This window comes from Carya illinoinensis, chromosome 6, assembly GCF_018687715.1.
Source record: "Carya illinoinensis cultivar Pawnee chromosome 6, C.illinoinensisPawnee_v1, whole genome shotgun sequence".
Taxonomy (NCBI): Eukaryota; Viridiplantae; Streptophyta; class Magnoliopsida; order Fagales; family Juglandaceae; genus Carya; species Carya illinoinensis.
Genome location: NC_056757.1, coordinates 31327699 through 31443690, shown reverse-complemented (window position 1 = coordinate 31443690; position 115992 = coordinate 31327699). Strand labels below are relative to the sequence as shown.

The 115992-nt window shown below is 34.3% G+C and overlaps 8 protein-coding genes and 2 pseudogenes across 12 annotated transcripts; 3 read left to right on the top strand and 7 right to left on the bottom strand.

The window, feature by feature from the left end:
• Positions 1–779: 779 nt before the first annotated feature.
• Positions 780–27483, bottom strand: LOC122312763 (GDSL esterase/lipase LTL1-like). Its single transcript, XM_043127419.1, has 4 exons — positions 27409–27483; positions 16468–16716; positions 1172–1421; positions 780–1000 (listed from the first exon to the last, which is right to left on the bottom strand). The coding sequence occupies exons 1-4, from the start codon at positions 27481–27483 to the stop codon at positions 780–782; spliced, it is 795 nt and encodes a 264-aa protein (XP_042983353.1).
• A 5497-nt stretch (positions 27484–32980) lies between these two features.
• On the bottom strand, positions 32981–44341 carry LOC122313119 (lysine histidine transporter-like 8). Its single transcript, XM_043127856.1, has 7 exons — positions 44080–44341; positions 43806–43990; positions 40546–40679; positions 39824–40272; positions 39204–39307; positions 33696–33723; positions 32981–33558 (listed from the first exon to the last, which is right to left on the bottom strand). Exons 1-7 carry the CDS (start codon positions 44218–44220, stop codon positions 33070–33072), a joined length of 1530 nt encoding a protein of 509 aa, XP_042983790.1. The 5' UTR covers positions 44221–44341; the 3' UTR covers positions 32981–33069.
• Positions 44342–45765: 1424 nt separating this feature from the next.
• On the bottom strand, positions 45766–53622 carry LOC122313120 (protein LAZ1-like). 3 transcript variants are annotated; one of them, XM_043127857.1, is made up of 9 exons: positions 53484–53621; positions 52474–52721; positions 52326–52382; positions 51371–51479; positions 50953–51137; positions 50766–50854; positions 49500–49761; positions 48373–48624; positions 45766–46559 (listed from the first exon to the last, which is right to left on the bottom strand). In XM_043127857.1, exons 2-9 carry the CDS (start codon positions 52609–52611, stop codon positions 46203–46205), a joined length of 1449 nt encoding a protein of 482 aa, XP_042983791.1. In that variant the 5' UTR covers positions 52612–52721; positions 53484–53621; the 3' UTR covers positions 45766–46202. The 3 variants fall into 3 exon arrangements, with proteins under 3 accessions (XP_042983791.1, XP_042983792.1, XP_042983793.1); XM_043127858.1 differs by lacking the exon at positions 53484–53621 and adding an exon at positions 53409–53446; XM_043127859.1 differs by lacking the exon at positions 45766–46559 and having other exon boundaries at positions 48414–48629; positions 53484–53622.
• A 925-nt stretch (positions 53623–54547) lies between these two features.
• Positions 54548–58847, bottom strand: LOC122313118 (metal-independent phosphoserine phosphatase). The gene is made up of 6 exons (XM_043127855.1): positions 58680–58847; positions 58203–58283; positions 57559–57687; positions 57213–57275; positions 56945–57069; positions 54548–55102 (listed from the first exon to the last, which is right to left on the bottom strand). The coding sequence occupies exons 1-6, from the start codon at positions 58770–58772 to the stop codon at positions 54910–54912; spliced, it is 684 nt and encodes a 227-aa protein (XP_042983789.1). The 5' UTR covers positions 58773–58847; the 3' UTR covers positions 54548–54909.
• On the bottom strand, positions 56093–56201 carry LOC122314614 (annotated as a pseudogene).
• A 178-nt stretch (positions 58848–59025) lies between the features above and the next one.
• LOC122313619 (SEC1 family transport protein SLY1-like) lies at positions 59026–61571 on the top strand. The gene is made up of 2 exons (XM_043128778.1): positions 59026–59193; positions 59453–61571. Exons 1-2 carry the CDS (start codon positions 59163–59165, stop codon positions 61264–61266), a joined length of 1845 nt encoding a protein of 614 aa, XP_042984712.1. The 5' UTR covers positions 59026–59162; the 3' UTR covers positions 61267–61571.
• Positions 61572–70255: 8684 nt separating this feature from the next.
• Positions 70256–86931, top strand: LOC122313792 (cucurbitadienol 11-hydroxylase-like). Of its 2 annotated transcripts, none has more exons than XM_043129029.1 (9): positions 70256–70492; positions 84522–84852; positions 84958–85107; positions 85200–85460; positions 85602–85691; positions 85789–85867; positions 86099–86205; positions 86350–86477; positions 86572–86931. In XM_043129029.1, exons 1-9 carry the CDS (start codon positions 70299–70301, stop codon positions 86663–86665), a joined length of 1434 nt encoding a protein of 477 aa, XP_042984963.1. In that variant the 5' UTR covers positions 70256–70298; the 3' UTR covers positions 86666–86931. The 2 variants fall into 2 exon arrangements, with proteins under 2 accessions (XP_042984963.1, XP_042984962.1); XM_043129028.1 differs by lacking the exon at positions 70256–70492 and adding an exon at positions 83019–83257.
• A 43-nt stretch (positions 86932–86974) lies between these two features.
• On the bottom strand, positions 86975–95221 carry LOC122313791 (protein DETOXIFICATION 45, chloroplastic). Of its 2 annotated transcripts, none has more exons than XM_043129026.1 (17): positions 95086–95221; positions 94871–94997; positions 94212–94578; positions 93266–93408; positions 92621–92764; positions 92312–92487; positions 91777–91912; positions 91073–91169; positions 90869–90969; positions 90398–90561; positions 89936–90007; positions 89718–89834; positions 89503–89598; positions 89298–89419; positions 88803–88860; positions 88642–88698; positions 86975–87468 (listed from the first exon to the last, which is right to left on the bottom strand). In XM_043129026.1, exons 3-16 carry the CDS (start codon positions 94532–94534, stop codon positions 88687–88689), a joined length of 1761 nt encoding a protein of 586 aa, XP_042984960.1. In that variant the 5' UTR covers positions 94535–94578; positions 94871–94997; positions 95086–95221; the 3' UTR covers positions 86975–87468; positions 88642–88686. The 2 variants fall into 2 exon arrangements, with proteins under 2 accessions (XP_042984960.1, XP_042984961.1); XM_043129027.1 differs by having other exon boundaries at positions 94212–94430.
• A 903-nt stretch (positions 95222–96124) lies between these two features.
• Positions 96125–101801, bottom strand: LOC122314135 (glycerol-3-phosphate acyltransferase 9-like). Its single transcript, XM_043129545.1, has 12 exons — positions 101584–101801; positions 101355–101412; positions 101115–101233; positions 100678–100777; positions 99814–99909; positions 99606–99702; positions 98265–98352; positions 98086–98182; positions 97591–97676; positions 97153–97272; positions 96690–96788; positions 96125–96354 (listed from the first exon to the last, which is right to left on the bottom strand). Exons 1-12 carry the CDS (start codon positions 101697–101699, stop codon positions 96306–96308), a joined length of 1125 nt encoding a protein of 374 aa, XP_042985479.1. The 5' UTR covers positions 101700–101801; the 3' UTR covers positions 96125–96305.
• Positions 101802–104152: 2351 nt separating this feature from the next.
• On the top strand, positions 104153–105663 carry LOC122312762 (annotated as a pseudogene).
• Positions 105664–115992: the final 10329 nt, after the last annotated feature.

The window sequence follows — 115992 nt, the reverse complement described above, 5'->3', positions numbered from 1 at the left end:
AAAGAGATTATATAAAGTAAACCTACAAACTGATGTGGTTTCATAAAATCTATTATATCTACTTTATAATAAAAATAATTTTACAATCTGACGCATCACATGAAGCCACATCAGTTTGTGGGATTACTTTTATATAATTCTTTTGTGACTAAAGTATTTTCCTTTAAGAAATCCTGCATTTTCAGATTGCCAATGATCGGTCATAATATGTTCTAACCATCTTGAAACCTCAATTGATGTTTGTCTTTTGATATTGTATTTATAATCTACATGCCCAATGGAATTGCTATTTTTTTTTTCTCAATCAGTCTAGCTCGATTATGGTACTAACAAAATCCCAAGAGGTTTTACCACATAAAAGATGTTTGTTTAATTTCCTAAATCATAAGTTAATCTGTACGTAGAACTTCAAAACCAGAGGTACATGATGAACTCTTATGTAGATCATGTTTCACTACACATTTAAACCAGAGGTAACAGATTCATTCGAAAAAACTCTTATCTATTTATTGAATTATTTCTCTTCATAAATGAAGGAGAGTGATTGAACCATCCATCGGAGTGTCCCTTTCTTTCGAGACTCGGCGAATTCCAACGATTATTTTCTTATTTTGTAATATCAGGAGTTTTTAATTGATCCAACCATACAAAAAATCACATCAACGACCAAATCACACATCTGAAAAGCATATCATACAAAAAAAAAACATTTGATTTATTGCAATGAAATTGCTTATATATATCAGGAGGCCTCGAGGACTAGCTAGTTAGGCTACGTACTACGCCCGGGCCAATTGAGAAAAGTTGATAGGGGCTACAAATCTTGTGGGACCGTAGAAGAGCGTTACTGCTGCCAGCTGAGCACCAGCCTCTGTTGGGTGGAACAAATCCCAGAACAGGTAAATATCGCGACTCGGACAAAGATTTGCTTTTGGATTGAAAATGGATTCTGCAGTGAGCCTCCTAGCTCCACAACATGCAGTCTTCATGTTCGTAAAATCTGAAAAAAAAGTTATGATCTACGTCAGATTAAATATTTCACCTGCTGAACTCGAGAATTTTTCTGGGATGTAGCTGAATTCTAGCCCAATGGTACTTTGGCACGTACGCGCATCAAGAGATTATGTATATACTAAGGCAATATTGCATTAGATCGAGTGAAATTGCTTGCTGAATGGAAGTGGGTTGTCTATGACATTAATTGTTATCTCGTACGCGTTTCCAAGTGAGTACTTCAGGCCTTGATATTCTTCGCTGAGCCTGCACAAGATTGACTTAATCTTTGTGTGAAAAGCTCTTGCGTGGTCGTTCAGCTCCTCCAAACAATCCCCGTTAGGACTATAGAGCCTCTGAGATGGACAACAGCCAATTGACAGGACGCTTATAATCCCAAACTTCCTTGCTCCCAGTTCGAGTAGAACCTGTACGTACGTACGTGGTGTATATATATATGAGTTGATCAGCATCATCTGCTAGTTATCTTGATAATAAACTTTTTATTTCTATATAAATTACTAATTTATAAATATATATATATATATTTACTTTTAATAAAATAATATAATTACCTTAATTACACTACAACAAAAATAGGTTTTAGTGACAGATGAAACTGTCACAAGAAATGCAAAAAACGTCACGAAATATATTTAGTGACGGTTTCTGACCGTCACAACAACTGTCACGTAATGTGCGTCACGGATTACATTTGGTGACAGTTTACTGTACAAGCGTCACTAAAAATATTTTTAGTGAAGGTTGGAGATGTGCCGTTTGAAATAACGTTCGAACGTATGATTTTCTGTGACGGTTAGAATCCGTCATAGAATATAACGTTCGAACTTAAAATTATACGTTCGAACGTAAAAAGGAGGAGCTGACATCCGAACGAGAAAAGCTAACGTTAGTTGATTATAGTTCGGACGTATAATGTAAACGTTCGAACGTTTATACGTGCGAACGTTACGTTCGAATCTCGAATCCAACGAAAATGAAATAATGTCCGAACGTTTGTATCATGACATTCGGACGTTAATTCGAATGTTAAGTGAGTAGAGTTCGAACGTAAAGTGTACGTTCGGATGTTGTAACGTTAAACTTTTTTGACATTCGAACGCTTTTTTAAATTGGGTTAAACATTCGAACGTTTTGTTACTATTTTGTAAGGTTACGTTCGAACGTATTTTTGAACGTTTAATACTGTTGAAACGTATTTTTTTTACATTCGAACGTACATATCAGAAATGCTAAAATCATCCACTTAATAAACAAATCAATTGTTTCACATTACAGTACATATTTCACAACCAATATTGTTTGAAACTGTTTTCAAATTAGATGTAAAAAACGTAATACAGAAATAAGATTCATTTCTTTTTCTTTCCTCGCCCAGCACGATTCTGTTGCAATGACATAACACGCTCCATTTGCAGCATCATCTCCCGTTGCACTTGCTCTTGAACCTCACTACGGATTCTTTCCTCATGTTCTCTTTGTTGGTCCTGCAAACGCGTCTCTAAATGAGACTGTCGCTCTAAGAGGGACTCCAACTCTTGCTGTCTAGACCTCATATACTCATTCTCGCGTCGTGCAGCTTCTAAATCTTTGGTAAGATTATTAATTTGTGATGTCGATGAGGTTGAGGAAGATGAACCGGAATGCTTGAAAGATCGTCCCAAACCTCTTGCCATACTAGAGTTGGGCCCAAGGACCTGTGAAAAAATGTCCAAGTCACTAGGAGAGGAATCCCCAGAAGCTGACTGCATCTCCATCATTTTTCCCTGCAGTTTGAGAGATCAAAACACACAATAAGTAACATATTAAAAGAAATACAAATAAAAAATAATTTAATCACATGTTACATAATTTATTCAACAAAAGGAACACCGCTTACATAATTAATTGCAGCTACAGGATCCATCCACTCACTATGCTCATTAGTGTGAGCAGCAGCATAGACATGAATGAGGGAAAAGTTTTCAGGATCATCACGTTTCTAAGAAAATGACATTAGCAATTTGAAAAAGACAATATTAGTACTTATATAAAAGAATAATAAGAAAAAATATGAATTATTACGTTTATTAATTACCATTTTTTCAGCAAGACGATGGAATGATCTTGAACCAGCACGATGGTGAATAGTCAGAGCAGATCTATTATTTGCATTTGTAGAACTTAAGTGCTACAAAAATAATTCTCACCGTTAATTGTAATATATGTAGATACATATAATATAAACAACAAATATAAATGTAAATAATTATAGAAAATAATTCTAGAATACCTGATATTCTGGAGAGGCAAAAAGATCACAACACTTTATCCAGTCATCTAATTTCATCTGCTGGAAAGGGGATTGTGCAGCCTCTTCAAACGTCTCAAATTTCTTGAAATGGTCGTGACATCGTCCCTTGTGACGTCGGAATAGTGTAGCCATTAACTCATTCACAGTTCTCAAATCCTCGCTACGACCAAAGTCGAGGTCAAATTCATCCTAATTATAAATTAGGAACGTTAAAAATATAATAAACTAATGTAGGTGAAAAAAATGATATAATAAGTAAACTCACCAGCACACGACTCCGAATGTGTTCCTTAATCTCATTCGGCACATCTCTCCAAGAGCGCACATAAAATGGAGCGTAAGCTCGAATTACTGTGCCAATATAGGAGGAAAGCGCTGCTGCACTATCATTCACTCCTCCAATGGAATTATCAGGAATTGTGATTTTCAATTTACCATGCCTTCGATTTTTCTCAAGTGAGATGCCGCGTGTATAGCCACGACCACGACGAGCCAATTGTTCATCAACTAATAGATGATAGTATAATTTTGAAGGTTATATATATTATTTATTGAAACAAACATCTTCAAGTATATATAGTATTAACGTAAACATTCCTTACCGGTAGGTGTCGACTGTGCATCGTTCTCTGTAATGTTAACTTCATCTTCGGGAAAAGACTCCTCAGGTGGGGAGTCCTCAATGGGTTCAGGACTTGGACTCGGTGGAGGAGGCACATTTCTCCTTTGTCTTTTTGGCGGCATACTTGGAAATGATTATATATAACAAAAAAATATTATTAGAATAAATTTATATTTATTATAAAATTCTATAATGGCTGTATATGAATAAACTTTTTAGTACTTTTAGTCTTCATCTTCGGATGTATTTTCCATGTTTGTTTCAGAATGTCTCTGTATAACATCTTCGTCATCATCATCAAGCTCTTGTTCGTCATCCTTATCCACTTCCCCCCCAGATTCTTGTTCGTCTTCTTCTTCTGACTCTTCTTCTGTACTTTTCTCACTTTCTTCAATTGAGTGATAATTTAATGAAGACGGGTCGAGATGGATGAGTGGGACGTCATCTCTACATAAGGGGAGCAACTCGAGTGCACCGAGGTCAACAAATAAGTTAATACCCCCTCCACCATCTTCCTGGTAGGCCTCTACATTTAGAGTGTCATCTTCATCTCCACTATTATCGTAATCTGCACTCGTTCCTACTTCATATATATTTCGAGGGACAAATTTTTGTACAACTCGCCAAGTTATCTCTCCACTATCTTCATCAGCACTTTTCATTGGATCAATCAAGTAATAGATTTGAGTAGCTTGACAAGCCAGTACGAATGGATCATCTTCGTACCATTTAGATGTAGTATTGACACTCGTAAAATGATTATCCCTATATATCGAATCCCGACCACCGCCTAGATCCCACCAATCACATTTGAAGACATATGTTATAGACCCACCCAGATATTTCAATCCGATAATATCACGAATGACACCATAATAATCAATATCATCTGTTCCATGACTCCCCTCGACCAAGACACCACAGTTTTGAGTTTTTCTATTACGTTCACGGTCCAGAGTATGGAATCTATAACCTCGAACTGTGCATGCAGTGTATTGAAGTGCTCTGTTTGATGGACCACGGGTCAATGCATACAATTCAAAAGAGACTGATTCGGGATCACGAGCACGTTGTTCCAATATCTAACAATTTAAATAATGTCATTTATTAAATATTAGCTAGAGTTAAAACTTTCATCATGTAACATATAGTATAGAGTTTAGTTTATACACGTTGTTCAAACCATCTAGAAAATTCTGACTCGTGTCTTGCCACTATATCCTCGACGCCTTCCATCTTAAGTTTGTCCATGTGCTCACTGTATAGTATATATTATCATATTATTTTACATAACAATAGTTAAAGTTGTATATAATCTTTAGAATTATTTAAACCTTGTACAACGACATACCTGAGATAGTGATCAATCTCCTGACAATTATTTAGTACGTACCACCGAACTTTACCCAACTCTGTATCAAGTAAATCGTAACCCGTTTGTGCACCCAAAGGTCGTACATTCTGAGAAAACACTGATAGCTCACGAGAAGGCGGAGCAGCAAGATCAGCATTTCGTTCTTGACGAATAAATCGTGTCTCAACACCACGAAGATATAAAGAGCAAAATGTTAACCATTCATCGTGTATATAGGCCTCTGCTATTGAACCCTCAGCTCTGGCTTTATTCCCAACAGTGCGCTTCAGTCGACCTAAATATCTTTCAACTGGATACATCCAACGGAACTGTACTGGTCCACCCAACATGATCTCCCGAGGTAAATGTATTGCTAAATGGACCATGACATCAAAAAATGACGGTGGAAAGATTTGCTCAAATTTACATAGTATAGTAGCAATGTCTTCTTCCAGTTTCTGCAGCATATCTCGCTTCACTACCCGAGCACACAAATCCTTAAAAAACATACACAGTTCAGTTATGGCAACACGTACAGGAGATGTTAGCTTCCCACGAATTCCCACCGGTAATAACTTCTGTAAAAATACGTGACAGTCATGACTTTTCAATCCACCAATTTTCCAGTCATCATGACTTACGCATCTACTGATATTTGAAGCATAACCATCTGGCAACTTCACACCTTGCAACCATTTGCAGAAGTCCATCCTCTCCTCCCTTGTCATTGTAAAACATGCATGCGGCATGACCACCCTCTCACCATCCACTCGTAAATGCAAATTATGTTTAATTCCCATTCTCTCAAGATCTTTCCTTGTCTTAATCGTATCTTTCGTCTTTTTATGATGCTCATCAATGTACCCAGTATATTATCACAAATATTCTTCTCAATATGCATTACATCCAAACTATGTCGCAACATGCAGGACGACCAATACGGCAACTCAAAAAAAATACTACGCTTTGTCCAATTCAATTCTGCTACGCCTCGTTTTCTCTTGTTCTTTCCCCGACCTTTGCCAAAATTGTTCGCTGCCACATGTACCAATTGTTCCAGGATCTCTTCCCCAGACAACTCATTTGGCGCAATTCTATCTTCTACGCGTCCATCAAACTTAGCGGATTCTGTTCTCCATGCATGATTAGTTGGTAGATAACGTCGATGACCCATGAAACACAACTTTTGAGAATATTTTAACCACTCACTAGTAGTTTCTTTATTACACGTCGGACACGCTAACTTTCCTTTAATACTCCAGCCAGAAAGATTCCCATATGCCAGAAAGTCATTTATCGTCCACATTACCGCAGCATGCATCTGAAAAGTTGTTGATGTGGATGCATCATAAGTTCTGACGCCTGCTTCCCATAACTCTTTCAACTCTTCAATCAACGGCTGCAAATATACGTCAATGTCATTCCCAGGTGATCTCGGGCCGGGGATAAGCAAAGTTAACAAAAAGTTGGGCGCCTTCATGCACCTCCATGGTGGAAGATTGTACGGAATCAACACTACAGGCCAAGTGCTATAACTTGTACTCATATTTCCAAAAGGGTTGAATCCATCAGTTGTGAGTCCGAGACGCACGTTCCTTGCTTCTATCCCAAACTCTGGATACTGATTATCGAAAGATTGCCACGCAAGTGAGTCAGCAGGGTGCCTCATAAATCCATCATTTTGAACTCTTTTCTCTTTGTGCCACTTCATATCGTGAGCTATTTTCTTACACATGTATAATCTTTGCAACCGGGGTTTTAATGGGAAATATCGCAATACTTTAACCGGAATGCTTTTCTTATCCTTCCACCTCGACTCTCCGCATACAGGACATGCTTGTTTCTCCTCGTTCTCATTCCAAAATAAAACACAATCATTCTTGCACGCATGTATGGACTTATACTCAAATCCTAATCCCTTTCTCAACTGTTTCGCTTCATAAAAGTTCTTCGGCAATGCAGATCCTTCGGGAAGCACTTCATTAAATAAGTCTAATACCATGTTAATTGCTTTGGTTGACATTCCACACAATGATTTTATGTGAAGCAACCGCACAATAAATGACATTTTAGAATGTTTTGTACAACCTGGATAAAGCTCATGCTTTGCATCTTCCCACATTTCTGGAAAATTATCTGAATCATTCCGTCGCCCACTTGAGCCATTGTCGTCAACCTCATCCATAAACATCCCAGCTCCAATGTCACTCAACATCTCCTCCATCTCATCTCGCTCATAATCATCATCCACGTTGTGCAAATTTTCCCGCTGACTGAATAAGTCATCCGTTGATTCAGCATACGGCTCACCATGCAGTACCCATCGAGTATAGCCCAAATCCATACCATTCACAAATATATGACTTTCAGCTTCATCCAATCCGATCGCACACAAATTTTTACAACCTCGACATGGACACTTAATGTAACCACGACTATCAGCAGACGCCTTTGCAAAATCAATGAAAGCCCTTACTCCACGCGCATAGGGTATGTAATCTTTTCCAAGTCTATCGCGTAGACGCATCCAACTTTTATCCATTTCTAAAAACATCTAATTTTTTAGTAATTATGGTAAAGTTAAATACACATGCATGTCATGATACATCATGTTCAAAGTACTCTTTCTCAAGGTAGTTGGTCCTATCCCATTCGAGATTATATTCTCCATATTGCACAATTCCCGTCACTCTACTACTTTGAATGTTAGTAAAAATTTCGGCAGCACTTCCCCATAGTTCTCCAAGTATACATATTCACATATAGGGATTATGACCCTAAGAACAGTATACCCAAAGAACAAATGAGGAAGACACCGAAATTTCATACTAAACGTTCAAAGTATGAATAACGTTTATGTGCAATACAAATAATATAATCTCAAACTGTCCACACTGGACAATTCAAGAATTAATGTACACCTAAATGTACACTAATTCCCAAACGGGTCTAAGGTTATTTATGCAATGTTATACAATATCTAACAAAAAAGTCAACAATAAATTAGCGCACATTGTTTGAATTATACCGATGTACTAATAATATTTATATTATTAATGGTTGATAACACTTAGAAATTATTTGTAGACTTATATAATTCCTTATTTATTATATTATATGTCATTTATCAGCTATATAATATATAACACTACTATAAAATATCTTATAATTACAAATATAAGTTACTAATAACACTTATTATATAATTATTACTATTATTGCCAAAATTATTATTGATAACACTTAAACAATATCAGTTATTATATAATTATTACTATTATTGCCAAAATTATTATAATTATTATAATAAAATATAGTTATTAAATAAGTAACTATTATTATAATTACTTATCTATTTCTTATTAATCATTTTTTTATACTATACATTACATGATAATTATTATTATGGATTAATACTAATATACTCTATACTATATATTATTAGATAAAATATTTAGGATTATTGAGCTATTAGATAAATAAGTATTATTATTTTATAATACTTATTTATCCAATAATTTTAGTAATACGATTTTTTATATATACTAAATAGTTATGCCTTATAATTGATACTTAGGGTCATGTGATAATTTATTATATTAGTTATTTAACTAATTATATATATAATAGTTATAATTGTAATATTATAATTTATAATTATGATCATCCAATAAATTATATACCAAAATTGTTATTCTTACACAAATAATATAACAATTTATTTATTAAATAAATTGTTATATATATTCTTTTATAACAACAAATTACTAAAATAGACACATAAACTAACAAATAATTATTATTCAAAAACATACACTATACTAAAACATTATCACATTAAGAATAAACATATTCAATAACAATAATTTTTCTTTTTAATTCATCCAAACAACACAAACTTAATCACAAATTATATCCACAATAAAATATAACAATAGAGTTTAGTATATATACCTTGTGCTTTAAATAAATTCTTCTTCAAAAATCACAACTTCTCAACAATTCACAACAAATGATCCTTCAAAAAATACACAATACTAGTTAGTTAAATATATATGAAATAAAACATTGATAATTATCATGTATATTACAAATAAAAAATGAGAAAAACCATTTACCTTAATGCTTAAAAAAATACCTTTGCAAACATATACTCACTATAACCCTCCACTTCTTCTCTTCCTCTCTCTAAAACTCTCTCTCTCCCCACTACTTTCCACTTCCTTTAGTATTCCGTCTCTCTAAAACTCTCTCTGTCTCTCACTCTAACACGCACGGAGGAAAGTAGAAATGAATCTGCTTTCCCGTGCGTGAAAGTTTTATTTTCTGCTTGTTATGCAATTAACGTTCGAACGTTCATTAATGAACGTTCGGACGTTTGATTTTACGTTCGAACGTAAAATTATCCCGCCCAATAATTATACAGTACGTTCGCACGTATGTACGTCCATCCAACGTATTCGTCAGTAACGTTCGAACGTTAAAATAGTACGTTAGAACGTACTGTGCAAATTTGGTTTAAGTGGGAAATTTCCCTCCGAATTTATTATAACGTCCGAACGTCATAATTTAAGTTCGAACGTTAATATTATTATTTACATATTATATATTTAGTATATTCCTCATAATATACTTATATATTAAATTATAAATTATACAATATTAATTAATATATAATTTGTACCAATTATATAATATATAACATAAATATTATATAAGAATGTACTATATATATTATAACTTTATATAAATATAATATATATAAAATATATATTATATTATAACTATAATATATAATATACTTATTATATATTATAGTTATAACAAGTATATTATAATATATTATATTGGAAAAATTGTATATTATCCTAGTATAGTATACTTTAATATAGTATATCTAATAACTATATTAAATATATATAGTCATATACTAATGTAGTATAAATATTATATAATATATTATCTATATTATAGTCTATAATATAGTATAAGTATTATATACTATATTATCTATATTATAGTCTATAATATAGTATAAGTATTATATAGTATGTTATCTATATATAATAACTATATAATATCGTATAATATGTTATATAGTAAATATATTAAAGATATAATATAGTACTAGTACTATGTTATATATACTACTTGTATATAATATAGTATATATACTACAAATATAGTGTAATACTTAGTATACTATACATATACTTTATATGTATATACTATATCTATATTATAGACTATATAATTACTATATAATATACTATAGTTATTATATAGATACTATAGTATATACACTATAGTATTGGATAGTGTTAAATAACTATATAATACTACTATATAATATATACTATATATATTAACATTATAAAGTGCTATATAATATATACTATATAATAACGGTTTCAATAATACGTATATAACACTATATACGTATTAAAACTACATACACTATAACACTATATAGTATACACTATATAGAACATAAGTGTAATATACTATATATTATATAGTATAACACTATATAGTATATAATATACGTATATTATACGTATATAATATTATACATTATATAATATATAATATTATATATTATATATCATATTATATAGTAATATATAGGTAATATAATATATATTACATTATATATATTATATAATATATATAATATAATATATAGTGTAACAACGTTCGAATGTTATAACCAAAACGTTCGGACGTTTTGATTGACGTCCGAACATAATAGACGCACGTTCGCATGTTAACACAACGTCCGAACGTAAAAGTATCACGTTTGCACGTATGCTTTTAAGTCCGAACGTGATATACATAACGTTCGCATGTGGAGTTAACGTCCGAACATTAATTAATTAACGTTCGGACGTTAACTGTATATAAGGCCAGGCACGACGGTTTCCAGGCCATAACTTGTACGAAACCGGTCCGAAAACTCAAACTCTCTCATCCTCTCCGCCACGCACGCCGCCGCAATCGTCGCCATCCGCCACCGCAACCGTCACTAAAAGGTAATGTGCCCTCTCCCTCTTCTATTTCCTTGCTTTTAATCGGTGGGTTTCAAAAATTCGAAACCCACCGTAGCCCGGTTATAAAACTTGCATTTCCGGCCACCATTCGCAGTAAAATGATAGAATAGGACCGTAGAAACATTTCCCATCTTTTGAAATTCATATTTTGGTTGTTTGTGGCTTCGAAACATGCGTTTCGAAGCTTTCGGTAATGGCTGAGTCGACTCAGCGATTCCGTGTCGTAACGTTCGGACGTCACGACACAATGTCCGAACGTGTGACCTTTTGTATTCAATACGTTCGCACGTTATATTGTTACGTGCGAACGTATTAGTTTTACGTGCGAACGTTTTTATCCAACGCTTTAACGTAACGTTGGATAAAACGTTCGAACATAATCCGTTGGTCTTCTTCGGCTAGTAAGAACGTCCTAACGTATGACGATTCAAATTCATTACGTCCGAACGTTTAGGTAATACGTTCGGACGTAATGAGCTTATTCGCACATTTTTATCGAACGTTTGAATGAAACGTTCGATAAAAACGTCCGAACGTTTCATCTTTGTATATTCGAACGTATTTTAACGTGCGAACGTATATTGTATTAACGTTCGAACGTTTACAATATAAAATTTTTTTATAATGTTTCTTTTAGGTATTATTATTTTATATATTGAAAAAGTGAGTTTCTTTAAAAGTTTTACTCGCAAAATTATGTAAATTTATAAGGATGATATTTTAATTTTTAGTATAATCCATATATGTCATAATACGTATGTATCTGTGATTATAATCATTTTTTTAAAATGTTATAACTTATATATATTTTTTTATTTTCAGGATATGGCTCAGTATATGACGACAAGGAAGCGAGGGAGGGATAGAGGCAATCCGGACATCGCTCGACTGGGGGCACGAACTGTTATGGGGGAACGAGAAATCCTCATTAATGAGTTTGATGAGCTCAGCTGGGAGCGAAAGACGCTGAGAGACATCTTCGTCACCAGAGGCTGGGGCCCCATATGCACATTGAGGGGAAAGATTTACCCCACAATGGTTCGAGAGTTTTACATTGGGATGGCCACCATGCCTAACGATGCATCATCCCATACTCTCAGTGTACGCGGTGTACAGTTTCAGTTCTCGGCGGATGTTCTCGCCGACTTGCTCCAGATTCCGCGTATGCTACCTGAGTCGACAGCTGCTCAGGCTGATGACATAGCAGCTGCATTTTCCCCGGGCATATTCGAGGCAGATCCAGCTGCTTCTGCTTCATCTTCGGGCCCTGTTGAGTTTATGCCCAGTCATGAAGAAGATCGACCCGAGGGCGATCCTATTGCTGCTGAGGTTGGTGACGATGAGCGGGACCAGGATTTCTACATCCTCACTGGCACGGACCGCACAAAGCTCGATAGGCTGAACTCCTTCAGCCAGAATCAGCTGCTGCCTTTCTTTCGCATGTTGCACATTTTTGTTGCAACAAATGTAGACCCGGTGGCACATAAGAGCACATTCAGTTGGGCTCGTGCACAGTTCCTGATTGGCTTGGCACGTGGTGAGTCCATTGACTTGCCCCTTGTTATATTTGAGCGGATCCGTTACGAGGCCAGCATCGTTACCACGGATAATCTCCCATACGGAGTCATCATCAGCCGCTTATTACTAGCCCGGGGTGTGCCACTCCAGGCGGAGGAGATGGTGATAAACCAGATGAGCCCTATCGACATAACCACACACCGCCGGAGCATTGGACAGGGGAGAGGCTCAGCTCGGCGTCAGTCTGGTCCTACGCCAGATCTTGTTCCCCCGACTGAGTCTAGGGCCGATGTTGCTCGCCCGTCGGCGAGTACTAGTCAGCAGCCGGGAGTTACATCTGCTGGGGATGTGCGACCTGCTTGGGTTGATACAATGATGACAGATATGAAGGCGCATATAAACCGACAGATCGATAGACAGATTGCACATATAGATCAGGCTGTCGCACATCTTGCACATCATGTAGATGTGCTAAACAATAAGGTTGAGACATTGACTGAGGAGTTTCGATCTTTTGTAAACCAGCAGTTCTAAAAGTGATTTGTAAAAATTTATCATTCGAACGTTTTTTATTTTCGACATATGTAATGGACACAAATATTTAATGTATGTATTGTGTAGCTTAATTTCTACTCTTAATTTTTTTTTAATATAACGTTACTCAACCTTACTATTAAAAAATATATATATTATGGTTAATTTATGTAATTTTACATATAACGTTCGAACTTTATCACATTAACGTTCGAACATTGGCGCTAATATATTCACGTTCGCACGTAAATAGTTAAAACGTTCGAACGTTCGCGCTAATTTTTTTACGTTCGCACGTAAATATACATAACATTCGAACGTTACTGTGACGTTCGAACGTATTATGGAAAACGTCCGAACGTTTTGAAATTCTTGCCCAACATTTAGTGACAGTTCTCACAAACCGTCACAGTAAATACGTTTTAGTCACAGTTTGGAAACCGTCACTATTTATAATCTGTCACTAAAAGCCATATTTGTTGTAGTGTTAGTTATAAAATGAGTTATAAAATAAAATTTGAAAGAAGTCTTTCATTTCTTGAAAAGGTAAAAAGGAAAACAAGGTATATATTATGGCCATCAAAATCAATATAGAAAATGCATTTGATTAGAAAATGCATTTGATTATATGGAATGGGAAATTCTCTTTAAAATCGTCGTCTATCTTGTTTTCCATTCAAAGTGGATTAGTTGGATTAGAGGTTGCATCACTTATGTTTCTTATTCTGTGCTCATCAATGGAAATCCTTATGGGCATTTCAGACCAAGTAGAAGATTGAAACAATGCGACCCATTATCTTCCTTCCTAGTTTTCATTTTGGGCACTGTGATCCTTTCGAGATTAATTGCTCAAAAAGAAAACATAGGTCATTTGAGAGGTATTTCGATTAATAGAATTAATGGCACACATCTTTCTCACATCCTTTTTGCTAACGATCTCATACTTTTTGGGAGAGCCACCCTTCAAATTGCAAATAGTTTTAAAAGCTTTCTGGATAAGTACTCTCATGGCCAGGACAAATGGTCCACATCAACAAATCCTCTATAAAATTCAATGATAACACTACCCCTAGACAAAAGATGGAGATTAAAAATGTTTTTGACCTTAAGAATGCTTCCCCCAACATTAAATATCTTGGCCTTCCATTAAATTTCAATGCATCAAAGAAGATTCATTTCCAGGATATTCAACAGAAAATTTCTCAAAAACTAGCTAGGTGGAAAGCAAAGTTGTTGTCTCAGGCTGGTAGAACCACCCTCATTAGATCTGTTGCCAGCTCTATTTCATCATATTTCATGTTGACTATCTCCATCCCAAAGACTATTGCTAGAAGCATTGATAGGGATTTCATGAAATTTTGGTGAGAATTTTCTTTTGAAAAAAACCACAATCTTACTCTTAAATCATGGAAGTCGATTTGCAAACCTAAGTCGATGGGAGACCTTGGAATTAAACTTGTCTCTAAGTTTAACAAAGTTTTCCTTTGCAAAATTGGTTGGCAAATCACTATGGGCAATAACTCGATCTGGACTAATATTCTCACTGGAAAGTATTTGAAGAACACTTCCTTCCTTATAGCCACACAAAAGCCTATTGACTCTTGGATCCGGAAAGGAATTATCAAGCAAAGAGATGTGTTAAAGGAATTCTCCAGCTCAATAATGGAGCGACCACAAAAGTTTGGATTGACCATTGGATTCCTACCTCTCCTCTTTTCACCCCAACTCCAAAAGATAACTCAGTTTAAATTGATCCCAATCTGAAAGTCTCTGAATTAATGATGGAAGAGCCATGAAGATGGAACACAATACTTCTCCAAACTCTCTTCTATCAAGCCTCGGTAGATGAGATTTTTAAAATCCCATTAGCTTAGAACAACTATCATAACAGGGATGACAAGCTTGTCTGGATCCATCACTCTTTAGGAAAATTTAAGATAAAATCTACTTATGCTACTATAGTGGGGACTCAAGGCATTTCTAACAATCAAGGTTTCAATCAAACAAATCTTTGGAAGAAAATATGGAAGCTCAAAGTTTAGGATAGACTTAAATTTTTATGTTGAAAGATCCTTCGTAATATCATACCCACTCAATCTCGTCTTTGTAATTTCATCCCTATGAACCAGGAGGAAATACAATGTCCTATATGCAACTCTAGAGAAGAGAATACATCCCGCCTGTTTCTAACATGCACCTTCACCAGAATTCTTTGGAGGAACTCAACTTGGCCCATAAACATCTTTGCTTTTGAGAACTTCAACATAAACCATTGGATTCAATGCATCTTTGACCCCTTAAGACAGTTAGACATACCTCACCAGTATGAACATCATTTCCAAATATTTGTTTTAGTTGCAATAGATGGTATATGGTACCTGAGAAATAAAGTTGTCCATGAAGGGCTTAAGCTAGATATATACACATTTGTGTCATCCACATTAAAAACTCAGAAAGAACACTGTGATGCGTGGGAAATAAATTGATTAATTCAAGCCACAACTGGAAAATCATCCCTCAACATCACTGCCTCTTAACATTCGACCTAGTAGTTAGAGACTATGGAAGCACTGCTGCTTCAATATGTCGAAATGCAAAAGGTATTGTCAATTTTGTGAAGATTGATTGCATCCAAAGCTCCAACTCCAACCATGGTGAAGCCGCAACATTACTTCTAGGGATCCATGAAGCAAAAGACAAAGGAATTGAGATACTTGTGATTGCAGGAGATTCTTTAAATACTGATCTATTGGCAGTCAAAGATCCAAGCATCACACCAAATTGGATAGTTCAACCAATCACCAGATATCCAGTTTGCTTTAATATTCCAACACTGGGATATGAGAAAAATATATCGAGATTTGAATCGATGTGCACATTCTATTGTGCAGTGGGTAGCAACCAAAATTTTTTTGGAAGCATACCCCTTATTTCTATTACACCGTCCTTCATAGTGGCAAGGATCCTCCTGTCTATATATAAAACTGCTGCTGAGCAGCCAACTTTATTTTATGCCCTGATATATGAAATGCTTTTTTTTTTAAAAAAAAAAAAATTGAAAGAAAAAAAGAGAGTTACGTACCTTTAATTGGTTCTCGTAAGCGAATCGTAAATTGGCCAAGAAACATTCCTTTGATAATTTATTGTTGTAATGGTAATATTCGAAGATATCATTGCTGCCAATGCTAATGAAGAGCAAAGACTTGGAAGGAAACCTTAGGGTTGGTACGGGACCCATTGCAGCCATAAGAGAGCCGTGAACACTCGCAAACTGCTGTATTTGCTCTGTCAATGGAATCACATTCTGTTTCCCGCCATTTGGTGTAAAAAACTGAGCAGAAAATAATACTCAAATGTCATCAATCGTGTCGTTATAAAAATATCATTGCTCTTCATACAAAATATAGTGAATGATCATGGTAAATAAAATTAATTTCTTGACCATGACATTAATAAATTGAGAGAGAGAGAGAGAGATCAGAGAGGCCCTCACAGATAGGGTGGTGGATTTTTCTCGTAATCCCGTAGCTTGGCTGATCATGAGTATGTAGCGGTAGAGAAACCATCTTCATAATAATAATTTAATAATGGAAAAAAGGTATTAATGTCACTTCTTGGCCACGGGAGATTTCGATCATTCGTAGCAAATGCATGCATTTCGTGGAAAATGTAATAGAGAAAATTGAACAAAAACTAATTAGCATCCATGTGTTAGAAATATACTAACCTAGAAAATCAGTATTCACTACAGCAAAAAACATTTTTTGGGATGAAAATTTAAGTCCCAAAATATATAGATTTCGTTCTGAAAGATTTTTTGGGACGAACAAGGTCTTCCCAACATCACTGTCCCATAAGATATATTGGGACGAAAATCACAATTTCGTCTCAAAATATATCTTTTGGAACGATTTTGAAATTGATCGTTCGATACCGTTCGAACGATGACATTTTTTGTCACGGTTAAAATTCGTTCCAGAATGGCATTCGAATGCTTCTCAGTTACCGTTCGAACGTTAATGTATCTTTTGAACAGTTATCAAGATACATTCAAACAATCAATAGAATTATGTTTGAACGTTAAAGGAATAGATTGAACGGTAGAAGAGATCGAACGGTGCTGATCAATGTTCGAACGCTATGGTAATGACCTGCGTTTGAACGTTTTTTTGAGCATCTGGTATCGTTCGAACGGTTTGGTTATTAATGTTTGAACGGTACATTATCGTTTGAACGGCCTACCCATTAATGTTCAAACGTGACACGGTCGTTCGAACGGATATTATTTTTATTAAAACCAATAATTATAAAAAAACTAAATAGACATCCATAATATTTGAAAAATATAAATTAGGAATTGTTTAATTACTTACAAAAGTTTTATAATAAGTGCGAAGAAATAAATAACCATGAGACTAGCATCATTTATACATAATTAGATAATGTCATAAGCTAGACGTAAAAAACCATCAGTTGGTTGGAGGCCTGTACTGTTGCATAAGCTGTTGCATTTGGAGTTGCATGTCTCTCCTGAACTCTACTTGTTCTTCTTTATGTTGTTTGAGGCGCATCTTCATGTCTCCTTGTCTCGCCAATTGAGCCTCTAACTCTTGTTGTTTTGCAACCAATTCTTCAATTCTGCGATTCGCATTCTCTTGCGCTATAGAGGCACACCCGGAAGAAGAGGAAGAGGGAGAATGTTTTACACAGTGACCCAAACCCCTCAAATATCCTGAACGTTCACCCAGAACTTGTGTAAAAATCTCAATATCATTATTTGAGGAATTTTGATCTGACGCAGATTCACCACGCAGTGCAACCATTTTATCCTACACATAAGATAAAGAGTTAATATCATCATAAATATTCAAATATATTTATTTAAAACAAATTATAATACTTACATAATTTTCACGGGCATCAGGATGACTCCACTCTCCATTACGATTAGTATGTGATGCAGCATATAATTTTGTCAGATTATAATTGGCATCTGAATCTTGCTATAATAAAGATTTGTGAAGATATAAAGTCATTATGATTCATATATTCAGTTAACTATATACAAATAAAGAATAGCAATACCAATTTCTTAGAGAGGCGGTGGAAAGATCTTGAGCCTGCATGATGAGTAATCTTCAATTTTGATCTATTTGTTTTGTTTATGGAACTTTGCTCCTACATAAGAATTGAAAATATTAGAAAGTGAAATTAAAAATAGGACGACTAAAATAATTAAATTAATTATACCTTATATGATGGATCCTCAAACATGTCACAAAGTTTTTCCCAATCAGAAGGTTGCACATCTTGAAAAGGATGTTGGCGTGCTTCTTCACTATTCTCAAACTTATTATAATGCTCATGACACCTCACCTTATACTTGCAGAATGCATTACTCATAAGCTCTTCCACAGTTTTACGCTTCTCTTTCCGACCAAAATTTAATTCGAAATCATCCTTATAGAAAAAAATTTAGACAAAGATATTATCATTTATAATATTCTAACTTTAAAGTAAAATAAAATCATTTACTAATTAAATTTCGTTTATTAAACATTACCAAACAACGCTTCTTGATAAGGTCCTTAACATCTTGGGGGACTTTCATCCATGAACTTGTTGTCAAAGGTGTATAAGTTCGTGTAAGGGCACCCACATGCAATGCAAGCCAAGCTGCTGGTTGTCCTTTGCCTCCGATATGTTCATCAAGAATGTTAACTTTGATCTTACCCACCTTACGATATTTTTCCAACGTTACGCCTCTCGTAGTGCCTCGACCTTGACGAGATTGTACTGTGAAGTCATCATGATATATAACATTATAATCAATTTTCTATTATAATCTTAATTAATAACTTTTATGACTATTAGAATTTTACCTTGTTCTGTAGAGTCAATATCTAATGGTGAGTCTGAAGGAAAGCTAGGAACAGGTGGAGATGGGTTGCAAACTTCCTTTTTCTTCAGAGGCATAATTTCAAAAAACTGATACAATATTCATTAAGTAAAATAGTGATCATCATCACGTAATGTGAAAACATAATTCGTCAATCACTATCTGTATCAATATCATTTGACAATTCAGTCTCATCATATGTAGATACTTCAGATGAATAAACATTTTGCTCAAGTGTCGCATCAACAATTTCAACCTCAATATCTTCTCTATTCAATGAAATCATCTCATACTGGCTCAAATCTACAAACAAATTAAAGACGGGCTGACTCTCTTGGTATGCTTCTTGAATAGAGGCATCATCTTCTTCTTCATCTCGCCCTTCTGCCTGAGGGATAACATCATATATATTTCTTGGAGAATATTTTTGTACTACTCGCCATTGATTTCCTAACTTCGGGTCATCTAAGTAGAATACTTGAGATGCTAGAGAAGCTAAAATAAATGGATCATCCTCGTACCATTTTCTTGATGTATTAATACTCAAAAAATATTCATCATCACGGACTCCAGTTCGAGGATTGCTTAAATCCCACCAATTACACTTAAACAAATACACTGGAAGCTCCCCCAAATATTTCATTCCAATTATATCAACAATCACTCCATAGAAATCAATATTTTCTCCATCATGACTTCCCTCAACTAGGATACCACTATTTTGTGTTTTCCTATAATGATCTTGATCTATTGTGTGATACATACTTCCCCGAGAAATACATGCAGAATATCTTGTAGCCCGTCTTGATGGGCCACGCGTTAATGCATACAGTTCATTTGATATATTGTTTGGATTATTGGCATGCATTTGTATAACCTACATATTAAGTAAAACTTCTATTATATCAATAAAAAAAAACAATCAATATTTTCTATTTGTATTGAATGAGTGTCGTATATGTAATGTCATTACCCGTTGTTCAAACCATCTCGAAAACTCCTCTTCATGTTTCTGGTCTATATCATTTACTCCTAGTTCCTTGAGCATGTTAATATGATCACAGAAATTGATGATTACCACATGTATTTTATATTTTTAAAATTTTGCGAAAGTAAATGAACGAATACTAAATTAAGAAAAGATTAATACTTACTTCAAGTAATTCTCTATCTCAAGGCAATTGTTCAGCACGTACCACTGAGTTTTCTCAAACTCTCTTCCACATAAGTCATAACCACGCACTACACCAAGTGGACGTACTTGTTGGAAAAACACGGAAAACACATTTCGTTGTCTTGCTCTGTCAACGTCAAAGTTTCTTTCTGGCCGATCAAACCTAGTGTCAACTCCGTGGAAATATTTGGAACAGAAGGTAAGCCACTCATCATCAATATATGCTTCTGCAATTGATCCTACTGGGCGAGCCTTGTTACCAACTGTTCATTTCAACTTCCCAAGAAATCGTTCAATAGAATACATCCATCTATACTGAACTGGTCCTGCAAGTCAAGCCTCACGTGGCAAATGGACGGTAGGTGAACCATGACATCGAAAAATGACGGTGGGTAAATACTTTCTAGCTTACACAATATTATGGAAATTTTCCATTCCATTTGATCCAAAGCTTCTGCATTTAATGTCCGTGCACATAAGTCTTTGAAAAATAAACCCAACTTAGTCAAAGCCACGCGCACGTCTCTAGTCAAGTACCCACAGATACCAATAGGCAAGATATGCTGCAAAAGGACATGACAATCATGACTTTTTAACCCAATTATTTTCCAGTCATTTGTTTGCACACACCTTGTCAAATTTGAGGCATAACCATCCGGTAATTTAATTTTCATTATCCACTCACAAAAGTAGCATTTTCATTCCTTGACAATGTATACCACCCAATCGGCATGTAAACGGACGAACCATTTTCTTGTAACTGCATTTCCGGTCTTATTCCCAATCGCTTCAAATCCTTCTTTGAGTTTAATGTATCCTTCGTTTTTCCTTCAATTGACATCAATGTTCCCAATACAAATTCGCATATTTTTTTTTTAATATGCATAACATCAAGACTGTGCCGTAATTTTAACTTTGACCAGTATGGAACATCGAAAAATATACTCTTCTTAGTCCAATTCAACTCAGATGTAGCTCGTTTTCTCTTTCGATGTTTTTTACCAAATTCATTACAACCAACATCTACAAATTGTGCAATTAAATCTTCACCAGACAAATATGGTATAGGTTGGCCCCATTCAACAGTACCATCAAACATTTGTGAATTTTCCCGCCATCTATGATCACCAGGTAGAAATCGACGATGACCCATGAAACATAATTTCCTCCCGTAAGTGAGCCATTCAGATTTAGTATGTTTGTTACAAGTTGGACATGCCATTTTCCCCTTAGTACTCCAACCTGACAAGTTTCTATAAGCTGGAAGATCATTTATTGTCCATAAAATGGCAGCATGCATCTTGAACGACTTGCTTGTTGATGAATCAAATGTGACAACCCTATTCTCCCACAAATCTTTCAATTCTGCAATCAATGGCTGTAAGTGTATGTCTATATCATTTCCCGGTGATCTCGGACCTGGAATGAGCAAACTCATCATGAAATAAGAATCTTTCATACACTTCCACGGTGGTAGATTATACGGCATAAGTACAACTGGCCAAGTACTGTGACTAGTACTCATGTTTCCAAACGGATTAAATCCATTTGTTGCCAACCCAAGTCTCACTTTACGTGGTTCTTCTGCAAACCATACGTATTCCTTATCAAATTCCTTTCACACCTGGGAGTCAGCAGGATGTGATAAAATATCATCGTTTCTAACTCTGGCTGATTAGTGCCATATCATGTCTGCAGTCGTTGCACGTGACATATATAATCGTTGTAATCTAGGTGTCAATGGAAAGTGGCGTACTACCTTTTGCGGCACATTTTGTTTGTCAGGTGTCCATCTTGATTCGTGACATATGGGACATTCGTTCAACTGCTCATTCTCTTGCCAAAATAATATGCAGTCATTCTTACATGCATATATTACGTTGTAATCAAATCCAAGTCCTCGTTTCAATTTTTTTGCTTCATAGAAGTTACAAGGAAGTGTATTATCTGATGGTAGTGCCTCCTTAAACAACTCGAGTAACATATTGACAGCCTTAATTGATAATCGACACATTGATTTTATGTGAAGCAGTCTTACGGTAAATGACAACTTACTGTGTCTTCTTCATCCTGGATATAGCTCACGTTGTGACTCATTCCACAATCGTGCAAAAGTATTATGACCCCCATCATTTGAACTTGATGTGTCCGTGCCACCTTCATTCATAAACATTCCCGCACCAATGTCACCTAACATTTCTTCCATATCCTCATCATACTCATCTCCAACAACATATGGTTGTACATCTTCATCGATCTCTTCTTCTTCATGTGGAGCATCGAATGAAGTTGAATATGGTTTGCCGTGTAAGACCCAATCAGTATAACCCTTGTCAATACCTTTCACAAACAGATGCTCTCTCACCAAGTCTATCTTATGAGAGCGTAAATTCCTGCATTCTTTACATGGGCATCTAATACGTCCATCACTATCACATGTACCCAATGCAAACTCTAAGAATTTCTTAACACCTTCAGCATATACGTTGTAATTCTGACCCAAACGATCACTAACTTGCATCCAACTCTTACCCATGCTGACTATCTTCATTATAAACAATCACGTGTGCATCAACAAACAAGAATGTATCATGTATCAATCAAGGAGTATGCCACCTTACACCGGGTAGTTGGTCCTATCCCATTCGGAATTGTAAGATCATAGTCGCAAACCTATCCTCTATAATCTGTCACGCCCAACAAAATTTCGGCAGCATCTCCCCATAGTTCTCCAAATATGATCGTCTGGTTGTGTGCACCGACTTGTTAATCATCGATACAACATCACCGAAACTGCATATCTGGAAAACAAGGGATAAATCTGCCAAAATCTTAATGCTGGACGTATAACAGATATAGATCGATAGTTTGCGAGAATGATCTTACAATTCCAAACTGTCCACTCTGGACAATTCAAGAGTTATCAATCTTTCAATTAAGGCGGATTGATAACTCTCGAACAGGTGTAAGGCTAATTTTGATGAATAAGCAATATAAGATATGTCAATATTTAACATGTATCAAACAAACAATGCAACATATGTTAATTAAGTATTTATATTATTAAATAATTAGATAGTTGTTTTATATCTTAGTCCAAAATATTTTATTAATTATAACTATTTGTATTTTAATTAACATTCTAGTTAATAATTATAACTATTTGTATTGTAATTAACATTCTAGTTAATAATTATAACTATTTGTATTGTAATTAACATTCATTTTATTAATTATAATTCAGAATTTATATTTTAATTCAAATTCATTTGATTACTTTTAACTTTTAAGTATTTAAGTATTATTAAATCTAGATTATTTGTATTTTATTTAAAATTCATTTTATTAATTCAAAAATTAAGTATTTTTGTGTTATTAAAACAAAACTATTTGTATTAACCTATAGTTGAATAATTCAACTATTAAATATTTAAGTATTATTAAATCTTAGATGATTTGTAATTTAATTCATTCTCATTTGATTACTTTAATCTTTTAAGTATTTAAGTATTATTAAATGTAGATTATAAATAATTAATTTTTAATTCAATTCCTGCATTTAAAGTGTTAATTATTTTAACACTGACCAACATAACGTTCAAACGGTGCTAGTCACCGTTCGATCTAAGGACATACGTTCAAATGGCACACGAATACCGTTTGAACGGAATAATTCCAGATTACAGTCTTCTTCAACCTCTGAAAATCTCAACATTTACAGTCCAAATTACATCAAAAAACAGCAAACCATATGACGAACTCATTATAACAAACGAAAACACTTATATAAAAACTAAAATGAGAATATATTTAAGGAGAATATCTGATTTGGAGAGATAAACCGGAAAATCTACCCGTACCCAATGCCCAAAACTTAAATACTCTTCACCAAACGGTAAAAACAACCTCTTAATCTGAAAATATAAGAGATTGATAGAAGTTAGTAATATTTGAGGGCTGGATTGAAGAATAATGGCGTTGGTTGGAAGAAAATGAGCGTGGGAGCGACTGGAAGTCGACTGGAACGAGTGCGAGATTGTGAGGTTCTGTTGTGTAAATGTAGAACATTGACGTTTGAACGGTTATTTAATGAACGTTCGAACGTCAAATAAATTAACGGGAAAATTTTCTCCCGCTAATTAAACGTTCGAACATGAAAATGGACGTTCGAACGTTTTCTTATACGTTTGAACGGTTATTTTAAACCGTTCAAACGTCAAATTAAAATGTTGCTTATTGTATTTTTTTTGCACTATACCTTTAAATATAATAACTTGTAAATATACTATAGTTTAGAGACATAGTAATATAACTATATCATATATAATCAAACATATATTATATAGTTTAGTAACATATATAGTGTAAAATATCATATTACATCTAGTATTATAGTCAAGTACATATATTAACCTATTATATATAACATATATATGGTATCATAGCATAGGGTTATATGTATCACATGCATATATATATAATGTTTATTATATTATATTATTATTATAATATTATTTAATAATAGGATATCTACTATTATATGTAGTGTCATCTATACTACTAGCAATTAGAGTGTATTATAATGATACAAAAGCTAAAATTGTGCATATATAGTGTCATTTATAGTGCTAGAATAGAGAGTGTCATCTAATTAGCCTATAACTGCAATATAATATGAAAAATATACTAAACAAGTCATGTAATACATATACTATTAAATATATATATATATATATATATATATTAGTTAATATCACATATAATATATATGTTATATAAATACATGAACATAGTTTCATGTATATAGTAGTCTATATTATATTAATTATACTATATAATATAATTTATACTATATACTATATAATATTCAATAGTATAATATATTTTAATTAAATATAATATAATATATACTATATATATAAAAAATTATAAATATAATATATAGTGTTTAATAATATATAAGTGCATTTAATATATTTAACAGTTAAAATATATTATAATTGAATTAATTATTATATTTAATATAATTAATACCGAATATTGCATTTAAATAACATTTATTATCATGAAATTTAGATTAATTAGGAAACGGTATTAATTTTCAGTTAATACGTTCGAACGGTATTAACTTACCGTTCGAACGGTATTGCATATATAAGCCCATCCCGACGTCATTTTCACGGAAGTTTACGTCTGCATTTCCTCCGTTCTAACCCTCCAAACCGTCAATCTCCGCCGTTGAACGCCGTCTTCGCCGCCGTCAACAGTGCCCACTCAAAGCCTCTACCTCTAACTATCGGTATTTTTCATTTTTAAAGCATTTTACCTTTTAGATTTAGGTTTTTGATAGATTAATTGTTTAAGTTAGGATAAATCGATTTATACATCAAAATAATCGGTAGATTTGCATAAATCCATGTTAGGAACGTTTATTTTGGTTTCTATTGCATTTATTTTGGTGTAAAATCCAGGGAATCAAAGGATTCCATGGATTTCAATGGCAGAGTTGACTCGGCCTGGAATCCCGATCGACACGAATATCGTTCGAACGCTATTCATTAACGGTCGAACGATATAACGTAACGGTCGAACGGTCGGTCTGTTACCGTTCGACCGTTACACGAATCGTTCGAACTGTTATTCATACGGTCAAACGGTCAGCCTATTTTTCAATACATTAATATTAGAAATCTAATATTTTCCAGTCTTTTTTTAATATTATATTTCTATTAATATTTATCTAATTAATATTGATATTGAGAGATATATTTATTAAAAATAATGTTGTTCATAATATCAAATATTATTAAATTGCTATTTGTTTCAAACTACTGTAAATAGTTCTTTATTGTATTTTTCTTGTTAATGTTATATATCTAATTTGTAATTATAAATTTCAGGTTGATTATAATGTCTACTTCTAGAACGGCACGTAAGCGACGCAATCTTGGTGAGAGTAGTAGTGGTCCAGTTCGGGAGAGGACAGTTTCACTGGAGCAACCAGTGAAGATTTCTGATTTCCAAAGTCTTCTCTGGGAGGGTCATTCATTATCCTCAGTATTCAGTGATCGTGGTTGGGGACCTATCTTGGATGAGCGGGAAGAAGCATGGGAGCGAGTCTCCTACATTGACATTGTTGCTGAGTTCTATAGAGAACTCGGTAGTACCAGCGCAAATGATTCTGGGGCCTACAGGATCACTGTTCGAGGAGTACCCGTTGTATTTTCACGGGATGGACTTACTGAGCATCTCGGTATTCCTAGGCTGCCAGATGCATATCCAAATGTGGTGCCTAGAGAGTTTGATTCTTCAGTTGAGGCGGAGACAGTTGAGGAGGAGGCATCAGTTTATACTGATGAGGTCAATACCCTTGCTGATCACGAGGTGAGGGATTTGGTTGTCGATCCAGATGCTCCACCGTATGACGAGACGAAGAGCATCAAACAGGCAGATTTATCTTCTTTCTTTAAGATATTAAATTTGAGAATTGCCAATAACATTGACCCTCGGCAGTACAAGACAGAAGTTGGCATTAATCGGACGAAATTTATGATACGGGTCACTCGTGGCATTCCTATCGACTTGGTGGGGTATATATTCGATAGGATTCTATCAGAGTCTCGGTACATTTCGATGGATATACTACCATTCGGAGTCCTGATCACCTGATATCTACTATGTGCTGGTGTTGTGCCAGATGTTGCCGAGCGTAAACGGGAGCTGATGGGACCGATAAACAGCACCACCCTCTCACACAACACGGGACACTCGAGACTGGGTTTTCATGCACATGTTCCAGAACCAGTTGATCCTCACAGAGATGCACAGCCGGGAGATCATGGAGTCTTAGCTGCAGCTGCTGAGACATCTACACGGGCCGGGGCATCAGTCCACAGTGTTACTCATGAGGAGATGGCTGAGATAGTGAGTGCAGCGATCAGTGAGCAGACATCAACAGTGATCGATGCAGTGCGTATAGAGATCCATTTTGCTGCGTCTGAGCTTCGTATAGAGTTTGCTGCCATGTCTGCGACTCAATTCACCATCAGTACTCGACTGACACAAATAAAGGAACGTATAGCTGCAGTCGAGGAAGTGTGCAAAGACTTGGGATTTTAATTACTTTATGATATATTTTATTTATTTATTTACTGTTTTTTGTATGTACAACATTTTATATTTTGTAAATTCAGTATTTAAGTATGAAATAGTATTATTTTATATTTTCTAAACTAATTCTTAATTTAGATTATTCATATTATTTAATTAACCAATTTTTTATAATTACTAGTTAATCTAAATATAATTTGGCAAAAAACTTAAAAACTTAAAACCCTGGTCACCGTTCGACTGTTTCAAATAACGTTTGAACGGTGAATATGCATCATTCGAACGTTTATAATTTACCGTTCGAACGGTTTGTCAATTTTCCTCCAAAATAATTTTGCCTATCGCGCCAATATTACGTTCAAATGGTAACAATTCAACGTTTGAATGGTTAATCATTAACGGTCAAACAGTTAACTTATTTGGGACAAAAAATTTCGTCCCTAAGAATAGCGTTCGAATGCGTTCGAACGGTCTGACATTCCGTCGTTATTTTGGAATGAAATTCAAATTTCATTCCCAAATCTCACTTTTTGGGACGATTTCCAATTCGTCCCAAAGCAATTTCGTCCCAAAAAATGATTTTTGTTGTAGTGATTGTTTAGACCATCACTAAACCTTCCAGTGGGTATAGAGAAAGCAAAATGAATGCGGCAACGCCATTGAAAGGGAAGTTAGCCCTTGCTTGGCAAGAAATTGTTGGTTCCAACATCTGCTATAAAGTCCTCACGTATAAAAACAGCAGGCTTGCCTGCATCTACATTAACTTTAAGGATAATCGTCACCAAGGATAGGAGTAGAATGGCAAAGCTTATCTCTGCCATGAGGAAGAATTGATTGGAAAGGAAACTTTCTCTATTTTTTTTTTAGTCTATTAGAATTTTATAAAATTTTATAGAGTATATAGTAATTATAAATTTTCTTGGGGGGGGGGGGGGGGGGATTTTTTATATTAATAAAATTATGAATAAAAACTAAGGTATATTTTAATTTTTCAAAAAATTTTCGGGGGGCTAGATGCATGTGGTTTCGCCACTGACTTCAGTGATGAAATATTAAGATCTTTCTAGAGTTTATATATGGAGATGTTGTAGAAAGTTACAATAATGTGTGTGCTCAGTAAAGGGGTCGTTTTCCTATAGCAAGAATGCATACATGCAAAAGAACAAAGCCATTGTTTGGATGGGCGGATTATCCTAGAGCTTTTCTTATAAAGGTCTGGTTGAGTCGGAGGATCAACCAAAGTCAATGATTACAATGAGCAAACCACTTTAATTCTTGTCGCTATAAACAACAAGAAAATATGCCAAATTTGCCTAGTTTAATGTGTTTGACTGGATTTGGCTTTGTTAAACAAAGAAAGCAATGAGTGTTAGAGTTGTATAGTTTAGTTATAATTAATTGTCATTAGTAATATCACATGTGACATGTGTGAATAAACCACGTATATATATTTAGTTGATCTGTAGTTCAGTTACTTTTTGTACAGAGAAAAGAAGGTTATAGACAGAAGTCCTTTTTCCTTTAGTTTCTGAATTCTCTCTTTTGTTTCTTTCTTCTTTGTTTCTGTTTCTACATGGTATCGGATTTCTTCAACAATGGAGTCCTCTTCTTCCGCTTACAGCAATATCATTGTAATTTGTTACCATCTGTTTCTATCCTCCCTAACTCTTCTTTGGCTACAGCTACTTGGAAGCAAAATTTTTCTCCTTATTCTATCTCTAAATTTCTGACATATGATAAACTTTCCACTAGTTATCGTACTTTCACCCTTAGCCTATCCTCGAATTTTGAACCTAAATACTATCACCAAGTTGTTCAATATCCCCATTGGCGTAAAGCCATGTGAGAAGAGTTGGCTGCTCTTGAGACAAATAATACATGACAACTCACCTCTTTACCTCCTAATAAACATTCCATTGGTTGTAAATGTGTGTTTAAGACTAAATATAATTCAGATGATTCAATTGAGACATACAAAGCCCAGCTTGTTGCCAAGGGTTATACACAACAAAAAGGTCTTAATTACTTGGACACCTTTTCTCCAATTGCCAAGTTGACCTCTGTGTGTTGTCTACTAATTGTTGCTGCCATACACAACAGGCATTTACATCAACTTGATGTAAATAATGCCTTTCTTCATGGCTCCTTAGATGAAGAGGTTTATATGCAATTACCTCTAGGTTATGGCAGCAAGGGGGAGACTCGAGTATGTCGATTGGTTAAGTCTATATATGGACTTAAACAGGCTTCTAGGCAGTGGTTTCATAAACTTTCTACATGTTTACTCAATCATGGCCGATTCACTCAGTCAAAGTGTGATTATTCATTGTTTACAATGTCAACAGGTTCTTCTTTCATCATATTGTTAGTTTATGTTGATGATATCATTGTGGCTAATAATGATTTACAAGCAGTACAAGATTTCAAAGTGTATCTTCATAGCCAATTTAAAATAAAGGACTTGGGCATTCTAAAATACTTCTTGGGCCTGCAAGTGGCACATACAAACAAAGGCATATTTTTATGTCAAAGACATTATGCCTTGGAGCTTCTAAGTGATGCATGTTTATTTGCTTGTAAACTAGCACAAATTCCTATGGATCCCAATCTCAGATTAGTAAAGACAGATGAAAACATTTTATCAGATCCTACAAGCTATAGGAGACTCATTGGAAGATTGTTATACTTAACTATCACTAGACCAAACTTAGCTTTTGTTGTGAATAATTTGAGCTAGTTTATGGATAAACCTGATGTTGTGCATTTAGATGCTGCAAACAAAGTACTACATTATATAAAGAATACAGTAGGACAAGGTGTATTTTTCTCTGCAAATTCTACATTACATCTAAAAGGTTTTTCAGATTCAGATTGAGCCACATGTCTAGACACTAGAAGATTAGTTACTAGAATTTGTATGTTCCTTGGAGACTCACTTATGTCCTGAAAATCTAAAAAGAAAACTATTGTATCATGATCATCTGCAGAGGCTAAATATCGAGCTCTTGCATCTAGTGCTTGTGAAATCACATGGCTAATTTCTTTACTCAAAGATCTTGGTGTGACACATTCTACTCTAGCTGTTTTGTATTGTGACAGTAAGGCAGCCTTGCATATAGCAGCAAATCCAATCTTCCATGAGAGAACTAAACATATAGAGATCGATTACCATCTTGTTAGAAGAAAGCTACAATCAAGCCATATTCCTACACTGCATGTCTCTTCTCAGCATCAAATAGTTGACATTTTCACTAAAGCTTTGCCACCGCAACAGTTTTGTTATCTACTTTCCAAGATGGGTGTTATGAGCATTCATTCCCCATCTTGAGGGGGAGTGTTAGAGTTGTATAATTTAGTTATAATTAATTGTCATTAGTAATATCACACGTGTGAATAAACCAAGTATATATATTTAGTTGATCTGTAGTTCAATTACTTTTTGTCAGAGAAAAGAAGGTTATATATGGAAGTCCTTTTTCCTTCAGTTTCTGGATTCTCTCTTTTGTTCCTTTCTTCTCTGTTTCTATTTCTACAATGAGAACAAAATGCAGTTTGAATTAGTTAGATGTAGTAACATTGATAAAGATGTAAAGATAGAAATTTCTACTGATGGCGATCGATCTTTTGTATTGTTGTCAATATTTCAGCGTAATTTGTCATTCCTGGTTTAATTTAGAAGTTTAAATCAATGTTTTGAATTCCGTTCCGTTCCGATCGGAATGGCCGGAATTTACCGTTCAAGTGTAGTGTCTGGTACACTCTACCATCCCATTCCGTTTCGCTTCAAATTCCGGTCATTCTGATCCCATTTCGGCCATTCCGGTTAAATTTCGGCCATTTCGGCCGGAATTGAGCGTTTCGGTCTCTATTCCATTTCGGACAGTTTTTATAATTTTCTTATATTTAAATGGCATTTTTATAAATTTTAAATCCAAATGGTATTTAATTCATTCTAAAATATAAAATACATTTATATAATTTATATTTTTTTATAATTTTAAATATGTCCCCTGATCATTCTCTATTTTTAAAGTATTATTATTTTTAATAATTTACCTATTCTTTATTTATGTGTCTTAACTCAAGTTTGTATTTTTTTCAATATATATTCATTTTATAAATCTTCAATTCTTCTATATATATACACATATACATGATACACACTTACATATATATGTATTTATTTTATTAGTTGTTAGTTTATATATACATATAAATATTCATATATAATATATAATTAATCCCGAAACGGTACACCGAAATGTACCGGTACCAAATATTCTGTTCTAGTACATCAACCGGAATGGTCTTCGGAACATATTTCAAAACTTTGGTTTAAATTATCATCATTATTGGTGGTGGTGACATGTAAAAGCCAAATTCCCTGTCACAACAAACTAAAGCAGACGTTGCCGGAGGCCAGCCGGTTGTCTTTTGTCACTCTTGCGCCAGGTTACTCTTGAAGTTACCAATGATAACAGGATGATAAAACTAAGAAATCAGTGAAAGACAGGAGAAAGAGGATGAAAATCTTTGAAGAGTCCAAGAAAGGTTAATAAAATTATATATGTATTGTATGCTCCTTGGAGCTTACTACGTACGTTGTGCGTGCCATGCACACAGCTTGCTGTGCTTAATCCATGACATAGCATTTAGCAACATATTATATTATGTGACATTGAAAAATGGCAAGAGAAAATTCTTGATTTTAAACAACCAACTCAATGATCAACATGAGATTTTATTGCAGAAATTATCTATCTAAAATATCAATTTTTACGCAGCTAAAAATGGGGCAAAACTCAACTTTTAAAGGACATGCATGCATGTTTTGCTTTCGTGGCCCAATTAGGTATGAAATTAATTAACTACTTCCGGTGGATATCCACTCTGAAAACTCACTTTGTTTTTGTTTCTGTACAAGTACTGATACTCCCACGTTATTCAAAATAAATATTTGTATAATTAATTAAATTTCGATCATGATATTTAGTGATGGAATGAGATTACCACGACAAATAATATAGATCTATATTTTTTTTTTCTTTTTTGATCATCTCCATCCTACGTACCCTAAGATGTATGGCGTGAAGCAATCATATCTCAACATACGTGTACCAAAAAGGGGATAGTTTCATTTTGGTGACAAGTATATCCTTGAGATGTATGTTAGGGTACGTTCACATGCATGATGCATGTTGGTTCGAGAAAGAAACTGATGATCATCGGCACAACCATACGGTGTTGGCTTTTGGTTAATTGATGTATATCTGTCATTAAGATGCAGGTTATTCTCGGTACTTATTCTGGTCCATTTAGAAACTTGATGTCGGCATAAGATGTTCCATCTGATTCTCACATCAAATTAATGATCTTGTTCATTGAAAACTATTCTAGATGATAACAACTATATATCATACATATACTCTAACATGATTTATATTTCTTTAGAAAAAATATATAATTGGCTTAATGCTGATAATTTCTCAGTATATATATCATTAAGGCTTGAAGAAATTGGCATTCAAGCCTTTGTAAGATAAAGTCCAGGCTGCTGCAACAACTAAAAGAACACTGAAAACAATGCCTAAGCAACCGAGCCCCAAGCAAATACACCACAGTATACTATTTGAGCGGGGTTTCTTCATGGAAAGCCACATGAAACAGGGATAAGCAAGCGTCAAAGGCAACGCGATGCCTCCTATTAGAGGACCTAAGCTTCCCAAGAATGGAAAAGCCACTGCTACAAAGAAAGCCAACCCTCCAAAGAATAGGCGGATGCCTGTCCGAACCCACCTCGGACACCGTTGTTTCTTCTTGGTCGTGTACCTGAACTCCAAGTTGTCAAAAATTGGCATCGCGTAGATTTGGAATGCACATAAGCAGTTCACCAATACTAGAAGGTAGATGAAGCCCATCATGAATTTAGAGTTGTTGTATCCATGGAACTGCGAAAATGCTGTCAGCAATCCTAGTCCATTATAAGGTATCTGGCATTCAGAGAAAGCAGATTGTCATGATCACCAATTAGGAATATTATTGTACAAAAGGTTGATGAGAATAAATCTCTGATTTTGGTGGGTATTTATGCAAATCTCGCGAAATTTGAAGAGATAAATTTGCTTGCCTTGTTTCCATAAGCCCAAAATCCAGCGATTGCGTGTTGAAAATACAAAAAGAAGAAAAAGGAAAGAAGATGCTTGAACGTGAAAAGGGAAAGAAGATGCTTGAACGTGCAGCAACAGCAGAATTATTCTTCTTTTCAGATGCTTGAACGTGCAGCAGCAGAGGATTATTTGATTTCAGCTTTTGGCATGTGAAGCAGCAGACCAGCAGGATGAAAAGAAGCAGCAGGAGAACACACACATGCAGACCAGCAGAACACTCACTTGGACAACACCCATTCAGACTCACACATGCATCAAAACAGCAACTTACAACAGCTCATGCATCATTTCTCGTTGGAAAATAGCTTTTGTTATCAAGTGTCTCTATCACTTCAGTATAAATGTCAAGCACGAATGTATAGAATATAACTATGAAAAATAGTTCAATGAGAAGATTAGAAAAAGACATTTCTGATTTTTCCTTACTCACTTCCTGTTCTTCAATAACAGGATAGTGTTTGCAATTTTCTAAGTTTCTTTTTCTTATATGGTATCAGAGATATGGCTGATTCCATCAACTCAAATGCCAATCAAAATGCAAATCCAAACTCAAATATTTCTGATCCATCCCAACCAAATAGCCCCTATTTTATTGGTTCCAATGACAGTTCTGGAGTCCTTCTTGTCACTCAAATGCTTGATTCAAGTAACTATCATTCTTGGGCACGTTCAATGAAAAGAGCTCTTCGCATCAAAAACAAACTTGGGTTTGTTGATGGAAGCATTTGTGAACCATCTGAGGCTGATAGTCCATTGATGGATCATTGGCTTCGATGCAATGACATAGTCATCACCTGGCTGCAAAACACCATGTCAGTTGACATTAAGAGCAGCACCCTTTATGCTGAGACTGCTCATCAACTGTGGAAGGAACTTGAGCAACGACTTGCACAGCAAAATGCTCCAAGGATTTATGAAGTAAAGCAAGGTATTGCTACAATAATGTATAACCAAGACACTGTAAGTATGTATTACTCTAAGTTAAAAACTCTGCTAGATGAATTGATGAACTATGAGTCTATTCCTAACTGCACATGTGGGGGTTTGAAAACAATAGTGGATAACCACGAAAGAGACTGGGTGATGAAGTTTCTTATGGGTTTAAATGACACATACAAAGCCCTTAAGGCTCAGATCCTTCTAATCAAGCCTTTCCCTAGTCTAAATGAAGTGTACTCCATAATACAACAAGAAGAAAAGAGGCGACAGATTTCTGTTGACACTTCAGTTGGTGACTCCATGGCTATGATAGCAACTGCTATAGATGTAGGAAGGCAAAATATCACATCTCAGAGAAAGTATTATTGCACTTTTTGTAAAATGTCTGGACATTCCTTAGAAAGGTGTTTTAAGGCTAACCCTGAGAAACCAGTGTGCAGCCATTGCAGAATGCCTGGCCATGTTGCAAAAAAATGCTTTAAACTTCACGGTTATCCACCAGGCCACAAGCTCCATGGGAAGGGCAGACCAGCTTTTGCCAATCAAGTCACTACCCTTATGCCACCTGGACATGAGCAAATCAACAACAACCAAGCAACACTCACTCAAGAGCAATATTCACAGCTGATTGCCTTGCTCAAATCACAACCCAGTCATTCTCACAGAGCTTCACTTAATCAAGTGCATTCCCTCAGTCATTCTGAATCCGACATGTCAAAAATATCTGGTATCTCGCTTTGTCTCTCAGCTTATAGCATAAACTCACACAACACCTTTGATGCACCTTGGATAATAGACACGGGGGCAACAGACCACATGGTCTGTTCAACCTCCCTTTTCACCACCATCAGAAGTGTTGCCAAATATTCTGTAGCTCTTCCAAATGGCGAAACTGTCAATGTTTCCCATGTTGGAACAGTGAAGATGTCAAAACACTTGACCTTGCATGATGTGCTTTGTGTTCCATCCTTTTCTTTTAACCTCATATCTGCAAGGAAACTTAGTCAAAAATCAAGATGTTGCCTTATTTTTCTACCTGAAAACTGTTTTATTCAGGACCTTTTAACTTGGAAAACGACTGGAATGGGTGAAGTGAGGAATGGCTTGTATCACCTACTGAGGAATGAAGTCTCCCCTACAGCTTTAGTTGAAGCCCTATCCTCTCTAACCACCAACACTGCCATTTCTGCTTCTGTCATCAACAACCATGAAGATTTCAGCCTATGGCACTATAGACTTGGGCACCTCTCAGATTCTAGGATGAACTTGATTAGCAAAAATGACATTTCTGATTTTGATGTTGCTACCATACCCTGCTCAGTTTGCCCTTTAGCAAAATTACACAAACTACCTTTTCCTACTAGCCATCATAAATCAGAAAAATGTTTTGATTTAGTCCACTGTGATCTTTGGGGGCCTTGTAATGAAATTAGTCATGATGGATCAAGATATTTTTTGAGTATAGTTGATGATTTCAGTCGATGTACTTGGGTGTATATGTTAAAACTGAAATCTGATGCAACTGGGGTTTTACAACAATTTTATGCAATGATTGAAACCCAATTTGACTCCAAAATCAAAGTAATTAGAAGTGATAATGGAGGTGAATTTGACATGAAAGACTTTTATTCAAAAAGAGGCATAATCCATCAGAAAACTTGTGTTGAAACACCCCAGCAAAATGCTATTGTAGAAAGGAAACACCAGCACATCTTGAATGTAGCAAGAGCCCTAAAGTTTCAAAGTGAAATTCCAATGAGATATTGGAATGACTGCATCCTCACTGCAGTATATCTCATAAACAAAACCCCCTCACCATTACTTAAAAACAAGACCCCTTTTGAGCTCCTCTTTGGGACCAAACCTATTTACTCTCATCTTAGGGTATTCGGGTGTTTGGTATTTGCCTCTACTCTGATAAATAACAGGCACAAGTTTGATCCTAGAGCTAGGAAGTATGTGTTCTTAGGTTACCCTTTTGGGGTTAAAGGCTATAAGCTTTTGGATCTAGAGACAAAAAGAATCTTCATCTCTAGAAATGTAGTCTTCCATGAGAAGATTTTTCCATACAAAACTAAGACTACAACCACTCCCCATAACCTACCAAGTCCAACCACATTATCCTTTTCCCAACCACTAGATATTGCTCTTGACCACACTTCTGAGTTGCCTCACCTTGAACCTGAACCAGATATCGATATAGAGAATGTGGCAAACACCTCAAACACAGAAAATCCACCAGAACCTCTTGAAGAACATACACATCCCACCGATCCTCATATGCCTAGAAGGTCCACTAGAGAAAGACGTGCACCACCTTACTTGATGGACTTCATTTGTCAACAAGTATCCTCACTCCCTCATTCACAGAAGTTAGACAAGAAGAAAGGATCAAGACTTTCAGGTAATGCCTCTCCTCTTGATGCTAATCTCTCTTATCATAAACTGTCCAACACACACAAAGCTTTTGTTGCTTCAATCACAAAGCAAATAGAACCTAACACATATGCACAAGCTGTCAAAACCTCTGGTTGGTGCAAGGCAATGCAAGCTGAGATTGAGGCCTTAGAGATGAATGACACTTGGACTGTAGTTGATTTGCCTCATGGAAAGGAAGCTATAGGGTGCAAATGGGTGTATAAGGTCAAGTACAATGCAGATGGAAGTGTTGAGAGGTATAAGGCTCGGCTAGTGGCAAAGGGATACACACAACAGGAGGGGTTGGATTACCATGAGACTTTCTCTCCTGTAGCAAAGCTAGTGACAGTGAGAACATTGCTTGCTGTAGCAGCAGTTAGAGGTTGGAATTTACATCAATTAGATGTGAACAATGCATTCCTCCATGGTGATTTGGAGGAGGAAGTTTATATGAAGCTTCCACCAGGATATGCTGATAGTAATTGTGCAAAAGTTTGCAAACTTCATAAGAGTTTGTATGGATTGAAACAGGCATCGAGGCAATGGTATGCCAAACTCTCAGATTTCATTGTTCAGAAAGGTTTCAAGCAGTCAAAGGCAGATTATAGTTTGTTTACGAGGTCAGTGGGGGAATCCTTTACAGCTGTGCTTGTCTATGTGGATGATCTTATTATAGCAGGTAATGACATGGACATTACTCATTCTCTCAAATCTTCCCTACATGACAGATTTAAGATAAAGGATTTAGGTGTTTTAAAGTACTTTCTTGGGTTGGAAGTGGCACAATCAGAAAAAGGGATTTATGTATGTCAAAGAAAATATGCATTGGACATATTATCTGACTCAAGAACCATTGGAGCTGCACCTACTAAGATACCTCTGGATCAAAACAGCAAATTGCCTAAGGATCAAGGTGTCCTACTTAAGGATCCTTCTATCTACAGAAGACTCATTGGGAGGCTTCTTTACCTCACCATCACCAGACCAGATTTAGCATATTCAGTCCAATTGCTTAGTCAATTCATGCAAGCTCCTAGAGTCCCACATTTAAATGCAGCTCATAAGGTGCTAAGGTACATAAAGAGAGCTCCAGGACAAGGCTTATTTTACTCTTCACAATCAAACCTACAACTTAAGGTGTACTGTGATTCAGATTGGGGAGCATGCCGAGATACACGAAGGTCTGTGACAGGGTACTGTGCCTTTCTTGGTCCTTTCTTAGTGTCTTGGAAATCTAAAAAGCAAAACACTATCTCTAGGTCCTCAGCTGAAGCTGAATACAGGGCCATGGCAAGTGCTTGCTGTGAATTAACTTGGCTAAGGTTTTTACTTCAAGACTTAATGGTAGATCATCCTCAGGCAGTTGTGTTACGCTGTGACAACAAGGCTGCATTACACATTGCAGCAAATCCAGTATTCCATGAACGTACTAAGCATATAGAGCTCGATTGTCATTTGATCCGTGATAAAATTCAGGAAGGAAGTGTCATTACTGAGCATGTAAGTAGTGAATCACAAGTTGCAGATATATTGACTAAGGCACTGGGATCTAACAGCTTCTACACACACTTGCACAAGATGGGAGCAGAAAATATCTACTCTCCACCTTGCGGGGGGCTGTTGAAAATACAAAAAGAAGAAAAAGGAAAGAAGATGCTTGAACGTGAAAAGGGAAAGAAGATGCTTGAACATGCAGCAACAGCAGAATTATTCTTCTTTTCAGATGCTTGAACGTGCAGCAGCAGAGGATTATTTGATTTCAACTTTTGGCATGTGAAGCAGCAGACCAGCAGGATGAAAAGAAGCAGCAGGAGAACACACACATGCAGACCAGCAGAACACTCACTTGGACAGCACTCATTCGGACTCACACATGCATCAAAACAGCAACTTACAACAGCTCATGCATCATTTCTCGTTGGAAAACAGCTTTTGTTATCAAGTGTCTCTATCACTTCAGTATAAATGTCAAGCACGAATGTATAGAATATAACTATGAAAAACAATTCAATGAGAAGATTAGAAAAAGACATTTCTGATTTTTCCTTACTCACTTCCTGTTCTTCAATAACAGGATAGTGTTTGCAATTTTCTAAGTTTCTTTTTCTTATATTGCGAGGGGGAATTGGCTCGTGGCGATTAGTATATAAGATATTGTCACTCCTTTGCACATAGGCTTGAGGGATGGATGTTTTGGACTCGAAGGCAATGTTCCCTACAAAGAGTGCAGATGTTTCAATCCTCTATGCAGCATTAAGATCGATATGAAAAATTACCATTCGTTGGTGCAGAAAGGAAAAAATATATGGTATTACACACTAAGCATGAACAAGCTACAAGTCGTTCTGGAAAAGGATAAATATTAATTTCATCTATTCTGTTTAACTTGTATTTTACTTTATTCTTTTATTCTTAGTAAATATTCTTTCAATTAGTTGGCTTCTATTTTTGGTAGGATTCTGTTAGTTTGTTAGGGCAGAGTGTGTATATATATGAGGACCTTTTCTTGTATCGCGCAATTCATTCCAGTGAATACAGTAGACTTTTCAGACCTTCATGCATCATGCTCTCTGCAACTTAGCACCTTTTTTTTCTTCTGTGTTTTCTTACATATGGCATCCATTTGAGGTATTTCTCTCTTGATCAATCATTTGACCCAATGTTATTCATTTCGAACATTGAGAAAGGAAAGAAAAAGGAAAGGAGATGTTTAGATGTAGTAGTCACTTACCTGTATCTCGAGTATGACATTGTGACCTCTGAAGGCAAGAGCAATGATCCCAAGCGCATTGAGAATGCTACTGATCTTGCCCATCAAGTTGGAGTTCATCTTCACAGTCTCAGATGGACTGTAGGATACGCCGCCGGCGGGCCTTCCCTTAGTGATAGAGAGAACCCAAATCAGAGCAGAGTATAGGATTGCGGTGATGGCACCAATCAGAGAGACCGGAGCCATGGAGTTCAGGTTTGGCAATTGGGCGATCAGAATTGCAATGCACGTGAACACCAAGAACCACTCTGCACCGCTCAATGACTTGGCATGACACGTGGACCCACTGTCACATACAGTCTTGAACAAGAGTTCCATGGTCCCACCTCCCGTGATAATCAGCATGACACACGTGCCACCGGATAAGTACAATGTCGGGAATATGGCAAGTAGCTTCCCTAGCTTTGTACCTACAACATTAACGCTTCTCTTAAAGACATGCATGTTGTCTTCAAATTCAAATGTAGAAAATCACTTAATTCTTTTCAAGCTTTAAATTTAACAAGATGGTGTCCAATAGATCAATCCTGAATCCTGATCTCGAACTCTAACCTCACATTTCTTGTAATTTTAATTGAATATTACACGTATTAAACCTTAATAAAAATGACAGCAAATAGAATTTTTATTAAATATTATATAAAAAGGGATGACTGAAAATATATTTTGTACTAATTAATTACCAAATGCAGCTATTGAAAGGTGGAGGTATCTGCTGTAGCGGATTCCGTGGAGCGATTCGTGGAGTCGTGTGAGAAGCCATATGGTGTAGAGCTGCCACACAAATGCTAGGGACCAACATATGATACCCCATGCCCTGCATCCATGCAATGAAATTAAAATCAAACCTACTTAATTAATTTCAGCTCACTTTTGAAAGCAAAAATGAAAGGTCGTTTATAGAAACAAAATATTATTGCCAAAGTTATTTGGCATAGGCTATTTAGCATCGACATTAATAGACTATTGTCGATCCAATATATTATAAAAGCAATATATATATATGCATATTCTTATTAAGAACGAATTTAGTATACGAAAATCTTATTTTTTAATTTAAATTTTATTATTTCAATAAAGTAATGCTATATATAATCGTAGAGTGCACAAATATATTACATTAGTATATTATTAGAAAATTGATTTTTTATGTCAATTCTATATTTATCTATTTTTTTTTAAGAATTGTGTAATATTTACATATTTTATTACTGTAAATATAATTTTTCTTTTCATACAATAGATGATGCCATCTCAATTGATATAAGTGAAAGAAAACAAATCATTTACGATGAAAACCAATATAATTGTTTGTGTTTCTCCTCGATACATGCAAAAAAGAATGAGAAAAGGTATATCCAACTTTGAAGCTAGCATCTTCTCGATCGTTGATTTGTAATATTAATTCAAATACAATATTAATATGACTCCATGCGAAAGTTACATAGATTGAGAGATGCAATAATTGACATGACGAGGGTAAGTGGTAGCTCGTATAACAATACTACCACTCACCCTTGTCATGTCAATTATTTCAAACATGGGGACCGGTCCCAATGTTTGAAATAATCGCATGTACAACAAGTCGGTGGTGATCATACATACGTTATCTTTTGAAAGTTAAATTAATATGTACACACCACGGATACCAAGTCCCTCCTGAACCTCACCTGATCATCTACAAAGATATATTATAAGGTTATAAACTAGCTACGTGGAGGCTGTATTTGATTGTTGACACTACAAAGGATACGCCCTGTTGCAGCTCTTGAATCCTTCGGAAATCACCCTATATTTCGCAGCTGATGGACTGTACCAACAATCGTGGCTTCGTCGCATGTTGGACGCCATATAATCGTTGCAACTGCTGGAACTCAGCTAATGTCGTGAATCGTTGGCTTTACAGATGTTTTCCATCGTTTTTTACTGATGGGAAAAACAAAGGAAAGCCGTTGCAACTGCCGTTAGGAGAACCGATTGTAATCGCTTTACTTAATTGTTTGGGTCGATTTACAACGTCGCAGTCCCCCAAAGATGCCGCTGCAATTATCGATTGCATCCTCGACTGAATCCACAATTCGCTGTAACTTGTATCGTTACGTCGGCAGCCCATCCACCACAAATACTAGTTATTTCGCTGATGCTGTCTTTTCTCAACGAGGTAGAAAGTAGACGGGTTTCTTCTATGCCGCCGGCAGAACAATAGTTCTAACTTTACATCGGCAAACCGCGTCCACCACAGCGGTAGCCATACGGCGCTGCCCTGGTTCGAATCTGAAAACGAGCTCAGTGACTCCGTCCAAAACGCCGATCCGAGAGAGAGGAAAAGAACTGGTCTTCCCCTTTATTTCATTCCACCGGCCAGAATATTCACTTTTTGTCCTCCTCCATCCCGCATCAAGACTGCTCAAAGGTCACTGGTTCGACGCCGAAGTGGCCGAGTTCAGTGATTCCGTACGAAACCGATCTGGGAGAGATGAAGAGAATTTGTTCGATCCTCTGCCTCTCCCTTCGATCCTCTGCCTTCCCCTTAGAAGCCGACCAAAAGGAGCGGCCGAACTCAGTGACCGTCCGTCGCCGATCTGAGAGTGAGGGGCAGACGGAAATCTTCGGGATCGTGATTCCGAACGAAGCCGCCGATAACGGGGTCGTTTTCGTCAAAGCCGTGAGCTTCGTCGTCAGATCTACGCGATCCCGTAGCAGAGGCTCCCCTGGTCTTCAGTCTGTAGACGGCGAGAGAGGGCCGGAGCTTGGTTGGGTTGCCAGCGCGGTGGGTCGACGGCGGAAGATCTGTAGACCATAAGGGGGCCGGAGAACGTACTGAAGATGTGAAGATCGGAGGCGTGAAGATCTGTAGGGGGGGGGGAAGTGAAAAACAATGGGTATAAATTGGCGCACGGTTTTGTTGACTAATTTGAAAACCGTTGCAAAAGTTTTTTTTTTTTGTTTTTGAGATGTTGCAGCGACTTTTTGTTGCAACAAGTTCAAAAATCGCCATAAAAATTAATTTGAATATTGCAGCAATTTATAGTCGACGTAAAAAGCCAAAAAGTGCTGCAAAAGACCAATTTCGAATTTTGATGTAAAAAATTTTGCAACAACATAAAAATTGTTGCAAATAAAGATTTTTTGCAACAATTTTTGTTCCATCAAACATAAAATTGCTGGAACAAGACCTTATTCTTGTAGTGTGAGTTAAGTTGAAATAAGTTATATTTTTTATGAATAGTAGTGAATTGAAATAGTAAAATAATTTTTATGAAATTTATCTAAGATGAGTTTAGATGTGTTTAAATATTAAGATGAGTTTAAATCTATTTATAAAAAATTAAAAAAAGTTGTAAATCTCACGTGTAAAGAGGTGTTGAGTTGAAAAAAATTATAGATCTCTCATGTAAGAAGGTTTTGAATTAAAATGAGTTTAATGATTTAAAAATTTTCTATTTAAATAGTAGACTCAACTTAAAATTAGACTGAACTATATTGATCTCAATGAATTATAACGTATAACCAAACATGGCCTAAATTATTCGATTCTCTGCAATTCAAATCCGAGTTCGTATTTAATCAGTGTCATGTGAAACTGAACTTAATTACGTTTCAAGATCACTGTTTATGCGGGTGTATATATCTACACATACACACCCCCATATATATATGAGCTCAGTTTCCTGCAAATCAAGACCAACTAATAATTAAGAAGTTGCTTTGACCTTTGATTCCTTAAAACACATGCAAAAAACACAAGACCTGGACTTCCCTCATCAATTAGGGTCTGACCAAGTAGTTTTGCTACACCTATATCCTTCTTTTCCCTCTCGAGTTTTGCCTTAAATGAGCCCATTTGAGCTGAATCATATGTATGATAAAGTGTGTGTGTGTGTGTATATATATATCACTGGAAAAAGAGGATCGGAAGAGGAAGAAGAAGAAAGAACCCTACCATCCAAGAGTGGCAAATGCAACAGGAAGCAAAAGGGCTTGCATTCCAAACCCGGAGCACAGTATATGAAACGTGACAGAATAAGTGTTGCCAGTTCTGCACTCGGTGATGGGAAGCCAAGCTTCTTGATCATCTTTTGAGACGTTGATCTGCTCCACCGTTTCCTTGCCAATTTGTAGATGATGCTGCAGAAGCAGTAGTACGTACCAGCAATATTAATCTCTCTCCAGGGAGTATCATGGCTGTATTATTATTAATGGTACAAATTAATTACCTGCAGCACTTGCTGATGATCAGGATGATGATGATCTTCTTCGAGGCTTTTGGTTTTGGAATATTTGTGGAGAGGTATTATATGGTCTGCAGCTGCTGCTCTGTGATTTTCTTCCACAAATACCAGTACTTGATCTCCCATGGCTGCTGTTCTCCTCTCCTGATCCAGTTCTACTACTTCTTCTATTCTTAGTTCAGAAGCTTTACTTTAATTTAATTGCACCGATCGATGCTCCGTGATATAAGTAACGGTGTTGTCTGGACTTGGTTGGCGTTGAAAATATTGATGAGTACTGGACCACTGGCGTACTTGTCTGGTCTTTGTGGCCGCCGTGGGGACAGGTGCACATGAATGCCACTTGCTCATGGCAATTAAGTTCTTTTTTATTCTTGGAACGGTCTAATCAATTCAGTTAATTTAATTTTGAATTGAAGCTAATATTTAAATATAAATTATTAAATTTATTTTAATTAAAAATATTTTTTCATATATGATTCATAATTTTTTTAATTCAATATCTTTTTATGCAAAAGACTTGTAATATTTTTTAATTTCTTATAAAAAATTTTAAACATATCTTAATATTTAAATACATCAAAACTTATCTTAGGTAGGTTCTCTAAAAATCATTTCACCATTAAAATTTACTATTATTTATAAAGAACTCAACTCATCTCAGATTAGCTCAACATCCAAACTCATCTTAATATTTTTTTACATAAAATTTTAAGAATTTACTCTTTTTCTTTTTTAAGAAAAAATATGATTTATTATTAAAAAAATAAATTTTCATATAAATCTTAAATTTATTAACTTTTTTTTTTTTAAATAAATGTATAAACTTATTTGTTATAGAATATAAATATTATTTCTCTAATAAAAGTTATAACATTTATTTCTTTGTCAAGAAGGGTCTTTGAGTCGTGACGAGTAGGCTTGGCGTGCATGAATATTTGATTGCACTGCAAAAGTGACGGCATCTTAGTGATGTCATCATATCAACTTGAGTGAGTATACAGAACGGGGTGGGGTGCATTAATTGGATTGATTACACTGCAGTATTTATAATTTCAAGATTTTTATATTAATTGATATTATTCATTTTAAATTTTATTTTATCATAATAATTAAATTTAAGTAACTTGGTATTTCTACCGCTTATAAATAGATAATCTTATTAACATATGTGATTAATAACAAAATCTAGACTTTTGGGAAATTTCTTTTCCCTAATACTTGTTATGTCGGCTTCCAAAACTTTGGGCCCAACTGAAACGAAGAGTTTTAACTCAGTCACCAGATCTTGGCGGTGCTTCAAATGAAGAACTAAGACCATTTAAATGTTAAATTGAATTAAATTTTTTTATTAATAGTAATGAGTTAAGATGATAGAATAAATTTTATAAAATTTATTTAAGATGAATTTAAATATATTTAGATTTAAAAATAAGTTTAAATATATTTACGAGAAGTTAAAAAAAATTATAAATCGTGCATATAAAGGTGTTGAGTTAAAAAAAATTATGAAACTCCTGTATAAAGAGATTTTAAATTGAGATAAATTTATTGATTTGAGAGTTAAATGCTAGTAGTTAAATTTTGCTTAAAATTATACTGAACTAAATTGATCTCATTTCAATCCAAGTTCCAAACGAGCCTAACTTTGCACATAATAGTAAATACATGTAGCTGAAAATAAGTAACATTCGTATTTCAAATGTAAAGAGGTTCTCGAATTGAGGGGGGGTAAGGTGACCAAAAAGCCGCTGTTTCTTCTCTAAACAGAAAATCGAACAAAAAGGGTGACAATTTCTTGATCACGAGACCAAATTGTGAAACAAATAAAAGTGGCCGATTTCTTGATCATTCTGTTAAGACTATACCCAGATAACAAATGAAAAACCTTTTATACAACAGATGACAATCATAATGGTACACGAATCACTCTTCCAGCATAAGCATAAAGCAAAGCATCTGATGAGCTAAGATCCATCGCTAAAAGATCACTTTAGATCAAAACCCAACATCATCTTGTTTGTGGTAAGCCATACTCTGAATGCCACAATGACAGATTGCTGGTTGATATCTAAACCATCCTCGTAAACCTCTTTTTGTTTTTCCAACTAATCTTTGGTAACCCACCTTTGACCTCTGATCTGATATCCGCTACAGCTTTGGTCGCTACTGCTCTCTCCCCCACTTTCTGCACTAGTATATCCCGATTTCCGGCGATGTTTCTTTCCTTTCGAGAACCCGCTATCACTCATGCTCCCATACAATAACGGGTCATCTATCCCACGAATCACCGTCCGTGTAGGTGATGAAATGGCGATGCAACTATCATCTTTTGTTCTTCTTCTGTCCCGGTCATGCCTCTTCATGTTTTGAGAGATCTTTTGTAACTTCTCACCGAACCTTGTGAACCCCTTTTCTACAGGCTCCACTGCTTGGGTTACTGTGAACTTCACATCCTTCACAATCTGTGCAAGAGGCAAATGATGGATGCAGCAGTCTAAATAAGCAATAAAAATAAAATAAAAGCACACAGAAGATAAGATGCACATGCAAAAAAGTTTTACTTAAAAAGCCACTGGTGAAGAGAAGACACCATTTGAAAGTGCACCTGCATATATAGATATTATGATCTGTTAAAGGAAGAAATCCCACATTATCTGTGGATAAAGTCTTAGGCATATTTATAAGCAATGAACAAACCTCTTTTGTTAAACCGGTTTTATGAGATGAGTTAGGCCCATAAATTTTTTCATGATATCAGAGCCTACTACATGACAAATGGGTGCCCAGACTGCTTATCCTGTGACAAGGACCAAGAAAAATACTAGCCTGCACATGAGGGAGGGTGTTGAGGTATAAATTCCACATTGCTTGTGGACGAGTCTTGGGCATGTTTATAAGCAATGAGTAAACTTCTCTTGTTGAACCGGTTTTATGAGATAAGTTAGGCCCATAAATTTCTTCATGATCCATTTTCCCCAATGTTCTTTAGCATCCACCAAATATGAATGTAGACATCATTATAGGATTGCGTTGGATAAGGCTCTTCCGTGGCAGATAATATGTGCAACAATTCTGATTCCATTACTTGGCCTGTAAGATTCACTAGAGCTGTACAGGATTGGGAATTGGGAGACATTACTAATTTTTACAGGATGCTATATGCGCTGAAGCCAAGGGTAGAAAGGGAGGACAGATTACTCTGGACCCGCACAGGGAACAATAAATTTTCAGTTCGTTCATATCACAAAGCCTTGTCGATCCACTCTTCCACTGACTTCCCTTGGAAGTCCATATGGAGGAGCAATGTTCCTCTCAAAGTAGCTTTCTTTGGGTGGATGGCCATCCATGGTAAAATCTTAACAATCAACAAACTAAGGAAGCGCGGACTCTACCTAACGGATTGGTGCTACATGTGCAAATGTAATGGTGAATCAACGGACCACCTCCTTCTTCACTGCAAAGTAGTAAAGATAGTGTGGGATGCAATCTTCTCGAGACTCGGTATTGCTTGGGTCATGCCTAAGAGGGTGATAGATCTATTTTCTTGTTGGCAAGGGATTAGGGGCAACCGTCAGATCACTGCAGCTTGGAAGATGGTACCTCTATGCTTAATGTGGTGCACATGGAATGAAAGAAATGGTCGTTGCTTCGAGGATAGGGAACACTCCCCAGACAGTTTTAGGGACTTTTTCTTTCATACTTTGTTGTTGTGGGCCTCTTCTATTGTATGGAATGGAATGAGTCTAAATGATGTGCACGCTACTATCAACAGCACGTAATTTTTGTAATTAGGCTCTTTCTCGTATATTTCTTGTGTACTCGGGCTTTGCCTATTTACGTGGATCAATAAATTTTTTTTTACCTTTAAAAAAAAAATGAGTGTAGACATCAATTAACAGATGTAGCCCTCCCCCTATCCATAAAACCCCAAACCTGAGTGAACACATGATTCGATCCCAAGTTACTTGTAATATGCCAATTAGCTTTCAGTATTGCCTTTCAGGGAAAAGAAGAAAGGTTTTTCTTTCTCCTCAAAACTATAAAACTCGTCACCTTTCAAAATTGTGAAAAATACTACGCATGCCACAACTATCAACAAATCCACCTCAACCACTATGCTTAGGAATGAAACCAACAAACCACGAACTCCTTCTTTACAACAAACAAGATATCTCTATGCAGCCAAACGAAGGATGCCTTCAACATTTATGGTGCCATCAAATAACTATGCAGTAAAACTAAAATTGAACCATCAGTAAGATAAAAGAAACTCACATGTCCCCCACCGCCAATAACAACATCCCGAACACTTTCTCTAATAGTCATTCCACTTCTGACCTCAATGTCGGGCTGAGGAAGGCGCAGTTTTGTAGGGCGCTCGCTGTCTCTAACCTCATCAGGATCCAAAGGACAATCAGCAGATGCATAATCTCCAAGAACTGAAATACTTCCAGGGAAATGGTCTCCCATTAGCTCATAAGGTTTTGCAGGAAATACATACAAGTGAACAATAGAAGCAATGCCCATCTGCGCTGGATGAATATATAGACATGTTAAACTTCAGAATTTTTAAATTAGATATGATAATCATGAAAAGACTTTTGGCAGAAAAAGAAAGAGGACAATAGTTGATTAGGCTTGGTTTATATGAGCACAATGAAACCTTCACAAATCCACTCTTCACTCCAATGATATAAATCACACATACCTAACAACACAAACACTTGACAGTAAAAATGATAGACGAGAGACAGAATATGAAAGGTCAGAAAAACCCACTTAAAACGTGTTGTTCTACTCACTTAGTATAATCTCCATGAAGTGAAGTAATGGATACTCGATTGCTTTAGACCTATTCCAACCAGTGCGCAATCCCCACATAGAGGAAGGCTGGTTCACTTGAAGAGAATCTTTTTTATGATCAGACTTGGTTTAAGAAATCTTATCCATGGCTTCAAGTTGCTTGGTTCATATTAGCATAACCCAAGTGATATTACTGTAGTGTACACATGATGTTCCAAGCATAAGGTCCTTTCTATTGAAACATGCACTGCAGTTCCTAGTATCATGCCATATCAAGTCTAGCCACAAAAGTATGCCAGCACAGCAAGAACTAAGTAGAACAAAAAAATGACAAAAATATACAATACGATAATGATTGTGAAAAAAGCCATCATGAATAGAACATTAATTATTAGCACTAGTTTGGGGTCAACTAACTAAACTGAGTAACATGACGGTTGTCCTAGTTGAGTGAAAAAAGTTTCCATTAGTACGACAATCCAATAACTATCTTTCAAGAAAATACTCAGTTATGGTAAAATGTATTAATAAATCTTCTGTCATGGTAAATGAAATCACTTGATAGACAAATAAAGAAGCCAGTGGAAGAGACCATCTACCTCTATACAGATGATGAAATCTTGAACGCTTGACTTAAACTGTAAAGCCTGAGCTATAGGACTTTTGAACAAACCCAGTGCATAGAGAATAGCAATTGCAACACCTTGCCACCAAGTCAAGAATACAATCGATTTAAACATTAGAAACTTAGCCAATGGCTTTATGTGTGCCAATTCATCCTTCGTAGCAGTATAAAATTGAACTAGACAGTACAAAGCCCACGACTGACTGAAATTTAACACCACTGCGATATATGGGTACCTACAATAATAATAACAATCACACCACCAGTAACCAAAAAGGTAAATGACAGTAGATAAAGTAAAACATCAATATCTCACAACAACATACACCCCATTGAGTAAACAATATCCCTTAATGTCAAATCTAAAGTCATACCAGCATCAAAAAGCAGCAGAAGCAATTGAGAATACTGAACTCCAATTCATGCAACTTCATCTAATAAAAAGCCAACGTACTCTCAATTACTTCACTAAATAAACAGTTTAGTCAATATATATAATTTAAAAAAAAAAAAAAAACTTTGCTACCACCTTCTGGTCATCAAACTTGGTCACTTCTTCAATTCTATAGCAATTATAAAATTTGGGCAATATTTATCAAATGTTTTAACACTAAACAACCCAAGGTCAAATGTCTTCTTTTTTTTTTTTTTCTTTAATAAGTAATAAGATATTTTATTGAAATGAAGAAGGCATAGCCCAGGCACACTGGAAGTATACGTGTGAATACACCTATTTAGGAACTAGAAACAGTTATAAGGAAGTCATGGAAGATATTTGCCTATTCTTATGATCAATACAATCTTATTTACCAATAAAAAAAAGCCCCAGAAACTTATCCCATTTACATGAGTAGTGGCCTAAGCAGTCATTTAACAATGAGATTTCAAAGATACAATATATAATGAAAAATTCAACATGGAATAACTACTGCAGATGCATCTATCACAAGATATCTACTAACTAAACAATAAAGAACCATTGATGAACCAGAAATGCAGGAGCATTAATATATGATGGGTTTTCAAAACTAAGTACATTTATGTAAAAGTGATACTAGGGGGGATCTTGCTACGCACTCTCAGTATGTGAGCTCCTTCAAAGCTACCAGCACTGCATAACTAATATGAGATGAATTACCATAGGATAACAAGGAAAAAATATTAACCATGCAGTTACTACAATGTGAGAAATGATACAGAAACTACAACATTCCACAACGCTAATTCAGGAATATCTTACCCACATCCCCATTTGAATTCTCCTTCACAATATACACCAAAGGCTTCAAGGATTACTGCTAAAATAGCACTTAGAGACTTTATTAACATCTGTCAGAGCAAAAATAATTTACTTTTTTTTAGCACAAAACGAAAAGGACCGAAGAAGAAGAACTATCAGCAAGCCATAAAACTTCAGCAGAACATACATATTGAACAATTCCGATTTTGATAACTTGGTAAAACCATTGGCCTAGTTTCCATGGCTTCAATAAATAGTTCATTGGAAAAGGATGCTTCACGGTTCCTTTTTCAGAACTGTGTTCTAATAGTGGCGTCTTAAAACTTGCACGCCCTTCTCTTTCCATAAACTCAATTGTCCTCTCTTCCCCACCTTAAAATGAGAAGAAAAAATAAATAAGAAAAAGGAAAAAATAATAACTAATACAAATACAGTCAGGGAATAAAAAAAATGGCCAACAATGTGAAGATAGAAATCACAATCTCAACCTGTAAGCCAGAGTAAATATGAGCTAGGAATCTAAAATTACCTAAGCCCCCACCAAAAGAATGATCCAAAAAAATGAAAATTCTCCATCATTAACAAAGCTCTCAAAGAAGACATACCCAAGCATGCAACAAGGTATCTTCCAAAGCAATACATAGCAAAGGACTCATAGCAATCCCGTAGTATCTCGATATCAATACTAATCGACGGGTTCACCAATGATACAAGCTGTTATAATAAGCCAGGTTAGTAAAGGTGAAAACAATATGCAAGCAAACAAAGGCAAAGACATGTCAAATAAATGTTCTGAAATAACTATATGAGAAATTTTAGTTTAAAAAAATTATATAAGATCCGTATTTAGAACTGAACAACAGCATCAACAGCTTAGTAGATATGATTATGAAACGAAAAAGATTCGAAACAACAAGCCAAGCCTCCAAATTGGAACATGACAACACCACTGCACAGATATTCTGAAATATCGGCTATCAAATGCCTCATATCACAACCCACTCTGCCAATGACTCTGGCTTTAAAGTGTTTCATTAGGCAGTTCAACTGAGGCAGTGGCAGAGTCAGGGTGCAGCCCAAAAATCACCCCCCCCCCCCCCACCCACCCGCCCACCTGACCCAAAAAAAAAAAATACAAATTAAAACCCTTAAGACCCCTCCCATGCCCCATAAAAAGTTGTAAAAAAGATACTTCCCCAAATCTTGAAATAAACCTTAACCCTGAACACTTGAACAAAAGGCCATCCCCTGCCCTCAAAAAAGTTCTAAAAGTTTATCTGACCTCCCAAAAATTTAAGTAGCACCATGAGCTTAAGAAATCTGAAACTGTCCACATGTCAAAAAGTAAATGACTCGTACTAAGAGCGTCAATTTCACAAGAAGACTAAAACTTTAGAGTGAGAGAAAGGAATCATTTATTAGACAAGCTTGAAAAAGGCACTTGGGTTCTAAATTCCAGCATTTGGGGAAAGAAAAATCAATGTTCTCCATTCGCAGAATGCGTATTCACTAAGACATGTTCTTGTATATTCATTATATGCTTTTTTAAGCAGAACTCACTGATTCAACTGCATAACATGGCACCATTAGGATAACTCCAATCAAAAATTTTTGCTCCTGCAAAATTGAGTGAAAATTCAACCAAGTTATTCATTAAAAACAGGACACATTTAGTATGAAAAGGATTCCAATACTAACAGAGGAGGACCTCAGGATTCTTGTATGCAGACAGGTGCTCGAACACAAGGTATGTGGACAGCACTAGAGTGACAAGGACAAAGGCGCCGGCAACTACACTTGCCCATGTAGGTGCTAGGTAGCCCAACAGATAAGTAGTTATCCTCATTGGCTATATTAACTTCTAACTGGCCTTGCAGATATAGCCAGCATAATGGTACTATATCCCAAGTAAATACATAAAGGTGACAAATTGAACAAGCCGAAGCAAATACACACCTGTCAACATTCACCATGAATGATAAGCATATTCCAAGAGTCAAAGCGAAGAGATTAAAATAAAAATAAAGGCTGCGTAGTATCATATGACATATCTACATGCATCCATTCGAGCCCCCTCTACTTTTTGGCACTGAAACCTACATTGCTCAGTATCCAAAACCAATTTTGACTGACCAAAATCTTGGGGCCGTCATTGTCAAGACTATTTCAAAAGAGCAAAACTGGATAAAACCCTTTCATAATGAAGTACACAAAGACTCGAGCCCTAACGGGATAGGGAGGGACAAAAAGGCAGATAGAAACAGATGTAATAAACAATATCCACTCATCAGATGATGGTTTTCAAAAATAATGTACCGCTGACCGAATTCCAAAGACCAACCTTTTTACAATATAAGTTCATAGATAACATCGTGTGTTTCTGTTCATCCATGTCATCAGTCCACAAAGAAAAAAAAAATTACGCACATCGAAATTGCTCGACACAAGTACGCGCTCGATTAGACAGATTGAAAAAGTAGAAAACAATCGGAATCCATCTAGAATAATTTCTAGTAAGAAAAATAAATAAATCAGTTTCGATCCATGAGTTAAGCAAATGGCAGTGCATCATCGTCCATTTCGAAGAAAAATCACGAAAATTGAAAAACGCAAACGCAGTTCATTGCATTTTCCTACACTTACCCAAGAACCAAGCAGATAATTAACAAACAAGCAACAAACGACACGAAGTAAGAGAGAATGACTACAATAATTTACCTATAAAGGAAAACGGAGTGGGTAAAGAAAAAAACAAAAACAATAGCAGAATTTCATGGAGTTTGCCAGAGAGAGAGAGAGACAGCAATTTCGTTCAGTTCAAATAAAATTACAGAAATCTCAAAAAGATCGGGAAGTAGAGGCCGAGCATTGGACTTAGCACGTGACTCAGCTGTCTGACACCGTGGACATAACACGTGCAAGCTTAATTTATGTTATCTTAATTTATTTAATGACAATAAAAGCCGACATTTTAAGTTAAACCGTTAAATTGTTAAAAATTAATTTTATTTGCAAAATTAAAATTTACATAAATATTATTATTCATCTTCAGCTAATAAAACTTTTTTCATACCAAGTTACATTATTAAAATAATTAGCATATGAAATTATTTAAAATATATTACACTAATAATTAAAGATAATAAGATTTAGGATGAAACATTGCTCTATTATTTATATTATCGATATGGATTTTTCATACTAAATGATCTATATACCATGCATAATCCATTCCGCATGTGTAATTTTAAATAGCAAAAGATAATTATACATGTTAAGTGACACATGTTATCATATATATAATCGCTTATTAATGTATCAGTGTGACCCAAACCTCATCATTGAGATGATTTTTGATATACATTCAAAATTAGCAAAAAGCTTTTGATATTACATTCAAAATAGAATTAATAGAAAAATCCCAACAAAATATAGAGAATCATGATCATTAGCACTCAACTCTTATCCTACAGGCCTGTTTGGATGCTACGGTGATCTCATATCATCAGAAATAATTTCGTATGGATGGATATACTCTCTATCTAAATACACACTACTGTTTCATTTGAAAAACCTTAATATTTTATCTTTACCCAGCATTATTTATTGATGGGACTTTTATTATTATTACATCACTAAAACAATAAACCAATTATTGATAAGATCCACTACTATTTCAACTTTTTATAAAAAAGTTAAAAAATATCTTAACATATTCCATACATCCAAACATATCTTAAAGGGACCTACAGAACCCACTCAAATATCTTAGCTCCTTATCATTCACAGATAAACTCAGATCATCTGAAATACTCTTAGCATCCAAATGGAGTCTAAATCTTGTTTCTTTATTACATGTCCAGCATTTTGCTTCAGAGTTGACACATTTGTATAGCTTTCTCTTGATAAACTGCCAAACAAATAGATGTTGATACTACATGTTAGTTCTCATCCTAAAGAGATTAGGGAGCACGATGATGAATTCTATAAATCCTGGTGATAATGTCATATCACTAATATTAGTATCAGCCTCAAAGAACAGCCAAATTTTCAATTGAATTTGGCTCATACGATAATCAAGTGTAAAGTATCCACTCAAAGTCCCTGGCCTTGGCTCCACCTTTCAAGGCTCGTACTTTCAAGTTTATGTAACTGCCCGGAGCTCGCCAGTGAGGAGGGCAAATTTCCGGTGCTGTGACAAGATGGAAGGGACTCTAACAGCTTCTATTCTTGATGCCAAGTCATTACCGCTGGATGTTATGTCTTGCTTAACCGCATTGAGTATTGTCTGCAGGATTTGTAGGGGATCCCCATGGCTAACAATCAAGACTGCACATCTGCAGAGCAAGAACATTGTTAAATTATTGAGTAATGATACACATACCATATTTTTTACAATTTTACAGCTTTGTTTTAAACAGAGGATGGTTATGTAAAAGTTGAAATTCAAATAAAAAATTTTTTAGTATTTTTGACAAGGTGGCACTATCATTTTAGTTAGCTGTAAAATAGTTATATGAATATCATCATCTAAAATCATTTGCACATCAGGAGCACTTATTCTTTCCTGGTAAGAACATTAGTAAGACAAACATTAAAAGCTGAGGCTTAAGTGAATTCATTTGTTCTCTTGGTGTGCAATTAAAGCCAAACTTTGTTGTAATCTTGTCTAGATGAGGCCAGTATGTGCAAAAAATACAATTATTTCGAAAATGGCTTCTTGGGTGGTAGTTATTAGCTTCATTTCTTGTAACGCTCAAATGGAAGACTCAAGCTACACGGCCTATACTCTAAAAAGACTAGTCAATAATACAATTGGAGCCCCATTAAAACATTATAAAGAGTTAAGAATTTCTCATTCCAAATAATGTAGAATCTCATACACCACTGTTGAAGTATATGGCTCATATAATGAAAGTAGGCAGATGCCGGAGCGAGCATAGCGTAGCATAGTAGATAGTATAAATACGTCTGTACATCTAAGGTTAGTACAAATACACATTATGTAACTCTAATCGACTAATAGTGAATTTTCGCGCCCACTTGCTCCCTATGGATGTAGGCACATCACCGAATCACGTTAAATCTTTGTGTCGATTTCTATTATTTTTCTCTTGTGATTATTCCGTACAATTCATCAGAAATTGCCGCACATTTCACAACAACCACCTACCTTATCACTTATTAGAATGGGGTGTCACAATCTCCCTTCCCCCCCCCCCCCCCCTCTCTTATATTCCCCACGTCCTCATCGGGCCAGTCCATCGTAGGTGGCACAACTCAAGTCTTACATATCTTTGCGCTTGATATCTTACTTTAGTTGGGATAGTCTCTAATACCATTTTTTGATTTGTGCTTGATATCTTTGCGCAAGGGCTATGCTAATCTTCTATATATCGTTTTACTTTTATCGAATGTCCCCAAAGTCACGTGGACTATACTTCAAAAATATTAGTCAATGACACAATTAGAGCCCCATTAGAATATTATAAAGAGCAAGAACTTCTCATTCTCAAGTAATGTAGGATCTCATGCACCACCTACCCTTATCATTTATCAAAATGGAGTATCACAATATCATTGACTAGTCCTTTTGGAGTAAAGACCATGTGATTTAGGCCTTCCATTAGAGCTACCAATGGTGTTAGAGCCTATCTCAACCTGAAATGTGGAATGAACTATGCCACCTATGATAAACTGGCTTGACGAGGACGTCAGGATAAAATGGGAGATTATGATACCCCATTTTGATAAGTGATAAGCGTAGGTGGTATATGGAATCTCACATTACTTGAGAATGAGAAGTTCTTGCTCTTTATAATATTCCAATAAAGCTCCGATTAGATTATTAACTAGTCATTTTGGAGTATAAGCCATATGGCTTGGACCCACCATTGGGCGTCACATTTCTACTAGTTTGTGGTTTGCCAATTTGTTGGTTGATTTGCCAATACACATGACACTGAGATTTTTATTCCAAAATCTCAGGAACAATCTGAGCCTACTTCTAGCAAGTAGCCCCCAAGAGAGGCAGGGCTTCCACCTCAGAGGATGCTAGTAGAATTACTTATCTTGGCAAGTATGATGTTAGGACTGTTATTGACAGTATACTAAGATCGTTGAACAGTGAATCATGAAAATCATGAGACAACAAAAAGATGGATTGATATAGTATTTACCCATCCAATTCCGATTCCATAGCTTCCATAGCATTTGCAAGTCTAGAAGCAACATCATCAACACTCTCTCCACCTTCTGGCCGCATGAATGGATCTTTTTCATCAAGAGCCCATGCCTCTGAATACTGTCAGTAAAAGCAAACAGAGGCTTGAGAAATTGTTAGTTGCAGTTTTATATAAACGCCAGAACTAAAATCTTTCAACTTCACATCCTCAACTCCGGCACCACCCTCAAAAGCTATATTAAGCCTTGCCAACTATCACTTACTTTATCATGTGACTTCATTTCAAATGAAGGACCAAAGAAGCGTTCTCGAAGATCTTCCATTGCCTGTCCACCAAAATCTGTAGTCAGCAAAAATAAAAATAAAAGGGATTGAGTGTGAGAGCTTGTTACATTTTGTTGAGCTAATTGGTGGGTGACTACAGTCTGAAAAAGAAAAATCTCAAAGAACTCTTTTCATATATCCCGCAAGCAATGCCCTTGGGCAACAGCATTTTGAAGATATCATGAGTAAATTTTTTCATTATATAATTTGTTCACTTGCATTATGCTCAACAAATACTAAGCTAACATCAAAATCGTGCATCTATACGAGGGTGGAATAGTCTACCTTACATTGAGGACCTTCAAACGGAAGATTCAACATAGAGGCAACAACCTTAGCAGTGTGTGTTGTTCTTGAAAATGGAGAGTAAACAATGCGGACATTTTCCAGTCGTACGCTATTTTCCTTTAGTGCCTGCAATATCCAAATACTATAAGTTTTTCAGCATGCTACATCAACAATGACCAAATTGTGAAGGTTAACGAGGTAATCCTACTATTAAACCAATAGGTTATTCCAGAAGCAATTCATATATTAATTTAATCTTATCACTCGTCCATCTGAACAAGCTCACACACTAACCAAAATCTTGTATGCCTAGCAAATCAAATTTATAATTGTTGAACTGGACATCGACCCGATTGAGTAGCTAAATCTTGCAATAATCATTCATAGGCGAGTATCATAGGATGAGGAAGATTAGTAAAACGGAAATGAACTATTTCAACAATAGATTTACCATCCAGAAAGTGGAAAATAAGAATCATTGAAAGTACAATAAAAGACATCGATTCCCACATCAGCAACCGAACAAAAATAACAAAGTTACTGGACAGACACTGCAGATATATTGGATGAAACACGAAGTAGAGCATGAGATGGACTAAAGATAGAATTCAGACAGAATATCATGGATTACAAACAACTACCTTTAGAAATGACTTTCCAGCCAACTCTGCTTGCTTAACACCATTAGATGCAAGCTGAAATTCAGCACTCGTACCATTTTCCTGTTAGGATGCTAGCCACAGGTTAGTAACTTGAAGTGAACTCACAATTCTGTGAATGGAAGTAATTTCTAAGATAAAAAAACATCGCTGACAAACAAGTAACTAACCCTTAATTCTAACTGAATGGAGTGATGTCTGTCCAGGTTATCTCGTATAATTAAATAATTTTTGTTTTATTTATAGAAAAGGAAGATTTAACACTTGAAAACAAAATTTCTCACAAAACCCAGTTAAGCAAATGCCAATCAAATTCGAATAGCTATTTGGATTCCCCAATATATGTGCATGGCCATCTCTAGAAAACACAAATCATTGCAAGACTAATCTAAGAACCAAATCTACAAATGTTTGGAATACAAAATGGGCAAAAAGAAGAAGAGAAAAATCGAAAGAGACCATGGAGGAGACAATAAGACCCCTCTCGTTCGGAATGCTCTTGCCGTGCCTCAGAACCCAGTATCTGTTGCGCATGCTCGACGTCGTCTCCATGTCCAAATACTCAGCGCTCTCTCTCTCTCTCTCTCTCTCTGTGCCACCCCTGCCTTAATTCCGTCGTATCACTTAGAATTCTCATATAAGAATTTTAGGTTTTAAAATTAAATATTAAAATATTTTAATATTATTATTATTTTAAAATTTAAAAAAATTAAAAAAAATTAAATTATTTATTATATATTATATAAAAATTTAAAAAAATTATGATGACGTCGCAATATATTATTGGCTTTGAGAGGGTACCGTAATAAAGTCACTGCAGAAAAACCCATGTCTGGATCGACCCCTCTACGGCTGGATCCGAGGTCCTCAGAGAGAACTCAGAATCATTTTTACTTTGCACAAGAAAGCTGAAATCACTCACTTGGAACAGATTCCGCGGCCATGGCTCTCAATCTTCGCCAAAAGCAGACAGGTATCGAAAATTATTCGTATTTCCATTTTGATTCTCTGATTTTTAGCTTAATATTCACCTGATTTCATCCGCTATTTCTGATAGTTTAGGATATGAAAAGAAGCCGAAATGATGAACTTCTTTATTATTATTATCCAATTCTAGTCTGAAATTTCTGGTTAAAAATGGTACTTCCATGATTAAACTATAACCCCTGTCGCTGTAAAATTTAGTATGTATATTTCATTGAATTTCGATTCCTGTGACTTTGTGTTTTCAGAATGCATTGCTCGAATGCTGAATCTGAACCAACCCGTGAACGCAACGGGTACCGCAAATGAAGACGTTTACAAGATCTTAATCTATGATAAGTTTTGCCAGAACATTCTCTCCCCATTGATCCACGTCAAGGACCTTCGAAAACACGGTGTCACTCTCTACTTTCTAATTGAGAAGGATCGGAAGCCTGTCCATGGTGTGCCCGCTGTGTATTTTATCCAACCCAATCAAGCCAACATTCAGCGGATCGTCGCTGACGCGTCCCGTTCACTCTATGATAGTTTCCACATCAATTCCTCTTCCTCTATTCCTCGCCCGCTACTTGAAGATCTTGCATCGGGGACTTTGAATTCGGATTCGATTAATCGGATTTCAAAGGTGCATGATCAGTATTTGGAGTTTGTGACATTGGAGGATAGCCTGTTTTCGTTGGCCCAGAAGTCCAGTTATGTGCAATTGAATGATCCCTCGGCTGGAGATCGTGAGATTGAGGAGATAGTGGAGAGGATTGTTACTGGGTTATTCTGTGTCTTGGCTACACTATCTGTGGTCCCAATAATTAGATGCCCACGGGGTGGGCCAGCTGAGATGGTTGCTTCTGCATTGGATCAGAGATTGAGAGACCATTTGTTGTCGAAGAACAATTTGTTTACAGAAGGTGGGAGTTTCATGAGCTCTTTCCAGCGGCCGATTTTGTGTATATTCGATAGGAATTTTGAATTGTCAGTTGGGATACAGCATGATTTTAGGTACCGGCCTCTTGTTCATGACATTCTTGGATTGAGGCTCAATAGGTTGAGTGTGCAAGGTGAGAAGGGTGGGATGAGGTCGTATGAGTTGGATAGTTCAGACCCCTTTTGGGTGGAAAATGGGTCATTGGAGTTTCCTGAAGTTGCGGTGGAGATCGAGTCACAATTGAATAAGTATAAGAAGGATGTTGATGAGGTGAATAAAAGGACCGGTGGGACTGATGGGGCTGAGTTTGATGGGGCTGACTTAATGGGCAACACAAAGCATTTGATGAATGCAGTGAGCTCACTGCCTGAGTTGACAGAGAGGAAGCAGATTATAGATAAGCACACCAATATTGCGACTGTTTTGTTGGGTGAGATCAAGGAGAGGTCTCTTGATTCTTATGCGAAAAAGGAGAATGACATGCTGGTCAGGGGAAGCATTGATCGGAATGAACTCCTTGGTGCGCTCAAAGGGAAAGGGACAAAGATAGATAAGCTGCGGTTCGCTATCACGTATCTGATCTCTTCAGAAAGCGTTAATCAGTCAGATGTAGAATCAGTGGAAGCTGCACTCAAAGAGTCTGAGGTTGATACCAGTGCATTTCAGTATGTGAAAAAACTGAAGTCGTTGAATGCCTCAGTGGCGTCAGCAAATTCAGCCAGTAGAAATAACATTGTTGACTGGGCCGAGAAATTCTATGCTGTGACAGCAGGTGTGAAGAATCTGTTATCAAGTGATAGGCAACTGGCATTGACAAGGACAGTGGAGCTCTTGATGGAAGGGAAGCCGAACCCTGAAATTGATAGTTACCTTGTATTTGATCCTCGTGCTCCCAAGTCAAATTCCGGTAGCAGTCATTTGAGAGGACCCTTTAAGGAAGCAATTGTGTTCATGATTGGTGGCGGTAATTATGTTGAGTATGGGAGCTTGCAAGAGCTTGCACAGCGTCAGCAGCCTGTCAAACATATTATATATGGAGCAACAGAAATTCTCACAGGTGTGGAGTTTGTTGAGCAGCTTACACAGTTGGGGCATAAGATGGGATTCGGGAGTACTGCTACTGCTTCTTCAGTTAATTGATATGTATGTGTTGTAAGTTGTAACTGCTGTTTGAATATTGCTGTCTGGCACTTTATGCATGGCAGAGGAGGCAGTGTAGGAAGTTAGGGACATAATATGGCCAATTGAATATAGATTTGAATATCGAATCCATGTGCCTTTTGACCTTTCATCATAATGAGTAGATTTTCACAATTGAAAAGCTTTGTGTGTGTGACAGTTTTCAGTTTCTGCTGTTGCCTGCTGTGCTTGAAAACTGAACTTTTGGCAATCCTATGTTAATTCATTCCATGAATTAAGATGAGCCCTACCTTATTGTGGATTAACATTTCCCACTGCAAGTTATATTCACTGTATAATTTGAATTTGTTTGGAAGAATTGCTTCTGTATCTGCAGCTTTATAAATTGAAAATTTGTGAATGGTTGGTTCTTTCTATTGGTCGGTACTTGAATGTAATTTGACTAGAGTTTATATCTTATATAAAAAGCCTGAACCAGTTGTTGCTCGTATACAATGGACACACGAATGTTCATGGGCTTCACACTCAATATCCTTCGAACACTCTATATAGGCTTCACACTATATCCTTCGTCTTCTTCATTTTTTCATCTCTTCTTCTTCTCCAGTGGCGGAATCAGACATTTTTACATTGAGAGGCTAATTTTTCTAACGTATAACTTTTATGTAAAATAAAAAGAAATAAATTTTATGTTTAATTCCATGGTAAATCGAAAGATAATAACTTAGTATAAAAATTACATCTTTGTAAGATTATCTAATTTAAGACAACTTTCATTTCGAAGAAAAATTATAATTTTCCATATATAAATATATATATATATATATTATATCGGAGAACCTCTCTAAGGCAAGGCCCTTCAGAATCGCCCCTGTAGAGTAAATCCAAGTCCCGTGCACCGCACTTTCGAAAGTTTCCCTACACGAAATTAATTAAATCGCTAATTTTCATCAGGCCGGGATGTGGCCCGAAAAGATTGTTTGCACCTATAAAGTGTTGAATCTTAGATCTTGAATAGAGTAATACCTCAAGATTAAGGCATTCACCACTTGGGCCAACCCCTTGGGATTATCCATATACATATAAAAATAAAATTCTAAAAAACACAATTTTTTTTTTTTCCTTAGCAAGCTTGCAACTATATTAATAATAGAAAGATACATTGTTTTGAAAAACAAAAATATTACATAAGGGATCATTTTCACTATGAAAAAGCAACAGACTAGGGGGAATAAAGGAAAGAGGCAAGTTTCCAAAATGATTATTGGACGAGGCCCATTGCACTAGCTCATGTGCACATCGATTTTGAGATCGATGAATTTTTCTTGCAGTGCAGTCTTCAAAGGATTGTAGCAAAAATCTTGAGTTTGTAGAGACACCTTAAATTTCCCAGTCTATATTGGTGATATTGTTTGAGAGAGCATTGATAACTTGTTGCTAGCCTCCCTCAATTTGGATCTTCTTCAATTTCCTGTGGTGGGCTTATTGGATGCCTTCAAAAGCTTCTCCTACATTTGGATTGATGTTATTGATGAAACTTGTGAGGACGAAGATCAGTGTGCCATCACTTGTTCTGCCTATTGTTGCTATAGTGCTTCCATCCTTTTTGACTGCCACATCAAATTGGAGCAAAAAGAAGTCTTCCTTTGAGGTTTTTTCAGAGGGAGGGTTACTCTTATGAGTCCATGCAGTTTGATGTTCCTTGAGAAGGGAAGAAACCATAGTGATAAGCCAATTTGGGGTTGGATTGAGTGTTTGGTGGATGACCTTGTTCCTTAAGAACCAGATGTGATGCATGGCTAGGGAAGCAAACAGCTAAAATTGGTGGGTTTCTTCTTCCGAGATCAAGAGGGAATTGGTAGGATTTAGGATGTTATTGATCCATACTGAGATGGTAAAAAACACAACTTATCATCTCCTTTAGATTTCTTATGAGTCATTTATGGAATAATATTCATCTATTATCAATTCTTATAATAATGTTTTTAGAAATTATATTCTCAATAAAAAAACTAACATGTGATTTTCTATAAATTCATCTTTTATTATAGTACCTAAGCTAATTTATACAAGTTTCATGTAAATTTTGAATATTTTGGTGACATAATAAATATCTAATACTATAATTGATACCTTAAACAAATTTTTTCTTGCTTAAAGAATTCTAAAGGATAAAAGTTCTAAGCTATTTTTTTTATACAAGATATCAATCTTAAATGATTATTCTAAAGTTTATTTCAGTTTGAATTCCATATTAAGAAATTTAATATTGTATAATATTCAAGAATTTAGGGGTCTATATTGGTAAGTTTATTAATCTCATAAATTTAATTTAATTTAGTTTTAAGCTTTTTTAAAATTTACCCATCAAATTGAAATAAGTGTTTGGCCAAATAAACTAATTCTGAAGGGACCACGTCATAATAAATACATGATATATAGAAATTAAATAAAATTTTAGATCATATAGGGAAAAAAAAAATGGATGGTGCGGTTGGTGCCCCCAATTTGACCGATTATGTATTTTTTTTTTAATGGTTGAGGAATTAATTATTAGTATATGTGTACATTTTTTTATTTAAAATGTTTTAAGATGTTTGAAAAATGTTTCAAAGAGAAAAAAAAGTGCCATTTTTTTATATACATAAATTTTTTATTAAAAAAAAAGTTGTAAATTTTGAATATAAAAATCATACCCTCTATATATATAAGATGGTTCCGCAAATGGCTGCATGCTCAACCACACTAGTTCACTCTTTTACTTGTGGGTAGTGATAGGATTACTACCTATTTACTACTTACATGTATTTCAAGTCTTTGTTATTTTTTTTCATTTTCTTTTAAGTATTTTTTTAACATCCTTAATCATTAAGAAAAAATTAAAAAAATATATAACTTTACTACTATCCACTTTCTTAATCATTAAGTAAAATTAAAAATTATAAAAAAAAATCAAATAAAAAGAAGATAATAAATAAATAGTAATGAAGTAGTAATGCTATCATTTTCCTTTACTTTTTGCCAATTATTAGAGCATGGGCAAAAGTGTAGCCAAATATAAACGCAAAATCATATGTTTTGAATGTTGTCTTTGCCGTTCAAGAAAGGCTCTCCCGTTAGATTATACATCTTATAGCCAAAATAATAATAACAAAAATTCTATATCTAGTCACTTTAATCACATTAGTAAAATGTGTAAAGAATATATAAAAATGATTGTATGTAGCAGAATTCTAATAATAAAATATTATTTATTATTAGTATTACTTTATTTTCCTAAAATTAATTTTTGATATATTTTGCAATTAAAACCTACTACATAAGATTTACAAATATACACAAATTGTAGTGTCTTAAAATTGAACATCAACAAATATGCACTAATCCAGCAAATAAGAAAAGGAAAAAGGAAAAGTGAGAGGAGAGAGAAAAATAAAGCCGCTGGGTGAGAGAGAGAAAGAGGGAGGAGAGAGAAAAGTAGAAAAATAAATGATGAATGGTGAATAGTAAATCTGAAAATATGTAGAAATATGTCCAAGAAATTTGCATATGGTTAATCCAATACAGTAAAAAAAAAGTGAGATTGTTAGCTAAATATGTATTTACATTTGCATTCAGCTACACTAATACTAATACTCTTAATGAGGCTACTCTGCTCAAAACCTCATCAGTTTGACCTAAACTTAAAGGTATAAAATGAGCTATAGATTTAAGAAGTGAATATATCATGTATTTAAAATTGGATGATGCTAAAGGGCGCCTAGCCTTTATTGCTTGGCATATCGCTAGTTAAATTTTTGTTTTTATTTTTTGTGATTCTTTTTAAATATCTTTAATTATTAATTAAAAAAAAAAAGTATGAGCGGTAAGAGTAAAGGTACCATTTAGCATTTTTCTTTAAAATTACCTAAAAATTTGGCATATAATAAATGATAAAAGATTGACTTAAATAATACACTAGAAGTTGAGTTATCCTACCCACCACGTTTCAATTTTTTTTTGTTTTTATTGTCCGTATATGGGGCTACGTGAAGGTCGACATCCATGACCATGAATAGCCCTCAGCCAGAGGTAAAAGATTTAGCAATTACAGCTATATAAACCCACTTCTATTTTTTTTGTCCTTTCTCTTCCACTGGCATTGACCGACATCCATGACCATGAATTAGCCCCAAGCCAGAGGTAAAAGATCTAGAAATTACAGCTATATAAATCCACTTCTATTTTTTTGGCCTTTCTCTTCCACTGGCATTGACCGACATCCATGACCATGAATAGCCCTCAGCCAGACGTAAAAGATCTAGCAATTACAGCTATATAAACCCACTTCTATTTTTTTGTCCTTTCTCTTCCACTGGCATTGACGATATCCATGATCATGAATTAGCTCCAAGCCAGAGGTAAAAGATCTAGAAATTACAGCTATATAAATCCACTTCTATTTTTTTGGCCTCTCTCTTCCACTGGCATTAACGATATCCACGAGCATGAATAGTCTTAAGAGCACTGACGTTAACTTCATCAAAAATTAATATATTTTTAAATTTTGATGATTTATTTAAAATAAACTTATATTAAATTTATTAAAAAATTATTTAGAAAGTTTTGAATTATAGTAATTATTATTCTTTTTTGAAATTTAAAGATTTATTATTCAACATTTAAATTAATATTTTATTCTAATTTTAATATGTAATGGTTTTATTTTATTTTATTTTAAATTAGTTGGGAATTAATTATTTAAGTACTATATTAAACTATTAATGTCCATATGATTATTATAATTATAAAATATGAAGAAAAAAATTAAAAATATTATTATTAAAAAAATAATATTATATTATTATTTTGATGAATCTAATATGAAATTATAGATATAAAAATTTTAAATTTACGAAAAATATATATCCTTTATCAAATTTTAAAAATAAATTTAATCAATTCTAATGCTAATGCAGGGATAAAAGATCTAGGAATTAAAGCTATATAAACCCACTTCTACTTTTTTGTCCTTTCTCTTCCACTGACCGTCAACTTCACAGGCTGACAAAATTTATTATTAGAGGTTGAATATTTTAAAGGAGAGATAATATTTGTTATTTTAAAATAGTAAATTTTGTATATATATATATATAATTTTTTTAAAAAATATAATTTTTATTAAAATAAAATACATAAAATTTATAAACTTTAAAATTTATCTTTTAACATTATATATAATAACGGGCTAAAAGCTAAATGTCTATCATCTCGTAATATTCATTAATGGGTGATGTTAGGGATCTTGTTAGGTGATATCCGGTCAACATTTTTTGTTAATTTTTTTTTTACATTATGATTAAGAAAATATTTTTTAATAATATTGTGAATTTTATTCATTTTTTAAAAATATTAAAAATGTTAAAAATTTTTAAAAAATGAATAAAATTCACAATATTATTAAACAATATTTTCTTAATCACTACATTAAAAAACTATTAAAAAAAAAATTGGAGTGGGAAAAATGATTTCCTTCATTAATTACCTTAAATCGTTAGGTTGTTATCACTTAACACTAAATATATAGGAAGTAGTGCTACAACCTCGTATTATCTTCTAAATTAGAAAAAAAATATATATATTCTATAAAAATAATTAGAAAACTAACATGTGATTTTCTATAAGTTCATCTTTCATTATAGCACGTAAGCTAATTTATACAAGTTCCATGTAAATTTTAAATATTTTGGTGACATAATAAATATATAATACTACAATTGATACCACAAATAAATTTTTTCTTGCTTAATGAATTTTAAAGGATAAAAATTCCCAACTATTTTTTTATACAGGATATCAATCTTAAATGATTTTTAAGAGTTTATTTCAATTTGAATTTCATATTAAGAAGTTTAATATTGTATAATCAAGAATTTTGGGGTCTATATTGGTAAGTTTATTAATCTCATAAATTTAATTTAATTTAGTTTTAAGCCTTTTTAAAATTTACCCATCAAATCGAAATTAGTGTTTTGGCAAATAAACTAATTTTGAAGGGACCACGTCATAATAAATACATGATATATAGAAATTAAATAAAATTTTAGATCATATAGGAAAAAAATGGATGGTGCGGTTGGTGCCCCCAATTTGACCGATTCTCTATTTTTTTTTAATGGTTAAGGAATTAATTATTAGTAAATGTGTACATTTTTTTATTATTTAAAATGGTTCAAGATGTTTGAAAATTGTTTCAAAAAACAAAACAAAACAAAAAAAAGTGCCAATTTTTATATACATAATTTTTTTATAATAAAAAAAGTTTTAAATTTTGAATATAAAAATCATGCCCCCTAGATATATTACTTATAAGATGGTTCCGCAAATGGCTGCATGCTCAATAACACTAGTTCATTCTATTACTTTTTGCCAATTATTAGAGCATTGGTAATAACATAGCTAAATATAAATATAAAATCACATGTTTTGAAGGTTGTCTTTGTCATTCAAGGAAGACTTTCACATTAGATTATGCATCTTTTAGCTAAAATAATAATAACAAAAACTCTATATCTAGTCACTTTTATCAATCACATCAGTTAAGTGCGCAAAGACTACTATAATGCTCTAGTCCCACAGGGATCAAAGAGTTACTTCCTATAACTTAAAACTCACATTTCATTAAAATATTTACAGACTACAAAATTTAAAATCATCATAATACAACAAAATCTCTTAATAAAATCTGTCAATCCTTATAGATCTTCTATGAGAAATCCACTATATTTAAATAATCATATCACCCAAACTCCATAATCCTAATCCTTAGTTGAACTATTCCAAAATCATCTGAAAAATATTATGGAAATAATAGATGAGTTATCAACAACTCAGTAAACATAAAACATATACTAATATGTAAATATGAGCGTTTTCACATAGTCCAGAATGCAGAAACAAAACATTTCATTTTCAATATGCAAATCTCAATAATACTTAAAGTTCAGTTTGGTAAGTGAGAATTTTGAGTTTTAAAATGAAATATATTATTATTATTTTGAGATTTGAAAAAGTTAAGCAAAATTTAAATTATTTATAATATTTTGTATGGAGATTTGAAAAGGTTGTAATGATAAAATTAGAATTTTAAATTTAAAATGAGAATTTTATAGGGCCAAACCGAACCTTATTATCAAAAAATCAGAGTGACACTTCAAACTGTTTATATTAAAAAAACAAAATCAACTTTTCATATTCAAAGAACCCTTTAGCACAACATGACTGAACATATTCATATTATCATATCATATTATATCAGAGCATCATATCAGAATATAAATCATGTTTAACCTCCGTGGTAGGATTGTACATTCTGCAGAAAGTCAAGTAGAACATAAATCACTGTATCACCAAAGTGATTGCACTCAGAGCAGAAACCACTATTATATAGCATGATAGGGCCAGATGTTACTATTATATCCCGTGGCAGAGCCAGATGTCACTATTATATCACATGACAAGATCATATATCAGAGCAAAACAAAATCAAAATCACCATATCAGAATCAGAATCAAAGTCAGAACAGAATCGGAAAGTCATGCCAAAAGTTTTTTAGATACCACATCATATCAAAACAGAGTATTGAAATAAATTCAGATCATTTCACATATTCAAAAATAGATTCAGACCATCTTCACATAATATGCGCAAATTTTCATATTCGCCATTTTTGCATAGTTCAGAAAACATAATGCACAAAATCAGCTCATGTCTATACCAATCATGACAGAAAATACTTTCTATTATACAGATTTTATGCATATGCAGAATACATAATTGAGGTTATTTACAGATTTCTTTTCAAAACAAACATGCATATTTTCAAAATCAACCTCATTTCATTTTTTTTATGCAAAGTCAAGCATAAGAATCCCGCTTACCTGAATTTCTTAATTTTTCAGAAATTTTCATCAATAATGCCAAACAAAAATTACTTATCACCTATAAAATAATCACGTAATTCTCGTAAATTTCTGGTCAAACACATATTTCAATATTCAAATCTAAATGCCAAATGAACCTATTTTAAATCTTCAAAATTCCTCAAATACCATCCTTATCCAAAACCATCAGTTATCTACTTAATATACTTAATCTAATTCTTACTTATTCACCTGATTTATTTAGAAAAAATTAAAATCCAATCCGTTTAAAAAAAATTAAAAAGTCGCTGAGATAAAAATATTACTCAACTCAAAAATATCTGAAATTAAAAGATCTAGAAATTAAAGCTATATAAACCCACTTTTATTTTTTTTTTGTCCTTTCTCTTCCACTGGCCGTCAAGTCAATGATGACAAAATTTATTATTAGAGCTTGAATATTTTAATGGAGAGATAGCTATTTGTAATTTTGTACATTTATATATATTTTTTTTAAAAACTAGATAAATTTTTTATTGATTACATGAAAAAATTATTTTTATTAAAATAAAATACGTAAAATTTGTAAACGTTAAAATTTATCTTTTAACATTATATATAATAATTAACTGGCTAACAACATAATGCCAACCACCTCATAATATTCATTAATTACCTTAAATTGTTTAGGTTGTTATCACTTAATATGTATACGAAGTAGTGCTACAACCTCGTATCATTTTCTAAATTAAAAAATATATATATTATATAAAAATAATTATTACTAATTTCTCTTCTTATTAAATCAATTACGTGTTTATTGACTATGATCAGTTCTTTTAATTCTCATTGAACTGATCTTTTTTCCTTTTTCTTTTTTTTTTCCCCTTAACTTACTTTATTTGTGTACTACTGGAACTGATGATCTTAATTAGTATCGAAAGTATTTAATTACCACCTTAATTCCACACTTACCTATATCACATCCATTCTGGGAGAGATTAATTAGCGTACCATGCATGCAGACAACATACATACGTATGCGGTATGTGTGTATATGATATATAACTTCTCAGCAATCTGCAGCTTAGTACTTTGTAGAAGCCGTAAAGGAAAGAAGAACAGAAAAAATGTGGGAAGTTGTAGCAAGTGCAGTAGCAGTGATTGCCATAATATGTAGTTTAAGGCAATGGAGAAACCCAAAGTGCAATGGAGTCCTCCCTCCCGGTTCCATGGGCCTTCCTTTTATTGGAGAATCTCTTGAGTTGCTCGTTAGCAGTTACTCTCTAGACCTCCATCCATTCATCAAAAACAGAGTTCAAAGGTAACATCACAATAATATTCTAATATTTCCATCATTAATTCATCGTTTGGTTGTCTAGTGTGTGTATATATATGTGTGTATATATATTATATATAAGAATATGAATCAATGGTGTCTCGACCATGCTCGGCCCAACGGGTGTGATCATGTCGAATATCGTAAAAAATTTGACTATATCTTCCATTCGGTATACGAATCACACATTAAGTAGTTATCACAAACTAGGCCTTCATATAATATATATATATATATAGAGAGAGAGAGAGAGAGAGAGAGAGAGAGAGAGAGAGAGAGAGAGAGAGAGAGAGAGAGAGAGAGAGAGAGAGAGAGAGAGAGCAGAAAGCTAAGCAAACGCTAGTCCATAACTTTCCATGCCAAGTGTTTGTCGTTTGGTGTCTAAGAGTTAGCAAGTTTGAATTGAGGTGGCGGCACAAGGGTGCCATCAACATGACCTATCAAGTTTTGAATCTCCAGAAGGGGAAGAAGTTGGCTCTTCCATAGGAGGAAGTTGAATGATTAAAGTCTAATGGTGGCCATGTGAATTGTGGTGTTGAAGAGAAGGAGGTTGAGTGCGGAATCGGATACCATTGGGATCGAATGAGGTTAATCTAGGTATGCTCTTGATATCATGAGAAGGTTTGAAAATCCACCTTACTTTCGAGCACTGAATTGTGTTGCTTTATATCATTTTGCAGATTGTATAACATTAATACAAGTCACTAAATTTATAATTAAAAATGAAACTATAAATAAACAAAATGCCTACAATCACATTGGTCAACTTTGGCATATATGGGAAGTCGTTCATTAAGGTGTGATATCCTCTACACTATCCTCAACGGAGAGAGAAGGTGTGTGATTCTCTCATATTTCTGATTGTATTAACCATGCAAGTATGTACCATACATAGATGTTGATTCTTTTTTTACAAGAAAATGAGAGGTGGGGGCAACCAGCGTAGCAACTCTCCCTGGGCGTGACCATAGGAGCCCCTCCCAGCTGCAAAATGTCTAGTTTGACCCATAACTATTATCTCAAGGGCGAGCCCGTTATCACAGCACCCCCAAATAATCAAACTGGTCAAAAGCTCATCTCATGATCCAAAAATAAAGTTTTATTATTACAAGTAGTTTCAACTTATATCCTAACTCGAATACTTGATCTCAAAACTATGAAATACCAACTCATACCAACTAGGCTAGCTACCACTAGGTCATGGATGTTGATTCATTGTTATACTTAATATATATTTGTGTTTAATTTCTCCATCAGATATGGCACCATATTTCGAACAAGTTTGGTAGGTAGGTCGGTTGTGGTGTCGACGAATCCGGAGTTGAACCAACTCATCACAAGACAAGAAGGGAGCTTGGTTGAACTTGAGTACTTGGATTCATTTTCCAAGCTCATGAATTTGGAAGGTGAAAATAAGATAAATAAGCTTGGTCTCATCCACAAGCACATGAGGGGCATTACTTTGAATCACCTTGGTGCTGACAGAATTAAGAAAAGTTTGCTTCCTCAAATTGAACAGTATGTTAACAAAACCCTTAGAGAATGGTCACATCAGCCTTCTGTCGAAGTGAAACGTGCGGCTTCAGTCGTGAGTATTAATGTTTAATTTAAATTAAAGCTACTTAAAATCTAAGATTCTTTCTTAATTTTGAGGTATCTTAAAATCGTTCTTCCATCCCTGACATTAATGCAGATGACATTTGATTTCTCTGCAAAGTATTTGTTTGGTTATGATGCCGAGAAATCTCCTGTGAACATGAGCGAGAAGTTATCCAATACCATGAAAGCTTTAATGTCATTTCCTATAAATATCCCCGGTACTACATATCATAAGTGTCTGAAGGTACGTGATGACAAGAATTTATTTGAAAGGCCAGATTCAGAAATGTGTACTTCTTTTCATTTATAAATAGTTGGATTTCAATATATATTCAGGATCGAGAAGAAGTTTTGGTCATGTTGAGGAATATAACAGAAGAGAGGCTCGCTTCACTCGATAAACATGATCGTACTGGAGATCTCCTTGATCAGGCCATAAATATTAAAGGGGATAATGATCAGAAATTATTTTCGTCAGAATTCACCGTTAATATGCTGTATGCGCTCTCTTTTGTTAGCTTTGATTCGATTTCATCATCGTTATCATTGACTATCAAGTTGCTTGCAGACCATCCTCCAGTTCTACAAGAGTTGACGGTATGCGTGCAATCTTCATTTCAAGTGAAATAATCGAGAGGATGATCTTGTTCTGTCTTGCAGCAATGTTTCCGATGATCAATATATATATAGTAATGGTATAGCAGTACTGATCATATACAATATGCATGGTTTATCAGGCAGAGCATGAGGCAATTCTCAAAAAGAGGGAGAATCCAAATGCCATACTCACATGGGATGAATACAAGTCGATGACATTCACCCTTCAGGTCAGTTGATCTGCAATATGCTTACCCTTCCTGATATATTATAATTTCATAGCATTCCATGATTAGTTTGGTGTGTGGAAATTATGATTATCAACAGGTGATCAATGAAACTCTCAGGTTGGGATTTATTGTTCCTGGTTTACTACGAAAGGTAGTCAAAGATATTGAATATAAAGGTATAAATTATATTGCCCTCGTGTATATATATATATAAAAGTGTACTTATAAATTTATATAATATGTTAAATTATAAAATTATTTTTATTATAAAATAAATCTAACAGATTTTATAAAACTACGTAAGTTTATAATATTATTTTATATAATTTCTTTATATCGCAACTTTCATATTAACGGTGTTTTTTATATATATAGTGATTGAAGTGCTAATTAAATCTTAATTAACAGGATATACAATTCCGGCTGGTTGGACTGTTATCCTTGCAAATCCTGCCCTTCATTTAGACCCCAACACGTACAAGGACCCACTTGCTTTCAATCCATGGCGTTGGAAGGTGTGTGCATATTGATGGGTGACACATTTTATAGACGGGTATCAGAATCCTTCACAGTTTTTATCTTTTTATCTTACTTTTTATCGAATCTGCAGGATATAGACCAAGATGTTATGTCTAAGAATTTCATGCCTTTTGGAGGAGGAATTAGACCATGTGCAGGGGCAGATTACAGTAAAGCTTTCCTGGCTACCTTCCTGCACGTCTTGGTCACCAAGTACAGGTACATGAATCCTCTCTTCCTTACGGTAGTACACTATTTGTTTTATGAGGGAATTAAATTAAAGATGTTTATGGGGTTTATTTATTTATTACAGGTGGAAGAAAGTCAAGGGAGGAAACATCGTTCGCAATCCCATTCTAGGATTTGTGGATGGCATCCATGTTAACTTCTCAGAGAAGCGTGATTAAAAGATCATGTTCTTATTTCCTGCATACTGTTATATAATTTAATACTCATCGAGATCAGAGGTTGATATATATTTCACCCCAAAATAATTGGATGATTATCCAGGCGTAACTCCATATATGTTTCATGTACTTGCCGCTTGATCTCTCTTACATTAATTTTCTGTTTCTAATGTATTTGATGTGGGAAGAAATGTGTTATTACGATGTTGATGTGAGGAAACATGTTATGTTTTCCTAGCTGAATAAATGGTTCCTAGACTACTCTATTGATCTGCATTTCTGTGACAGAATAGTAATGAACATCAGAAACTTGAGAAACAAGCAAAATATGGAATTATCATGTCCAATAAGCATACCAATACATGACAAGCAAAGCAAGAAATGGTGCAAATTTCATCTATCATTCATCGACTTTAAACTCGGCAGGATGCAAATCTAGAACAACTAGCATTGACACGAGTAATAATTGAAAAAAAGGAAATGGCATTTCCCAAAGTATAAGGTAATGTATTCATCCAAAAATTACAGAACTATGATGCAGTAACTATGATCTCAGAGAGTATTTTGAATGCGTACACCTTGGAGATGAGATGACCGATGGCTAGCAGAGGTTGTTGACGGCATAATCAGATTGCCAAGCATTGAAAATGGACTGTGCCATGAAAACTCCCGCTTACCTGAACTTCTTAATTTTTCAGAAATTATCATTAATAATTTCAAACAAAAATTACTTATCACCTATAAAATAATAATGTAAGTCTCGTAAATTTTTGGTCAAAAACATATTTCGATATTTAAACTTGAAATGCCAAATTAACCTATTTTAAATACTCAAAATTTCTCAAATACCATCCTTATCCAAAACCATAAGTTATTCACTTAATATACTTAACCTAAATCTTACTTATTCACAAGGTTTATTTAGAAAAAATTAAAACCCAATCCGTTTAAAAAAAATTTGAAAAGTCGTTGAAATAAAAATATTACACAACCCAAAAATAATTTAGAACCCGAACTCATCCTGAAAACATTTTACTTTAAAATCACTTAACGTAACACACTAATATATATATATATATACGAAAACAACTTGGCACTAGACTCGGGTGTTACAACTAAGCAAAAATAACTTTATGTAGTAGAAATATAATAATAAAATATTATTATTAATTTTTTTTTCCTAAAATTAATTTTTGATATATTTTTCAATTAAAACCTACTACATAAAATCTACAAATATACACCAAGTATGCTATCTTAAAATTGAACATCAACAAATATGCACTAATGCAGCAAAGAAAAATAGAAAAATGAAAATGAAAAGTGAGAGGAGAGAGAAAAATAAAGCAGTTGGGTGTGAGAGAGAGAAAAGTAGAAAAATAAAGGATGACAGGAAAACAGTAAATCTGAAAATATGTAAAAATACCGTTCATATTAAGCAAAAAATTTACATAAGGTTAATCCAATGCAGTAAAAAAAAGTGGGATTGTTAGCTAAATGTGTTTACATTTGTATTTGGCTATACCAATACCAATACTCTCAATGGGACTGCTATACTCCAATCAAAACTCCATCATTTTGACTTAAATTTAAAGGTCTAAAATGAGCTATAAATCTAAGAAGTGAATCTATCATGTATTTAAAGTTGGATGCTGCTACTATTAGCGGGCTGCCTAGCCTTTATTGCTTGGCACATTGCTCGTTGAAATTTTTATGTTTTGGTGATTCTTTTTAAATATTTTTAAATAAAAAAAAAATGTATGAGCAGTAAGATTAAGGGATCATTTAGCATTTTTCTTTAAAATTACCTAAAAATTTTGCATACAATAAATGACAAAAGATTGACTTAAATAATACTCTACAACTTGAGTTTTCCTACCCACCGCGTCTCAATATTTTTTGTTTTTATTGTTTTCTTGGCCATCTCAAGATGTAGTATTACTTGATATTCGTTTTTAATTTTCTTGTCCATATATGGGGCTACGTAAACGTCGACATCCATGACCATGAATAGCCCTCAGCCAGAGGTAAAAGATCTAGAAATTACAGCTATATAAACCCACTTTTATTTTTTTGTCCTTTCTCTTCCACTGGCCGTCAACTCAACGAAGGAGGCTGACAAAATTTATTATCAGAGCTTTGAATATTCTAACGGAGGGATGATATTTGTGATTTTAAAATAGTAAATTTTGTGTATATATATATATATATATTTAAAAAAATAGATAAATCTTATTAAAATAAAATACGTAAAATTTGTAAACTTTAAAATTTATCTTTTAACATTATATATAATAAATGGCTAAGAGCTGAATGCCAATCATCTCATAATATTTATTAATGGATAATCCTAAGGATTTTGTTGGGAGATACCGCTCAAGCATTCCTCTCAACATTTCTTTTTTTAACATTATGATTAAGAAAATATTTTTTAATAATATTGTGAATTTTATTATTTTTTAAAAATATATAAAAGTGTTACAAAAATGATATAAAAAATACAAAAAAAACACTTTTAAATATTTTTTTCAAATTATTTTTTAACACTTTTAAATATTTTTAAAAAATAAAAAAAATTGACAATATTATTAAAATATATTTTCTTAATCACTACATTAAAAAAAACTAAAAAAAAATTGAAGTGGGAAAAATGATAGGGATCCCGTTGAACTGGGAAAAATGAAGGGGATCCCCCAGCGGGAGCCCTATCATTTTCATTCATTAATTATGTAAAGGTAAAAATTGGTTAGGATTAAATGACCAAATGATAAGGTTTATCTTATCATTATTTGATTAAATTTGGATGAAAGAAAAAAAAAAAAGAGGTAAAGAATTTTCTGCAAAGAAAATTTATTTTGAAAAATAGAAAAAAGAAAAATCTGATAATAATGATAAAGTAAAGTGTCATGAATGTTCTGGTTATAGTCATATAAGAATTGAATGCTCAAATTTCAAGAAAAGTAAAGGAAAAGTATTGAATGCCACACTTAGTGATAGTTCAGAATCTGAAACTTCAAGTTCATCATCTGATTATGACAATACTTTTGTGATTTTTTCTATTGTTATTAATGATTTTTTTTTATATTGGGATAACAAAATCTTAAAGTGATGATGATGATAGTGATTCGGAGGTTGCTCTAGTTGTGGCTGATCATGAGTTAAGTTTACAGGAAGCATATAATGATGTGTGTGAAGAAGTGATAAAATTAAAGAAACTCAACAAAAAGTTTTACAATAGATTTACTGTTGTAGAGAATGAGAAAAACAATCTTTCTAAGGCATTAAAAATTTCTGGTGTTGAAGTGTCTATATTAAAAGATCAACAGGCTACACTAGAAAAAGAATTAAAAAAGTTTCAGGAGTACAAACAAAAAATAGCAACACATAAATTAGAAGAGATATTGAGTTTTCAAAAATCTAGTTGTAATCACACGAGTTTGGAGTATATGACTTCCCAAAGTATGAAACTTAAAGGCTCATCATCCGCTGCCATTTCATCAAAAGATATCATTTTTGTTAAAGGAAGTCAAAATGAGGAAGCTCCAAAAGTTTGGGGTATATGACTTCCCAAGGTATGGAACTTAAAGACTCATTATCCGCTGTTATTTCATCAAAAAATATCATTTTTGTTAAAGGAAGTCAAAATGAGGAAGCTCCAAAGAAAGCCGTATCTAAAACTCATGTTCCAAGCGCCTCACATAATATATCAATGACAAAGAAGCCCAACCAAGGTAAGTCCAAAGGTAAGTTTATTCTTACATGTCATTATTGTGGTGTTGTTGGTCATATAAGACCAAATTGCTTTAACTTAAATAAAATGAAGAAAAATGGAGGTGAAAGAAATCTGAAAAGGAAAAGAAATAGTTTAGAGAATCAAGTTTGTGATATGAGTCAAAAAATCAATTTTTTAAGTCTCAAACTTGGTGAACTAGCAGATTTTTGCTTTCAAAATAAAGAAAATATCATACAAAATGGTATTGATGAAAATAATAGACCAAAATTTAAAACAAAGTGGGTGGTAAAAAAAGATGTTATGTCACATTAATTAATAGGAGTACTTGCATGTTATTGCATTCTTTGTATTATTACATTAGTCTAGGACATGCATTTTATTTTTCTGTTTTACTTTTATGTTTCTGTTTTTCAATTTTAAATAAAATATATATAATATAAAAAAAATTTCTAGTTCGGTTCAAAACTTTTCTTTAAGGAAGGTAAATGTTTGATAAATCAAGGTTTGAACATGTGTGGGATTACTTTAAAAAAATTTCTGATCTTATGCACTTATCTTCTTTGTGCAGTACACTTTAAGCATACTAACCCTATAAGTCAACTTGGTAAAGTTCATTTATAATGTACTGAGAGGAACCTATATGTAAACATCTTTTAAAGATGCTCATAAAAGAGGGAGTTCATGTCTTGAATTGACTAATACTAGTTGAACCTAGTATATCAATAAAGAGCTCTTCTCTTGCCAAACACAAAGAGTTAATCCATATAGAAAAATTCGGTGTTAATTCATTGCGAAAAAAGACAAACACCCTACACGAATTTATCACTTTAAAGTTCTTATAGAAAAAATCGATGCTCTAATCATTATGGAAAAAGATGAGCAATAAACATGAACACAAAAAGGGAGTATACAAACTAGTGTTTGGAGGAGATGCTCATATATCTAGGCCCTAACATAAAGTTTGACTTTTAAGGTGAAACAACAAACTCTTGTGAGTATCTATAAAAAGTAATCTTTCATGAATAAAGGTCTCAAAAATATATTGAAGAAATGAGTTCATAAAATGCTATGGTATAAGTATACTCACTCACACACTCACATGAATTTTGATATTGATGATTCTATGAGGAGTGAACATCCAAAGTGACTGTTGCAACATGAGTGTGCTAAGGATTAGTAGTTTTTTTTGGTAATTTCTGCCTTGATTGAATTGAGGTGATTATAGGCATGTTACTTTATTTTTTTTTTCTTTCACATTCATATTTATAACAATAAAAAAAATTGAAATAAAAATAATAATAAATCTTCCCGAATCTATGCATAATTTTTTTTATTTGGTCTAGCGCATGCACGGGAGGGTCAAGCTTTAAAAGCCTTAAAACCCACCTCCTACCTCTTTCATTTGCTCCCAACCCCGATTCTGAGCATTCTCTATACCCATTTTCATGGCCTCTTGGCTCCTTCACGCAAGCCTCATTTCCTGGTGCACCTTTCATTTTCCTCTTTTGATTTTCCATCATCAAGGTAAGTATATTCGAATCTACTGATTTTTTTTGTTTCTTTTTTCAGTTTTATGTTTGGCATGTGGATAGTTGAAGTATGTGTGGAGGGTTTTGATTTTAAGAAGCATTGGACTGTTTTGTTGAGCTAAATTGCCTGTAAATGGGTTTTTTTTTTTTTTTTTTAATATCTACTCTATACATGTATTGAGGATAAGTTTATGTAACTCACAGGATTATGGCCTTTGTTTTCTCACGGGTGCACACCAAGTGTTTGTGAAAATTTCTAACTCGTCTCAGATTCTTTAATTTTGGCTATTTATAGTGGTTCTCTTATACATATGGCAAGACCATAAGCGTGAGTAGAACGTATATGTGTTTTGAAAAAAATCAAGGGATTCTAATATCAACAGATTCTCACACCTTGATTTTGGCTATTTCTTTTCTGACTTGGTTGAAGTATTGATGCAGATGAGGTTCAAACAAAGGGAAAAGCGAAAGAATTTCACTCCTCTCTTGCCATTTGAGAAATCTTCAAGTGAGGATGAATCAATACTAAAACCTGTGCAGTTAGGAGAAATTTCAGGTGCATTTAATCCATGAAAAGTTTAGACACGAGAATTTTTTTATCATGGCACACATAAGTGGTATTTATTCTCTTATGGTTATTGTCATATTAGTGACAAAAATGGGGAGTGTTGAAAGTGCAAACTAAAATATGTTGAAATATTTAGGTGTTGAGAAATTGAGGGGGAGTTTAATGAATTTGCTTAAATGAATTTATTGAGTGAGAGTTGAATGATATTGAGGGGAAGAATGCTTTTATTCTTGATTATTTGCTTGAAATTTCTACTCGGTTTCTTCATTTGTTGTTTGTGCTTTTAACAGATTTTATATTACATTCATCAAGTTGGTTTTGTCACCAATCTGCCAAAAAAAAATATTGTAGAGGTAAAAATTGGTTAGAATTAGATGACTAAATGATAAGGTTTATTTTATCATTATTTAATTAAATTTGGATGAATGTAAGATAAGATATGACTTTATCTTTAACAATATTGAGTTTATCTAGAAGTTTATAAGATTATTTAGATAAGTCAGTTACATGAATTTCGAATCCATAAGACTCTGCAATTATCAAGATCCGAAACTAAACACAGATAAGAAACTACAGTGAAGAGTTATATCGAAATGTCAGTAACCCGTCAGGAAACGTTCGCGTGACTGTCTCTACCCGTCAGCAGAACCTTACTGTGACTAGAATTCTTTCCAGACTTTCTATTTAAAGGGATTCGGTTTTGTATCTCACTAAGGACTTTGAGTCACGAATTCCAGAGAGGATATTTTGAACATTTGTGAGAAAAAATTCACTTGAAAATTTTCATGAGGTTTTTCATCTCTTCTTGAGTGTGATCATGCGTTGAGTGTGAAGTAACATCAATTGGATTTCAGCCTCTGGAGTTTCAGAAGAGAAGTCAACATTTGAAAATCGCCAGAAGTTCTGGCTGCTACTGCGGTAGAAGACAAACGAGCCGTTTTTCTAGGCAAGTAAAAGAGTCGAATTGCAAAGGTTTTGTAATTGATGATTGCTTGTAATTGTTTTTCAAATAATAAGATTGAGTTTCCTGGGTTTGACTGTCCCGTGGAGTTTTACCTTTCAAGAGTTTTTTAAAGGATTTTCATTCGTAACCAATCGTTATGTCATGCAAGTTTATTTATTTATGCTAAGTATTTGATTTATTATATAATTATAAGATTGAGATCTAATCTATTTGTTCAAGAAAATTGATAGATAATTTCGTGGTTTACAAGAATTAGTTGGAAATTTCAAATTACCTTAAATCGTTTAGGTTGTCACCACTTAACACTATATATATAGGAAGTAGTGCTACAACCTCATATCATCTTCTAAGTTAGAAAAATATATATATTCTATAAAAATAATTAGAAAACTAACATGTGGTTTTCTGTAAGTTCATCTTTCATTATAGTACGTAAGCTAATTTATACAAGTTTCATATAAATTTTAAATATTTTGGTGACATAATAAATATATAAAACTACAATTGATACCACAAATAAATTTTTTCTTGCTTAATGAATTTTAAATGATAAAAATTTTTAGCTATTTTTTTATACAGGATATCAATCTTAAATGATTCTTCTAGAGTTTATTTCAGTTTGAATTCTATATTAAGAACTTTAATATTGTATAATCAAGAATTTTGGGGTCTATATTGGTAAGTTTATTAATCTCATAAATTTAATTTAATTTAGTTTTAAGCTTTTTTAAAATATACCCATCAAATTGAAATTAGTGTTTTGGCAAATAAACTAATTTTGAAGGGACCACGTCATAATTAATACATGATATATAGAAATTAAATAAAATTTTAGATCATGTAGGAAAAAAATGGATGGTGCGGTTGGCCACCAATTTGATCGATTATGTGTTTTTTTTTTTTAATGGTTGAGGAATTAATTATTAGTATATGTGCACATTTTTTTATTTAAAATGTTTCAAGATGTTTGAAAAATGTTTCAAAGAAAAAAAAAAAGTGCCATTTTTTATATACATAAATTTTTTATTAAAAAAAAAGGTTGTAAATTTTGAATATAAAAATCATACCCTCTAGATATATAAGATGATCACATATCTTGAAAGTTGCCTTTACCATTAAAGAAAGACTCACATATTAGATTATACATCTTTTAGTCAAAATAATAATAATAAAAACTCTATATCCAGCCACTCCAATCACATTAATAGAGTGTTTAAAAAGTATGTAAAAATGACTGTATGTAATAGAACTATAATAATAAAATATTATTTTTTATTATTATTAATTTTTTTTCTAAAATTAATTTTTGATATATTTTACAATTAAAACCTACTAATAAAAATTTATAAATATACACCAATTGTACTGTCTTAAAATTGAACATCAACAAATATGCACTAATCCAGCAGTGAAGAAAAGGAAAAGTGGGAGGAGAGAGAAAAATAAAGCCATTGGGTGCGAGAGAGAAAAAAAAGTAAAAAATTAAAAGGTGAATGGTGAATACACTGAATAGTAGATCTGAAAATATGAAAAAATACTATTCATATTAAGTAAAAAATTTGCATATGGTTAATCCAATGCAGTTAAAAAAGTGAGATTGTTAGCTAAATATGTGTTTACATTTGCATTTAGCTACACCAATACCAATACTCTTAATAGGGTTCCTCTACTCCGATCAAAACCCCATCACTTTGACCAAAATTTAAAGGTCTAAAATGAGCTATATATAGATCTAAGAAGTGAATCTATCATGTATTTAAAATTGGGGATGCTGTTAGTGGATCGCCTAACCTTTATAGCTTGGCGTATAACTAGTTGAATTTTTTTTTTTGTGATTTTTTTAAATATTTTATTAAACATCTTTAATTATTAAGAAAAAAAAATGTATGAGCAGTAAGATTAAGGAGACCATTTAGCATTTTTCTTTAAAATTACCTAAAAATTTGGCTTAATAAATGATAAAAGATTGACTTAAATAATAGGCTAGAACCTGAGTTTTCCTACTCACCACGTCTCAATTTTTTTTGTTTTTATTGTCCATATATGGGGCTACGTAAAGGTCGACATCCATGACCATGAATAGCCCTCAGCCAGATGTAAAAGATCTAGAAATTAAAGCTATATAAACCCACTTTGATTTTTTTTTGTCCTTTCTCTTCCACCGGCCGTCAAGTCAATGAAGGAGGCTAACAAAATTTATTGAATCAATTACGTGTTTATTGACTATGATCAGTTCTCTTAATTCTCATTCCACTGGGAGAGATTAATTAGCGTACCATGCATACATACATACATGCAGACACACATACGTACGTATGCGGTATGTGTGATATGATATATATATATATATTCTCAGCAATCTTCAGCTTAGTACTTTGTAGAAGCCGTAAAGGAAAGAAGAACAGAAAAAATGTGGGAAGTTATAGCAGGTGCAGTGGCAGTGATTGCCATAATATATAGTTTAAGGCAATGGAGAAACCCAAAGTGCAATGGAGTCCTCCCTCCCGGTTCCATGGGCCTTCCTTTTATTGGAGAATCTCTTGAGTTGCTCGTTCGCAGTTACTCTCTAGACCTCCATCCATTCATCAAAAACAGAGTTCAAAGGTAACATCACAATAATATTCTACTATTTCCATCATTAATTCATCGTTTGGGTGTCTAGTGTGTGTATATGTGTGTGTGTATATTATATATAAGAACATGAATCAATGGTGTCTCGATCATGTTCGGCCCGACGGGTGTGATCATGTCGAATATCGTAAAAGATTTGAGTATGTCTTCCATTCGGTATACAAATCACGCATTAAGTAGTTATCACAAACTAGGCCTTCATATAATATATATACATATATATATATATATATAGAGAGAGAGAGAGAGAGAGAGAGAGAGAGAGAGAGAGAGAGAGAGAGAGAGAGAGAGAGAGAGCAGAAGGCTGAGCAAACGCTGGTCCATAGCTTTCCACGCCTAGTGTTTGTCGTTTGGTGTCTAAGAGTTGGCAGGTTTGAATTGAGGTGGCGGCAAAAGGGTGCCATCAACATGACCTAGCAAGTTTTGACTCTCAAGAAGGGGAAGAAGTTGGCTATTCCATAGGAGGTAGTTGGATGATGAAAGTTTAATAGTGGCCATGTGAATCATGGTGTTGAAGGGAAGGAGGTTGGGTGTGGAATCGGACGCCATTGGGATCGAAGGAGGTTAATCTAGGTATGCTCTTGATACCATGAGAAGGTTTGAAAATCCACCTTACTTTCGGGTGGTGAATTGTGTTGCTTTATATCATTTTATAGATTGTATAACGTTAATACAAGTCAATGAATTTACAATTGAAAATGAAACTATAAATAAACAAAACTCCTACAATCATGTTGGTCAACTTTGGCATATATGGGAAGTCATTCATTGAGAAGTGATATCCTCTACACTATCCTCAACGAAGAGAGAAGGCGTGTGATTCTCTCATATTGCTGATTGTATTAGCTATGTAAGTATGTACCATACATAGACATTGATTCTTTTTTTACAAGAAAATGAGAGGTAGGGGCAACCAGCATAGCAACCCTTCCTGGTCGTGACCATACGAGCCCCTCCCCACTGCAAAATGTCTAGTTTGAACCATAACTATTATCTCAAGGGCGAGCCCATCACCATAGCGCCTCCAAAGAATCCAGCTGGTCCAAAGTCCATCTCATGACCCAAAAGTCAAGTTTTATTACTACAAATAGTTTTAACTTTTGTCCTAACTCGAACACCTAATCTTGAAATTATGAAATACCAACTCATACCAACTAGGCTAGCTACGACCTTGGTGGTCATGGATGTTGATTCATTGATATACTTAATATATATTTGTGTTTAATTTCTCCATCAGATATGGCACCATATTTCGAACAAGTTTGGTAGGTAGGTCGGTTGTGGTGTCAACGAATCCGGAGTTGAACCATCTCATCGCAAGACAAGAAGGGAGGTTGGTTGAACTTGAGTACTTGGATTCATTTTCCAAGCTCATGAATTTGGAAGGTGAAAATAAGTTAAATAAGCTTGGTCTCATCCACAAGCACATAAGGGGCATTACTTTGAATCACTTTGGTGCTGACAGAATTAAGAAAAGTTTGCTTCCTCAAATTGAACAGTATGTTAACAAAACCCTTAGAGAATGGTCACGTCAGCCTTCTGTCGAAGTGAAACGTGCGGCTTCAGTCGTGAGTATTAATGTTTAATTTAAATTAAAGCTACTTAAAATCTAAGATTCTTTCTTAATTTTGAGGTATCTTAAAATCGTTCTTCCATCCCTGACAATAATGCAGATGACATTTGATTTCTTTGCAAAGTATTTGTTTGGTTATGATGCCGAGAAATCTCCTGTGAACATGAGCGAGAAGTTATCCAATACCATGAAAGCTTTAATGTCATTTCCTATAAATATCCCCGGTACTACATATCATAAGTGTCTGAAGGTACGTGATGAAAAGAATTTATTTGAAAGGCCAGATTCAGAAATGTGTACTTCTTTTCATTTATAAATAGTTGGATTTCAATATATATTCAGGATCGAGAAGAAGTTTTGGTCATGTTGAGGAATATAACAGAAGAGAGGCTCGCTTCACTTGAGAAACATGATCGTACTGGAGATCTCCTTGATCAAGCCATAAATATTAAAGGGGATAATGATCAGAAATTATTTTCGTCAGAATTCATCGTTAATCTGTTGTATGCGCTCTCTTTTGTTGGCTTTGATACGATTTCATCATCATTATCATTGACTATCAAGTTGCTTGCGGACCATCCTTCAGTTCTACAGGAGTTGATGGTATGCGTGCAATCTTCATTTCAAGTGAAATAATCGAGAGGATGATCTCGTTCTGTCTTGCATGCGATGTTTCCGATGATCAATATATATATAGTAATGGTATAGCAGTACTGATCATATACAATATGCATGGTTTATCAGGCAGAGCATGAGGCAATTCTCAAAAAGAGGGAGAATCCAAATGCCATACTCACATGGGATGAATACAAGTCGCTGACATTCACCCTTCAGGTCAGTTGATCTGCAATATGCTATCTCTTCCTGATATATTGAAATTTCATAGCATTCCATGATTAGTTTGGTGCGTGGAAATTATGATTATCAACAGGTCATCAATGAAACTCTCAGGCTGGGATTTGTTGCTCCTGGTTTACTACGAAAGGTAGTCAAAGATATTGAATATAAAGGTATAAATTATATTGCTCCCTTATATATACAAAAATGAACCCACAAACTTATGTGATACGTCAGATTATAAAATTACTTTTATTATAAAATAGATCTAACGAATTTTATGAACCCATATCAATTTATAAGTTTATTTTATATAATCTCTTTATATATGTAGTAATTCTCATATTAATGGTATTTTTTTATATATATAGTGATTGAAGTGCTAATTAAATCTTAATTAACAGGATATACAATTCCGGCTGGTTGGACTGTTATCCTCGCGAATCCTGCTCTTCATTTAGACCCCAACACGTACAAGGACCCACTTGCTTTCAATCCATGGCGTTGGAAGGTGTGTGCATATTGATGGGTAACACATTTTATAATTTTCAATATCATTAATCATTGTCGTTCGTACGTAGACGGGAATCAGAATCCTTCACAGTTCTTATCTTTTTATTTTATTTTATTTTATTTTATTTTATCGAATCTGCAGTATATAGACCAAGGTGTTATGTCTAAGAATTTCATGCCTTTTGGAGGAGGAATTAGACCATGTGCAGGGGCAGATTACACTAAAGCTTTCATGGCTACCTTCCTGCACGTCTTGGTCACCAAGTACAGGTACATGAATGCTCTCTTCTTTACGGTATTACATTACTTGTTTTATGAGGGAGTTAAATTAAAGATGTTTATAGGGTTTATTTATTTATTACAGGTGGAAGAAAGTCAAGGGAGGAAACATCGTTCGCAATCCTATTCTAGGATTTGTGGATGGCATCCATGTTAACTTCTCAGAGAAGCGTGATTAAAAGATCATGTTCTTATTTCCTGCATACTGTTATATAATTTAATACTCATCGAGATCAGAGGTTGATATATATTTCACCCCAAAATAATTGGATGATTATCCAGGCGTAACTCCGTATATATTTCATGTACTTGCCGTTTGATCTCTCTTACATTAATTTCCTGTTTCTAATGTATTTGATGTGGGAGGAAATGTGTTATTACGATGTTGATGTGAGGAAACATGTTATGTTTTCCTGGCTGAATAAATGGTTCCTAGATTACTCTATTGATCTGCATTTCTGTGACAGAATAGTAATGAACATCAGAACTTGTGAAACAAGCAAAATATGGAATTATCATGTCCAATAAGCATGCCAATACATGACAAGCAAAGCAAGAAATGGTGCAAATTTCATCTATCATTCATCAACTTTAAACTCTGGCAGGATGTAAATCTAGAACAACTAGCATTGACACGAGCAATAATTGAAAAAAAGGAAATGGCATTTCCCAAAGTATAAGGTAATGTATTCATCCAAAAATTCCAGAACTATGATGCAGTAACTATGATCTCAGAGAGTATTTTGAATGTGTACACCTCGGAGATGAGATGGCCGATGGCTAGCAGAGGTTGTTGACGGCATAATCAGATTGCCAAGCATTGAAAATGGACTGTGCCATGAAGACGTCCTCTGGCCAACACTACAGGAGATCCTGCACTGCTGGTGTACAATGATGCAAAAGATAAGGGTTGGAACCCCAGAAGAAAGGATTCCTTCAACGCTGAGTTGTTTGAGCCTTAAGGTCTGATGGACTATGAACCCTGTTTCATGGTGCTATCAATATTTAATACTTCTCATCTTTTCAATTTTATTCATTAAAGATAATTCAGGTTGTGGCTTAGGATGAAATCAATGAATTTGACAATGAAGCAGACATTATATATATGGAGTAGAAACTATGAGATTCTATCAGTGATTTCTGCTTCATGAGGAATAGTGTTGAACTGCTTGTGCTATCTCCTAGAGTTGAATGTCTAAAAGAAGATCCTCAAAAGAAAGTTGTAAACCATAGCTGATTTGGAAAATAATCAAATTCAGTGATAAAACGGTTGCTTATTTGGGTGTTGCAATTCAGAGTTATCATCTGTTCTAGTTGCGATCAACCATGCTCATGTTCCTTATCAGCATTATAACCACAAAAAATTATTTGGATCCACAGAACTATGGGTTGTCTAGATCCAAATTGTGGGTAGCATACTTTGTCGGGAATGCCTAGAATCAACCTTAAGGGACCACAGGGGAGAATTATTAAACAAGTTTTAAGTTTTTCTTAATTGAATTTTAACTCTTTAACTTTTCTTCATATAATTGATTTGTATGTTCTTTCCTATAGCTGGTAATGTCATCTAAAACATCTCTTTGAATTTCTTTTTAGGTTTCTATTTTTAGGATGCCAATACGAAAACTAGAAGAATACTGCCCAACCCAGTCCTACTCCCAACAAGAGAAAATGTCTAGATAAATCCCTTCTGATATAGGGGTGTGCAATCAGAACTGGATCCGGGCGGGTAAAAAAAAAAAAAATTTAATACCCGCCTGGGTTCAATCCGGGCGAATAACTGCCCGGATTTACCCAATTTCCGGGTTTTGGACTGGACCGGGAAAAAAATTGGGCCCCGGTTCTACACCCCTATTCTGTTGGAAGTGCTATTGCTCCCCGAGTCACCAGGGAAAGAAAAGCCTGGACTTTGCCAGAGATATATGATACATGGCGATACCAATAATGAAATGATAATCTACCAAGCATAAATGACAATTTAGCAACAAAAAATTTATGCTTTCCTTTGCCAAAAATCAGTAATTATTAATAATCTAATCAATATCAGATAGTTTAAATTTGTGCAGCCTATACCAGATGGTTCCAATTGAAACCCAAAAACTGTTTATCAGCATAAGTCACAACTGAAACATCTATTAAGAAAGGTATGTCATACTTGAGAATAGGAGCAGTCCTGCAATCTTCCAAGCTTAATCCCATTTCAAGTGGCCATCTGAAAAAGAAGGAATTTCAGTATAGCTCTAATTTCTAGTCTCAAGCCCAAAACATAACCCGAAATTAGAACATTAAGAACCATAGTTACGAACATCCACTAACCTCAGTTCTCTGGAAATCCCGGTGCAGGAACCACCATGGACCACTTTTTGATAATAATCTAACAATATCGGTTATACATAAGTCAACTAGAATAAGAGAGAATTAGCAACAATCAAATCTATATAAGCAGAGCAACACTAAGCATCTAAAGATGCAGATGCTGGCAATATTTAACTCCTAAAAAGTTAAAACTATAAATATAAGTTGTTGATAACTTTGTATATGAAACTGAACCCAAGATTAGTAGATGAACTGTAATATGCTTTCACATCAATATGTATAATTTTTTTTAGAGAAGAGCAACACCATACATATATTTATATATATATAACTTATATCTATATATACAACTTATATCTATATATATGTATATCATCCACAGATGCATAATGGCCCCTTGCCTACTGTCAGGACAAATATTCAAATAAGTCATGATTCATGATATATAGACTCTAGAAAATGAAAGTGAATATTTCACAATACTGTGAAGTTTACCTCACACATCCTGCCACCATTCGTAGGCCCATAAAGAGGGTCAAGCCCAACCAAACCCCAGGAAGACCAACAATTGAAGGAACATAGAGCAAAAATGCTGAACATATTGTCCCCACCAGCATCTTTAAATCAATACAAATGTGTTAGAGAAGCAATACATAGAACCAAGTAAGGACATCTGAAAAACTCCAAAGGTAAGACTTACCATAGAGCGAGCCGCATATGCAAAGTCTGAAACACCATAGTGGAGACCATCAAAAACATAAGCTAGGGCAGTCAAAGGTTGACTAGCACTGACAAACTGTGACAAGTTTTAGATAAATTCATTAGAAATATCAAAAGGGCACTGGTAGTTACATAAACTTTCAAAGCTAAAAAAGTATTTTGAACAAATTGCCAAACATAAGTGTGGTTACGTACCAATACCCCAGTTTTAACAATTCCTAAGACTTCCGGATCCTTGGTGAACAAGGTGGCCAAAGAACCAAAAGATACACCAAGAATTGCAGACAAGAAAACTCCAGTGAACAATCCTATCTGGAAAAACATGCACATCAAGTCCTCAAACAGAATCTGCTCAACTAAAGGATTGCATCATACAATCAGAATTAATGGAAAAGCATTCATGACAAGCTTACCTTTAGCACAAAGAATGTAATGTCTTTCACAGTCTTGTATTCTCCTTTTGATAAAGAACTTGCAATCAGGGCCTGCAAATAGATACATTTATAAAGAGAACAAAAACCAAACTTGTCTCCAGATAAATTCTGATAACAGAATGTGGGGGTTATGTAGTATGCAATATGTATGCTCTTAGAGAGTTTCTTAGGGGGAGCTTGAAGCCAGAAGACTAAAGAAAGAAAGATGAACTTTCCTTTTTATCATAGAATAAAGGTTTTCCTTCAACTAGTTTACTCCACTCATTGTTTATGTATTTCCTACAATAATCTGTATCTTTCTATTTTAATCATGATCAATCCACAAACCTCACATCAAAACTAATAATTCCAACCTTAGAAACTGAATGGAATGATAGCACGGAAACAAGTAAATTTATGACAGCTCATAAGAAAAATAATTCAAAGAAAGAAATTTAATACCTGACCAGATGCAGCCAGTGCATCTATGAGTAGGGATACAGCCAACCATACTTGAATACATATCTGATGTGCAGCCATAGCTACTGGACCTTGACGAGCCGCCATTGATGTCCCCAATGTCATGGTTGTAAGAACAGCAAGAGTTCTTCCAAGAAGAAAGCCACCTAAAGCAACCCATAGTTGGTAACAAAGCAATGGAAATACATCTCAAGTAGAGGAAAGGACCTAACACGTTTATCAAATTCTATCAAAATAATAAGCAGGAAAAATAGAAAATACACCATCCAAATAAATCTACTCCTCCATCAGCAATTGATCACAATCACAATAGCATATCAATTATTTTCACGGAAAATATGTTGACTAAAATTAAAATTTAACTCATGTCAACCCAATGACTACAAAAAGAAATACAGGGAAAAAACATTTTAAAGAATCAAGAGAGTTGGCACTAGAAAAAACTTAACTTACCCGATTTTATATATCCACCAAATTGAAGTGATCCCATCTTTGGGGGCAGTAATACAGCAATCTTGTTTAATTTCCAGATCAATAAGAAGGTAACAGTGTATCTGAAGCATAAATATTTCTAGCATGATTATTGTTAAATAAAGCCACACACACAGAGAGAGAGAGAGAGAGAGAGAGAGAGAGATTCATCCACAAGGAACATACTGAGACAAAACAGTGGATATGGCCGCTCCAGTTGCACCCAATTGAAAATAATACATAAGAATGGGAAACAAAAATACAGCTAATAGATTACCGATGCCTGCATAAGGAACAAAATGTAAATTAGCAGGAAGACAGGCAAAAGAAATGGAGACAAACAGAATCGCTGGATCTTGATAACATGTAAGTTGAAAACATAAAAGCAACAACTAGTAAGCAAGATACAAAAGTAATCAGATAAGACAACACCTCAAAAATATTGAAACTGTACATGCTTCAAAATAAGTTTCTAGAGCCGCAAAGAACAAATACAAGACCAACATCAACTTCTTCCTTTTCGGTAATAAAAAGATTGCATGGAAATCTGTCCCCCCCCCCCCCCCCCCCCCCCCCCAAACAAAAAAAAAAAAAATAGGAAAGAAAAAATTACTAGGAGGATGAAAGGGATTGACTCAGACAATGAGGAAATGGACATTTCAAAAGTATTGTGACGGTAGCAACAATCAAGGCCTGTCATTTATCCTTTTTTATTCCTCAATCCAAAAACATACGAGAAACCATCAGAAAGAAAAATATAAAAGGAAGAACAAGGTAAAAAAACATAGTAAAAGAAAAACTAATATGTTTGAGTATGATGACATATATCTATGGTGAAGATAGCTCTGTCAACCAAAGCATTACTGTAGTTATTAAGCCAAAACACTTGCCTAGACATAAAACAGGAGTTTTTGTGTCCTTGAAACCACGGAAAACGCCTTGAAGAGCCAAAGAGACCACAACTGCAGGAGCACCAAACGCTCTAAGCGAAAGAAATCGTTGTGCTGGAATGCGCATGGAAGAATCCTGTTTAGAAAAAGACACCCAGGGAAAAATATATTCATTGTAATAAAACTAAACTACCTCGGAGAATATAAAAACAGATCTAAAAGAAAATAAAGGACTATTATGATCCCATAATTACACTAGTACCCAGATGGACCAATGCCCAAATGCAGAGCACCAATACAGCAAGACAAATGGGTAATTGACTAACTGAATATTTGAACACAAACACACATGCACATACATGGAGATATGTGGGAGCATGCATATGTCTTCACAAGCATGCATCATGCATATGTCTTCACAAACATGCACAATGATGCATGTCTATGTATCAGTATACAGCGTACAGAGAGAAGGAAAGGAAGGTGTGTGATTAATTAACATATTATATAAACCCAAGTAGATAAAGAAACTTACTGATGATATGCCCATCAAATCTAGAAACTTTCCAGCTCCAAAATACAAGGCTAAAGCCTCAATAATGCCGATCACAACTGCTAATAATAAAGCCGTAGACACTGAAGATAGCTGTTTTCTTTCAGCCACTCCATTAGAAGGTTTACCGTTTGTCATGCCTTCTAGGCAACCCCCAACTGTTCAACAATTGGACCAAAATATAAATAAACATGAAGATATCGTGCCAGTTATATAATAGCACAATGAAACCAGAATGAAATATAAGTTCAACAAAAGAATTCAAGGCATCGACCATCAGTTTTACTTCACCTGAAGCAGAATCTTCAATTGCATACTTTGAAATGTCTTCGGCAACAAAAGAAGTAGCAACACTAAGGAGGGGAATATTAAAAAGCTTTGATACGTAGTTAAAAATGTTTGTGGAGACACCAGCTGAACCCAACTCCACAGGACCTATGGGAATAGTGAAACAATGGGGGGTGTTAAAACTTCAAAGCTAAAAGTACAAAAAGACCATCTATAGCTACATCCCATTTCATATGACAATTATTGCTTTTGTAAGCTCTAAAAGCATCAGTACTACAAATATTTAAATCACTAATTCAAGCATGTAACTCCCCAGTTCACTAGTAAGTCACACAATTAAATTAGTTCAACCTCTGATATCAAGTACTCTTATGTGAACAAATAGACTAACAAATATTTAAAAAAATGAGAAGAATAAAGTTAACAAATAACATAATAAGCAAGCAGAGCATATTCAATAAAACTAACAACAAAAATGCAACCAATATCAAGACAAGAAAATGAGTAACAAAAATAAAAGAAGAAGATGAAGAAAATGGTAAAAAGGGGACCCAAATACATCCAAGAAAAATGTGTTAAAATTATAAGAATTTTTTAACCACCAAACAGGAAATGAGGAAGGAATCATATATAAAAAATAGATGGTACCTAATCTGCCGATATAGGCGGTCTCCATGAGCTGTGCTAAGGGTTCAAGAGCCTGTCCAGCAGCGGCAGGCAAAGAGAGCATCAAAAGTTCGTGTTTGACATCCTGAGACTGTGATTTACTGACAGGAGTTCCCGTCAACTCACTGCAAACAGATTGAGGAAATCAATACATGTACATAGGCAAGCATAATAACATCTTACAAGATATGTAGCGAATAATTTATCTGAAGGCATGCAGATTAGGGTTAGGATTTAAGTTGCTTGCTTGCTATCACTACAGAATTTCCTCACTGATAGACTACTTTAGAGAAGGTGATGCCCGTGTGCACACAGAGTCCAGGAATGTTCTTAAGAGAATTGGCAGGTCAGAAAACTTAAAAATCATGTCAAATAACAAGACTCAGGTCTACAACTCTCAAGAGATTGCTTGAGCAGAGAAGAAAATTTATTTTGCCCATTGGTTATTTCTAAGATTGCTCCTTCATATAGTATTAAACACAAATTCTTTCCCCATACCAGCTTTATGTACAAATCAAAATTTATGAAAAATTACTTACAGAAAAATAAATTAAGGGGGTAAAAGATGTGAGTGAAACAGCTCAATCAATGCTTCCGGGCCAGAATCAAGAGTTACATATTTTCAGATAACACTCGATCATATTTCAGAAAACTGACAAATACTTGCATGCAGTATTAACGTGTCTGCATCTATACGGAGTACAGCAATATAGATATTTTACACCATAAAAAGTAAACTAGAGCTTTCAAAGCTTCTAATAAATGCCCCACTCAAAAAGTACACATATAAATCCATTTTAAACCCCCCTGAAAAAGTGGAAAAAGCACTTCTCTGAAACAAATTAAAATGAAATTTCAAAAGTGCAGAAGAGTGAAACTCAAACCAATAGTTTGTACAAATAATGTAGTACATGGCTTAAGGTCTTACGGAATAACATCCTTCCCTGCACTGCTCAAGGCCTCATCTTCCTCTACAGCCAATCTTTCCTCCACATCAGGGGAACCGATATTACAATCAGAACTCAATTGACAACTACAAGCGTCTGAACCAGGCTTTCTCCGACGGGTCACCAGGGGTGACAGTCGTATTCTATGCTTTGAAAACAAATGGCAGGCTCGCACAATGTCTGCATCGCCTATCCACTTCCTATCAACCGGCACAAAGAAATTACAAATTTTGCTTGGCCTTGAAGAATATAAAAGCCTCGTCGGTTTTGTTACAACACCCTTACTAAACTGGGTGGCCTTCATTCTTACCAATTCTTGTTGTTTCTTCAAAAATCAAAACAGAGAGCCTAAAAGACCGAAAACGAAAATATCTATTAAAAAATAACCAAGTAAAACCCCGAAAATGACGGATTATGCATTCAAATTCGAAAAATGTTATTACAGAGCAGCGAAATTGGAGAAAACACGACTTCTTTTATAAAAGTGATCAAAGCGCTTACAGAATTCGATCTTCAACAACACAAACGGCGAAAGAAAAAAACTTTACATTCTATTTCACTTTTTAATATGTTCGATAATAGTGTAACACGAGCACAACTGAAACCAATAAAAAAACAGAGCGGGAGAAACAAAACCCACCAAGAACCTCTATTTCAGCGAGTTACTACCACAAAGCAACGTACTGAGCGAGAAATGCGTCGAATTTACGCTGTTGAGTAGGACGCTTGAAAATGAAAACGGCTGCCAGAGCCCTCTGTTTGGTTCTCTGGAAAACCGAAAACACAAATGAAAGTGGAGACGATATATAAATAGGACAAAATCAACTAGCGGCGAAAGACTCGAAAGAAATTAACCTCGTTCTTTCCTCGAATTAAATACAGTAAACTGCCATAATGGTATCTTTGTAAATCATTTTTCTGAATTATTCATTGTTTAATTTCGTCGAGCGATAATTATTTTTACTCATGTTTCAGCAGGAGAAACAATTGGACTACTCTATCATATTCCTCTTTATCATTCGATGGAAACATCTTAGAATATATGTTTTTTGTGTGAAAATTTGTCTCTTTTCAGAATAAAGAATAACACCAAATTCTGCCCCGAGAAAATTCCCCAACCAATTATATCATTGTTGTATCCTCTAAACATGTGAGAATTTATTTATTTATTTAACTGTATTTATTTTTATACATATTTATTTAACTGTGTTAAATGAACAAATATAAATGCTTTGATATTCCAAGGATAGAGAGTTAAGGGTGGATTAACTTAGATGATTAAATAAATTAATCCACCCTAACACTAGCTCGGCACGTCAACGTTCAGCTCCGCGGGTCGGGTTGATAAAGTTTTAACCGGCAGAAAATTAATAAATATATTAAGTATGTGACAAGTGTATTTCTTTTATCAATTTTTTAAGTTTGTACTTAATATATATTTAATAAATACTTGTCATATTTATAAATAGATTAAAGAATAAAACTATGTCCATTTTAATTTTTAGTATCGACGTAGTTGTCACGATGATATCCATCTCAATTTGATTAGGATTTATTTGCTCAGATAAAAGAAGCCCCAGTGGTTTCTACATTTCTCACAAGAGTTGAGTGCTCTTTCGTGTAGATAGGCATTGCAACTTGGGTTGCATGGAGCATATATTCTTGTTCACGGAACACTGGTTTTAAGAGCCATCAATATTCGGTTGGATGAAGTTGAAAGAAACCTTCCTCCGAGGTTCAGCTCCATTTAGCATCTTTACTCTTTCTGTGACCAGGCCTCCATATTATCAACGAGTGCAGTGGTTTGAAGAGGATTATAACTCAGTAACAACAGTAAGGATATGTGGAATTAGGATTTCTGTTCCTTTTCCTTTTTCAATACAAGGTCGAATCGGAGGGCGAAAGCTTGCTACCAGAGCTTTAATCATAAACATCGTAGAAAAACTTGACATCATTTTTCTTGTTTATTGATCAGTTTAAACTCAACTAGTTTATAGGAAATCAACTGCAGATTAACACGATTCTGTATCTCAAAACGGGTACAGGTAAAGATTTAAAGAAAATACATATACATATCACCTCTCCTGCAAGCGCTGCAGCATTGACTCGGCAAAGCTCTGTTGCCTGCAAATGCAACAAAAATAAGAACGAAAATGTTACTCTCCTCGGTCCGACACCCCTCAAAACTTAAGTATAAATTTGATTAGTCTTATTCAGGGGTTTGCAATGCGTGATCACTAAACAACAGTAGTGACACAGCTCTATAAGATTTTGCATATAGAGATGCATATATTGAAGGTGTTACGTACAAAAGTAATATATAATGACAGAGACACCATCCCAGAGCAACAGCTTGCCAATGAGTATAGTTTTATCGACAATATTTGTAGGATCAGGGGGTATATTTGTTTAATATTTCCATTTCTCTTTATTTCACAGGAGAAAAAGATGTTACTTACTTCTGTTCTCTATGTTTGGGACTAGGGCGTGAATACTTTAGATATCCATCCCACGGAACCTTTTTGAGACCTGCTCTAACAGATATTATGTCCCTGACCCTGCATTGGAGGAATACCATTCAACAAAAGCTATTCATAAATAGGAGATCATTCTAACCAAAGGAAATACAAATATATGACAATCCGAAAAAAAAAAAAAAACCAGTATTCCATGCCATCGTTTAACTTATTGCAACTAAGGAGAAGATTATTTACCTCTACAAAGAAATACATTTTTTTATCAGTTCTCAGAATTTTATTGATCATAAGAATAGGCAAGCGCCCGAATATACAGAACATATAGAAGAGAATAGCCTATGCATGCTAGTTTAATGATACAAGAGAAACATTTACGACATCCCAAAAAAAAAAAAAAAAGTGCTGTATGCCATTATTTAACTTTGCAACTAAGAAGATTATATACCTCTCTGCAAACTCGATGGGTGTCTCTCCGACTTTCAGAGTTTGGGGCTCCAAGTACCAAACATCACAAACAACGGCCCAGGATGTCATGAGCTGCAGCAGATGCGTTGTAAAGGACTGCCTGCAAAATAAAGCACAAATCCAAGAATTACCTTCTAGTTTCATTTAGCAGCAAAACAAAAGATGTCAACATCTAAGACACGAGACAAAGGTGAATGCACTGAGATCCAAGCTCAAACAAGGAACTTATCTCCCCTATGGTCGTTCGAACATAAAACAGAGCATAAATATTGGATGCTTTGATATTTGGCAAAGTCTTGCCCCAAGATAAATGCACCTAGTGCTCTTTACTACCCAATATGGATGGAAGGGTTACTTTCAGTGTATTCATATCATTATATACACGCATAAATTTAGTGGGCTCTAAGCAGCTACTTACTTCCGGCTATTCCAAAAAGCATCAACAAATATTTTGTTGTACTTAATTGCAATTGGGCAAACAGTGCAGCCGAGCTCAAATGCACCCTACACAACCAAATGACACATATATGAGTTAGAGAAAAGTACAAATTCTAAGAAAATTGATAATTACTTTCCCCCCCCCCCCCCCCCCCCAAAAAAAAAAAAAAAAAAAACAGCCTTCTGCAATGTGATGGTCGATGCTCAAATTTTAACACACTCTGCAAATCCTAATTTATATTTCAAATTGGAGTGTGGTAGCAATTTTTGTGGTTCAGAGATCACATTGGAAAAGGGTGATATTTAGGATAATTTTACCCAATGAAAATGAAATAAAAGAAAAGAAAATTGTTTACCCCCTTGGAGAGAACAAATATTGAGATGAAAATTAGGGGGAAAGAAATACTATTCTCATCAACAAGTTAAACAAAACTGCATATGCTGCCTTTCTACAATTTAAATCATATACATGTACCTTCTTGAACATAACCGTGTAATGATTATTTACACAAGTTCCCTCTGGAAATATGAGAAGAGGGTTGTTGTCAATCCCTCGGACGTGTTCCCGCAACCTGAGGTAAACAAGTTCATATTATCATAACATAGATGTCATTCTGATATAAGTATCACCTGACACTTTCCGTATCAACTTACTTCCTTGCTACAATTTCGCGATCCTTTGCCTCTGAACGATGGAACCAGATACATCCTACGCTCTCTAATATGGTGCTTTGCAAGAGTCCTAGACAGAAAGCAAAACTAAATAAAATCCTTCCTTTCCATCATTTCAAGAATAATAATGACTTCCACTTAATATATTCTCTAAATCAAAATCATCCTAGTGCAAATTGTTCACTAAATACAAAAAGTATAATTACATTAAATCTACTATATATCATAAAGGCCAGTTAACAATTTCTGCTTTCAAAAGTGGATGGGCTGCAATGCTCAAGAATTCACCTTTTCTTCCTTCTTTTTTGATGATCGGTAAACAAAATTTTATTTCATAAGAATAGGAAAGAGCCCAAGCATATAGGACATGTACAAGAGCATCACCTATGCGTGCTAGTTTAGTCTCAAGAATGCACCTTTTCTACCTGGTTATCCCAAGTTATTTATGAAAGATATGATTTCTAAATAAGAAAGTGAATATAACCCACAAAAATGGATCTATCTGTCATTGTGTAGTGGCAAAAACAGTACTCATGTGCAAGAAGCCATCCGAAAGGTGGATGCTTGAAGTTAAAACCTACCATCACGCTCTTTGATCACATGATAGTCCTCCTGTCCTCCTTTTCCTTGGAAAAGATATTAGCGAAACAAGACTCCTTCACAGGTAGTACTTCTTCATATGAAATGCAGCTTTGACAAAATCTTAACCTTAGACAACATAAGACAGGGGCGAGCCATAATGATGGATTGGTGTTGTATGTGCAAGAGTGGGGAATCAGCCAATAATATTTTGCTACATTGTGTTGTGACTCAAGCCTTACAGGGGTATTGATCTTCCATATTTGCGAGATTGAGTAGGTTATGCCACACAAGGTGGTAGAGTTATGATTTGTTGCAGAGGATACAGGGGATGACCATTGTAGATTTGAAGCTACATACGTCTACATACGTGCAACCTGGTGCATTTAGGAGGAACGTAATGCTCGCGATTTCAATGACCAGAAACGACGGTGCAAGAGTCACAAACTTTTGGGCTCAAATCGCTCTATGTGCAGGTGACGACTCACATCATCTTTTGCATTTATTCTGTCCTAGACTTCTTGCATTCTTGTTTTTCCTTTCAACCCTATGTGGGTGCCCTCTCTTGTATAGTCCTTTGTACCAAGTTATGGCCTTTTTGAGCTTTTTGGTCAAAGCTTGGATTAGTTTAAAACAAAAAAACTTTTTTGTGAAACACGGTCACCAAAATTCATTAATGAAACTGTTAATACCATATAACTGTATCGATGGATTTGAAGCACAAAAATTGGCATTCACACTTACCAACCCATCCAGGATGCTTCTGCATGATAACAGCAAAGGCAGTCATCTGCTCTAAGATGATGAAATCAATCATGGAAGTATGATTGGCCACAAAAACCTGTTCAGCCAATAAACAGAAGCCAAAAAACCCACTCAATAGCATGAAAATTAGTCAAATACGCTGTTGAAGAAGCATCAGATGACGTCCAAAAATTACAACCAAATGTACCTGCTTAGGCCGCCTGCTGGGTCGTGGCCCATGGTATTTTACAACTCCAGTCCATGAAGCAACAAAGAAACTGCACATTAACTCCACCAAATACCTCTGAAAATAAAGTAAGCAACATAGAGTTCATTACATCCACTGCAATACCAAAATTTTTAAGAATATTAATAGATGAAGGAAATTGCAAGAAAAGGAGCATTGAGATATTAGGGGCTTTTATTTTTTTGATAAGTAATCTACATCATAGATATATATATTTAAAAATAAAAAAACGAACATATGTTGCTGCATCAACTTCCCTAAATGCACCAGAACAAAGAGCAAGTGGGACCCTTCCACAATTTCTACTTGACCATGTTTTATCATGTATGATGAATGGACAACAACCTAGAGCATCACGGTTCCCTTCCTAAGAATTCCTATCAGAATCGATTCTGCACCTTTATTGCGTGTCCCATTAGTAAGTCTTGGTGGGTGTCTTATCCAGTCATAACATCATGTGATATTTTAAGTACCAAAGGGTTCTACTGCTAACAATATTACCAACAGGTACATAGACTGCATCAAAGAAAATTCAAACATTGAATTGGTGAAGCAATAGATGAAAATAACATATAAGAGAGAACTGAGAGAATATTATCTTAACTTAATACTTAAATTATGCAAGTCATTTCGAAAAGCTCACGTAAAATCATTCAAATTATCCAACACCAGTATGTTCAAAAGTTGTCATTTCTAATCACACAATAGATATAAAGAATAAAAATTAATTTAAAAAATAAGAAACAAACAAAAACGTATAGCCAAAATAAAAATTAATTTCAGCAATAATTGGATGAATATTTAAAAACAAGTTTCACTTCGCACCTCGAGCTTTTTCCTCAACTTGTCATGCCCTTTCAGCAGAACATGGACCGGAATAAAAGAAGAGAGGAAAACTATCCACCCCAGTGTCAATACTATAACCCTGCAGATTCAATTAGGAAGCAATCAGACGCCTAAGATAAGCAAAATCATGTGAACGCATGAACAGGGAAATATCAAGAACAAAAAGAAATCCTACTTTAGCACACTATTTATCATCATATCGCAGATTTTCCCAGAACCCAGGTTGCTTTAAAGTTTAAACGTGTTTCGAAGCACGAATTCAAGTCATTTATAAAAACAACATAACCCAACATAGCTCATAAAGCTTGACGCGTGTATCTAAATTCGCCGACATATCCAAGGCCATTTGTATCATTTTTTTCAATAAGTATTAACCAACTCCACCATTGAATAGTAGTAGTAAGAGCAACGCTAACCTGGAAGGAAATAGAATCAAATATCGAACTACGACCCCGCAACACCATAGCGGAAACAAATACACATTCCAGTTCCATGGTTCGGGTGGATTCGATTTGAAACATCGCGTGAATGAGTCCTGCCCGTTTATGATCAGATTAACATATAAATATACAAACTTCTCATTTAACAATAAATATAATCCTATATTTTTTATTAAAAAAAAAAAAAAAAAAAGACCAACGAACAACAAAGCTTACGTCGACGATGGCACCGGCAGCCTCTGTTAGGGTAGGAGAAATGTCGAGCAAATCACGCCTGTAGAAGACCCAAATTCGCTAACGGATCAATTCATAAAATTCCCGTAATGGTTTCTAGTAAAATGACTTTGGAAATCTTTTTTCTTCTTTTGTTCTCATTCTTTAATTTTCCCCTATTGCTAAGCAACCAAGCAAGCATGAGAGAGAGAGAGAGAGAGAGAGAATTTACAGACGGAGCTTGCCGCGGGGCTCTTGAATGGAGGATGAAGGGAAGTAGTCCTCGATATTGGGCCGATCCAAGTCCAATTCAGAGCTTGACGAGGTTAGCTTCTCGCTACCACTCATCTCGAGTCTCTCTCTCTCTCTCTGTGCCACTGCGTCCGTGCTCAGCTTTACAGTTGCGCCGATTTCACGCTACGTTGGTCCTTCTGTTTGTTTGAGACGTAGCCTTTTTTTTATTTAATTTATTTCGGCTAATGGTGAAAATGTCAGCATCCCTTGACCAAACCATCTTCCGTAAACCAATATAATTATGAGAAATACCATTCCAGCACAAATTTTTATTTTTATTTTTTCTTTTTACTTAATAATTAAGAAAACATTTTATAATAGTTTTATAAATTTTCTTATTTTTTAAAAAATAATTAAAATGATTAAAAAATATGTAAATAAAAAAGATGAAAAGATGATTTACATTATTCAGTAAGCATTCGCTAATATAATAGATGATGTTGTTGTAGCTTAAGTAATGCTATACACCATATTATCATCTCATTTGTATCATATTATATAAAATATGGTATACTTATCATCATTAGAAGATAAAAAAATATATAATAAATGATAATTTAATATTGATAAATATATCATATCTTATTTAATGATATGCAAGTAGAATGATAGTACAGTATATAAAATTTTTCCTGCATTCTGGTGTTTGCTACAGCAACTTTGCTGAGATCTTTGATTTGAGCCAATTTATCTCGTTTCTTTCAAAAGATGTTAAATCATTCAAGAGCATCCAACAAAGGGAGGGAAAACTGTGACTCCATATACCATGCGTGTTCCGAGGAAGTGTAATCCATAATACTACGAGAAACTTGTCCTACCTGTTCTGAGCAAAACATTCGAGTGTTCAGTTCCATAAAAGAAATTGTGAATCTCTTATATGAAGTCGAATTGTCATTGACCATGTTTATGTTCTAAATTTGATATTTGATGTTATGGTTCCATTAACGTGCATATTAGTTATTACTTATCAAATACAAATTAAAAGAAAGAAAGAAATAAACCAAATATCTCATTATGACCGCCTACAAATCCTACTACGGAGGATAATTACTCTTCTTGTGTCACTTTGTTTTGCCCGTATGGTGTACTTGATAAAGTTCTATTTAATAGCCTAAGCTGTAGGGCTTATTTGTTCTAGATTTGCAACTGCCATGAATGTAGAATCGTAGATGCTAATGTTGGCTTTGTGAAGTCCGGTTTGTTGTTGTGGCGACCCGATTTAATGTCTTTACTCACCAAGGTGTCACGCATCTGGGAAAATTTTTTTGATAACTTGAGAATTGCCAAGGAGAGAGTTCGCAGCAACAAGTCGCTCAAGCGAATCTCAAATAATGGAGAGTTTGTTTAACAGGTTGCTTAAGTAAACATCGGATAGAGAGTTCTTTTAAGACGTGCTTGACATTTTGCTCGAACGAATAATCCAAAAATTATGAAATTAAGGTTTTTACCGTGTGACACTATAAATATGTATATAATGAATAGTATAATCGTTATGAGCATTGTAATTTCATCCTACAATGTATTTTATCATTCTTTAACATAATAAAATCATCTGCACTTCTGTAGATATAGGCACGTCAAATCATATTAATTTTTGTGTCATATAATTGATTGTTCTTATTTTCTTTTACTTGTTTGTCATCATTTTCACAACAGTTAAGCATCCAGTGGTTGTTCTGGATGTTCCTTTTCTTTATCGTTGATTTTATTGTTATGTGAGTTTATGGTTTGCAATCTTTGCTTCAAAAAAGAAAAGAAGAAAAACGAACAAACAAAATATTCCATCATTGATTGCCAGAAGCTTTGGCATTGTTTACCTATACAAGAATGTAATAGCTATTCTTGAATGAGTTGTTTGATTCCACGATTGATCATGTTGGTTACCATTTTGATGGCGCAAGCTGTTCATCTGACTAAGTTTGATTACAGACTTTCAAACTGGTAGATGGCTGACCTACAAAAGCCAAGATACAGAGTTAATCACCGTACTTTGAAATTTACTGATTCGATTCTCGAAATGGGTAGAAGGTTGGTCCAGAGGATGCAGATGAAAAGCAAGCATTTTGTTGTGCTGCATTTGAGGTAGAGTACCAACTGTGCTCTTCCTTTCCGAGTCAGTTATATTGTTATCTTGATTTTAGTCGTACTTTGTTGGACAATATTGTACAGGAGAAACTTTTTATCTGTTTGAGATCATATGAACATGTTACTTGAGGAATAAGATTATTTATTTTTCATCACTTGTGGAAAAGAGCATTTTATCGGCAAAGGCCTTTGGATGAATATATAATGTGAGAGTGCACAGCTTTCCTAAAAGGAAAAATCTAGTTGCAAATATAATTACGTATTAATATGTGCATCAATCTAATGTGATTGGTCAAAAAGTAAATTTTATTGAAAATAGTGTTAATTTAAATCTTAAATATGAAGGAATCAGTATTAATACGCAGATTAGTACGCGACTTTGCTTATATGTAACAAAACTCTTCCTAAAATGATATGAGGTTATGCTTGCATTTTCTGGATGCTATTATGGTGAGGGAGGAAAGGAAATAGGAGAACTTGGTGCAATTCGGAAGAGGTGGAAAACCTTACACGTAAGGTTTCACTAGTCATTAGAAAAGATTATTCAACCTCAATAGCATGTTAGACCAATCTGAATATTGAGATGTTTATTTTTGGAGTTTTGCTACATATAAGCACAGTCGCGCACTAATCTGTGTATCAATATTGATTTATTCATACTTAAAATTTATATTAATACTGTTTTCAATAAACTCTACTTTTTGACCAATCACATCACATTGGTGCATAGATTAGTACACAATTGTGCTTGCAACTATACTTTTCCTTATTTTTGTATGACCTGCAGGCAAGCGCCCTGACAAAGTACGAAGGTGTGGACGATGCCCACTCACTCCACAGGAAGTTGGTCTCATGCTAAGATCATTGAGTTTTGGAATTGATGTTCGCTTATATATGGCATCAGGTGAAGTATATATGGAGGAGAAGAGACATTAGCACCGCTCAAAGTGCTCTTCTTCGAATTTTCATTCAAAAGAGACCGTAGCCAGCAAGGAGGAGTTGTCACCATTTTCATCATATTCTTCTCGCATGGCTGCATTGGACTTCATCATTTGTGATGAAAGCGATGTTTTTGTCTCCAATAACAATGAGAATGGCTAAAATGTTGGCCAGACGAAGGTACGTGAGTTATTTATTTATCATGTTAAGCGGTGCTCAGAAGCAATCTGAAGAATGACCTTAATACTTCAGCAGTTATTTTTTCAGTTGAAATTTTTTATAGGTTATGTTTTTGAAATTTAATTTTAGTACATAAAAGTCTCTTTATAATTGTAAGTGATTGTCCCAACAACAATTGAAGTGCCACCAGTTTGCAAGGAGAAGGCAGCTTGTGGGTTGAGAAAAAACTTTCAGTTTATGTGGCCTTCACCCTTTTAACTTCAATCGCGTTCAAAACGCTGTGACTAGGATCATTATAGTGGATATTAGGGGTCACTCTTTTGGTTGCTTGATAACATTACATGTTCGTCTATGCAGAAGATATTTCAGGTACAAACCAACCATTCGTCCAAATGCTAAAAAACTGTACCGCTTGTTCATGAATCGAAATAACATGTCATGGGAAGAATTTGCCTCAAGAATTCGAACTGATCAAGATTGGCTTTTATGGGAGAGCCGAATGAGGTGAAGCCTGGCAAGGGTGAATTTCATGAAAACCCAACATCTTGCATTTATGAGAAGTCTAAGGCAAAGGCCCGGTCCCCCGGGGGAGGGGGGGTCGGCGGCGGGCTCTATCCATTCCCCATTAAAGGGGTTGCCCAACCCAAATTTTCAATAGATGCTTTTGGGTCCTTTTATTTCCCTTCAGTTTGTGGCAAATATTTGCTTGACTGAAGCGGCGGTGACAATAGACCACTTTGTACAAAGAAGGCATTGGCATGTCATGGACAAGATTGGGTTTCTAGTTTCTGTATATGGCCGCACAGTGCAGTGACCATGGGTACGGACACCCATAGCTCCTCCATTCAGATCATTTTTAGAAGCTTCTTGCACATAAAAACCACTAGGATATGTGCTAAAAACCGCAACATTTATATGATAAAAAAATGATAACCTTACAACTATTTTACAACTCTATCTGAAATAGAGGAGAGTTTTGAAATATTAAAATTTATTTCTAATGAAGTGTCATAATTTTATTGATTGTTCAAAAATGAATTATAAAAGAGTAGTAAGTGTATTCCAAAAATAAAAATAAAAATGTATACCATTACTCTATATGATGGCAGGGCATGGACAAAGGGTAGGCTCTAGGCCGCTCTCCCCACTCTCTCTCTCTCTCTCTCTCTCTCTCTCTCTCTCTCTCTCTCTCTCTCTCTCTCTCTCTCTCTCTCTCTCTCTCTCTCTCCATATTTCTCAAGGAAGTGCGTATACGAAATGTTTAGTTCAGATTTTTGTTTCCCCCAGTGATGCAATATGAAGCATGTTTGTTAGGAGATTTGGATAAAAAGGACAATTATGTGCTTCAATGTTTGTACATCTTAGTTCTTAGGTTTGAATCGTTTAATGAAGTATACACCGAGTTGCATTTCATTTATTTAGCTTCACCCCCCCCAAACAAAATAATAATCGTTTAATGAACCATGCCAAAATGCAATAAGTCTACAATGCAATAATGGTATTGTAATTATGTGACAAGGCTAATAAACAAAATGCATATACGTAAAGGAAGAGACGACAATGGTTGTCTAAAGAAGCCTAAAAGGATTCGAGGGGATGCTGTATGCAGAGGCCTGGGGTAGGTTCGACCTGCTTGTTCCCAACTGCTGACATCGGGCGTAAAGGGAAGTCGGATGAGGGGTGGTGACCTCTTTATGCCAACGACGCCTTTCACAACTACACTTATATCGAAGCTAGCTCCATACCCAAAGGTTCTTCGAGATCGGTAAGGGAGGTGCTTTTTCAATTAGTATGTTTTCATATTTGCTTTCAGTACTCTTGAAGGAATATCGCATTTAAGAGAATTTAACTATAACTCTCTATAAAAATACATGGTCCAAACCATCACTTCTCCCCCGTCTACGGAAAGTGGAGAGATTCAGCAGAGGCAAGGGGTACACCCTAGCAACTGGAGTTTGTATTTTGGATAAATTAGTCTTTATATTTTAATTTTGAACCTTTTATTCTATGCGCGGTCGACTCTGATCAAATTAAGCAACGGCTGAAGTAATCCTTAAAATGCCACGTCAATACCACTAATTTGGTGCCATGTCAACCGATAAGAGTTTCCGTAGAGAGAAATTTAAAGATTATTACACAAACGTATTCATGAAATTGAAAGACCATTTCGTAATTGTAAATGTATTTGACAAGAAACAAGAATCACTTGAAGTCGAGTCCACTCAGCCCAGCCCATGTCCACTGCTGTACCCGAGGCAGTTATGGGCCTGATGGATGTTGAACCAAACTATAACCCAAAGCAAGAATTAACTGCGAGAGTCACAGGCCCAAGCAAGCCCAACCTTGACCAATACCTAAATACATCTTTCTTTTTTATTAAAAAATTACCGATTCTTTCTAATTATAAGTTAAAAAAAATCTATTAATCATCAATTTTCTTATCATGAGATGATGAGAATATGATAAAAATTGAGATAATAAATAACATTATCTTATAAGTTAGTGGGAAAGATTATGTCATTAGTTAATTTGTAAGATATTTTATAATTCAAATATTTTCAACAGTACAAAAAATGTGTCCCCCACATCAGTTTTTTAAGATAAATTTTTATGTATAAGAGACAAATAATTCGAATAAATGGTGGCTGTCTTTTGTATAAGATGATGAAAGCCTTATATTGAAGATTTGTGAGATGTTATTATTATATGAGAAGTGCTACATACATAAATTATCACAAAAATAAATTCATAAACTGACATAATTTCGTATGATCCGTTAGATTTATTTTATAATAAAAATAATTTTACAATTTAACGTACCGCATTAAGACATATTAATTTATGGGTTTACTTTTATATAATCTTTTTATAACTTATTTTATTAAGTATATGGAGGGTAATTTTAGAAGTGGTTGTGAAACGAATCCAAACAATATTATATATAGAAAAATAATCATTACAGTCGTAAATATATAAGTGTTACATAATTATTTTAAAAAAATATAAATAAATATAAGATTCACGTTAAAAAAAATTAAATTTCTAATAATAAACTCCATTTTTTTTTTTAAAACAACTATATAACTATACGTGGTATTTCATAATTAACTCGGTGGCCTGGTCCAGCTCAACCACCGTACACACCAATGTGCCTCTCTCGTAGGAACCTTTTTAGCCCGGTCCCTTTTGTTGATTGCCATATCAATTATTTGAAATCGTGACTGTTTGCACATGCCTTTCCTCGTACGTACTGATCTCCTGCACATTTACTCCCCAAAATTTTCATAAAATGATGTTGAAATATTAGTAGAAACTTGAAAACCCACGTGTCATGGATCCAAAAAACAGTTAAAGAAAGGCGACTTAAATGATTATCAATTTGAACATATGACTAATAATTCATATGTTTATGATGCAAAATGCATGAACGGATGAACCACGAACGTGTAGGGACAGGCATTTTGGTATACGGTCATCTTTCGGGCCTAGTATTTAAATAATCATTACATTTCTAGAGTTGTCGAGTCTAGATTGGAAACCAGCTAATTGCTTATATATGGCTTTTTTGAAAAATAAAAATAAAAAATAAAATAATTCAAATCCAGATTTTGTTTAAAGATATCATTTAATACTTGGTTATAAAAGAATTTTATAAAAATAAAATTACAAGTTCACATGTTTTGATGGAATATATCATATTATAAAATTTATTTATTATAAAATAAATATAATAAATTAAATAAGATCACGTTAATTTATAAATTTATTTTTATAAAAATAGTAAAAATTCTCTCTATTTATTCCCATTTCCTTAACATCATGTCTTAATGTGATATAAAAGAATTAATAGATAAATGAAATATAACAAATAATTTTTTTATAATTTAATATCATATTATAAGAAAATAAGAAGATAATAAATAAATAAACAACGAATAACATTACATTTTAGTTGGGTTCATATATAAAATGGCAAAGCTTTTATTTTTCAGAACAAAAATTAAATTAATTAAATAAATTTTACTAATCATCATCTTTACAAACCACCAACTATATTTTTTCTTTATATTTTATTTTATTTTAATCTTTTTAAATTAATTAAAAAAATTATATTATTACTACTCAATTACAACTTATTTACAAATCTTTTTGTATTTAATTTTTTTAATTTTTTATTTTAATTAATAATTAAAGAAGTGAGTATTAATAAATTATATTTTTTTAAATTATTTCTTAATAATTAAAGATATTAAAAAAATACTTAAAAAATAAAATAAAAATAAAAATATTTAAAATACACATAAACGATAAAGGACGTTGCTACGTCTACAGAAGATTTCTACAGAAATCTTCTACCGATCAGTGCATTTCTCTTTCTTTTTTTTTTCAATTTTTCTTTTAACATTTTTAAAACTATTTAAATATTTTTTAAAAATAAAAAAAAAAATCACATATTCATTTAAAAACACTTACTTAATCACTAAGTAAAAAAAAAAATTCAAAAAAAATTCAAAACAGTTTTCGGTAAAAAATTTCGGTAATCCCTTTCTGTGGGATTAGTGTTTTCCAACGATAAATAAGTTATTACCCTTAATTAAATTCTCCTATTCATTATCTTTACCTATTTGAAAAGAAACACTAGCTGTACGGTATTACAGCACTAGAGCTGGGTGATGTACTTGTTGTCAGTTTGTGCGTATTCTTTCAAAACTTGCCATCACCGTCATCTTCAACCTGCATATCTACAGTCGTCAAAAGACAATAAAGAGGCAAACACTTTTATTTTTTTCTCCCTTTTGTACGTTTAGTTCGAAAAATGATCCAATTCATGTGACTGTGATGTCATTTTATGATGCCAGTTCATAGTCTGTACTTTTGGAATCATTTTTAAGTCAAGGAGGAATTTCGGGACCAATTGGTTACTAAAATAAAATAAAATTTATATTTTATTATTATAATTTTTTTAAATTTTTATATAAAATAAAATAAATAATTTAATTTTTATAAATTTTAATATTAAAAAATTATATTTTAATAATATTTTAATCATTCTTATTTAAAACATCTTATTTTATATTATTTAAATTGTATAATTAAATGAGATTTAAATATTGATTTTAAAAATAAAAAATTAATATCTTATCTAGTTCAATGGTCCAATCATCATCTATTATTAATTTCCAGCAATTTTCATAGGCTTTCACTTCAAAATCTACCTCAAATAATTGCATCGTTCTCAATTGGTGTCCGTAAAAGTCAAGCTATCGTAGAGCTGGGAAAAAAGAAGGGAAACAAAATAAATTGATATATATATATTAAGATAATTGATAATTATAATTGTGAGTGTATAAGTGTCGCGTAATTATTTTTTAAAAAATAAATAAATATAAAATTTATATGAAAAAAATTAATTTTTAAACAGTAAAATAATCTACCATCTTTTAAAACGATTGAATGACATTTACATATTTTACGATTGTAAATAATATTAATTTTTTTATAATATCAAGATAAGTATATACTATTATATATTTTTGTGAAATAATCATATATATTGATGGAAAGTCTGGCGTATATAACATTAAGGAAAATACTAAGACCATCGCTAGTGGGGGCCACCGTTGGCCAGTTTTTTATTTTTTATTATTATTTTTTTAATGATTAAAAAATTGTTTAATATTAATATAAATTTTTATATTTTTAAAAATTTTTAAAAATTTTAAAAAATGATTTGAATAAAAAAAATAAAAATTAAAACTCTTTTTAAGCCTAACTAGAAGCCACCGGCTGTAAGTGTAGCATCTTCCATATCATTAAATATCGTAGAATATACGTGTTTAACTCATGAATTGAAGAAAAATAAAGGTTAAAATATAAATTTTTCATTACGACTATTTTGTGGACGTGACGTATCCTCGCACAAATTCCAACTTTGACACTATTCTCCCCCATTTTCTGCTTCAAAAATACAAAAAATTCAGATTTCCAAGCAATAAATCCAAAAACACACACAAGAAACCAAAAACGATAAGACGATGGCCGAGAAATAAAGGCCGCCAGCAGACCATATGCATATATTTTAACTGCAATTTGTGTACTCTTGTGGTGTCTGCATTGATCGCTCACATGCATGGCGGTTGTACCAGATCGAGCTTAGCAAGGTTGCAAAGAAAAAACTCTCTTGGAATGTGCATAACGTCATAACAGGCCAAAAAAAAAGATCCGAGAAAAGGACACTTATAGAGAACCAGCTGCTCTATATCATCTACACTGGGATTTTGAATTTCGTGTCCTTTTTCACATTCTCGATCCTGTGTTCTCAATATCTCATGATCATGTTAAGTGGAAGGCAAAAAAAAAAAAAAGGATCGATCCCTTCTCCCTATTCAGGGTTTCTAGATCTGCATAAAATCCCAGTACGTTAAATGATCTTTATAAAGAATCATATGGATCCAAATCTGGATGATAAAGCCAACTGAGATGCATCTTCATTTGTCTTGGATATTTTGTTGTTTCTTGGGTTGATTACTAATTAATTTGACCTACGTACGTACCCGCCAGAATGCATGCATGGCATATTGGCATTAAATACCGAAAATATAAGTAACATGGGATTTGTCTTGACGTTGCACTTTGTGCTTTTGTGGGGACTGCTCGCTCGGTTTCGTAGACTCTGGTGTTTGGGCTAACTGCTACTAGTAGAGCTAGCTAGATCGTCTAGAATGTCAACTCCAAGCTGGTTTCAACTATCATTAAAACAGGCAAAAACCTAATATTTTTTCCAACGAGATTCGATGCAGGCCGGAGGGAGTTTGCAACCCAACTTGAATGTAAAGATGGATGTATCGTGTTTAGAGTTCAGATATCAGAGATCAAAGTGATGGTGATTGTTTTAGATCGTCTCATATATATCTGACCTAGCTTTTCGTCAGCCAGATATATCTTTGGCTTGAAAAGAAGACATCAATTCAGTAATACTTTCATTGTCACGTGGTTACTACCCAGATGGAGGACCTTGCACTACGTACAAACTCAATGTCCTGCTTCTCATCGAGTACTTGACCGCTATTGCAACCTCCATCTGGAACTCCTCAGTGAGCAGACAGAGAGAGAGAGATCAGAGAGGCCGAAGTGACAATTCCAACCGAATGTTTTTTTTTTTTCGTTTTCTTCTTTCAGAGGTACGTAAATCAAGCAGCAGATTGGACAGAAAGCTCAAATCGATCATCGAGTTAAAAAAGTTAATTGCATCAAATCTGGCTTGATCATCTTATTAATTAGTTCAGTCATGATCCATAGATCATTTGCACAATATGTCAGAAATATGGATGAAAGAATTATCTTTGGCTAGTGATGATATTGATGATTCGGGTGTCGTTGCAGTGTTGATCTTCGTGTTCATTTCAAAATAAATAATAAATAAACATGTAAAAATAAATAAAGATCAAGTATAAAGATTTACATGGTTCCACGTAAAAACATGCATTCAAAACTTTTTTAGAAATAAAATCTACTGTAACAGGTGATTTACAATTGGCCTCAAGTACCTCTCAATAAATTAGAGGAATTTAATATTTTGAGAAGTTAAAGATGATGTCTCTTATTGAGAGATCCTTTAGAGTCATTGTATATAGAGAAATCTCTCTATATTTGTAGAGATTTATTCCTTATATAAAGATATATTTTCTTATTAAGTTCTACTTATCTTATAAAATCCCTTCATTTTAAAAGTTTTAGTCAACTTACCTTGCATCTAACTAAATCCTTCACTCTATCTGATCTTAACTAGTTTACTGATTTTGTCTGTTCTCTTACTACTATTAGTTATAGGTTTTAAAAAAAATATAATTACAAGTATAATTATATATTAATCTGTGTACTAATATAATATGATTGGTTAAAAAGTAGATTTTATTAAAAATAATAGTAATTTAAATTTTTAATATGAATAAATTAATATTAATATACAAATTAATGAATAACTCTACTTATACTTAACAAAACTAATAAGTTTTCAATAGTTGGGATCCAATCAAACTTTATCCCTAAAAATAGTTGTTTGGTACGTATTCCGATCATGATGGGTTGCAGTAGTACCATGACGAAGGCCAGCCGAGCGTCAGTTTGCGTGACCAGTTGAATTAAGATGTCTATTTACGTCATAAATGCCCATCTATGCAAAAAGAAAGGAAAAAAAAAAAAAAAAAAAAGATTCTCCTTAATTCGACCGTTCAGAGATCAGACATTTCAGAAAACTCATTTTATATATGGTTGATGGTTCAATGCTTTTTTTTGGTTAGTACCTTAAATTAATAGATATCAATGCTACTCGATCGCGTGCCTAATTATATATATATTGCGATACTAGTATAAAAAAATATTTATAATGATTTATTTACGATAAAAATAATTTTTTATGAACGGAATAAACTTATTTTAATAAAATTAAATAAATAAGTAATTTTTTTTTTTAAATAAACGATGATTAGCCAATATTAATTAAACAGGGGAGGGAGTACGTGGTAACACATTGGATTCCATCTCTGTGTAAGTGACATGTCAAATTCAAGCTGACAAGAAAGTACATGATGATTTAAGTACTCCACCATATAATGATATATTGCGTGTGTTTAATTTATATCCAGAGTGCCACATGATAGGGTCATTCTCTCTCGCCGTTCCTTTTCTCTCAAAAAAAACCTAAACCTCCGTAGCTTTCGACGGGGCCCCTCCACCCTCTTTCCCTTCTCTTTTCCCCCTCCTTTTATCTTTGGTCTCTTTTTTACTGTTTTCGTTCTTCTATTGTCAGTTTTCAACTTTTTGTGTTCTCAGGCAAATAAAGGAGAGCTACTGACGGAGTCATTCCCAGCCACCGACCGCCAACACGAGCCCCACACAGACGTTGGCCAGCCGCCGATCTTCAAGACCACCGAACGAGGCGCCAAATGGAGGGGAGCGTAGCCCGCACGCGCGGGAGGGAGTCCCGGCCTGAACCAGAGCGTGGGGGTCACGCGCCATCGGGGAGCCTCCTGCCGACTCAAAACCTGGTTATTCCGGGACTTTAGACTCTGGGAAATCATCGACCGGCCGTCGGTTCTCCCCTAAGAGTGGTTTTTGCTCAGCGAGCATCACTATTTGTGTTTTTTGTCTGTCGTTTTTCTGTGTTTTTTCAGTTGTTTGCACGGTTTTAATTTCTTTTTTTCTAGTTTTTGGTCTGTGTTCCATGTTCAAACCGAGCGGGGTTGCGAGCCTTTTGTTCGGACACAGCTTTGGGCTGGTGCTGGTGGAGCATGGCAGTCGACGTTACGGCCGGGGGACGTATGGCCGACCTCTGCAGGGGAGGTAGTGTGGTCCGTACGCGAGCTGGGTACTCGTGCTGTTCTTGGGCTCCTAATGCCGACGCCTGGGGTGGGTGTGCCGCCGAGCTCACGCCGGTGCTGGGTTTACGTGGCTTTGTTGTTTTGTTCGTTGTTTTGCTGTGTTGGTTTGTAGATTATTAATAGTTTTAGGTGTAGACTTTTGGACTTAGTGTTCAAAGCGGTGGTGTCCCTTATTCAACCTCCCTGGGAGGATGGAGGGGCTGGATATTCTGTATTATACAGAATGCTCTCTCGTTTTAGAGAGGTTAGAAATTGAAACAAAGTTCGTCACTTAGTGTGCGGAGATGCTCCAGTGCTGATGCGTAGTTTGGCTTATAGTTTAGATTTTTCTGTACTCATAAGTCACATTTGTAACTTCGTTATGATGAATGAATGAATTCACATTTTCAAAAAAAAAAAAAAGAGTGCCACATGATATATATCATTAGTTAGGAAAAATATAGTAATATAGTTGTAAGCATAATTATGTACTAATATGTGTATTAATGTGATGTGATTGATTAAAAAATAGATTTTATTGAAAACAGTGTTAATTTAAATTTTAAATATGAATAAATTAGTATTGGTACACAGATTAATATGAAACTGTATTTGTATATAACAAAACTCATATCATTATAATAGAAATAGGTTTTTGTGACTAAAATTTAATGGTCAAAATGACTATTTTCTATAAAAATGTAATTAATAATCCTTTTAATCACTAAATTTTGATCACAAAAATCCACTTATCTTGTAGAGTATAACCCAATAATAAACAAAATGATTGTCTGTGAAGATCCTTATATCTATTAGTTGGCTGGCCTTTATTTATATACGTGTTAAAATTCAATTCACAAATTTACATAAATTATTTAATACGATTAGATTTTAAATTTCGTTTTATTATAATTTATAAAAAAAAAAAAAAAATCTACCACTTAATAAAACGATCACGTTGTCTTATTTAATTCAAATTTCATATATATATATATATATATAGTCATATATATGATGTATTCCATTTTGGAATATGCATGCTCTCATGATCACAGCGCTGTATTTTGCCCGATTGATTTTTATTGTACTACTGCTAATATATATAAGTTCATGCACTGGTACCTAGCTTCTTATATATATTCACCATGTGTACTGTCAAAAGATTATGCTTTCTGGTCGTTTGAATTTAAAGTTTAATAACAGGAAACACTGACATTGAATTATATTAATTATATCCTCATCTTTTTAATTTGTAACATTCAACTTCAATTATTGATACATCCTGTACTACTAGTGGCGGAGCCATGTTTTGGGGTGGCCCACAGAAATTTGAAAATATATATGTTAATTTTTGTATTTAATAAAATAATATTAATTTATCATGTATTGGCCCCTCCTTTAAAAATTATTTTGATCTCTCCATAAAATTTAATCTGATATAAAAATGAAATAAATAAAACACATCTCATATAAAATAAAATACATATTTTTATTATAAATAAAATTAAAAAAATATATTCTAACCATAACTAGTAGTACTATTTCATACCTCTCTCTATTTTTCGAATGTAATAGCTCGATAATAGGTTTGGTGAAGGAACGACAAAGTTTTTAACCTTAGCTCAGTTTTGGATCCAAAGGATGGGCATAAATTATTTAATATTGATGATATATGTTATCTTGCAGAAGAGTATTATCCTCTTAATTTTTTTGATAATGAGAAAATTAATTTAAGATTTCAATTGAAACATTTTGAAATAGATGTGCTCAGCAATATGAAGTTT

What these genes read in the sequence shown, in the direction of transcription:
- LOC122312763 (XM_043127419.1), bottom strand. Translation starts at nt 27,483, where the DNA reads ATGGCAGCAAACTCTATACGAAGCTCAGACGCAGCAAAATGGATCTCT. An exon ending in CTTACGAGAACCAATTAAAG is followed by an intron (nt 1,422 to 16,467) that starts GTACGTAACTCT and finishes ACGTACGTACAG; the next exon opens with GTTCTACTCGAACTGGGAGC. An exon ending in AGACAACCCACTTCCATTCA is followed by an intron (nt 1,001 to 1,171) that starts GCAAGCAATTTC and finishes CTTTTTTTTCAG; the next exon opens with ATTTTACGAACATGAAGACT.
- LOC122313119 (XM_043127856.1), bottom strand. Translation starts at nt 44,220, where the DNA reads ATGGGAGATCAAGTACTGGTATTTGTGGAAGAAAATCACAGAGCAGCA. An exon ending in CCTTTCAATAGCTGCATTTG is followed by an intron (nt 40,273 to 40,545) that starts GTAATTAATTAG and finishes TTAATGTTGTAG; the next exon opens with GTACAAAGCTAGGGAAGCTA. An exon ending in AGCCAATTCCCCCTCGCAAT is followed by an intron (nt 33,724 to 39,203) that starts ATAAGAAAAAGA and finishes TCAACACGCAAT; the next exon opens with CGCTGGATTTTGGGCTTATG.
- LOC122313120 (XM_043127857.1), bottom strand. Translation starts at nt 52,611, where the DNA reads ATGAGGATAACTACTTATCTGTTGGGCTACCTAGCACCTACATGGGCA. An exon ending in CTGCATACAAGAATCCTGAG is followed by an intron (nt 52,383 to 52,473) that starts GTCCTCCTCTGT and finishes TCAATTTTGCAG; the next exon opens with GAGCAAAAATTTTTGATTGG. An exon ending in ATTTCATCATCTGTATAGAG is followed by an intron (nt 48,625 to 49,499) that starts GTAGATGGTCTC and finishes CATCCAGCGCAG; the next exon opens with ATGGGCATTGCTTCTATTGT.
- LOC122313118 (XM_043127855.1), bottom strand. Translation starts at nt 58,772, where the DNA reads ATGGAGACGACGTCGAGCATGCGCAACAGATACTGGGTTCTGAGGCAC. An exon ending in GTCTTATTGTCTCCTCCATG is followed by an intron (nt 58,284 to 58,679) that starts GTCTCTTTCGAT and finishes GCATCCTAACAG; the next exon opens with GAAAATGGTACGAGTGCTGA. An exon ending in AAATGAAGTCACATGATAAA is followed by an intron (nt 57,070 to 57,212) that starts GTAAGTGATAGT and finishes TTTTACTGACAG; the next exon opens with TATTCAGAGGCATGGGCTCT.
- LOC122313619 (XM_043128778.1), top strand. Translation starts at nt 59,163, where the DNA reads ATGGCTCTCAATCTTCGCCAAAAGCAGACAG. An exon ending in TCTTCGCCAAAAGCAGACAG is followed by an intron (nt 59,194 to 59,452) that starts GTATCGAAAATT and finishes TTGTGTTTTCAG; the next exon opens with AATGCATTGCTCGAATGCTG.
- LOC122313792 (XM_043129029.1), top strand. Translation starts at nt 70,299, where the DNA reads ATGTGGGAAGTTGTAGCAAGTGCAGTAGCAGTGATTGCCATAATATGT. An exon ending in ATCAAAAACAGAGTTCAAAG is followed by an intron (nt 70,493 to 84,521) that starts GTAACATCACAA and finishes TTTCTCCATCAG; the next exon opens with ATATGGCACCATATTTCGAA. An exon ending in GTCTTGGTCACCAAGTACAG is followed by an intron (nt 86,478 to 86,571) that starts GTACATGAATGC and finishes TATTTATTACAG; the next exon opens with GTGGAAGAAAGTCAAGGGAG.
- LOC122313791 (XM_043129026.1), bottom strand. Translation starts at nt 94,534, where the DNA reads ATGAAGGCCACCCAGTTTAGTAAGGGTGTTGTAACAAAACCGACGAGG. An exon ending in CGCCTATATCGGCAGATTAG is followed by an intron (nt 92,765 to 93,265) that starts GTACCATCTATT and finishes CTATTCCCATAG; the next exon opens with GTCCTGTGGAGTTGGGTTCA. An exon ending in ATGGTGGCAGGATGTGTGAG is followed by an intron (nt 88,861 to 89,297) that starts GTAAACTTCACA and finishes CGATATTGTTAG; the next exon opens with ATTATTATCAAAAAGTGGTC.
- LOC122314135 (XM_043129545.1), bottom strand. Translation starts at nt 101,699, where the DNA reads ATGAGTGGTAGCGAGAAGCTAACCTCGTCAAGCTCTGAATTGGACTTG. An exon ending in GAAGCATCCTGGATGGGTTG is followed by an intron (nt 98,353 to 99,605) that starts GTAAGTGTGAAT and finishes CTTTCTGTCTAG; the next exon opens with GACTCTTGCAAAGCACCATA. An exon ending in ACACGGTTATGTTCAAGAAG is followed by an intron (nt 97,677 to 98,085) that starts GTACATGTATAT and finishes TTGGTTGTGTAG; the next exon opens with GGTGCATTTGAGCTCGGCTG.